At 39.8% G+C, this 123579-nt stretch overlaps 4 protein-coding genes across 5 annotated transcripts; 2 read left to right on the top strand and 2 right to left on the bottom strand.

Moving 5' to 3' along the window:
- Window positions 1-9229: 9229 nt before the first annotated feature.
- Window positions 9230-54200, bottom strand: cemip2 (cell migration inducing hyaluronidase 2). 2 transcript variants are annotated; one of them, XM_047381742.1, is made up of 25 exons: window positions 53899-54200; window positions 52303-52358; window positions 46830-47182; window positions 46592-46732; window positions 45935-46502; window positions 41418-41587; window positions 40026-40217; window positions 38978-39147; window positions 36590-36802; window positions 33813-34018; window positions 32028-32097; window positions 31373-31501; window positions 30773-30861; window positions 29071-29202; window positions 21202-21237; window positions 20825-20980; window positions 19138-19315; window positions 14416-14631; window positions 14114-14325; window positions 13474-13656; window positions 12982-13201; window positions 12788-12889; window positions 12538-12683; window positions 12337-12443; window positions 9230-10861 (listed from the first exon to the last, which is right to left on the bottom strand). In XM_047381742.1, exons 3-25 carry the CDS (start codon window positions 47161-47163, stop codon window positions 10662-10664), a joined length of 4170 nt encoding a protein of 1389 aa, XP_047237698.1. In that variant the 5' UTR covers window positions 47164-47182; window positions 52303-52358; window positions 53899-54200; the 3' UTR covers window positions 9230-10661. The 2 variants fall into 2 exon arrangements, with proteins under 2 accessions (XP_047237698.1, XP_047237697.1); XM_047381741.1 differs by lacking the exon at window positions 52303-52358.
- A 6805-nt stretch (window positions 54201-61005) lies between these two features.
- abhd17b (abhydrolase domain containing 17B, depalmitoylase) lies at window positions 61006-83835 on the bottom strand. Its single transcript, XM_047382735.1, has 4 exons — window positions 82189-83835; window positions 79565-80032; window positions 64821-65000; window positions 61006-63274 (listed from the first exon to the last, which is right to left on the bottom strand). Exons 2-4 carry the CDS (start codon window positions 80029-80031, stop codon window positions 63055-63057), a joined length of 867 nt encoding a protein of 288 aa, XP_047238691.1. The 5' UTR covers window position 80032; window positions 82189-83835; the 3' UTR covers window positions 61006-63054.
- Window positions 83836-86675: 2840 nt separating this feature from the next.
- On the top strand, window positions 86676-91673 carry c12h9orf85 (chromosome 12 C9orf85 homolog). Its single transcript, XM_047382029.1, has 4 exons — window positions 86676-86871; window positions 87613-87719; window positions 90685-90798; window positions 91144-91673. Exons 1-4 carry the CDS (start codon window positions 86770-86772, stop codon window positions 91313-91315), a joined length of 495 nt encoding a protein of 164 aa, XP_047237985.1. The 5' UTR covers window positions 86676-86769; the 3' UTR covers window positions 91316-91673.
- Window positions 91674-108173: 16500 nt separating this feature from the next.
- Window positions 108174-117850, top strand: gda (guanine deaminase). The gene is made up of 14 exons (XM_047380560.1): window positions 108174-108391; window positions 109034-109122; window positions 109276-109447; window positions 109608-109695; window positions 112045-112150; window positions 114110-114137; window positions 114224-114331; window positions 114407-114514; window positions 114632-114729; window positions 114972-115039; window positions 115276-115422; window positions 116443-116561; window positions 116661-116688; window positions 116784-117850. The coding sequence occupies exons 1-14, from the start codon at window positions 108263-108265 to the stop codon at window positions 116897-116899; spliced, it is 1404 nt and encodes a 467-aa protein (XP_047236516.1). The 5' UTR covers window positions 108174-108262; the 3' UTR covers window positions 116900-117850.
- Window positions 117851-123579: the final 5729 nt, after the last annotated feature.

Here is a 123579-nt window from a genome sequence, read left to right on the forward strand (position 1 = left end):
TTAGTCACCCAGGTGCTCTTTCTGGAAAGCAATGATTATCCTGACTTAGTAATTGCACTGTTTGTCTCGGCTTGATTTCTTTTAACAAGCCAATCTTTTTTTGCTGGAAGGATTAGCCTCGTTGGAGACTGAAGCTTACATGATTGCAGCCATGATAATCATCATTTTCATAGTCGTCATCATGATGATGATCCCCATACACTGATGGCTAATGGCTTTATGCTCAGATGAACATTGCATTGCCCATACGAGAACAGATTTTGGCAATGGACTGTAGCATAGAAAGCTTTCAGAAGGATCCTCCAGGATAATTCAAAACAGTAAAAATTTTGAGAGCATCACATTTGAATTTAAACAGCTTCAAAAATATGTTTTGTAACAAAGCTACATTTAATTAAAGCCAAATTAAAGCACCTTTTAATCTTTTCACACACACAACAATGTAGCACAAATCATTTATGACCCACTGAGTTGAAGTTTGGCTTTAGAAATTCCATGCTGAGTTTTAGCTTCTGAAAATCAAACAGCTCCAAATTGAATGCCCAACATGTTGCAAGATATTAAATTAGTGAATGATTAAAATACAGAGCAAGCATTTCTGGTAATACATAACTGTGTCATAATCCTCTTTTTATTGAATCTCTTAGAGTGTGATTAGCCCATGTCATGCTGTGTGGAAAGTGCACAGCATATTTTCTGTAATAGCTGTGACTGGGACAGGGCTGCTATGTCTCATAGCCATACCTCTTCATCTACAGGTAGATAAGGTTAATTCACTATTTAATGGGCCAGGGGACTGATGAAACATTTGATGTTAAAGGTTAATTGCCTGCGTCCAAGTGGTGTGTGTGTGTGTGTGTGTGTGTGTGTGTGTGTTCCTGTCTTGGCATCACAGTGAGAACCATTTTCCCGATTTCACCATCAAATTGAGGACCGTTTGTACCAAAGTGAGGACATTTTGCTGGTCCTCACGACCTATTTTGGTAACGGTTAGGTTTAGGACTAAGGTGTGAATTGACTTTAGGTTAAGGTTAGGGTTAGGCATGCACTGGTAATAGTTAGGTTTAGGGTTATTGTCAGGGTTAGGGCATAGAAAGGGTTGAAAATGACTGAAAATCAATGGAAGTGAATGGGAGTCAACACATGGTCCTCACTACATATAGCAAAACAAGAGTGTGTGTGTGTGTGTGTTTGTGTGTGTGTGTGTGTGTGTGTGTGTGTGTGTGTGTGTGTGTATGTGTGTGTGTGACTACAAGTCGTTATGGGTGGTGGAGGAAGTTCCAATTTCAGAATCAAAGATATTGCCACCATGCCGTCAGTGAAGATTGCAGACATCATTAAAAGCTAACCTACAGCACTCCCAAAGATCTTGACATTGTTGTTGATTTCTACACAGTCGCACCACCATACTAGGCTTCCCCAAACACAACTGTCTATATAATCATGGCACAACTCAGACTCCTTATAGGTGTTTCTCTTTGTGCACATTTCATCTGACTCGTAAGCTGTCCAGAACACCTTTCAAGAGTGAGGACACTGGGCAAAGAGGAGACTGAGTAGGGACATGTAAATCAAAAGCTCCAACTAACCCTGACACAAATGTCTTTGCGTGGTTGAGATAAACTGACATTGAGCAGACTGAAGATTAACATTACTTCTCGGGGCTGTAGGGACACTGAGAGAGCAGTAGTCATGGAGACGAACCCCTACACGGCTGTCAGACCTGTTTAATTATTCAGGACCACCATCACTGAGCATCAGCAGGGCATCAACTGCATTCACTAAAAAGACTGAAAGACAACTGAAAAACAATCTACAGTTTAAGCTATGCTAACCCCATTAGCACACACTAGTAAGGGCAGTCATATCTTGACTATAGCTCCCTTCAGTAAATTAGCAAAGTCCTTGTACTGGGATTCTTGAATGAGATATGAGTGACGAGTTTATTTTTGGTTATTTAACTTTTTATCCAAAAAACATAAAAAAAGATAACTGTAGTTATGTTAGAAATGGCCTAATTTAACACAGTAGTCTAAAAGCTAGCATGTGATGATTAAAATATGTAATTTATTCATCTGAAAATGTCATTATATCTCAATTTGATATAAACAACTGGTGAGTCAACTGAAAAGAAAAATTCATAGTTAAGAGGGGATACAAGGCTTCCAAAAGCATTCACCCCTTCAACTTTTTTGCATTTTGTCAAGTTAGACACAAACTTCAGCATATTTTATTAGGATTCAATAGTATAGAGCATCAGAAAGTAATACATAATTGTGATGTAGAAAGAATATATGTGGATTTCAAAATAAAAATCTGAAAAGTGTGGGGTGCATTTGTATTCAGCTTTCCTGACAAAATAATTTGTAGAACCATATGTTTTTGCAATTCTACCTGCAGGTCTCTACCAGCTTTGCACATCAAGAGACTGAAAATCTAGTCCATTTAGTAAATGTTTCTTTGCAAAATACATTATATGGCGAAGGTATTTGCCAGGTATTTGTCTGTCTGCTTTTACGTGTAAATGAACTTTGGTGAGATCCCATTCTTAATCTATGAGGTCCAATCAGTTGATGGACCCACCATCGCCAGCAATAGCAACTTAACTATTCTGTAAACATCTTCCACTATGTTTAGGAGTGTGTTCATGGTTAGATAAGAAGACCAGAATTGCAGCCTCCACTCTAATTTATCCCAAAGGTGTTAAAGATGGTTGAGGTCAGGACTCTGTGCAGACAGGTCAAGTTTTCCCACACCAAACTTTACTCACCTGTAGCCATAGAAGTGATTGGAACACTGGAATTCATTGCTTTGGCCGTGTGACCCAATACTTTCGGCAATATAGTGTAGATCATTCTTACAATTTTTCTGTATTTGGCTTCATCCTTCTTCCCATCACTCTGATAAGCTTCCTTTTTAAGGCTGAAGAAATTTTGCCATCACCAGGTTTCAGAGTGGGGATGGTGTGTTCAAGGTGATGTGCAGTGCTAGTTTTCTGCGACACATAGCATTTGGCAGGTATTCCAAAAATATTAAGATTGACCACATGTTCATTGTGTCCTGTACATGGCTTGTTACAAACTTTTAGCTAGACTTCTTTAGGTTTTCTTCAACAAAAGCTTTTTTCTTGTCATTCTTTCATAAAGAACAGATTTGTGGAGTGCATTACAAATAAGTGCCCAGCAGACAGATTACCCCAACTGAGATGTAGACCTAGGCAGCTGACTTACCATGGGCCTCTTGGCTGCTTCTTTGGTTAAACCTCTCTTTGCCTGACCTTTGAAATTAGGTGGACATCCATATCCTAGTAGGTTTTCAGTTGTCATACTCTTCATTTTCAGATCAAATATTGAACAGTGCCATGTGTGATGTTCAAAGCTTGGGATATTGTTTTTTTACCGAACTCAGCTTCAAATTTCTTTCATGATGGTGTCTGTTCAATAATGTTTTATAGCAGGCCTTCACGGTACAGCTGCTATTATACTTATTTTAAATTACACACAGGAGGACTCTATTTAATAGTTAGGGAACAATTGGTTGCACTATATTTTATTTAGGGGTAATAAAGTAAAAAGAGGGTTATTACACGTGCCTATCATATTTTCAGATATTTATCTATTTATTTATTTATATTTTATCTGTTGAAAAAGTCTGAAAAATTATGTATCATTTTCTTTCCATTTCACTTTGTGTTGGTTTATCACATAAAATCCCAAGAGTTCAAAGGGTTTGAAAACATGTGCAAGGCACTGTATTGCAGACTTTGGAGACGTTTAGCTGAAGGACCGCATTTAACAGCCAATGATTTAATGTTTATTTTATATATTTTAGTCAAGGTCTACTGAAAGAAAATATTTTATGTCACTCAAATATCTGCGGGCAAGGGTCCCTCAGTTTGAGTTGATAACCGCAATAAGGTTAGATTAGATTTACTGATTGAAGGTGTGTCTGTAGCACGTTACTAAAGTAAGAAAAAGTCACAGAGGTTTTCCAAGGAGACGATTTTTCCTCTTTGTTTTTGTTCCAGTCGACTGTCAAGTTGGAGACGTTGACGATTCTTGAGTTTGTCACGGACGTTTGACAAACAAAGCCCCCCCTTTACTACTTGCTGCTCCAAAGAACACGACACCAATGCATGCAATGCTTTACTGAAGTTATGCTAAACTGTCTAATTGCTGTTTAATACTATTGGACTCTGAAGCGTGGCTGCGCAGCAAAGTTTGAATGCCGGTGCATGTTTACTGTGTTTTGATCAACCGAGCGCTGACTCAGTTGGAGTTAAAGTGGACTTTAAAGCAAACAGAGCCTCAAGTTTATCTCCATCGTTTTACAGTTTATGGCCTTTTTTGTTTCACTGAGTTCTCGCCTTGGGGGGTTTTATGATTGTGCCAGAGCAGCTCGCTGTCAGCTGTTAGCAGGCGAAGAGCTAAGCTGCTCCCGAAGACGTGGCCTATGTGAAAAACCCCTTGCCATTCATTGCTTTTGTTTCCATATTCCAAGGCAATGCAAAGTTTTGATCCATTCCCGCCCAGTCAATAAACTGCTGAGTCAATCTCCATCTACACTCAGTGGACTCCTTATTTTTGGTTATTAATGTACTTCTTTCATAGAATAGTGCATGCTTAATTAGATGAAAAGTTTGTTGATTGTATGAGGGACTATTGGTTTAATACATTTTCATAAAGGATACAGCGTTTGTGTTTATTTTGTATACGAGTGATTATTTTTCAAAATATGGTAGGTGTTCCACACCATTCGGTAAAACGGTTGATAACACAGTGACAGTTAGCGTGGTTTTGGTTAATAATTATCAATTACTAATTACAATTAGTTAATTGTCATGTTAATTGCTATGAGCTATATAATCACACCACCAGAGTCTATCTCTGATCTCTGTTCATAAGAAAGTATGTTTGGTTAGAACGTATTACTTCTGAGTTATGATTTTTAATTATAATTTTGATAAATATTTATAATTAATAATCATAATCCCTTACTATATTGATTGGAATTTTGCGCACTTAACATCTTCAGAAAATAATATGCAAAAAAAATAAACTAAAATTTCACTATTTTTATAATCATTTATGTACATAAAATACTAAAAGATTTAACTACAAAGAAATAAATACATAATTTTACATGAGTATAAAGGGATTTATTGGCAGGTATAAAATGTGTGGTTTTAGATTGTTGTGATTTTATTTATGTATAAATTGTAAACAAAAAAAAGATTATTTTCCATTTATTTTAAAACTATGCACTTCTTTGTGATGATTTATCACACAGAATCCAAATAAAGTAAATACAAATTCCTGGTTGTAATGTCACAAAATGTAAAAAATTCAGGTAGTATATTTTTGCAAGGCACTGTAACTGTGCACTGCCACACAACACTGAGGAGTTGAGTTCCATGAGGAGTTGGCATGTTTCTCCAGTTCCTGTGTGGGTTTACCCAGTGTACTTTGGTTTCTTCAAACCCACAGGTTGAAAACGGACATGAATAATTTTCTTATAACAAATACTAAAATATTTAGAATGTATACATTTGATTTGTCAAAAATACTTTTTTACCCCGCCAAACCTGTTAAAAAATTTTTTAATTAAATTTGCAACATTGTTGATGCTTCTTATTTAATGCACAAGAGAAGCAGAAACCCAAGTATTGATTAATTATGTAAAATTACAAAAAAATAAAAGACAAGAAAATCTAGTGTCTTACAAAGTACAACGCGTTGCCATAGCTATAGCCTTTGCATGATAACTAATACAGTGTAACGCTAAAGGCTTCTGCCCACACAGGTCCATAGAGTTGTATTTTTAGCCTTGGCATTTCTCTAAATGTATTTGCACGGTTCAAAACTCTTAGTCTTGCATAATTAAAACCGAGATGTAACAAGTATATTCAGTCCCTCGATGTGGAATGAAGACAAGAGCATCAAAGGACACCAATAGTAACACTACTAACGTTTCTAAATATGTCTGGCATCTGAAGATCTAAATAAAATGTTTTCTCTGCCAGCACTCTGAATATCAGACTAAAAATCCAAGCATCCAAGCAAAACAAAAGAAGGTGGTTTAGAAGCAATAAGGCTAGAAAGAAGAAACATTTTATGGAAAACTATTACTGCATTCTAAACCACATTGTGAGCTGTATGTTTTCTACTCTTCTTTTTGTTGTACTTTTGGTTTTCAGTCACTTTCTTGTTAGATGTTTCCCAATGATGCGAAGATACGATACCTAAGACTGTAGATTGGTCTGTTGACCAACAATAACAAACACGTCATTTAACATAACAGCAACACTAAGCTGCAGCACTAAATTATTCTAGTATATACCATAATTGTGGCTCAGCAATATCTCTCTGGTTGTGTTCTAATAACTGAGGTAAACCCCAGTTATTGTTGTTTTCAAGCAAGGATCCGTGGTGATCATTGACTCTGTGGTCAGCACTGCAGACACCAGCTTGACGGTTCTGGGTTTAAATCTCAGCCAGTCCCTTTCTATGTGAATTATCTGGGGGTTTTTCCCCATGCATTAACTGATTTTATGCAGGCACCCAGGTTTCCTTACACTCAAATAAAACTACTGCTAAATGCTAAACAATAACATGTAATTTCCCTTTGGGATTAATAAATGTTTTGAAATAAACTGAATATATTGCCAATTCACAACACATATTGTTTCAAGGCACTTTACAAAGACAATTCAATCAAATCATACAGATTTCAGATTTCATCAGATAATCCTAACTATCAAACACTGCATTCAGATTCAGTTTATTATTCAAATTGGTTAAAGTTTTTTCTATCAAAGGAAACAACAGACTGCATCGAGTCAGCGACTTGCAGCATTCACTCCTCCTGGATGAGCATGTAGCGACAGTGGGCAGTTGCTTCCATTGACATTGCAGCAATCCCTCATACTGAGCATGCATGTAGCGACAGTGGAGAGGAAAAATTCCCTTTTAACAGGAAGAAACCTCCAGCAGAACCAGGCTCAGTGTGAGTGGCCATCTGCCACGACCGACAGGGGTTTGAGTGAACAGAGCAGAGATGCAAAACGAACACGGAAGCACTGATTTAGGAGTACTTTCTATGGGAAAGAAAAGTAAAACATTAATGGTTGTAGCTCCTTTAGTGGCTTCCTCTAGGAGAGAAAGACAGTTAAGCAGATAAATTCTGAGCCAGTTTTCAAGTCTAGAGTATGAAAGAGAGCACATACAGTTAGTCCCAGTAGAAGCTCAGCCAGTAGCTATACCTAGAAGAGACAGGGTTAAACACCGAAAGACAGGGCCAAGTGTATCGTCTGTAGAAGGTGAGCATTAAGTTGTTGGCAGCAGAAGCTTGGACGATGCCCCCCTCCAGAAAGGTGTCACAGGTAGACACAGAGTCAGGCCAGGTGTAGCTTCTAGGAAGAGAAAAGAGAGAAAACATAAAGTTAAAAGCTGAAATACCAGCAAATAACACAAAATTGGAGAGTAGTATGTAGCAGTATGTAGGAGAATGTAGCAGACAGTGTGATGGTCATTATGTCCTCCACCAGCCTAAGCCTATAGCAGCGCAAAAGAGATAGCTCAGGATAACCTAAGCCACTATAACCATACGCTTTAGCAAAAAGGAAAGTTTTAAGCCGAGCCTTAAAAGTAGGCTGGGTGTCTGCCTCACGGACTAAAACTGGGAGCTGGTTCCACAGGAGGGGAGCCTGATAACTAAAGGCTCTGCCTCGGGAACCACCAGTAAACCTGCAGTCTGAGAACGAAGTGCTCCATTAGGAATAAATGGAACAATCAGATCTCTGACGTATGAGGAAGGTTGATCGTTAAGGGCTTTATATGCGAGAAGGAGAATTTTAAATTCTATTGTGGATTTAACAGGGAGCCAATGAAGGGAAGATAAAATATGAGAAATATGATCTCTCTTTTTAATTTTCATCAGAACTCTTGTGCAGCATTTTGAATCAGCTTAGGGTTTTAACTGAATTTGTCCTGATAGTAAAGAATTACAATAGTGCAGCCTTCAAAGGTTACTGAAAAATGGTCAGACAAAGCAGGGTTATGAGGAAATATTGTTATTTCTTTACAGTCAGTGCTATATGTCATCACAATGTCCAGAGAATGAAGACAAAGGTGGGTTGGTTTGCTAATGTTTTGAGCATAGCCAATTAAATCTAAGATTGCAATAAAGGCTATATTTAGACTCATTTTCAGTGTCAACATTAATGTAAAAATCCCACATCGAACATGACCTTATCTGTATTTAACACAAAATCTGATAAAAAAGTCTGAGAACTGATCTAAAAATTGAGAATAAGGGCCTGGTGGACGGTACAAAAAAACTGTAAAAAACTAATGTGACCTACCTGTTATGGAGTAACCCGTGCCTGACAAATCTCTTGCATACAATATAGACAAACAACCAATGATTACACAATTCTTTAAATTTTGTAACATTTGGCCGGCTTACAGAATTTTGCTGCTTTGTGATCTACTGTGAATGCCAGGATTCTGATGGATTGTTAAGGTTCAGTTATAGCCACTCTTCGGGATGACGTGCTGAACGTGCATTAAAAAAATATATATATGCAGTTGTATTAATAGATTTGAATATTACTAAATATTCTATATGTTTAGATTGTAATTTTGCTGTGGTGGTTTGTATTGTAGGAAGAGCTTCCAGTGTAGAGCCTCAAGAAGCTCCCATGTGAGGGTTGGGCAGTCTGAGCCTCAAAAAGCACCCTAGGGCTCCATAAACATTGGCCCGGTTCTGTCTTGAAATTTTGATATGAATTCAGTTTGATTCATTTTTAGGATATTTTTTCCTCTACAATCTAGTCTGAACAATGCACTTTCACTTACTGGGGAGAAAATAATAAGCTGAAGCATGAAGTCTGAGTCCTACCAACGCTTGGCTGAAAGATGGTTCTAGAAAGTATTGACTCAGAGGTGGCTGAATACAACTTAAGGCACACTTAAGACATTTATTTGTCAAATAAAAACATTTAAAACCTTGTTTCTTCTTGTAACTGTATTGGTCAGTTATAATAAATCCCAGTGAAATACTTCAATGTTTGTGCTTGTAATATGGCTCAAGGGGTTTGACTAATTTTTGTAGACACTATAAAACATCCCAGGCAGATGGTTCCTTTCAAATACAAAATGACCAAAAATGTTATGGTATGAAATGACCAGCAACTCTTTTAGCAAATAATGGTAACAAAACATCGGACTTTATCAAAAAGCACTAATTTAGTTTATTCAACCAGAGATTTTATAACAAAAGCAGAACCTTTATGTCAAAATATTTGTTTTTTACATTTACAATAACTCAACAAGTGACAAAAAGCAAAAAGACAGCAAATACAATATTGACAACAATTTCTACTGTACAAGTACAGAATCATATTTACAAGGTTTCCTTACTTAGAATGAATGAAAATATCTAGTTCGTGCGCTTTAAAAGTATCAGGGTGAGTAATAGAAATCTCACCCCCTTTTCTGCTCTTTTTTAACAGTACAGTGGTTAAAAGGCAACAAGGTTATTATTGGACTCCGACTGTCTCACAATCAGTCATAAACATACTTCTCAATGCTCAGTGGGGGAGCCCTGCTCACATCCATACACATGTTCAAGAATACATCATCCTAAGGTACAGCTGTACACAACTCTCAGCAGGTATAAGATCTTAAGGCATTTTCTGCTCACTACTACTGCACAGTATGGTAAACAATTTAATTAAATGACATCAGTCCATTTTGGTAATGATGCACATAAAAAAGGTAATAAATGAGACAGACAACAGTTAAGACATTCAGGTGTGTTCAGAAAAAATGAAGAAAAGTAATCTCTAATTGTGCTGCAAATAAGGCAAAGTTCTTCAAAGGTCATCACTGTGAAAAGATAAATAAAAAATGAAACAGAAGCTCCAGTAATTCCAAGTAGGAAACCAAACAAAGGTGCTCAAAGTCAAAAGTCTTTCAGCTGCACAATAATCAGAAGAGGTTTTCCAGTTAAGATTCAGGTAGATACACAGAAGAGCCTGATTCATTATACTCCACATTACTGTTAAGTTGTTTTAACCTAACAATGAATGTGAATATAGTTCACTGGCTCCGCTTTCCTACACTACAGGTTTTAACCTGGCCTAACATTGCCTTGTAACTTTCAGACACACGCTTCATTTTGAGTTTTAGTTAAAGTCTAATTTCAGCTACAACATAATTTATTTTCAGAATTTCCTTTAGTTCTGTGTGAAGATAATCCATTGTGGGTTTTTTTTTTTTTTTTTTAAATATCCTGTTTTTATTTACTGCCATCTGATATCAATTTGTCATTTTTGGTGATAAGTAAATTTCTTTATGTTCATGTGGTGCCAAGATAAATATTACTTTTTAAAGCTTTGGCTGATAGATCTATAAAAAAAAGTGCATCAATTTTAAAAAAGGCCCTAAGGCAGGCCAACACAAACACACATTTAAAATTAAAACATATTTACCCCCTTCGTATTTTCACTCCTTATTCCCACTCAGTATAGGTAAACATACTTGTCACTGTTAATAAATTAAGAGCTCAGCAGTTCGCATTCATCAACCGGCTGTGTGTTTGTGTATTTGTGTGCAAGAACGTTTTTTTGGCTTGGTAAATTGTACAGTTCACATTGGCTATTGTTGCTCTGTGGCTTTCTTGAGAAGCTCCAGGTCTTTGCGTTTTTCAGTTGAAGGTGGCAAACAGCCATAAGTCTCCAAACTCAAGGGCAAGTAGCGCTCCTGCAGCCCCAACACGTAGTCCTCTTGCCCAGCTTGTAGAGAAATCCAAGTAGGCGGCGAGGAAGCACCCTGGAATCCCCACATTGCCAGACTTTCTGTTGCGAGAGGCAGCAAGATCAGTGTTTAAAGAAAATAAGTGACCCGGCAGGAAGAAATGCAGAAACAACTAGAAATGCACTAAGAAATTAACTGGTGACTGGAATCAGACAATTATGATCAGCTAGTGATAAACTAGAAAATTGAATCTAAGCACCATACTAAAAACTACAAGGTCATGCTGAAAATGATATTCTTTGGTCTTGCAAGTAACAGGAAGGCTAAACATGTTTGACCTTTCAACCTCTCCCCGTTATGGAACATATTAAAATAGAGAAAGATCGGCCGTAGGGATCGATGATCCATAGCATCCACAAACACAAACAATGCTCTTAAACAACAACACAACAAACAGCCATTATTAAGTAGCATACTTTAGGACACTGCTACATTAAGTAGTGCAATAATAAGGCTGAACAGCACAGAATAGTGGCATTTAATCATATTTTCAAATACATTGTTATTTCTTGACCCTCTTATGGAGCCAACATTGGAATAAACTGTTGGAATAATTGTATATAGTTTTATCTTTTATTTTCCCTTGTCTTTAACTTTACTATTTGATCTTTATAACATTTCATGCTGTATGTGTGAGTAAGGATGTGATGAGTTTGTGTGCAGGCAAGGATCAAAGGTGGAGTTGGGAAGGAAGCAGTCACAGTAGAGGAGGTCATAAAGAGGGTGGCTGATTGTGCTGAACAGAAGACACACTGATCTTAAGATGGGGGAGATTGTGGAAGTGTGTTGTTACAAGATAATGGTGTTTATGACCTGTTTACATAGCAGCTGTTTTTCCCCATCCTTTAGAGAGCAACGTTTATTGTAACTAGGGACCTCCCCAAAGATAATAAAAAGAGATGTGCAGACAGATGGTTTTCAGAGCGGTAGGAGATTTGTAACTGAAAGCACATCTCTGTCTGTTCTCCTCGCAGCAAGTAAATGAACTAATTCTTTGTCTTTCTTTTCTTTTTGTGATGCTATAAATATTTTAGGTTGTTTGAACCTGACATAAACAGTAAAACTAACAATCCCATCAAAATTGTTTTTGGAGTTTGCAAAAATCATAAATTTGTGTTAATTGTCATCATGAAATATCACAAGTCTTATCATGATGAAAATATTTTCAAAATATTGATACAATAATGGCTCACCCCTAGTTGGCAGTAGGATAAACCTGTAGAGTCTGCTGTTTTTGTATTTGCTAACCTTGCTAGTTGCTAACATAAGATGCTATGGATAGTTTAAAACATCAACTCTGTAGCCTTTTTTGTCTATGATTTAAGATATTAAAACCACACACTGTAGGAAGGTTAGAAACAATATCTTAAAAGGGAGGTCATGTCAACTTATAATATTGGTCTTAGAGATATCTGAATGAGCTAAAATTGGTATGGGCAAGTCATAGCTTTAGAAAAACCAGACTTTCCAAACTTCTCATCAGCGCATCTCTAGAAACAACGGCTAGTATTTTTACCTTTATTGTGGACATCAGCAGCTTTGGCTAAACCAAAAGAGACCAGATGTGGGGCCACATCAACCAAACCTTCAGGCTGACCTCGTGTTGCCAAGAGTACTATAGACCTAGTGAAAAAGCAGGATGTGCATTAGGCAACATTCTGGACTGTTTTGTTATATGGGATGTGGATTGTAAACCATCTTTTTTCCAGAAACTTACCGCTTTGGGATTCCTGTTTTTAGATACTGTTTCATCTTGGTGTCCACCTTCATAAATGAGGCCTTCTTGATAACCTTTCCAGAACAGGCATCCACTGAGACCAGGAAAAACCCAGGTTGAGAAAATTGCATGGTAACTTTATTCACCTGAAAGGCAACAGGAAACAATTACAATGGGTAAAACAGTACATTTGTAATGATATAACTAATAGAAAGGTTTTAGATCTGTTCTTGTAGTCTTGCTAGCTCACAGTGATAAAGGAGGCATTATCTCCTCTTTCTTCTTCTTTGCAGCTCAAAGACTTCACTTGTGTGTGAAGGTAGGACATCCATGGCTCACTAGAAAACACAACCTGAAACAACAACGCGACACATGATCAACAGTTTTATTTATAGCTTGCGTTTTAATGTTAGTGTCTTAATGTTGAAATGTAATACAACAAACCTCCTTAGCCCCACAGTTGGTGCAAGGCTGCGGGTTTTGAGCCGGCATAGGCACAACTGCCGAGGGCGTCTTTGTGTACTTGGGGTACGCCTTGGCTGTACAGTTGCAGATCTGTTTGGATGATGTAGTAGCTGTGACTTTTACTCTTTCACAGCCTTTTGTTGAACAGTAGCTGTGGCCATCCCGTCCATGCCGGGCTCGGAGGTAGAACCACAGTAAGCTGGGAACGATGGCGCAAGCACAGCAGGAAGAAGCCGTTCAATAAGCTTTTAGAGATGTGGAGCCTCAGAGACAGGTGAAATGAAAACTGATGTGGCGGACTGTGAGAAAGTTGACCTTTATAGGTGAACATCCATCTATATTAAAAGCCCAACTAAACATCAACAAATCTCCTGACCTCTTCCCCAATTAATTATATTGCAACATATTCAAGTTCTAGAGTTAGAGACCCCCTTAGGGCATATCTGCTGACAGAATATCGTATTTGCTCACCCAACAGGCTGGTCAAAGAAGTACTTCCTTTCTGTTGGCTTCGCCTCTAGCTGGGCCAGCGAAGACACAGGGCCGTAATCAGTAATGTCATCAAACGTATTTTTTTGCCTGTCGTAGATGTCGCTCATGATCTGAAATGTGGTGTCTGATGGGTAACAGAGTCCAATCAGAACCCAGTCTTCTCTGAGTAAGAAAACAGAGATGATAAATATTTTAAAACTAGCTAAATTTATTGTATTGCTGTACTTTAGCAATGGTACTATGGATCGAACAAGTGAACCGAAACAAAATGGTAATGCAGAGCTACAGTGCCTTTAAAGAATACCCAACACACACATTCATCATATTACAACCACAAACTTTAGTGTATTTTGTTGAGATTTTATTTGAAAATCTAACATAGGTAGTGCATATTTGTGAATAGAAAGGAAAATATATAGCCAGATTTAATAAATTCAAATGAGTAAAATCCCCCCAAAATACATGAATGTTTGTGGTTGGAATGTGACAAAATATAAAAAACAATTCAAGAGGGTGAATACTTTTGCAATCCACTGTATTTGCTGATATTGATGAAGTCATTTGATATCCATAATGTCATATGCAGTCTTAAACATGGGAGCTAATTGCATCTACTCACTTATCAAAATTGATGAGGGAGAGGACAACCTCTCTGGGTGCAGGTCCGTTCCAGTGCAGACTGTAGCTCTTGCTCATCATCAGGATAGGCTGGTACTGCTGAGATGATGCCCCCTGGCTGTTAATACCCCTCAGTACCAGAGGTGCATCAGGGTATTCATCTCTGTTAATGGACAAACTCAGGCTAGGGGCTCCCCATGTTTGAATGTACACCTAAAGAAAGAAATTGTTACGGAGAGTAAAAAAACAAACAGGAAGAGACAAAGGGAAGGACAGAACCTCCCAGACCCTGCCATGCAGTACCTGAGAGTAGCTGCCACTGCAGATCGCTCCATTCCACTCGGGTATTTTCACACAGTCAGGATGCTGGATGAGATAATTGTCAGCTCGGCCGACATACGCATCTCTATAACCTGTGACCGACCCATCCATATCATGGAAGATTGAGTTTTTGTCTCCATCCAGGTCATTTTCTTCAAACCATTGTCCAGGACGACCAAAGAAGGCCCGAAGAGCCACCTGAGGATATTATTAGAGAGGAGTGATGTGAATGCTACCAAATAAGTGAATTATTGCATATATTTTGATTTCATTGTTTCCTTCAGTGCAGCTTTTCATCCTTATGAAGGCCTCTCCCAGAATTGTATTTCAGTTTATTGCGCACCCTTTTAAAAATAACTCCTATATTTCATACCATTTCTAATCACACTGAAAATATTTCACAAACTTCAGTAAAAACACGCTCGTATCCGTACTCGTCGTCTTCCGCTTATCCGGGACCGGGTCGCGGGGGCAGCAGACTCAGCAGAGATGCCCAGGCGTCCCTCTCCCCAGACACCTCCTCCAGCGGGAGCCCAAGGCGTTCCCAGGCCAGCCGAGACACATAGTCCTTCCAGTGTGTCCTGGACCGTCCCCTGGGCCTCCTCCTGATGGGACGTGCCTTGAAAACCTCCCGAGGAAGGCCTCCAGGAGGCATCCGGTATAGATGCCCGAGCAACCTCAACTGGCTCCTCTCGATGTGGAGGAGCAGCGGCTCTACTCTGAGCCCCTCCCGGATGGCCGAGCTCCTCACCCTATCTCTAAGGGAGTGCCCGGCCACCCTACGGAGGAAGCTCATTTCAGCCGCTTGTATCCGGGATCTCGTTCTTTCGGTCATGACCCAAAGTTCATGGCCATAAGTGAGGGTAGGAACGTAGACCGACCGGTAAATCGAGAGCTTCGCTTTTCGGCTCAGCTCTCTCTTCACCACAACGGACCGGCACAGCGCCCCCATTACTGTGGCAGCCGCACGATCCGTCTGTCGATCTCCCGCTCCATTCTTCCCTCACTCGTGAACAAGACCCCGAGATACTTAAACTCCTCCACTTGAGGCAGAAACTCCCCTCCAACCTGAAGAGGACAAGCCACCCTTTTCCGGTCGAGAACCATGGCCTCGGACTTGGAGGAGCTGATCTTCATCCCAGCCGCTTCACACTCGGCTGCGAACCACCACAGCGCATGCTGTAGGTCTTGGCTAGAGGGGGCCAGCAGGACCACGTCATATGCAAAAAGAAGAGACGAAATCCACTGGTCCCCAAACCAGACCCCCTCCGGCCCTTGGCTGCGTCTAGAAATCCTGTCCATAAAAGTTATGAACAGGACCGGCGACAAAGGGCAGCCCTGCTGGAGTCCAACATGCACCAGGAACAGGTCCGTCTTAGTGCCGGCAATGCGGACCAAACTCCTGCTCCGCTCGTACAGGGACTGGATGGCACCTAGTAAAGGGCCCCCGATTCCATACTCCTGGAGAAACCCCCACAGGGCATCACGAGGGACACAGTCGAATGCCTTCTCCAGGTCCACAAAACACATGTGGACCGGTTGGGCAAACTCCCATGAACCCACGAGCACCCTGTAGAGGGTATAGAGCTGGTCCAGTGTTCCACGGCCGGGATGAAAACCACACTGCTCCTCCTGAAGCTGGGGTTCGACTATCAGCCGGACTCTCCTCTCCAATACCCTGGCGTAGGCCTTACCAGGGAGGCTGAGGAGTGTGATCCCCCTGTAGTTGGAACACACCCTCCGGTCACCCTTCTTATGTAGGGGGACCACCACCCCAGTCTGCCAATCCAAAGACACTGTCCCCGTCCGCCACGCAATGTTGAAGAGACGTGTCAACCATGACAGCCCCACAAGAGTCCCACAAGCCAACCATAGCCGATAGGCTCCTTCTTCAGCTTGACAGCATCCCTTACTGCCGGTGTCCACCACTGGGTTCGGGGATTGCCGCCACGACAGGCACTGCAGACCTTACGGCCGCAGCTACGGGCAGCAGCATCGACAATAGATGTGGAGAACATGGTCCACTTGGACTCTATGTCTCCAACATCCCTCGGAATCTGGTCAAAGATCTCCCGGAGGTGAGAGTTGAATACATCCCTGGCCAAGGGCTCCGCCAGGCATTCCCAGCAGAACATCACTATGCGCTTGGGCCTGCCAAGTCTGTCCGGCTTTCTCCTCCGCCAGCGGATCCAACTCACCACCAGGTGGTGATCAGTGGACAGCTCAGCCCCTCTCTTCACCCAAGTGTCCAAAACATGCGGCCGAAGGTCTGATGATACGACAACAAAGTCGATCATTGACCTCCTGCCTAGGGTATCCTGGTGACAAGTGCACTGATGGACACCCTTATGTTTGAACATGGTGTTCATTATGAACGTTGAAGTCCCACAGCAGAATAATGGAGTCCCCAGGAGGGGCACTATCCAGCACCCCCGACAGGGACGCCAAGAAGGCCGGGTACTCTGCACTACCACTCGGCCCGTAGGCTGAAATGATAGTCAGAGACCTCTCCCCAACCCGAAGGCGCAGGGATGTGACCCTCTCATCCACTTAAACCCCAACACGAGACGGCTGAGCTGGGGGGCAACAAGCAAACCCACACCAGCCTGCCGCCTCTCCCCGTGGGCCACTCCAGAGTAGAAGAGAGTCCAACCCCTCTCAAGGAGATGGGTTCCAGAGCCCACGCTGTGCGTGGAGGCGAGCCCGACTATTTCTAGTCAATATCTCTCGACCTCCCGCACAAGCTCAGGCTCCTTGCCCCCCAGCGAGGTGACATTCCACGTCCCTAGAGCCAGCCTAAGCATCCGGGAATCAGGCCGCCAAGGTCTCCACCATTGTCGGCCGCCCAATCCTCTTTGTACCGGTCCCTCACGGTTCCCCCTGCAGGTGGTGGGCCCACTGGGAGATGGTCTCGCGTCTCTCGTTCGGGCTTAGCCCAGCCGGGTCCCGCGAGGAGCAACCCAGCCACCAGGTGCTCTCCGACGAGTCCCAACCCCAGGCCTGGCTCCAGGGTGGGACCCCGGCTCCGCCGTACCAGGCGACGTCACGTGCCTCAATTTTGTAGTCGTCGCAGTAGTCGTTGTAAAAAAAACATTTTTACTCAGATTTGTGCAATTATTGTACTGCTCTCCTTTACAACTCTGCTAATACTGAAAAAAACTAACCTACAAAAAAAAAAAAAAAAACTTATTGTTGAAACAATTTTTTTTTCTGTAATTAGATTTATTGCCTCTTGAACAAAACTCTCATATTTGAGTCGCTGCTCTAACTTCTTCTGCTTATGTGTAAAACCAGAATTCCTCAGAAGATGCATCACTGCTGCCAAAACTTCTAAGTTGTAATAAAAACAAGCTCAGCATGCTAATTAATGCATTTGTTTTTGAAATAATCATCACATAAAAACAAAGAAATCTAGCCAGCTAATACTAGTTCTTTAGTTTCATAATTATATCCTTTCTAAACTGTCTTTGGTTATTTTGTAACTGCATCTTATTCATATATATTGGTACGATTTTTCAAGACATCCAATCAAATGACCTCAACATACTAAAAGATTTACTACTGCAATATACAATACAACCACAAGAGGGCCCCAGCATGTTAGAAATGTTTTTCCACAGACCAATTAGTTGGGTGACAAAGTTTCTACCAAAACACTGATTAGCAAATGCCTGAGGGGAATGGAGGGATGGCCAAACATAACAAGGAAAAATCTCATTTTCATCCAGGTGGAATTAAAACTATTTTTCTTAATCCTTTCCTTCCTTTTTTATTGTTTACATTCATTATTTAAAATTATGAAAGAATAACATAATCACCACAAAACCTCAATGTATTTTACAGGCATTTTATGTAACAGACCAATGCAAAAATGACATAATTGTGAAGCTGAATAATAAAGATATGAGATTTTTAAAACAACTTATAAAAGAAAGGGGAAAATTGTGGCATGCACATGTACTCAAGCCTCTTTACTTTGACAACCCTAAATACAATCCTGCAAAAACTGTTGTCTTCAGCAGTTACCCAATTAATGATCAATCTATCAAGAAAATTGGAAGAATAGGGCAACAATGGAAAGCTACACTGCCCTCCACCTGAACTTGACATGCCACCCAGGAAGAGCATTGACAACTGAAGCCGCCAAGAAGTTTACATTGCTTCACCGTAAGTGAGAGAATCAATCGGACCACCATTAGTTGTGGACTTTGTTGAAAGAAAGCTAGAAGTCATATTTGCACTATTTCATGCAGGTGACACAGCAAATATGAGGAAGAAGGTGCTCTGGTCTGATAAACCAACAGCGAACTTTCTGCCTTACATGCAAAAGGTTATCTGTGGAGCAAAACTAACACTGCGTGTGACCCTGAACACATTATCCCCACGATGAAACATGGTGAAAGTAGCAAAGCTCACGCAAAGCCTGTAAAGATAGACGGATTTCTAAAATACTTTGAAAACAATTGTTTTTCTACCACTTCACAACCATGCACTACTTTGTGTGGGTCTATCACACAAAATCTTGATGTAATACCTGCCATGTTTATGGTTGTCATATGACAAAATGTGGAAAGGTTTCAGAGGACTTTTCCAAAGCATCTTATGTCAATTCATGCCAGAAAATGCAACATACGAACAGAAAACAGTTCAAATTGTAAACAATATCAGATTATCTCAGACAATAAACAAAAGATATTTGCTTACAGTGGAGTGAAAGCTGAGCTGAGACAGGTTGTTTCGTGGGGTCAGCTGCCATGTGTTCTTTAAGTTAAAGCCTACAGCACTGGTGTAACGCTCCGGTGTGGGGATGAATCCTCGAAACGTACTCTGTGTGAGACGCACTGGACCGTCATAGATCTGGAAACCTCGGATTGGGAATGTCCTAAGGTGCAGAATGAGAGGGATAAAACCATAAATTCAATTCAATTTATTTATATAGCACCAATATACAACACGTCATCTCAATGCACTTTACAAAGTCAGTTTAATAAGCAAAGGAAACAAGTAAAAGTAGTCTTACAGGGTTTCAGCAATTCAAATTTAAGACCTTTAGAACAAACACCATTTCCAGTTACGTTTCAAATCAGAATGAATTTTGAAAATCAACTTTAGAAAATACTTTAATAACTGCTATGTAACTAAATAGACAGCTGAAACAATTTAAATACCTTAATCCCACTAAATTTCTGTTTTTCGGCTCTGACTTGAGTATTTTACACTTAAGTTACCTAACTTCAGTGCCTTCCTACAATACATGGTAAGCTTCATAACTGATATTGACGTCAGGTTCTAGCCAGCTATTTAAACCCCCATTTCCAAGCCTTGTTCAAAATTCAATTTTTTTAGATGCAGTATGTTAATTGCATAAACACACCATTTTTAGTCAGTTACATTAACACATCCCATTTGCAGGTTTGCTGGTCAGGCTGAGTGCCTGCAGACAAATTCCTTTTAACAAGACTCATCACTTCTCAGCATCACATGGTTGGCACATTTGCCACAGTATAACAACCAAATCTAAAAATCCAAGAACAAACACAAGTTGCCAGCGTGTTTTTCAATTGTACAAAGTACATGTAATAATAATAATAATTATTATATTAACTAAATGTACAAATTTAAGCCAACATATTTAAGACCTGGTACAGAAAATCTGTGTATTTAAGACTTTTTAAAGCATAAAATACAATGAATTAAACTGAAGACATACATTATATTATACATTTTTATGTTGGTACAAAAACCTATGTTATACACTGAAAATAATTAATTAATGATGCATCTTTTTTAGCACACCAGAAGAAGAGTAAGATTTCTGGTGTATTCTGAATTCATAGAGAACATCTAAAGTTGCTCCCACTTATTGCAAATTAATAAAGTTTACGGAAATGAAAGCCTTGTTAATATTGTTCTCTCTTTGATATGAGTAAAGACGGTGAATCATAGAAACAAAAAAAAGATGGCAACCTGTTCTCAAAACCCATAAAAGATGGATTTTGAACAGAGTTTGTTACCGCAGGTAAAATCTAGAAACATTTCTGCAATGCAAGTTCAAATAAAGGGATCGTCTGTACTTAAATAAATTATGTTTCATAAACTCATTTGAAGTGGAAAACATCTCTTAATACGACTTGATCTCTAACAAAATAATGTCTTTGAGAGTAGGCATTACCGTTCCTAAGATGTAAATTTTACCTCTGCCGAAAATATCATAAGAGGGAAATGAGTCAAACAAAACTTCCTTTCACAAAATCATCTACAGTGAGAAATTTGTTGTGGCCCATTCATGAGTCAATTCTACCAGCTACTTGACTGCCTTACTGGCTCTGAATGAGTTTTCCCCTTCAATACTCCTCCATTAGTTAATTAATCACTATTTTCTTGACTTTACCTGTTTCTTGGCAGGGTCCGCATCTTTCTGTCAGTACCTCCTATCCCCCAGTATTTATTCTGTCCTCCATTGGTCCCTCTGTTTTGGCTTTCACCAACAAACAGAGACTGTCTCACCTCCTGGCTGGAGCCTTCATCTTTAGGGTAGCTGCCATCACTGCAGAAATGATGTAGTATTATGTGATTTATTCAAACATGCTTCATAATTCATGTTTTCAACAAGACAAAAAAAAAAAAAACAAGACATGGACAGAGGTATTTACAAACACATAATCATAAGCGATCTTTGAAATAATTTTTGGAAGCAGGAGAAAAAGCAAAAATAAGTGAAATGTCTGTAGAGCTACAAAACAAAAAGGGATGATTTATAGGACCCACCTGGCAAAAGACAGACCCACTCCGTTGTCTGCAAAGCTATAAAAAAAAAATACATGTAGAAAAATAATGTTATTTTAAAATCCTGAGGCACAGTAAGAGAATTGACATCCAGTTTTCAGAATGAAGGTAGAACAACTGTAAATTCTACACAAATATAACAATTAAAATGTTTTACAAAATATGAAACTGTATTTTCTGAAGGTGATCACTCAAAATAAAGGAAATTTGAGATGCACCTTAAAAGGTTTAATCTGTTTTTAATAAGGGAAACAAATAAGTGAGGAACAAGCCTTTAAATCAAAATTAACTGGAAATAGAAAAAGTAGCATTTTCTCCGGAAATGCAGTATGAATGCTGTAAGCTGAACTCTCGAACTGTGAGAAAAAAGCTGAAGCCACCCCTTCTTGAACCGCCACCTTAACGTGGTGGAGGGGTTTGAGTGCTCAAATGATCCTAGAGGCTATGTTGTCTGGGGCCTAAATGCCCCTGGTAGGGTCTCCCATGGCAAACAGGCTCTAGGTGACGGGTCAGACAAAGAGTGGTTCAAAAATCCCTCATGAAGAACAACATATCGAGGCACGTGACGTCGCCCGGTACGGCGGAGCCGGGGTCCCACACTGGAGCCAGGCCTGGGGTCGGGACTCGTCGGAGAGCACCTGGTTGCTCCTCGCGGGACCCGGCCGGGCCAAGCCCGAACGAGAGACGCAAGACCATCCCCCAGTGGGCCCACCACCTGCAGAGGGAACCGTGAGGGACCGGTGGAAAGAGGATTGGGTGGCGGACGAAGGTGGAGACCTCAGCGGCCTGATCCCCAGATGCTTAGGCTGGCTCTAGGGACGTGGAATGTCACCTCGCTGGTGGGGAAGGAGCCTGAGCTTGTGCGGGAGGTCGAGAGATATCGACTAGAAATAGTCGGGCTCGCCTCCACGCACAGCGTGGGCTCTGGAACCCATCTCCTTGAGAGGGGTTGGACTCTCTTCTACTCTGGAGTGGCCCACGGGGAGAGGCGGCAGGCTGGTGTGGGTTTGCTTGTTGCCCCCCAGCTCAGCCGTCTCGTGTTGGGGTTTACCCCAGTGGATGAGAGGGTCGTATCCCTGTGCCTTCGGGTTGGGGAGAGGTCTCTGACTATCATTTCAGCCTACGGGCCGAGTGGTAATGCAGAGTACCCGGCCTTCTTGGCGTCTCCCTTAGAGATAGGGTGAGGAGCTCGGCCATCCGGGAGGGGCTCGGAGTAGAGCCGCTGCTCCTCCACATCGAGAGGAGCCAGTTGAGGTGGCTCGGGCATCTATACCGGATGCGTCCTGGACGCCTTCCTCGGGAGGTGTTCCAGGCACGTCCCACCGGGAGGAGGCCCAGGGGACGGCCCAGGACACGCTGGAGGGACTATGTCTCTCGGCTGGCCTGGGAACGCCTTGGGCTCCCCCTGGAGGAACTGGAGGAGGTGTCTGGAGAGAGGGACGTCTGGGCGTCTCTGCTGAGTCTGCTGCCCCCGCGACCCGGTCCCGTATAAGCGGAAGACGACGAGTACGAGTACGAGTACGAGCATTTTCTCCGGAAATGCGGTATGAATGCTGTAAGCTGAACTCTCGAACTGTGAGAAAAAAGCTGAAGTCACCAGAAGAAAACTGCTGAAATGTACAAAAACAGTATAAACACTGATAATAACAGCAAAAAAGGGGAAGTGATAAACCTAAGCAGAAAGACTCTAAGCCCAAATTAGCCCACCAGCTGAACTCAATGAAAACCCTCTGATGAAGAAGAAAGAATTGGAAGAAATGCCTTACAGCATTCACACTAATTAACCATATTTTTTGGTTCAGTTTCACTAGCCACACCCAGGCTAATATATTCCCAGTGTTATCAGTATACATTGTATATACTAATTTAATTAGCATATAACATGTTAGTAATTTATGTGCTAATTTAGCAAGTTAGGCAGAGTCTCATGGCAGCAGATGCCAACACCACACACAACTGACATTGCCCAACATGCTAAATCTCACAGAGCTTAGGAAACACAGATGGGAAAGAGAGGAAGGAAAATAAGAACTACATGTGTCATTGCAAGATTTACTAATATCCTGCAGCCCTGGGCCTACCTACAAAAATTACTCCAAGAAGACATCCATGACTCATCCAGGAGATGATGGATCTAAAGCAATGCAGGACTTACTTGCCTCATTTGAAGTCAGTTTTAATGACTCAATGATAAACATACTGAGCAAAGATTTTATCAATGGGAGAGTCAAAAACCACTGCAGACTATAATGAACACAAAGGCCCATCTCCCATTTCCCGTACCACATCTCCATTGTGATGACGTTTTTTGTGAAAAAAGTTCTGTGAACTGACGAGACAGAAGTGCAGTTTCCTGGAAGGTGTGCATCCAGTCATATCTGGTGTAAATATAACAAAACATGACAGTCCAACATGGTGGTGGTACTGTGATGGTCTGGGGCCTGTTTGCTGCTTCAATCTTGCTGTAATTGATGAACCCATGAATTCCACTATGCAGTAAAAGCCAAGTGAGATATTGTGCAATGACCCTAAACACCCTGTTCATGTAAAAAACAAACAGAAAAAAAAAAAAAAAATCCGGTGTGACTGAATTAAAACAATTCAGGAAAGAGTGGACCAGAACATTTCCCACAGAGAAATGAAAGACTCCTCGTCAGTTATCATAAATACTTAATGGCAGATGTTGCCACCAAGCCAAGCATGGCACAACCAGTTATTAAATTTAGGGGGCAATTACTTTTCACATAGGGTTCGGATAGCTTTTTAATCTAATAACTGAAATCTTCGTATAAAAACTGTTTTTTGTGTTGACTCAAGTTATATTAAACTTCGTTTGATGATCTGAAAGCATAACAAAAAGCAAAAACAGAAATCTGCAAGGGGACCTTAATGTTTTCATGGTACCGTATTTGGCCAATGTTAGCTCCACTCCACTTCCACCTCTCTGCCTGCTCAGACGCTTTTCTCCTAAGCTCCCTGCTTGCTTGCATTCTTTTACTCCTAACTTTTTATCTCTTAGCCAAAATTACGGAAATATTGGACTAAAACTACTTCTTACCAGCGACTCCCAAGGATTATTATTATTATTATTATTTATTTTTTTTAAAGGACTTTGATGTTTTTATAATCGAACTCGAAAGCAGGACAAGTTGATGCCAGCTAATCGGCACAAAATGCCTTCCTTCACCACAGAGGACTTCGACAAACTTTTACAGAAATTGGCTGTTTTGGAGATGAAAATCCACCGACTAGAAGTGAATGTGGAGGTGAATATGGGGTACAGCGATGATTCAACTCTGCCTGTGATCCCAAACAGTGACACCCAGCTCAACAACTCAACCGGCAAACAGAACACTGAGAATAAACCTACCGGCAGAACCCCCTGGCTTGTTTTAGGGGCATGCCCAAATAAAATCAAGGTGGACGACTCACTGGAAGATCTCAGCAATTAAATAAATTAGAATGGCCAGAATTACAGAGAAATGCCCCCGTTTCCCCTGGGAAAATGAGACTTTGACAGCGAGATGTTGTCACAACAACTGATAGGAGTGAGACAAATGGAAATAATGGAATTCCCTCCAAAACAGATTTGCTCCACTACAGAACGAAAACCAGAAAAATGATCCATCTTCTGAGAACAATAAAAGGTTTGAGAACAATCTTCATTCTAAACAGTCTTCTCCTAAATTGCCAGAGAAAAAGCGTCCCACCAGACCAAGAACCCTAATAGTGGGCAACACAGCTGTGGATGGGATTAAAAACTTTTGCAACAAGAAAAACCCAGAAGTTATGATTGGTACCAGTAACGTGGTTTCTGATATCTCAGAATATTCTTGCAATCACAGAAAAGTGCCCGCCTCTAGAAAACCTTATTATACACTGTGGAGCCATGGATGACGTGGCTAAGAAAAAATCAGAAAGACTGAAGGAGGATTTCACTCGTCTGCTGAATATTGTTGGAGGTCTCAATATCAAGGTGTTTCTCAGCTGACCCTTTGCACCGATTTTCTGTGGAGATTAGATTTTTTCCAGACCTCTGATGATTCATAAGTGGTTGAAAAAAACATGTGCTACTACATCTGTGAACGTCATTGACAACTTTAATATTTTTTGGGAAAAAAAGACAACTCTTCAAGCAAGATGGTTTCTGTTTGAGCAAGCCGGGAGCCAGACGTCTCACATCTAATCTCTTCTATTCAGTAAATAATCCGCCAGCAGCTTCGACCTTCAGAAGAGAACATGGAGTATCAACAACAATGATAACGCTGCCTCCAACAGCTCCAGCAGAAACAATCAGCCAGTTGGCTGAGAAAGAGAGGTCATCCCAAAAGGTCTCCCTGCCGAAATCCACAGGAGAAGTGGACCTATTCTGATAGAGTCAACGCCTCCGAACTACAATTTTCTTTGTGAGAGCAGACAGCAAAGAAAAGGTGGAGGGGTGGCCACTTTGTTTAAAGATTCACTAAAGTGTAAAAAAAGTATTTCTGGGCAGATTTGACTCTTTTGAATATTTGGCTCTCCAGGTAAAGAGCCCGGTCCAAACCATGTTCTTGAATATTTACAGGCCTCTTAAATCCAAAACAAACTTTTTCAGTGATTTTAATTAGCTTTTATCTGCGATATGTGTTGATTATGACTGTTTAATTATTGTGGGAGACTTCAACATTCACATGGACAATCCTGAAGACAGAAGTGCAATAGATCTATGTGACACTGTTAGAAATTGTGGTTTGACTCAACATGTTAAACAGCAAACGCACAAACAGGGACATATTTTGGACTTGATCATCACTAAGGGTCTAAACATTTCCAAGGTGTCTGTAACTGATGTTGCCCTATCTGACCACTTTTCTATTATTTTTGAAAGCATCATCTCCAATGGCTCAGTCAAAGCGACATTATAAGAAAACGCATCTTTAAGGACGGCGCCACTGAAACAGTTAACCAGATTTACTCTTCTACCTCCACTTTGCCCTGTAACACTGTAGATGAGCAGGTAGATAACTTTCATTCTAAAATCTCGGACATCATTGATTCAATTGCTCCAATTAAAGTGAAAGTTGTTTCTGGGAAGAAAATGTCTCCGTGGAGAAGTGCTCCACCAGTCAGAAGTGAAAAAAAGGAGTATCGAAAATCTGAACGCAGGTGGCGAAAGACTGGACTCCAGGTTCACTATATTATCTATAAAGAGAGACTATACAGATATAACCTACAACAGAAAAATGCAAGGGAATCTTTCTTTTCTGAGATCATCAGCAAAAACATTAACAATGCTTGTGCATTATTTGCCACGGTCGACAGGTTAACAAACCCTCCTGTAACTGTAGCATCTGAACTCCACTCTACCAGGGCCTGCAATGAATTTGCTAAATTCTTCACTGAAAAAAACCAAAAGATCAGAGGGGCAGTCAGCACATCCACATCAACTCCAGTACCAATGTTGTCTCCAACTAGAACTGATTTTGACAAAATTCCCAATTTCACCAAATAAACTACAAAAACTTAGAAGAAATCATACAACAACTAAGCTCTTCTTCCTGCTGTCTCAATCTTTTACCCACAGCTTTCCTTAAGAAAGCTTTGCCTGTAATAACATCTGATTTAACTCAAATAATAAACACGTCCCTTTTGTCAGATGTTTTCCCCCAGGCCCTGAAAGCAGCAATTATCAAACCTCTATTGAAAAAGAGCAACTTGGACAAGCTGCTACTACAGAACTACAGGCCTATATCAAACTTACCCTTCATCAGTAAGATTATTGAAAAAGCTGTGTTTCAACAGTTAAACAACTTCCTAACAACGACCAACCGCTTTGATGTCTTCCAGTCAGGCTTCCTGCTCACCACAGTACAGAGACTGCTCTTGTCAAGGTGTTCAATGACATCCGTATAAATGCAGACTGTAGAAGAACCACAGTGCTGGTATTATTGGACCTTAGTGCAGCATTCGATACTTTTGATCACTCCATTTTATTACAGCACCTGGAAAACTGGGTTGGCCTTTCTGGTACAGCACTCAATTGGTTTAAATCCTACTTGAAGGACAGGGACTTTTTTGTGTCAGTAGGTAACTTTACATCAGAGACCACAAAAATCACATGTGGCGTTCCCCAAGGGTCCATCTTAGGGCCCCTCCCATTCAATATCTATATGCTCCCCCTAACTCAGATTTTAATAAACAACAATGTAAGTTATCATAACTATGCAGACGACACACAGCTATACGTTATGATGTCGCCAGGTGACCATGAACCCATTCAAGCGCTGGGTAAATGCTTAGAAGAAATCAATGCATGGATGGGCCAAAATTTTCTTCAGCTGAATCAAAACAAAACTGAAGTAATAATCTTTGGACCAAAGGAAGAGTGTTTAAAAGTTAGCACGCAGCTTTAGTTAATACAGCTAGAAACCACCAATCAGGCTCAAAACCTGGGTGTAATGATGGACTCAGACCTGAACCCTCAGAGGCACATAAAGACAGTAACAAGGTCGGTCTTCTATCACCTAAAGAACATCTCCAGGATTAAAGGACTAATGTCTCAGCAGGACCTTGAAAAACTAATTCATGTGTTCATCTTTAGTAGAATTGATTACTGCAACAGTGTCTTCACAGGTCTGCCAAAAAAGTCAATCAGACGGCTGCAGTTGATCCATAAAGCTGCTGCCCACATCCTCACTAGAACTAAGAATGTGGAGCACATCAGTCCGGTTTTAAAGTCCTTACACTGGTTCCCTGTAGCTCAGAGAATAGACTTTAAAATACTTCTGTTAGTCTATAAATCACTGAATGGCTTAGCACCAAAATACATTACAGACTTGTTGTCAGTGTATCAACCACCCAGACCTCTCAGGTCTTCTGGCTCAAATCTACTCTGCATACACAGAACCAGAACCAAACATGGAGAAGCAGCTTTTAGTTCTTATGCTCCACTAATCTGGAATAAACTGCCAGAAAACTGTAAAAGCGCCAAAACCCTAAGTTGCTTTAAATCAAGATTAAAAACGTATTTGTTTAAAGTGGCCTTTGACTGTGCCATTTAGGCATGATTAGTTGCGTTTTCAGTCCAATTTTCCTTTCATTTTCTTGACCATCATTCTATTCTCTTTATTTTATTTTATTTAACTTTTTTAAATTACCTCTGTTGTTTGATTTTATTATTTGATTTGTTTTTCTGTGTCTGTATCTGTTTATTTGCATTTTTGATTGTATTGTAATTGTATGTACAGCGCTTTGAGTGTCTCGTTGCTGAAAAGCGCTATATAAATAAACTTACCTTACCTTACCACTTATAGGCAGATCAAATACTAAAAAACTAAAAAATCTGATTTTTTTTTCTTTTTATTAAATGTACCAAAACTTAAAACCACTTTTTTTTTTTTACTCTGCACGCCTCAACAAACAGGAGGTTCTTTGAAACAGGCTGTTTTGAGTTTTGTGAAAATCAGATAAAGATTAGGGGCAGATGCTTTGATCCATAAACTGTGATAATCTTGTGATTCCTTCATTTTCCATTAGGTTCAAAAAAGGAACCCGCAGCACATTTTTATACTTTGTGCTCCATGTTTATTACAAGTAATTGTTTAACTTAAAATCTGAATGAGTGTGTCAGATCACATGGGAAACTCGAAATCTGTATTGGTTAGAAAAAGTTGGCTCTGGGTCTTTAAAAGAAAATTGTGTAAAATCTCAAGCTGAAAACAATATCAGTTTAAAAAAAAAAAACACCATTGTTTTGTTTTTCATAGGAAACCTCTGGTCATCAGTTTATTTGCAGACAGCATCTTGCGTGCTTGTATGACTAAAACAAAAAAATTTATCAATTTGTCTTAGATCCGTCCCAAAGGGTCTCACCCAGAGTTCTGGATGATAATGTCTCCACCTCGTATCCAAGCTCCAAAGTCATTGTTCTTGAAGGAAATCAGGGTGTCAATGACTGCTGCCACACGAGGACGACTGGGGTCCGCATTCTGGTGGGGTCGGAATCTGACAAAGAGAAAAGAAAAAAAAAACAACAAATAAATATATTTATATTGCTGTAGCTCTTATTTTCCACCGACTGCATTCGTATCCACAGAGTTTTTCATTATTTAACAATCAAAACCCCTACTCCTCCCCACCCCCTCCTTTTCGTAGATCGAAAACTAATTTTAACATTTAAAATCCTGCTCTGCATACTTCCGCACACATGCTGTATGTATATATTTGTGTGCAGGAACCAGCAGTCACAGTGGACACATAGGATTCTTCTCCCATCGAGTTGGGGGCTGTATTTGGATAGGTAGCAGAGTGGAAACTCTGTCTGTAAAGCCTTGTTTTCTCTGTCAACACAAACTTGACAGGCATCCCACTAAAATGCACCAGCACACTTTAAAGCCATACACCTATCTCTCTCAATCAATGGCCGAGTCCCAGTATGTATCCATCAGGGAACTATCAATAACTTTATTCATAACAATTAATTAGCTGTGGCCTAAAACAAATATATTAGTAAACCACAAATTCCTTCATATTTACACATACAACACGACATATGCGAAGACAAACCACAGACCATTCCAACAGTGCACATAAGTTATGTGTTTATACACATAGAACTTAAAACATGTGACTAATTAATCAAGACTTCAAAATAAATAACCAACATGGCCATATTAGTACAATCAACTTTAATTAAAAAAAGAAAACTAGAGATGTCCTGAGACATAATCTGAATAAGCCGGGCTGGCCCCAACTGGTGACATGCCGGTCAAAACTTAAAAATCCAGTACTTTTCTGATCAGCGAACGCAACATACCAAATCCCAACCAGCAGCACCACCAACAATGCTACCAAGGTTGTTACTGAGGCTATTTTAGCATCAGTGAGGTGTTTAAAAATGAAATCAGAGGAAGCACAGACATCCAAGAAGCTATTTCGAAGGAGAATGTATTTTTGACGTGCTGCAACATGTCTAAGCTTCATTCAGAGTACAAGAGAGTGAGAGAGAATTAGACTTTTAGCAGCAAACAGGAAAGCTGAATGGAATAAAACTTAAAACCTCTGTTGCTCATACATCTTGCTGAATTTGGAGATTTTGGTAGCCTTTAGGAATTCTCAGGGTTAAGGTAAGGATCTATGTTTTCCACAGGGAATATACACAGACTGTTATTTTTGTAATCCTAGCTATAGTAACAGCACTAACCACCAACATTAGAGTGAACTATTTAAAAATGCAATAATTCATTCTTTATTCTAAAATAGTAAAACCTTGTTTTACCCCTCACTTACACACACATTGCAAAATCAGCTGTGCTCCCGATTTAAATAATAACCACTGCATTTTTATCTTCTTATACTATAGAGCTCTTAATTAAAAAAATGAAATTGGTTAAAGTTGGTATTGTCAGGTCAAAGCTTTACCAAAACCAGACATCAGAAATCTTCCACAAAATTCTGATTGGTGCACATTTAATTTAAAAAAAACTATAATAACTGATATCTCTAGCAGTTTAAAAAGACAATGGCAAATGTGTACAACTTGGCATTTAAAATGCTCTGTCTCACACATACAGACCTTGCACTGTTGTCTAGACAGAGGTATTCCCGGGGATCAGCAGCACTGGCGTTGGAAATCTTCACTCCTTTATCAATGAACAGCCCTGCCTAAGAAGATCATAGTATGATAATAATAAAATGACCAGAATAACCGAATCTGACAAAGTAATTTGTGAAATAAAAATGGAGAAAAAAAATAAATGCCACCTACAAAGGTGTGTATGTTTAAAATGTCATATTAATATATATATAGTGTCGTGTGCATATGGAAACTAATGCTGTGAGCTGAAATAAGTGAGGTATAGTCCTTAACCGCAGGACTCCTTCCTCTATTGGAGGCTGCTGTGGTCAGACTGGATAAAGAGCTCACAGTTCACCGGCCTGACTTCTGTCATCACACAACAGAGCACCATTGTAGCCCCAAGTCGCATGTCTGTGTGTATCCACGTGTTTAAATGCATACACTTTGGCAAGAACCAAGTAATTATGCAAAGAATTATGTTGGTTTACTATAACGATGGATTTTCTCTTTTCTTTATAAAACACAGAAGCAGAAAAAGACAAATCTGGAGGTCTGTGTTAAAAAAAGTGTTAGTAGGACAAGAAATACCAAGAATACCTTAAAGTTGGAGTGAACACGGTTGTTGTAAAAAATTCCAAGAGGAGTGAGCTCTGCCTTGGTCTCTGGTACCAGCCCATGAGAGTCTCCGGTGGAAGAGCTGTGGAACACAAACCATATTCCAGCATCCTGGGATAGGAAGGAAGAGCAGAGAAATAGGAAATAAATTACATTTTTATACTGGTATGGAGGAATCGTTCTATATGTGACAGAAAAAAAAAAAAAACAACATATGAGATACTTGGAGCAGGGCAGGAGGATGTACCATTCTTGGGTTGTTTGGGTGCCACAGCAATAAAAGCTACATTTAAGGGTTTAAGGGCAACCAAATAAATGCCCAAATAAAAACAGGGATCATCTTTTTATACTTTACCATATGAGAAATCTTACAAAGTTATTGCGTTCCTCTATTACTCTTTAAGCCCCGTTTCAGGGACGGATCACCCTCCTTTGAGCAAGAAAATCTTTCATTTTGTGTCTTGTTAAAGCTCAAGAACACCAAAGCCGATGGACCGACTTTTAATGAATACCATTTAATATAACTTTAAAGGCATTTACAATTTGGTGACTAATTTTCTCTTTACCTGGTGCTTTTTAATTATTTCTGATACATTCTTTTAAACGTTCTTTCTTAAGTAAAATCTCTTGTTGCTACCTGAGAGCCAGCAGCAACATTGCTGATGAGGTTGTTGTTGGGGTTGGCAATCCAGAATGTTGAGACTGCCCTGAAAAACAAACCACACACACACACACACACAACAATTATACACACACAGGGATGTTTAAAAAGACAGCATACCAGACTCTTATCTCTATCCTTATGCTTATGAGTTACAAAGAATCCTGCAGTTTTCTCTAACTCTCTCAATAATCCAGCGCTCCAAAGTTAACCCTGGATGGACAGACTCTGCCAAGACTAACAACACCCAGGCACAGATTCCTGAGACAGGCCTTTCTTTTTCCACACAGAGGGACTTTTCTTGCTCCTGTTATGATATAAAACTCCCCACAGAGAGAGAAGGTTGTTGTTGCTTTGATAAAACCATCCCAACAGTGTCTGTCTCTCCCAACTAGTAAGAAACACACCCCTTTCTTTTTGACAAAATATTAAAAAGTGGTCTTTAATGCAAACATGAACAGGTTAAAAATTATTCATTTATAATATAAATGCCTTTTAAAAGTACTCACACCTCACTTTGTTACCACACACTTCCTTACAAGTTATAGGAGATTTATAGGAGATTTTTACCGAATAAAACCAATAAAAAGCAGTAAATAACTGAGAATTGGAGAGAAAAATTATCCTTTTTTTTTTTCAAATAAAAAGTCTGAAAAGAGAGGAGTACATTTGTATTTGGACCTCATATCTTTTAATTAAATCCAGTATGACAAATAGCTTAAAGAAGTTACTCAATTAGTAATTAAAGTCATGTGTGTAACCTAAGAGAAGCAACCAAGAGGTCCTTTGCATCTTTGAAAGGGGATGCAGAGATAGACATCTCAGGTGGAAGAACCTGTTGACTGGACAAATATTCCTTGTGGCTGAAGAGTGGCAGGAAGAAAGAAATTGGTAAAAAAGACAACATTAAAAAAAAAACTTGATAGTTGTCCATGGGCCATTTAGGGGACACTGCAACCACGGAAGAATGTACTCTGGTCAGAAGAGACCAAAACTGAACTTTTTGGTCTACAGGCAAAATGCTATATGTGAGGAAAACCCAATTCTGGAGAAAAACATGTTAGTCAATGCAAACACCTTGAGACTGGGGCGGACGTTCACCTTACAGTACGAGATGGAGCCTTACAACCCCAAACATAGAGCCAACCAATCTAACTGAGCCAAACCCAATGTGCAAAGAAGAATGGGCAAAATGTTCTGTCTGCAAGCTAGCATAGGTGGAAGAAATAAACCTCAAAAGACTTGCAGCTGAAATTCCACTGAAACGTTGGTCGAAAAGGCATCGACTAAGGTGTGCTGAATACAGAAGCATGCCGCACATTTCAGATGTTTTTTTAGTGAAACTTCTTGAAACCCATTTTTCCATTTTTCATTCACTTTACAATTATGAGCAGCATTGTGTTGGTCTATCACATCAAATCTCAATAAAATACATTAAGGGTTTTGGATGTAATGTGACAAAATATGAAAAAGTTCAAGAAGTATGGGTGTTTTGCAAGGCAGTGTAGAAATAATCTCACTCTCTGTGTTGCAATAAATTATCTCTCTTGGCCTTTTATAAACCACCCTTAACATCCACAGACATATAATGTTGATTAAATTTCCCCACAGAAGTCAGATCCAGTCATGTTTCAGGGAAGTTATGAAATGCAACTAAACAATAAAGTCTTTTTTGATTCCCAATTAGATTAATGTTCTGTTGGTTAACATCGTCTCTTTTCATATATTTAAAGAGTTACATACAAAATAACAATCTCTTACTTGCACTCTGTACTTGGTGAGGGAGTGTAGCCCTTGTAAACTTTGTCTTTGATACTGGTGCACAGAGTCTCATTGCGGTCTGTTGGCAGCAGAGTCCCAGGCTGAGTCAAGAGGCCAAGGTTGTGGTAGAAAGTGTTCCGCTGTTCAATCCCATCCTCCAGGAAAAAACAGTGGCCCAGCGTGTCGTACCCTACGGTGTTCTTTACCTAGGTCAGACAGCAAAAACAAAATTAATTACCAGCCCAAACACCACAAAACGAATGGGGAAGGACGTAAAAAATGGCCAGGTCCCCCGTTAAAAGGGGCTTTACACTCAAACGTCAAACCCATCTTGGTAAACAGAAAGGCAAGGGAAACATCTGTTCTTCTGCATCTAACACCCCACAAGAAAGTAAAGAGTGGTCCACAAGTGCTAAATTGTGCCTGCTGGCATAAATTCTCCACATTTCTGAACAAATTGTTACTGTAGCTGAGGATAAGTGGAAAGAAAATTGCAACACAGAAAGCTACTTAAAGATTCCCATGTGAAGGGTGACAGAGGAAGAAATAATCCAGCAAATTATTATAAACTAAAGCTAGTAAAATACATAAAACGATATAGGCCAGCAGGAACCGATAAGTTTAAACCAGCACATTTGTGCATTTTAAGATAAAGAGGGTCTGACAAGTTAGAGAAAGGAAGACTGAACAAGCCTTTGCAACAACTAACAACAAACTTTTCTGGCTTGTATAAACATGCAGTGCTTGCAAAGGTACTTGTACCCATTGCACCTTTTTACATTTTATTACAACCACAAACTTCAGTGTATTTAATTGGGAGGTGATGGTGCATGATTTTTCGGATTCTTTTACAAATAAAAGCTGAAAAGTGTGGCCTACATTTTTATTCACCCACCCAAGAAAACATTTTTGAAACCACCTTTTGCTGTTATTTCTTTTAGGTATGTTTCTACCAGCTTTACACATCTAGAGACTGATGTACAGGTCCTTCTCAAAATATTAGCATATTGTGATAAAGTTAATTATTTTCCATAATATCATGATGAAAATGTAACATTCATATATTTTAGATTCATTGCACACTAACTGAAATATGTCAGGTCTTTTATTGTCTTAATACGGATGATTTTGGCATACAGCTCATGAAAACCCAAAATTCCTATCTCACAAAATTAGCATATTTCATCCGACCAATAAAAGAAAAGTGTTTTTAATACAAAAAACGTCAACCTTCAAATAATCATGTACAGTTATGCACTCAATACTTGGTCGGGAATCCTTTGGCATAAATGACTGCTTCAATGCGGCGTGGCATGGAGGCAATCAGCCTGTGGCACTGCTGAGGTCTTATGGAGGTCCAGGATGCTTCGATAGCGGCCTTTAGCTCATCCAGAGTGTTGGGTCTTGAGTCTCTCAATGTTCTCTTCACAATATCCCACAGATTCTCTATGGGGTTCAGGTCAGGAGAGTTGGCAGGCCAATTGAGCACAGTGATACCATGGTCAGTAAACCATTTACCAGTGGTTTTGGCACTGTGAGCAGGTGCCAGGTCATGCTGAAAAATGAAATCTTCATCTCCATAAAGCTTTTCAGCAGATGGAAGCATGAAGTGCTCCAAAATCTCCTGATAGCTAGCTGCATTGACCCTGCCCTTGATAAAACACAGTGGACCAACACCAGCAGCAGACCATCACTGACTGTGGGTACTTGACACTGGACTTCTGGCATTTTGGCATTTCCTTCTCCCCAGTCTTCCTCCAGACTCTGGCACCTTGATTTCCGAATGACATGCAGAATTTGCTTTCATCCGAAAAAAGTACTTTGGACCACTGAGCAACAGTCCAGTGCTGCTTCTCTGTAGCCCAGGTCAGGCGCTTCTGCCGCTGTTTCTGGTTCAAAAGTGGCTTGACCTGGGGAATGCAGCACCTGTAGCCCATTTCCTGCACACGCCTGTGCACGGTGGCTCTGGATGTTTCTACACCAGACTCAGTCCACTGCTTCCGCAGGTCCCCCAAGGTCTGGAATCGGCCCTTCTCCACAATCTTCCTCAGGGTCCGGTCACCTCTTCTCGTTGTGCAGCGTTTTCTGCCACACTTTTTCCTTCCCACAGACTTCCCACTGAGGTGCCTTGATACAGCACTCTGGGAACAGCCTATTCGTTCAGAAATTTCTTTCTGTGTCTTACCCTCTTGCTTGAGGGTGTCAATAGTGGTCGGCAGTCTTACCCATGATTGGGGTTTTGAGTGATGAACCAGGCTGGGAGTTTTAAAGGCCTCAGGAATCTTTTGCAGGTGTTTAGAGTTAACTCGTTGATTCAGATGATTAGGTTCATAGCTCGTTTAGAGACCCTTTTAATGATATGCTAATTTTGTGAGATAGGAATTTTGGGTTTTCATGAGCTGTATGCCAAAATCATCCGTATTAAGACAATAAAAGACCTGAAATATTTCAGTTAGTGTGCAATGAATCTAAAATATATGAATGTTAAATTTTCATCATTACATTATGGAAAATAATAAACTTTATCACAATATGCTAATATTTTGAGAAGGACCTGTATTTGCCCATTCTTTGCAATATTACTCAAAACCAGTCAGATTAGATGAGCAGCATCTAAGAAAAATCAATTGTCTAGTCTAACCAAAGATTCTCAGTTGGATTTAGGTCTAGACATTGAACCATTCTAACATGTGAATATGCTTCAATCTAACCTATTACATTGGAGCTCTGCCAGTATGTTTGGGTTTACAGTTCCGTCATGCAACTATTTTACTAACCAGCAGCCCATTGGTGGCATGGATGGTGAGGCAGCGGGAGAAGGAGTGGTGGATGGAAAGTCCGTCCACGTACGTCGGCTCCCTGTAGCCCCCTCTCTGGTCAACGTCCCCACACATGTGAAAGTGAAGCGGATAGCTGCCCATTTCTCGTTGCTGACCCATGTTTTTTAACTCCACGTGGGATAGATGCACTGATGAGAAGTTACGGAAGATCTAAGTTGGTGGAAAAGGAGAGCACAAAAGAAAGTGAAGAGAAGGAGAAGCAGCAAGGACCCTGTTTCAAATTTTTGCAATTATTACTGATTATCAGCAGAAAAAGCTGGCTGTGCACAAAAGGTGGATTAAAATGGTTAGGGTTGTCTATTTTTCAACATTTAGACCAGAATATGATGTACTGCACCGGTGTCCGTATGCAGGACAAACTCAAACTCCTACAAAACCAAAGATATTTATAAAAAAAAAAGAGTTGTTGGTTATAGAAGTATAAATCAAAAACAAAACAAAACAAAAACAAAACATTTTAACAAATGCAACAAACAACCAAACATGAAGCTAATATGTTATGTTAGGTTCACTGGGGGGATATTTTGTAGGTATAGAAAAATTCAAACGGTCTGGTTCTTGTTAAGAAGGTATTGGCCAATCATTCTGGCAAATTAAATCTCACCCCAATACACACATCTCTTACTGACCAGCTCTCTTGCCCCCTCACTAAGATTTACACAAGCACACATTCACACAAAATGGTTTACGCTGACAAAGCTGCATGAAGTCAGGGCAAGGCCAATTATAGACAGACATACATATGGACGTTGCATCTGGATGTTGTAACAATGGGGAATGTACATTTTTGTAACACAAAAAAAAAATTATAATTTGCTACAGACATACAGGAATATGTTGCAATTCATGAAATTTTGTTGAGGAAAAGGAGAATGATTACCCACTGAGCAATAGAACTACTTTTAAAGTTGGAGATACAGGTAAACTTTATTTATCCTTCGAGTAAATGCTGAGCCCTGATTAGACCTCTACATTTCATCTAACTGTAGCGCACGTTTAGGCTCAATCCAGAGTCCCTCTTTTCCCTCCCTCCTTAGTTTTGTAGAGAAAGGGAGAGGACTGAGGGATAAAACGTAGCAGCTCAGTCAGATAAACGCTTAGAAAAAGAAGGGTAGGCGCAATGCTTGCAAGTCCCCCAACAAAAGTTAATACTTTCTCAGTCACCAGATTGCTTTCTGATTTGAACTTGAACTTTTATTTGGTGTCACTGTTAAGTGTCATTGTTCACAAAATAAAAGTAGTCACCTGTTTAAATGTAATATAAGAAAAAAATTCACCCTAGTAAAACATTGTTTTAAATATATAACATTTTGAAATACTAAAGCATTTTTGCTGTCAGACTAGTCATCTGTACACTCCAAGTATGTATGAAATTTGGCATACTTACTCATTTTATCAAAAATGGAATAACACAAACAGATTTGTCAGTAGGACACATTTGGCATTACATTTCTTATTTGTCCTGAAACATAAAAATGTGTGCTGCACGACTGATAAAATCTTCCACGACAAACATCGCCTTATTAAGTCACATCAGTTGATGTAACTTACCAAAATTACTTAAATTACCGAGAGGCGATCATGCTTCATAAAGGAGTGTTCCAAATCTCAATGGAATATTTTAATCACTTCTTGAATTATGTGCTAATGGCTATGGGGACTGGGAAGTGCTAGTGGCAAGGATAGATTTTCGAAATGGGACCGACCCTTAGACCGAGCAGCTTTGTTTACATAAGGTCATTTATACTCCCATAAGATTGCTTCATGTGATTCAACTAATTTAATCTTGTTTTCTGTTATGATTTTCGTGCTAACAACATCAGTGTGTAGAAAAGGCTGTAATATTGTTCATATGAAACTTCAAATGTAATGGTATTTGTCCTTTAAGGGCGATAATAATAATAATAAAAAAATACTTATTACAAAGTCTAAAAATGCCATAACGTATTCATTAAAGGTTCCTCAAGAATAATTTTGCAGATTAAACCACTGTCATAAACAGGTTATTGTTGAACCGTCTGCAGAGTCTGGTTAGATTTTAAATATTCCGAGTTTCCTGAAAGTGAGATATGAAGGACCGGAATAAAATATCAAATGCAGAGTAGGATGAAAATAAATGAGAGCTTCATGTTTACCATCTAAACTGAATACCCGTAGTATTTTTACTTATTTTGATGATGTACAGAGACAGAATCTAACCATAATTTAACATCTCAGCATGAAAACTGACCATTTCAGAGAACACGAAGTTCTGTTGAGACAACAAATATTTAGTACATTATAAATACAGGATTATGCTATAAAATTACACACACAGACACACACCTTGATGTGGCCGCCATAGGTGTCGTGGTTAAAGAACTGGCACAGGTTGTCTCCATAGCAAGAGTTTTCCATTTCTCCATAGACAAGAATGTTTCTAGAGAGCAGAGCCACTTCAGCCCGCATGTCGACTCCATCAAGGATCTCACCAACATGGTTGTACCGAGGCTTCCCTAAACACCACAGAAAGTTTTACTGTAAAAAAATAAATTAGGCACCTGCTTCTGAAACGTGTTGGGGGTGTTAGAAGGTTGATAGAAGAGTTGAAAGATTCCCATTTTATTTTGGGAGAAAAAACAAGTTGTTTTTTTTTGTCCGTGAAAGGACGTGTGCTTTGCTGCTCTCACTAAACCAACCCTCAAACCAATATCTCTAAATAATAAAATGCACATGCACATAAATCACCAGTTCTTTGCCAGAGCAGAAAGTGCATATAGAGTACAGCTGTAATCATGGTTAGCAAATGTAAAACTTGCTCAGCCTTTCCTCCATGCCACCACATAGCACTATACACATAATATGCACCGATCTTCTCCAGACAGGGAGTGGATGTTTACTGACCAGATAGGAATGAAATCAGGAGGCATGTCTGATAGAGAACATAACTGTGAACAGAAGTGAAGATGGTAAAGCATCAACTGGAAGGAAATTTATCCAGACTCCTAAAGTTCCTGTCGTTATCATGAGATAAAGTTTCCAGTAAAAAACTTATTATCTCTTTTAAAACTTCCAGAAACCTTACATCACCACAACAGCTGAAAAAGAAAACGGATTCCATTGTACTTGCTGATTACCAGGACATTTACTAATCTCATTTATAGGCATAACTGAAGAGCATGATCCTCCTAGTGGCCTTTGACTATAAACCATTCATTACATGTTCAATATTAATCAGCAATACCTGCACTTTTTTTCTATCCCATTATCCTGGAGTATACATGAATATAAGAGCAGCGCCACAGAGCACAACCGCTAAACTGTAACTGAAGTCTCATTTAAGTTTGCAGCAAAGAAACCGCACAGAAACACAAAGTGCTTCCTTTTGTCTCACCTTGTATCCTGACCTGCCTGCTGGTACACCGAGGGCAGGGTAGCAGGGTGAACTCTTCAGCCTGGTGCATGGAGTAGTCTGTACTGGCGACCACAATGTTATCACCTGGTTTCCAGGTCTGCTGGACTTCATCTTGGAGGTTAAGCACCACCTGGTCTGCAGCGTCTACCAGGAAGCCCATGATGGGGTAGCCTGTTGGGCGTGGGACAGGAAGCAAGACTCATTAGAGCTGCACAAAATATATTGAATAATAATCATCATAGCAATATCAATGTGTGCAAAATAGCAACAGCAATATTTGGACAACCATTTCACAAAATACCTTTTTGTAAAATTATATAAACAATTAATTTAATTAGTCTTCTCAAGTTACAACCACAAGCATTAATGCTTCTTTTATATGAATTACCTAAATATAGGCATTGTGGCATGCATCTGTATTGATGCCAATACCTCTAAATAAAATCCAGCACAACTAATTCACATAGCCATGGTAAAAAATATTAAGAATGAAACCAAACCACAGCTCTAAGAGGTTTAAGCTTATTAAAGGGTGTCCTAGCTTTGCTATACAAGGTACCACAAAAAATACAATGCAGATTATGTTGCTTATGTTATATTTGGTTAGGATAAAACTCACATTCAAATTACCATAAAAAAGGATTGGAAAGAGTTCTGGCTTGGTTTTTGAATAAGTGGCATACCAACTTTAGCTTATCGGGCATTTGTGTACAAAAAGAAAAATGACTGTCAAACTTTCTAGTGACAAACTCAAAATTTATTTGGAAACATTTTTAAAAGACACTAATCCAAAAATCTAAGAGACAGCTGAGATAGTTTAATGTTGTTTTTCAGTTGAGCCTAAAGGGTTTTCCTCTGCTTCAGTTTTAAAGGGTATTGGTTCCCCAAGTAGGTTTCTCCGACAGAAAACCTGGAGCGTTGCTGGAAAATACAGAATTCCAGCATCTCATCAAACCATACTTACGATTCAGCAAGTTTTTACCTTCATAGATCACAACAAGACTTAAGAAGATATGGTAATAGAAGCACATTCAAAGCTGAGGAGGATCTGGAAAATCTATAAATATACTCATCTGCACTCATTTTTTTCATATGATACAATAAAAGGAAATGAAAAGAAGCTTGGGGGAAATCACATTCCAGAGACTAGAGTTTCCATAACATCTGTGGTTGCATTACCATTACTCAGATCTTGGCCTCTGAATTATTGCGCATCCACTGAGATCATGTGAAGTAATCTATACAGAAATAGTTTGCACAATTAGATACATCTGCAGAAAGAAATACGCTTGGTAATAGGCCCATTATTACATTTTTAATCAAAGACATTTACTGGGTTGACTTCATGGCCCAACAAAAGCTGCCTCTCACCATTCTTCCACTCGCTGTAGGCAGACACTGAGAAGTCCACTCCGTCCACAGTGGTGAAATTGCAAGTTGCAAGAGCTCTTCCACCTGTGTTGAGGTTTTCATGTTTCCTTACATCCTCCGAGCATGACTCGTTGCCACCTCCAACCACAGAAACCAAAGCCCATGCCTGCCTGCAGCAACCAAAGGAGCAAAAGAAAATGTACCAGAGAAGTCCCACATTTCATGTTTCCATTGGACAAAACAATGATGATGATGTGGCAATGTGCTTAAATCACAAAAATGAACAGCTACTGTATAAGCAAACACAGTAAATACATCCAACTACAGGTGCAACACCAGCAGATGGAAAGGCTCACTAAATCATCACCTCCTGTGGGAAACGTCATACTTAACCACAAGAAAAATTTGATTCTGTGCCTCTCTACTTTTCCTACAGACTGAGAATTTGATTTCCAAATGAAATGCATCTACTTTCTGCTTTACTTTCATCTGAGAACTTTTATGTTTTGTACAAAACAGTCATTTTTCTACGTAGTCTGGCTAAAACACTTTGGATGTTGCCTATGGTTCAGGAATAGCTTTCAAAATACAAAGAAAGCGACTGTTGTAGCCCATGTTATGGATACGTATGTGCTCGGTGGCCTTTAAAGGGTGCATTCATATTGCTGGTCTGGTTCAGCGATTGGAAAAAGTGACATAAATTCACACCTTTATGTTTTAGACAGGACCAAGCAAAGTCATGCAGTTCCAACAAATTGTTTTGGGGGCAGTATTGCGCTGATCAAAAAGAAAAAAATGCAAAAGAAAAAGTCTGTCTCATCGGAGTTCTGTTGTGACTTTGGTGTTCAAATGTAATTGTGCGCCTCTACTTCTTCACTACTCCACGTAGCCCCGTGAGACATTTTTAAACTCTTTCGTCTTCTAAATTGCGCTCTTACTGTAAAGTAGGGCCACTAAGCAGACTGTAAATCTTCATTGAAATATTAATGAGTTTTGCTTTACAACCCTCCTGTGGCTGTGTTTATCCCTGTTGCTTATGAAACTGTGTTTTAACCACACTTTTTCCTTCCACTCAACTTTCCATCAATATGCTTGGATTCAGCACTCTGAACATACAGCTTCTTTAGCAATGACCTTCTGTGACTTACCCTGTTTGTAGAGTGTGTTAATGATTGTCTGCTGGGCCATTTTCTGATCAGGAGTCTTACATGTGATTTGGTATACCACAACATACATTTCTGTATTAAAAATATTTTATGGGACATGGAAAATGGACTGAACTTAAAGCGCTTTTATTTAATTAGGTATAATCTAAGATTTGTTTTAAATTTCATTTTCATTTGCACTAAGCCAAATCATGAAATTTATCAGAAATAAAAAACACTTTTTACCCAATGGTAAAAATAACTACAGCTGAAGCAGCAAAAAGCTGCACCAGAATTAACAGATCCAAATTTAGAAACATATTTTAGTGTCATTGCAAAAGGAGTCTGAGTGATGATGAGTCGCTGACTCACATAAAAACTCTTCCCTATATATAAGTGGGGAATTTGATTGCAAACCACTCTGCTTTGGCACCCCCCCCCCCCCCCCCCCAATGTAAGACCTACAAAAAGAAAACAGATCCTCATGCAAAGTGATCAGTTTCACATCGTGCTGCCCTCATTTTGTGGGAAATTATAAATCAGCAACTAGAAAATAATTTTCAAATAAGATTGGAACAAGGGATCTAAATGAAGAAAAGTTAAACAATTTCAGCAGATGAGATTAAGGGTGTGAATAACAAAAGGTACTGGGTGTACCATTTAAAGCATATGATCAAAGTCAAAGTTCAGCTACTGGTTATATTGATGAAGTACGTTTTGGTACTTCATCAATATAACCACACCTAACGTAACCATTACGTGTAACCATTACATGCTTAGGTAAATGTAATAAAATCTGGTTAAATTAGTTAATGTGCATAAAACAACAAGTGATATAAGCAGACTGATTGCTCTAAAACACAGTGAACAATAAGACATCTGACACTAGGCTCAGCGTTTCCATCTCCAAATACAGCTGTTACCATAGATTTAACAAACACAAAGTCCAGCTCTAATTGAAACACCTCTTTTTAAACAAACACTATGAGAACGAACCAACATTTTTGTAAGGAAATATATTACCACCAAATCAAAGCTCTGCCAAAAGATAAACAGGATCCACTGTATTTTATCATCACACCCTTATTCCAATCACTGGTTTGATATTCTGTTAACAACTGCCTTGTTTGCATGGAAACCGATAACAGACAGGTCAGAGTTGAATTCACTACAGACCAACATGTGTGAGCGTGCAACTTCTAGACAAAGACTGAAGACAGAGGTCATTTGTGCCAGGAAGGACAGCTGACGCAAGTAAAACCAACCTGGGAGTCCTCTAATGCATTTGGGAAAGGCAACTATTTGTTATACTTTAGTCATAACAATCAAGTCCAAGTCAAGGGTTTGGACACACCCTGGCCTTCAAAATGAATGTGTTTAAGTGTATGTAACATGAGGACATAAGGTGTTCAAGCTGGTAAATGCAAAGTGCACTAAGGAGTTTAAAAGGTTTTCAGGAAGGTGCACCCCATTTGGTTTCTGTGACAACAATCTCTGCAGTTTCTCAACATACCCACAACATGAATCTTTGTTATTATGCTCAGTTTAACTGGTCTGAAACACACACATACACACGCACACCTTCACAGTTTGATATTAAAACAAAAAACTTCATACAAAAACTTGAAAAAACACAGGTGTATTAATTACTACTGGCAAATCTAAAAGCAAGCTAAATAAAAAAAAAGAAAATTCTTGATTCTACAGATATGTAGAATCAAAAAAGTGTTTTAATAGAACCTGTCTGTCAACATGAAGTAGGCTAAAAGACCTCATTAAGCCACACATCATGCATTAATTTAAAGAAATATAAGAACAAATGGGAAAAAGTGACTTAGGTACGGCAGGTCTGACAGTCTGACAGAGCTGTTACTCACAAATGGAGAGAACACTGAACAGTAGTGGAGATGTGCATCGTGTGACATCTGGCTTAAAACTAACAGCATTTCAAAAAAAGAACAAAGGTTTTGGAGTGGCCAAGCCAAAGTCTGGACTTAAATCTGATTTAGATGCTGTGCAATAACCTTAAATAGGCCGTTAATACTCAAACTTCATGTTAAGCAGCTGTATTAAAAACAATTTGCAAAGAGAGGGCCAAACTTCCACCACAGTGATAGAAAAGACTCATTATTATCACAACAGTTATCACCAACAATCCACAGGAGTTGATGCCACCATGGGTGACTCAAGCAGTTATTACGTTTCGGGAGTAATCACTTATTCCACATAGGGCCCGGTTGATTTTTGGTTTTCTTCAATTTCATAAACTGTTTCGTTAATTTACTCAGGCTATCACTCACGGACGGACGGACGGACGGACGGACGGACGGACGGACAGACAGACATCAGGTTGGATTCATAATGAGCTACAACAACATTTAATTTCCCTTTGGGATTAATAAAGTATTTTTGAATTGAATTGAATGATTTGAAACATAACATTTGGGTGTGAAAAGCACAAAAACAGAAAAAAATGTATAAGGGGTAGGTCACTTTGCTTTGTCACAACATGCAAATGTACACTACTAGTAGTACACAAGCACCTCTAAGAATAAATGCAATGTTATTATGTGACTCACATAAACTAATGTGGAATTTGCTTAGAAATTAGACTGCTTTGACATCCAACCCCAAATGTCAAATGTGACACTGGAGGCCTCTGAGGATCCCAGCAGGTCCAACACCAAATCACAGAATTGTGGGAAATGCTGACCTTGTACATACTTGGATCTGAGTGATAGTAACAATACATCTGCCACTGAAAGTTCATTTAAAATCCACCAACTCACGTAAGCAGAACTACAGACAATGCACCTTTCTCCATCTGTTCTGTTGAGATAATAACCACATGGAACATAAAATATCCTGAATTGCCAGATTTTGTACAAATGCTGTAACCTGTGACCAAGACCCTGCTATCCTGTGTGCTCTTCCTTTTTCTGGTGCTGTGCGATACACCAGAAAGGCACAGGAAACAGGAAGCCAAGTCACTGGGAAAGACTGAAGGGAAAGTGTCAAATGTAATGATGCATGAAAGCGGGCATTATTTATTTTCTTTTGTTGAGGATATGCGTGCAACAAAATGCTGGTGCTCCAAGCAGTGAGGCTTCAAAAGTTGAAGCGTTTACTTTAGTTGTCAAATAAAAAACAATAATCTTCCGTATCAGCCCCTGGAGACTGATATTAAACAAGATGTTCCTAAAGACGTTTCCATGCAACACTATTTGGAGAAGCAAAAGCACTTTATGAGAGCTGACACTTTCCCAACACAGGAAAAAACGAAAACAAACATCATTTCAAAAAAGCTTTAAAGCTAATTCATCTCCCATAAGGAGGATCCAAATATGAATCCTTGTGGTAATATTTTTTTACCTGTATTTGAGATCATAGGCAAACCTGCTGCCAAGCACCTCTTTAATAGCTTTCTTGGTTTCATCCACCAAGCTCTTGACGGCAGAGTCTCCCACAGCCATAGCAACTATGCGCCCTGCGGGTAGGGAGCGCAGCAGCTGGGTGAGTCGCACACTGTCATTCCAGGAATCGTGGGTGTCATAGCGTTCAGCATACAGCAAAGCAGACGTGTCCGGGTCGAACACTCGGAAGTTGATCCCTCGGCTGAAGTTTTTCTGAAAGGCATAATCCCCGGTGGCAAGACCGGATGCAGGGATGCTTCGGGTCAGCAGAGACCAGGAAACCCGCTCTGTGCCATGCAGCTCTAACGTTCCACCACTCATGACGCCAATAAACTTGCGGCCCAGGAAACGGACTTCCGGGACATCTTTGTTGTCGGAGCGACCCATGAGGGCAATTGTGGCACGAGACCGGTAGCGACATTTGGGTGAACCGATATGAAGAGCTCCACCATCTTCTATGAGGATGTGATGAGTCCTCAAGGTTATGTTTCTGCTGCCATCCACATTGTCAGCAAAAACTACACAACCTGTGAAAAATCAAATGATCTTTAACTAAAATTACTTGCTATATAATCCAAACACTATGGCTGAAAATGCTATAAAATAATAATCTTACCTCCTGATTGGATGGTAAGTGAACGAAAGGTGGCAGAAGATTCCAGTCTATACAAATGTCCCATCTGGACAACAATATCCTTGTCTGGTTGGTGACCTGGATTCCAGCTACGAAGGGATAAGTGGTGGTCTGGACAGTTCTCTGTAATCATGACCAATAAAAGACATTAAAAAACCCAATAGTATGAATTCCACTAATTTTGAGAAACATACTTAAAAGCTGGTCCTAAAATACTAACCATCCAACTCGTCTCCACTTGTGAGACTGAGGACAAGTATAAGTGTAAGAAAGAAAGTGCCCAGCGAGACTCCACAGCAGATAAGGGTGTTTTTCCTTTGCCGAAGGTTCAGAGAAGGTACCCTGCGCTGGTTTTCAACAGACAGATTGGGTGCAGTTCGTTGCTGCAGTCGCAGGCCATGTGGCTTCAACGGCGGAGGTGGTGGACCTTTGGAAGGTGTAGGCGAGCAGACTGGAGCCACCCGCCCGGGAACGTAACCTGGACATCTCTGATGGTTGCTGTGAGACGGAGCCACAAATGCTGGGAAGCGGCCTGGGCAATCACTTGTCGGCATGGTATTCTTGTCCGCTTATCTGAGGGCAGAAAAAAAAGACAGATCAAGCGTGTGAAGGAAAAATGTATTTCCTCATTTCACTTCTCCTTAAGTGAAACGTAAGTAATAGAAGTCTTAAAGTGACTATACAAAGAAAATTGTGTTCCTAGCCTTATTCACATCTACAGTACCATGCTAAATTATTCACAATTCATAAACATTTTCACATTTAGCTACACCACATATTTTAGCCCGTTTCATTAGGGTTTCATGAGACAGACCAACACAAAGAAGTGCATACTTGTGAAGTGGAAGAAAAACAATACACAAGTTTCATATTTTTTTCCATGAACTCTACCACTCTAGAAGCAGGATTTGAATGTAGTCGCTTTTGCAGCCGCTTTGTTGGATAGGATGCGACTTCCCATCCAACCAAGAAGTTTTGTGGATACTCTCCAACCCAGTTTTGTGTAGACAGGGCAATAAGTATTACCCATCTCCTCTGTAAAGGCCTCAAAGGTTTGTTGGATAACATTAGAAAACAAACAGCATCGTGGAGAGCAAGAAACACAGCAGACAGGTCAGGGAGAAAGGTGTGGACTTGTTTAAAGCAGGGTTAAGCTAAAAAACAATATCCCAAGCTTTGAGCATAGCACAATGCAAAAATTTCAAGACCTGGACTGGCAGGGACAGCTTAACTCAGAGAAGCGCCCAAATGGCTGGAGAAACTCAAAAGATACACAGCACAGGTGAGAGAATGACTTAGGACAACTTTTAGTTGTGCCCCAAAATGTGGTCTTTATGGGACAAATGCAAGAACAAAGTCATTAGTAAATGAAAGCCATATAAAGCACAGTTTGTACTTCACCACATTAACACAAAATCTACATATACTCCTTCCTATTGGTCTTGATTTAAAATGTAGGGAAAAATCTGAGAATTAACCTCCAACCAACTACGTCTTGGGCCTCAAGGTTAATATCCAGGGATTTGATTTTAAAACGCAAGGTAATTTTTCACATCAGTGCCAAACGTCTTGGATGATTTGTCTTGAGCGGGATGACACTGGTTGCTCTTGACAGCATTAATGGATCACAACATAATAGAGCATTTCAAACACCAACACACAGCCAAACAGATGGCACCAATTACTGTGGAGAAGAGGGAGAGCGCTTCAGCACGAGCTCGAGATTGTTTAGCATAAATGGAGAAAGCAACACCAAGAAACTGAGGCCATGGATGGCTATACATACACATATTTCTCATCATCCTAAAATAATGGCGTAAAGAATTAAATTCCTCTGAACTAGCCTTACTACTATTCCAAAACTTCACACAATTTTTTCTTTAAGAGTGGGAGAGCCCCTCATATATTCCCATAGACGAGGTGGGACAGCCTTATTACTGCGCAAACTGACTTTTGCCAGAATATGAGCCGTACAAACATAAAGACGTCAAGTGGGCAGAAGCAATCACTTAGCATGTACTGGATATTAAAAAAAAAGCAAACACACCCCTGTTAAAGTGCCAAGTTTTGGTGCTTTGAAAACATTTCACAAAGAAAAATGTTTCTGAACTTTCTCCACCTTTAATGTCATCTAAAACCTGTACAACTCAAATAAAAAACAATCAGATCTTTCAGAGGGAAAAAGAAGAAATAAGGAACTCATATATAGAGGGTCCATAAGTGTGCATATGAAGATGTTTCTGTGTTCAGAATTAACCAGAACATTCAAGCTCATGCTTGAATAGCAACTGATACCCTCAATAAACTATAGTTGTTCTACTAGGCTTTTCCTGATGTTTTCTTAGTCACATCCCAAAGCAAAAACTATGGTCCACAGAGAGATTCCAAAACACTCAAAGGGATTTCACGGTGAAAAGCTAAACAGGCTGCAGGAGTTTTACGCAAGTAATGGTCGTACATGTGATAACAATGTCATGCTTCAATGCCATCTTTTATGTAGCTGTAACTAGGTCCGTAGTCAAGGTACATGGAGTGATGGCCCTGTCAATGATGCTGCTAGAAAGCCGAGGATGAAGAGGAACTGCATCTTTTAGCACGATTAAAAAGCACCAAAGCAAAAGATGGTTATGGTTTGAGAACGGCCAAGCCAGAGCACAGACTGGAATCAGATTGAGAAATCATTGGGGTGATCTAAAGAAGGCTCTGCACAGGAGATGCTCTGGCAATCTGATATATTTGGAGTGATTTTGTGGACAAATATTGCGAAGTCCAGATGTGCCATGCTGATAGAGTCCTGTCCAAAAATATAAAGTGCTGGGATAAAATCAAAAGGTGCTTCAACAGTTACTTCAAGGATATGCAAACTTATAAAACCACTAAATTGTAGATGTTTTTTCCTATACGTTTTCCAAAGGAGATACAGCTCATCTATCACAGGATGCATCTTGGTCTCATTTTTCTACATTAAAAAACAAGATTTTAACAGTGGTATACAGACGTTTCCACTTTATATGGAGTGGAAAATAATGGCACTTTTTAAGATGAACACTACAACAGCATCTTTCCTTTTTTCTCCAATAGACACTTTTATTACAGAGACTTACAAGCTAAAGCCCATCCTAACTGATATTGGACAAAGCTATGATAAAGAGATAAATCTGGATTTCTAGTTAATATGTCCTCTCTTTATTAAAGCTACATCACAAGACTTTTAATCTGTCAAGACGGAAAATCAGGGGTAATTTATGATGTGTAAGGCTGTACAATTTACCACAAATATATCATCATAGCAAGATCAGTGTTTGCAATATTCATATCGCAAAGGACTGTTTCAGTGCAATGGCTAATATATTCCAACTGTTATGAATATGCATTTTACATGCTAACGTAATATTTAGCTAGTGTGCCAGAGTCTCACAGCGGACATAAATGACATTGCCAAAAATGCTAAAGGTTACAAAGTGTTGGAAGCACAGATGACACACAGAGGAAAGAAACAAATACGGATATATTGCAACTGATGTCGTCATCGCAATACAAATGCAATTAATATTGCAATCGCCAATATTATCGCAACATTTTTTAATGACTTGCAGCCCTAGTAGAGAACAGGCAAATAAACACAGTGCTAAAACTGTGAAGGTCTTGGTACATTGTGGGAAACGACGTGACAGTATAAAACGTCCACAATAAAATATAAAAAAGGCTTTATTTGGCTAACCGATAAGCACACACAAACAAAAAACCCTTGTCTTGATGAGCCAATTTGTCATCATTTTGCTCAAGAGCAACAACAAACCTCTTCAACTCCTCAACAAAGCAGGGCACAATCTAGGGCAGTAAGACAATAGCTCTGTGATTTATGTAAGCCACAAAACAAACTAGGCGCAACACCCTCTGGTATATCCACATCAACAGGCATATCCCATTAGAACATTTCTAAAACATTTACTGCGCATATTAACAGCCATCCATCTAAACTATAACTGAGCTGTAAAAGGCAAAAGTATGACAATAGAACTCTGTTTTGGATGTTCACTTACTCAAGACTAAAGATCTCATCATGTGGTGTATTTTCTTCCCACTTAAATCCTCACTCACTGTAAAAACATAGCTGGGTGATACAGTGCTAAAAAAAAACTACATCTAAAAAACTGATGCAGTAGGCTAGTCCAATTTGCTGAAATGTCATTGCAGCAACTTAAAATGGTACTCAGTAGTTTGTATGGCCCCTAAGTGCTTGTATGTATGCCTGACAACGTTGGGTTATGCTCAGATGGTGTCCTGGGGTATCTCCTTCCAGATCCTGACCAGGGCATCCCTGAGCTCCAATGCTGCAGGCATCATAACGTTCACCTCAGCTTCTCCAGACCCATTCACGTCTGTCACATCAGTTCAGAGTGAACCTTCTCTCATCTGTGAAACAACAGGGCGCTAGTGCCGAACCAGCCAATTCCAATGTTTTCTATCAAATGCCAGTCAAGCTCCACGGTGCTGGGCAGAGAGCACAAGGCCTACTAGAGGATGTCGGGCCCTCAGGCCTCCCTCATGAAGTCTGTTTCTAATGGTTTGGTCAGAGACATTCACACCAGTGACCCACTGGAGGTCACTTTGTAGGGCTTTGGCAGTACTCATCCTGTTCCTCCTCGCACAAATGAACCGATACTGGTTAAGGACCTCCGGCGGCCCTGTTCAACTCTCCAACAGTAATCTGCTGGAATCTCCTCCATGTCCTTGAGACTCTGCTGGGAGACACAGCAAACCTTCGGGCAATGTCACAAATTGATGTGCCATCCTGGTGGAGCTGGACTGCCTGTGCAAGTTCTGTAGGGTCCAGGTATCACCTCATGCTACCAGTAGTGACACTGACCCTGGTCAAATGCAAAACTACTGAAAAGATGTCAAACAAAATGAGGAGGGAAACATGTCTGTGGCCTCCACCTGCAAAACCATTCCTGCTTTTGTGGTTGTTTCATTGTTGCCCCTTTAGTGCACCTGTTAACATCAGTAACACGAAAAACGTTGCCTGGTCTGATGAGTCCTGATTTCTGCTCCAACATTCAGATGATAGGGTCAGAATTTGGCGTCAACAACATGAAAGCATGGATCCATCCTGCCTTGTATCAATGGTTCAGGCTGGTGGTGGTGGTGCAATGGTGTGGGGGATATTTTCTTGGCACACTTTGGCCCCTTAGTACCAATTGAGCATCGTGTCAATGCCACAGCTTACCTGAGTATTGTTACTGACCATGTCCATCCCTTTATGACCACAGTGTACCCATCTTCTGATGGTTACTTCCAGCAGGATAACGCACCATGTCATAAAGCACGAATCATCTCAGACTGGTTTCTTGAACATGATACTGAGTTCATTGGACTCAAATGGCCTCCACAGTCACCAGATCTCAGTCCAGTAGAGCACCTTTGGGATGTGGTGGAACGGGAGATTCGCATCATGGACGTGCAACCGACAAATCTGCGGCATCTGTGTGATGCCATCATGTCAATATGGACCAAACTCTCTGAGGAATGTTTCCAGTACCTTGTTGAATCAATGCCACGAATGATTAAGGCAGTTCTGAAGGCAAAAGGGGGTCCAACCGGGTACTAGTGAGGTGTACCTAATAAAGTGGCCGGTGAGTATAATGTAAAAGTATATATATATATAATATACCCTTTATAAATACTATTACCTTGTATTGTGTTTTATACTGCGGCATGCTGCAACATTGCTTGAAGATAAACCTTCCTGGAAGCAAAAACACAAGTCCTCTTAATTTTTCTGCACTCTTTGCATTTTAACATTCATAATGCCCCTCATTCTATAGTGCTGCATGTGTAAAACTATCTGCAATCTGCAGATTTCTTCTGTTTAACATTTTATGGATTAACTGGCAATTTGTCTGTTTAGTGTTACCCTTAAATGTTTTTCATCATCAAGTGAATTTTGATATCAGAGCAAGAATTAATCCCACCTCCCCATAAAGAAAGCACCTAAGAAGAGCCTATCTGACAACATGAAGTAGGCTAAAAGATCTCATAAAGCAGTTCATGTCCCGCTCTTAAAAGAAATTTAAGAATAGGAAGAAAAAAAGAAGCACTGATGTCTTATCAGTTTGCAAAAGCATATCGACAATCCCGAGGACCTTAAGAAAACATATTTTGAGAACTGACAAGGAAAAGGTTTTTGGAAGGTGGATGTTCTCTTAGATCTAGCATAGAGCTTTATTCGCATTTTAAAAAAAATGACAATGAAATCATGTTGATAGTCAAACATGATGGTCATACAGCTAATTTTGCTGAAGCCAGACTACAAGTAATCGCATTTGACGAAGGAATCTGTAAAAAACAAAAAAAAAAAAACCTGTGAATAAGAGGGAAACAATCTGGTCAGGTGCCGTCTGTGATGTCACATAAGGCATGTTCACATGGCTAGAAGATTTTATCTGGATGCTAAAAGTATTTAGTTTACAACAAAATAGCAAAAGGAGCTGAAGAACTGACCATAACATGTCTTTCTAGAGGTAGCAAACAATTTCTAAAGTAAGTTTGACTAATTTTACCAAAATAATCTTGCTAGTAGCTTTAATTAAACATTGGATGGTTATAAACGACTTGCAGCCTGCATTGGGATGTTTTCATAAAGACACAAATCACAAGTTTGCACAGCTGCAGGCGGATCAGCGATAAACTGTATTAGCTACAGATCTGGAACACCCTCATATTGTCCTGATTTGAAAGCTACTGAATATCAAACAGATGTGAATAGGTGGAAAACACCGGGTGTCTAAGCGCGACAGACAAAGCTATTCCTCAGCTGTGAAAATCACGCTCTGGATGTCGACACTGGCAGTGTGACTACGCCAAGTGTTTCCTCACTGTATGCAGAACTGGGTCGGCACTGTCACGGCTTTTTTTTTTTGTGACTCTGGTCCCCGTTGAGCCATGAGTTGTGTTAAATGGATGAGGATCGCTGTATAAAAATGTTTATAAAGTGAGTTTCAGCCTACGGGCTTGTTTTGGCCAAAGTAACACTTCTCGCAATAAAATATGCAGCTGGTTATTTATAGGGGTAACGGTGAGTACTTTGCTTCTGATGCATTATAAAAGAGGAACCATTAGGGGTCTTAATACATCAAGAAAATGAGCAAATAGTATAACTTCTAGCTCAGAGAGTGGGACACGTAGCAACACGTTGTTCAGCTGTCACTGTCTAACCAACAGCTCGGTTAGAAACAGGAACTCTCCTGACAGAAATAAAAAGAAAACGCTTGAACTGAAAGGCTCACCTGGTGAATCCTTTTCCACCCCCAAAGGTTGACGGACGGACACAGACACAATGTGAACGGCTGTATGGACTGTGAGGGCTATCGTCGGTGATGAGGCTTTCCTTCTCCTTCACCGCTCTGTCCATTCGCTCCTCTACGAGCCGATTTCAAAAGCAAAACACCCAGTGCTGGTGCGAAGGGTGAAAAAGTTATCGAGAAGGCAAGTTCTCGGGTTTATTTCCCTCTATAAATACTCTTTTTGCACATGTTTTTTCTTCCGCTGATAGGCTGTCTTTCGTCCGGCGGTCAGCCTCCAACCCCCAACAAGAGAGAGCAGGCGCGGCTTGGAAAGAAAGGAAATGATGCGTTTATGGGCTGTCGGAAATACAGCAAACAATAGAAACAACATGGTTCATAAAGATTTCGGTGCTGTACTCAAGCGCCAATTTCACTTTGATATTTTCATGTGACTCCGTGTTTCGCATTTTTCTTCTTCCACTGTCATTTTTATATCTGCTCTAGTCTGATAGTCCTGATCTAATAGGTCGACTGGCGCTTGCCCTGGCTGATAGTGCTGGATGAGAGATCAGTGTTAGCTGGATGTTTGGACTGTTTCCCATTCCATCACAGGAAAGACTCACAGATACATACGGAGATAATAAGCACTACTGAACTCACAAAGGCAAACTGGAGATAATTTTTTTTTTTTTTTTTTTTACCGTGTCCTGTCCGGCAGAGTTAGAATCGTTGTCTGAGTGCCAAGAAGAAGCACAACAGATTTACTTTCACAAGTGGAGCATTACGACTAACGCCATAATGCTCTACTTGATATTTATAAAATAAACTTTATTAGAAACTGCGTTGGGATTATGTCAATAGCAATGGACACAGAGAGGAAACGAAAAGGAATGAAAAGAAGCAAGAAAGAGAGAGAGTTGGGGCAAAATCATCCCCACCCCAAAAACCTCAATGTCTACATGCAACTTAACCCTTAGAGGTGATGTTAATGAAATACACTCCCACTGCCCACCCCCAAGGACCTACATGTGTGTGTCATGAAAATGTTAGAAGTGAGTGCCTGAGTTGTACATTAACATTGGGGCCCATGCAAAAGCCGTGCACAAATACCACGCTGCGCAAATGCGCCCCCACCAGCCTCACAAAAATAAAGCCCCCCGTGAGGTGCACCCTGCGAAAACTAGGCCCACAGCATTCAAACCCAAGAACACATGACCGACACCTATACACCAGCGGGAAATAGCCCATACTGAAGCCCACAAAAGGCAGAGGGCCCAGAGCCAATACGTTTGGGAGGGCTGAGATTAAGGAACTCTAGTACACTTAACCCAACATTATTGAGCCTACATTTATTTTTTATTATAGATTTAATTTGTTGATATTTTAAAAATGTATTCTTGTTCATCCCATATTGCACTGAATTCCTTCAAATCTATGTTCCAGGTATTCAATTCAATAACAATAACGTAAGTTATCATAACTATGCAGACGACAAACAGCTATATGTTACGATGTCACCAGGTGACCATGAACCCATTCAAGCGCTGGGTAAATGCTTAGAAGAAATCAATGCATGGATGTGCCAAAATTTTCTTCAACTGAATCAAAACAAAACTGAAGTAATAATGTTTGGACCAAAGGAAGAGCGTTGAAAAGTTAGCACACAGCTTCAGTTAATACAGCTAGAAACCACAAATCTGGGTGTAGTGATGGACTCAGACCTGAACCTTCACAGGCACATAAAGGTAGTAACTAGGTCGGCCTTCTATCACCTAAAGAACATCTCCAGGATTAAATGACTAATGTCTCAGCAGGACCTTGAAAAACTAATTCATGCGTTCATCTTTAGTAGAATTAATTACTGCAACGGTGTCTTCACAGGTCTGCCTAAAAAGTCGATCAGACAGCTGCAGTTGATCCAGAACGCTGCTGCCCGCGTCCTCACTAGAACTAAGAAAGTGGAGCACATCACCCTGGTTCTAAAGTCCCTACACTGGCTCCCTGTAGCTCAGAGAATAGACTTTAAAATACTTCTGTTAGTCTATAAATCATTGAATAACTTGGTACCAAAATACATTACAGACTTGTTGTCAGTGTATCAACTACCCAGACCTCTTAGGTCTTCTGGCTCAAATCTACTCTGCATACCCAGAACCAGAACTAAACATGAAGAAGCAGCTTTTAGTTCTTATGCTCCACTAATCTGGAAAAAACTCCCAGAAAACTGTAAAAGCGCCGAAACCCTAATTTGCTTCAAATCAAGATTAAAAACTTGTTTGTTTAGAGTGGTCTTTGACTGTGCCATCTAAACATTATTAGTTAAGTTTTCAGTCCAACTTTCCTTTCATTTTCTTATCCATCATTCTATTCTCTTTATTTTTAATTACCTTTATGTCACTGTAATGTACTTTGCCTATTATGTTTTTGTTTTGTTTTTCTTCATGTGAAGCACTTTAAATTGTCTTGCTACTGAAATGTGCTATTCAATTCAATTCAAAAATACTTTATTAATCCCAAAAGGAAATTAAATGTTGTTGTAGCTCATTATGAAGGTTTCCTCAAAGAGCCGTTGTAGATGTTGATGGCTGTGGGCAGGAAGGATCTCCTGTAGCGCTCCATCTTACAGCACATCTGAAGAAGCCTCTGACTGAAGACACTCTGTTGTTGTAGGACAGTCTCATGAAGTGGATGCACAGGGTTCTCCATAATGTTCTTCATTTTATGAAGAATCCTTCTTTGGACCATGATCTCCAGAGGTTCCAGAGGAGTCCCCAGAACAGAGCCAGCCTTCTTTATCAGCTTGTTGAGCTTTTTTAAGTCCGTGGCTCTGATGCTGCTTCTACAGCAGATGATGGAGAAGAGATCACATTCTCCACAACAGACTTATAGAAGATATGCAGCATCTTGCTGCAAACACCAAAGGACCTAAGCTTCCTCAAGAAGTACAGTCTGCTCTGTCCCTTCTTGTAGATGGCTTCACAGTTGTATCTCCACTCTAGTCTGTTGTCCAGGTGAACACGAGGTGTTTATACTCCTCCACCACCTCCACTTCTTCTCCCATGATAGAAATAGTTTTTGACTTATTCCTGTTTCTCTTAAATCTACAATCATCTCCTTTGTTTTACTCATGTTCAAGATCCACCACCTTCCTGTACTCAGCTTCTTGTCCATCTCTGATCCACTCCACGACTGCAGAATCATCCGAGTATTTCTGCAGACGACAAGAGTCTGTCTTGTACTGGAGGTCTGAGGTGTCCAGAGTGAAAAGAAATGGTGAGAGTACAGTCCCCTGTGGTGCTCCTGTGCTGCCGACTACCTGGTTAGACTCACAACCCTTCAGTCTCACAAACTGTGGTCTGTTTGTCAGGTAGTCTTTGATCCAAGAGATTGTTTTAAAGATATTTTTTTGGCACTAGTGGCCTTTATTTTTTGACAGTAGGAAGACAGGAAAGAGGGGGAGATATTTGGCTCGAACCCGGGACGGCCACTTCGAGGACTGCAGCCTCTGTATATGGTCGTGTGCTTTAACCCCTACACCATCAGCACCACGCCCTGATCCAGGAGATTGTTGAGGCCTCCACCTGAGTCTTCTGAAGTTTCTAATGACGCAAATCAGGTTGGATTGTTTTAAATGCACTGGAGAAATCAAAGAACATGATCCTCACAGTGCTGCTGGCTTTGTCCAGATGACAGTGGCTTTGTTGAAGCAGGTGTATGATGGCATCTTCAACTCCAACTCCACAGCGATAAGCAAACTGAAGGGGGATTATGTGAGATGTCAGGGCAACAGGTCTATAGTTATTGAGGACTGATGGGTGAGTTTTCTTTGGTACTGGAACAAGACAGGAGGTCTTCCACAACACTGGAACCTTCTTCTGGTCCAGGCTATGGTTGAAGAGGTGCTGCAGAATCCCACAGAGTTGCTCTGCACAGCCCTTCAATACTCTAGGGCTGACATGATCTGGACCTGCAGCCTTATTTTGGTTCAGTCTCTCCAGTTTCATCTTCACTTGACTTCTTGAGACACACAGGTGGAAGGAGGAAGCAAAGGAAGCATCAGCGTCTTCTGATATGGTTGAAGGCAAACATGTAGAAGCAGAAGGCTCTAGAGCTGAGGTGGAAGATAAAACATTTGAGGTGTTACTGGACAGCTGTGGGTCCTGTGGGTCAAAGAAGGGTGGGCTATCTGTTTGGCTGTGAGCAGGAGAGGAGGATGCTGAGCTTGTTTCTGAACTGAACCTATTGAAGAATGTGCTCAGTTCATTGGCTTTGTCCAGACCTCCATCGGTCTGATCATCCTTCTGCATGAAGCTTGTGATCTTCTTTATCCCTGATCACACATCTCTGATATTGTTTTGCTCTCCAGCTTCTTCTTGTACACCTCCTTGCTGTCTCTTATCTTGACTTTAAGTTGCTTCTGTATAATCCTCAATAATATAAATAAAATTTATTATATAAATAAACTTGCCTTGCCTTTACTCCTCCAATCTGGAAAGTTTATCATATTATTTTTTTGTAGGATGTCAGGGTTGTTCCAGATGGGTGTGCGTCTGCATGGGATCAGTGAAGACCTTGTCATTTATAGATACTCCCACCATGCTGTCAGAGAGGAGCTGATATAGAGGCTTTTAAAGCATACATATGGTTTTATATTTGAGCTAATAAATGGTAAGTCTGAAATCTTATTATTGCATAATGTCTGCTCTATGTTTAGCCAGGGTTTATCTAGATGACTGTGTTTAAACCATTTTGAGATGTATTGTAGCCTGTTGGCTAAGAAGTAATGATGAAAGTTAGGCAGATCTAGTCCTCCTTATCTTTGGTCTTCTGTAGCGTTTTTAAAATAATACGCAGGGGTTTATCTTGCCAAAAAATGTAGTGATAGTCGAGTCCAGAGATCTAAACCAGTCAGATGATGGTTTATTTGGAATCATTTAGAATAAGTAATAGATTTTTGGCAAGACCATTATTTTTACTGAAGCAACCCTGCCCATGAATGATAAGAGATTTCTATCTAGTGAGATCATCTTCCACTTTTTTAAAAGGCAGGACGAAGTTTAGTTTTGCTAAATCTGCCAATCTAGGAGAAACATTAATAACCAAATATGTAATATTCCCTGACTGTAGTTGTGTATTAAGGGAATTGTGGAAAAAACAATTCATTGGAAGAACTGTAGATTTTAACCAATTTATAGAATAATCTGAAACTCTTAAGAATTTATCAATCCAGTTACCTGAGAGAGAGGTTTGTGACTGCTGGAGAAAAAGTAATACATCATTCATATAGACTAATTGTATATTCAATATTCATGCATTTTAATGCCTTTAATATCTTTAGTTTGCCTGATTGCTGCAGCTAGTAGTTCTATAAAAATAGCAAATAATGAGGGGGAAAGTGGGCATCCCTGTCTGGTGCCCTTCTGCAGCATCATATTATATTTCATTTATTGCAACACATTTTAATGAGCTTTCAAGTAAATAACTATTACTAAGTGGCACTCTCTTGCAAAATGAATGTAGTTTAAAAAAAAAATAAAATGTAAAAACTGGCATGCATTGCATTTAGCCCTATTTTCTCAGGTTTCCCTAACCCAGGGCAACAAATTCCCTTCTGAAGTCACTATTTAGTAAGTACTGAAACTGGTGGGCAGGGCAGGGCAGGGCAGGGCAGGGCAGGGCAGGGCAGGGCTACATTCTAGACATAGCAACAAACCTGACACTGAATGAAGGCTGGCATTAAAAAAGCCATAATAGAAACCATTTGCATTTTATCACAAGTCAACTCGGTGATACAGCAAAGATGGAAGAAAGTGCTTGTCAGCTGAGACCACAACTGACGTTTTTGGCGTACATAAATAAAGCTATGTTTGGAGGAAAACTTACACTGCACATCAACCTGAACATACCATCCCCATCATGAAACATGGTGGCAACATTATGCAGTAGGGATACTTTTCTTTAACAAGCAGGTGGAATCTGGTCGGAGTTAATGGGTAGGTGGATTAAACTAAATACAGGGCAATCCTGGAAGAAAATCGGTTTATGGCTGCAACACTTACAAGTGTGGTGAAGCTTCTCCTTCCACCTGGGCGACCACCCTAAACATAGGATGCAGCCAAAGCGAAAATATACATGATTAGATCAAAGTGTATTGTGTTAGAATGACCCAGTCAGTCCAGACAAAATTGAAATTTAATTCTTAGATGTGCAAACCTGGTAGAGACACACCCCAAAATACTGCAGCTGTAATTTCAGTGAAATGTAGTCCAACAAAGTATTCCCTCTGGACCTGAACACAAAATAGACTACGCTTATATAGTGCGTTTCTGGTCTGACCACTCAAAGCGCTTTATTGACTGAATGTGGTTCTACCGTAAAGCACTCACATTCATACAACGATACACAGATTGGTAGGCAACTTGAGGTTAAGTGCCTTGCCCAGAGGCACATTGACATGTGACAGGAGGAAGTTGGAATTGAACACAACTTTTGGATTGCAAGACGACTGCTCTTCCCACTGAGCCACAGTCGCCCAATTATAAGTTACTGCTTTGCTTAAAAGTACCAAAATAAAAAGTCAATACCCTTCATTTGAATCAATGTCAAAATAAATACATTTAGCCTGAGGAAACAGGATGTTTGTCCCAAATAAAAACATTTATACAATAAACCTTTTAGTGTTCTCTTGTGAAGAAGTTTCCAGTTCTGCTTCCTACCTCAAGCATGTGGATTTCCCTTCCCTGGACTTCGAAAGGAAAACATTGGTTTCCAAGGAGTTATTAAAAGAATCTCCAGAAGCTCTGCATCCAGTGAGTGAGATTAGAGCAACACTGCCACCTGCTGGTGTACAAATGGTCTGTCCTCAGGAGGAAGGAACGGTACTTCACAAACTAAACAGCTTTATTAATCTCACTGGTTCTCTCCCAAAATATTCCCATAACTAATGGGCTCTGTAAATTAGTTTCTTATGAAGAGGGAAGAAAATATTTCCATGTTACCAAACTCACTCCATCCCACATGGATAGTGCTTCTGTGAGGCCCTTTATAATTGAACAAGTTTAAATGTTAAATAATCCTGCTAGAAATTAAAATGATCAGTCACAAATTACATAATTCTTCCACATACAATTTTATTTTCTCTATCCATGTTAGAATTACTATATTAATGTTAATACATAGTTTCTTTGCATTGAGATATGCTATACAAACTAAATCAAATCGGATTACATGGCTGCCTGACAGCCTTGCCGTATCAAGGGTTTTAAAAGACAAGAAAAAATCCAGGCAAACAAAAGCTTGTGGAAAAAAAGGAAAACTGTAAATATATGTTCTGAGCATATTACAGTGAAAAATCTGTCTATAGATCAAAATAAAATACAATAAAAAAGAAAAGAAAAAACCCAAAAGTATCAACACATGATCGCATAAAAAAAAAAAAAAAGTTGTCCCCAATCCTGGTGTGGATCTTGGTCAATCTGACAAACGGCTAGTTGTTTCTGCTCTTGGAGCAAGCAGCCAGCCAGACCTGAAGGTTTACAGTAGCACCGGTTGGCTTATTGTCAACTGTGACCAAACAAAAAGTTCAACTGTCCCAAGAGTAAAAATAACCAAAAAGAAAATGACATTTCTTTTGCAGTTGAATGTCTGCATGCCAGGAAAAAAAAAAAAAAAAACAGTAAACGCTGTTCATGGCACACAGCAGCACTTTGACATTTTCATTTTAAGGGTTTGACAGTGAGACAGAGGTCTATTTTGGCGCTCTCAGAATTAAAGGGCAAATGAAACAATGATTTCAGAAACATGGTGAAGAAAGATAAAATGAACACAAAAGCAAAACATTTTTGGCCATGATGGAGTCATCCTGACAGAACTCATTGTCTCAGCACAGTACAGACTCGAGAGCCAGGCTTGGAGTTAAAGTGTCCAGCGTATATAAACCGAAGGAAAAAGATAATACTTTTACCCCAAACAATCCATTGTAATATTTTTACCAACTTCCTGAACTGAGAAACTGATATAGACTAGCAGAGATCATAACCCATCCTGATTAGCAATAGTGGTCTTTCAGAATTGACAGCAGTGTCAGTAGTTTCATTTATGTTTATATAAAAAAAAAAAAAATACAATAAGTATAATCTAACCCAGCTAAATAAAAGTAGACCTATCATAATTATTCCATTTGATATATTAAAGCCAAGAGACAGAAAGTGTACCAAACTTGGACTCATAATAATCATTATATATGGATGAATCATAATTTCCAAAACGTCAGAATTTTGTCCACAGATGTTCTGAAAACATATTTATCAGCAATATGAGGAGGGGTGTTTTAAATCAACAATACATAAAACCAAACTAAGAAGTGGCTGGACAGAACCTACTCTCAAGCATTTGACCAAACCTTTCACTTCTAACCGTCATCTTACTTAAAGGATTTATAATCAAGCTGTACCATTTACATTTAAACAGATACAGAGGTGATGTAAAGGTTTACTCTTCATCATTAATGCAGACCTCTGCAATATTTTTAAAAATAGCAAACTGGCATAGATGGGTGAAATGTTAGTTTGTTTTGTTCAGCTCTTCATTGACAAACGTGCAAATCTCATGTGTTGTGTAAAAAAAAATAAAAAAATAACAGTACTCAGAGAGGAGAGAAAACAATAATCAGATGCAGTGTGTAAGATCATGTTGAGTCCACTTGGTTTAGACTGATTAGTCTGTAGAAAGGCCATTTCCTGGAATGCATGTCTCCATTAAGAACCACGGACCTTCTCTCATAAGGCAGGAACAAAAATACATGATACTTCATTACTCTGTAATTACTGAATGAACTCCAATATTGTCCTTGCACGTCTTTTTCCCCCTTCTGCCATATTCGTAATCTGCAGTGTCCAACATAAAGGGATTTGAAAGCAAAGGAAATGATTTATACTGAGGTGAGGTTTCCAGTGAAAAAAGGATCAGGGTAATCCTGGGCAAAGTAGAGAGCCAAACGGGGGGTGGGGGGAGCCTCGACTAAGTGAGGTGTGAGTCACCACGAAGTCAGTTCAAGACAGACAAACACCGATTCTCCTTTAATAATTCACGCAGAAACAATAACTCAGGCCATCTTTTCAACAGTAGCTTTCTTCTCTGCTGCTCTCACTTCAAGCAGCTCTATACGTTGACCAGCTCATGTGCAACAAACTGTTTGAGCCTCTCCAGGTACTGTCCATAGAGCTCCACGTCATTGTGTCCGGCCCCCTCCACCCAGAGAGGTTCCACTGGATGCTGACAGCGTTCATACAGCGCCAGGCCATGGGAGAAGTCGATGACCTCGTCCTCGGTACCGTGGATCAAGAGGACAGGCGATGTTACCTTGGAAATCTTGTCGATGCTTTGTAGCAAGAAAAGGGAGAAACAAATGACACAAATTAGGGGAACTAAAGATTGGAAACTCATTTAAATACTGTAGAATTGAGTTAGACAGAAACATTGAGCAGAGCTACAGTTCTTTGGTCATATTGCTATTACAAATGTCAGTGTATTTTATTGGGATTTCACATAACTGTGAAAGGTTAAGGAAAATACATGCTTTTTTTTAACAAATACAAATCTGAAAAGTATGTAGTATAGTACTATCTAATCCCCCATTAGTCAGATACTCCTAAGTAAATCCAGTGCAACCTATCACGTTTTTATTGAACAGGGCCCATCTGTGTGCAATATAATAAGTGTAAATCCAGCTGTTCTGTGAAGGCCTCAGAGGTTTGTTAGGGAGTATTTGTAGACAAACCAAGAAACACAGCAGGCAGGTTGGGGATAAAGTTGTGAAGACGTTTAAAGCAGGATTAGGTTATATAACATCATACCAAGCTTTGAAGATCTCATGAAGCACAAAGGTTAAGTGCATGAAAATGGAATGCATACAGCACTACCTAAAACCTACCAAGACATGGCGGTCCACCTAAACTGACGGGCTGAGCAAGGAGAGCAATAACAAGGGAAGAAATTACAGATTAAAGCCATAGTTGGAAAACAAAACCCTAATTGGGAACTGTTTGCAGTGTACCACAAGCCATGTTGGGGACATAGCGAACATGTGGAAGAAAGCGCTCAGACCATTTGAGACCAAAACTGAAATTTCTGGCCAACATCCAACCAGCTAATTGTGTGGAGGTGGGGGGAAATAGATTACACATTCCCCTCGACACACAGTCCCCATCATATAACATGGTGGTGGCACATCCAGCTGTGGGGATGCTTTCTTCAGCAAGCAAAGGGAAACTGATTAGAGTTGATGGAATGGAGCTTAATGAAAAGGTAATTCTGGAAGAACACTTGTTGTAGGCTTCAAAAGGCTTGAGACCAGAGAGACCTGGACAAAGGTTCAGCTTTCAGCAGGAAATCAAAGCAAACCATACAGCCAGAGCTATAATAGAATTGATTAATTCAAAAACTATTTATGCATTTGGATGGTTCAGTCGAAGTGCAGACCAATTTCCAATTGAAAATCTGCAAGAGAAATGTCCAAGATGTGACTGCAGCGAAAGGTGGTTCTACAAAGTTCTGATTCAGTGAGGCAGTTAACAAATGCATGGCACACTTTTCAGATATGCATTTTAAAAAATTTTAAAATGCCAATGAAAACCACATTCCCTCTACTTGTGGTCTATTGTATACAATTCTAACAAAATAAATTAAAGTTTGTGACAGCAATGTGAACAAAAATCAAAGGGATATAAATGCATTTGCAAGGGATTGCATACTACTAACTGTCCAGCAGATGGAGCAGTTGGGAATATTCTCTACCCCATCTTGAGCTAATCAGATGAAAATTATTTCAGTCCATAAAAGAGGTGGCATACTTGAGATGTAAAAAAAAAAAATCATGCATGTAGCCCTTTTTGCACACATGCCATCTGTCCTCAGAGTGTACTCACTTTGGAAAGGCGTCAAAACAGTAGGTCTTCTTGGTGTCTGGGAAAGCCACTCTCATGCCAGAGGTAAGCGGGGAGTGGAGGATGACTGCGGCACTCTCATAGCGAGAGGCAAGGTCCACAGAGGGCACTGTGCCAATGCTCTGACCATAGATGATCACGCTCTCCGGACGGATGCCGTACCTTTAAATACAATTTAAAAAAACACAAAAAACTAAGCAACCATACTGTACAGTACAAGTCTACTGAGATATGCGGATAACATTTGTGTCCTCAAAAATACATTGGCATGCCTCCAGTGAGGCCATTAGTCAATTATAAAAAAGCTGATAATTACACACAGACATAACTACTACTACTACTACTACTACTACTAATAATAATAATAATAATAATAATAATAATAGTACATTTTATTAATATGGTGCTTTTTTTTTTTCAATTGCAAGTATTTCTCTGTCATGCTTTTACTGCATCATCTTATACACCCTTTGATAGTTTGCTTTTTTCTGATCATTTAGTTTAATTATTATTTTTTTAAATCCTTGTTCTGGTTGCTTTATTTGACTGGATCTTTTTATTTGAGGGTCCCCCAACCCCAAACTCTATGCATAGCCATGTCACTGGTATTTGTATTTTTCTGTACAGAACTTTGATCAAGAGCCTATTATAACCAGCTCCATTTCAGAAAAATCTGAATGGACATTCTTTTAAAACTAGCACACAGTTATGTGATGCAGCGCTGCTTCTCCACTATCCCTGCAGTCGTGTGACTAAGAGCCAAGACAAAAATGAGAAAAAAGAAGAGGAAAGACACTGATCCTAGTCTGAGGATAAATTGGTGAGGGAGGGCAATAAAAAAATAATGAGGGAGAGAAGACATTCCACAGCTGATTATGGCTAACGTGACCCACTGTAGCAAGCAGTCAGCTGACGAGCTGGAATCTACTTTGGGAACACTGCACCACTGTTTGTATTGCTGCATGGCTGAAAATCGCAAAGTAAACAGTTAAACACAGCCAGAACAAACCTCAGCTCCACTCTGTTATTAAATACCGGACCTCTAACATTACAGCCTCTACTGTCTCTACTATATTTCACAATGATGGATACATGAAACAATGAGGGCAGATAACATGCCAAACGACTGATGGATTATCTTCGCGTGCTTTTTAAGGAAACAAACTGCCCTAGTCTTTGCTTGCTCCTGTGAGCAGTAAACAACTAAAGTGCAGGGCCACACACTTAAGATAAAGCATGGAAACATAGGCAGAGTCAGTGTGGTCTGGAGACAATCATTAGCATGAATATATGAACCGTTTACAGTCCATGTCAGGTGGTTGTCTGGGTATAAATAGTGGTGAGAATACTGGCACAGCACTGGAAAGAATCACTGCAGTGCGATCGCTGCTAAAGAACACACACTGGGTTAGCGGTTAGCTCACATCTCACTTATTTAAAATATTGTATCGTAGCTAATAACGTAACAGTTATTTATAAAACTGTATATAAAGTACACTGTCCTTTGTGGTCGATCATTTTACCCTTTTTAAAAGCCCATTATCAAATAAACATCAGTAGGGTTTTATTCTGCTTTGGTACAATTTGTTGACTTTGTGTGAAAGCAAAGCATTGTGAAAAGGAACTCAGGATTAGCTTGGGCTATATTTTGAAAAGGTTATTGATCAAATGTAAGCTTGAAATAAAACAGACTTTATAATAGAAACTTATTTAGAAATACAACAATGAAAAAGGAAAACAAAAAATTAAGTGCCTTTTATGTATGTTAAAATTAAAATGCAGCATGATCTACCTGAGGCTGTACTCTACCTAAACATGAATATAAGCAGTAAATGGGGTCAGTATGGAAGAGGACTGCCAGTATCTTCATTTAGTAAATCATGCTCAACTGTCATTTAAAATAACCTGAGCTGATAAACAATGATTGCCGATTCAGGTTTCCAACGTGTAAACAGCATAATTAATTAAACAGATTTTAAATAACCCTCAAAACCGAATCTTTAGCAAATAAATGTAACTTTTTCCTGAGTGGTCCCATATTAGAGTTTCACCATCAAACGTCAAAATACAGTGCTGGTCAGAAGTTCACAAGCTCTCTCCGAGCAGGAATATTGGGGCTTTTTTGGGGCTTTTAAGGATGCATCTTTAATTTCGATTGTGTGAAATTAGAGAAAATCCAAAACAAATTCAACTTTATGCACCGAGATGTTTCAAGTAATTAAAGTAAGGATGGTGGTGTACAGGTAGACCAGGCACATAGCCAACACCTCAGATAATTCATTAAAATCCTCAAATGTAATGAAATTTATGCCCCATGAGGGCTTCTTACCGGCACCATTATGAACTTCTTCAATTGTAGCATTTAAGGAAAACCTTACATGTATGTAACCTAGATCTTTGCATATTAAACCACTATAATCAAGTCAATAAAAAAACACAAATATCCTCGACACGTCAGAATCACACTTCATGCAACAGCAATAAAAGGGTGTGAATTACAACCGCCAGTCATGGTCTAAAAGCACACAGGACAATAATCCTAGGCGCTTTTTGTGTACATCTTCACATTTAATGACCAACGTCATTATCAGGAGCAGAGGAGCTGCTTCAACGGACGACAGACACAGAAACACTAAATACTGCAAGGCCCGAACCTGTGGACCTCCCCTTTAAGCACTCTGCCATCTTGTATTGTGTTCAGACATTCAGAGAGGGCCACACAAGAACCATCATCACAGATGTGCTTGTGTGTAGTCTGCAATTTACTCTGTCGCATTTCAGCTTAAATAGATCTCCACAGGCCAAAGCCTGTCATGCTTCCTGTTTACAACCCTCCCCTCAAACCTTCATCGATTCAGTCTCCTGGTACAAATCCAATCTTTTATGCTTCCCATCCTCCCTCATCCCACTCCTCTAGGTCACGCCGCCTCTTGACTGCCCACCTCGTGCTCCCTCAAGATTATTTTTAATTCCTTAGCAGTACTCTATGACTAATACACATTGTAATAGTCTTGAACATATGTACCACTTCTTTTTTCTTTTAAACAGATTTAAACACCATCTGTGATACAGCAGGGGGACTCGTCATGGAAATGCTTGAAGAACCAAAACCTTTCAACTCAAGAGGTTTGTTTCTGTTTGTCATGATTTCTAAGTATAAGTGGCTATGTAGCAAACTGGTGAACTCCTATACCAATGTTAGGGTCAAAGTACAAAATGATGAGCCAACAGCATTTAATTACACTGTTCTGTGTTTAGCCAGGTGAGCAATTAGACTCCACCCATGAGGTGTCATCATCTCAACCCACGCTGACTCTTTTTATTCAGGTCAGAAAGGTAAACACTGCTATAAACATTAGGGTGCCACCCTGCAAGTGCAGCTTTAAAAATTCTTCCACACTGTTTCAAACACCTGAAAAGATGGATAGCTTTTCCATTAGGATCGATAGACTTATCGACCAGGAAACCAGTTTTCATCGTTTGTTTTCACAGGCCTCAGTAAACAGGGAAGGCTTGGTCTGTAAGCTCATTGCAAATCTGTTGCCATGCTACCGCTCAATATTACACAAACAGGATTGACTGCTGGTCTGCCTCCTTCACAGAGGAAAGAGGAAATGTTACAGAGCCAGTTTAGAAAGGACCTATCTAAAGTTTCCAAATAAGCATTTAAATAATAAAATAAAAAGAATAAAATTAAACTAAGTTGTAGGATGAAACATTTAAACCTCCTTTTTCCTTTAAAGGGGACCTATTATGCATAATTGACTTTTTGATCATTTTTATACTTCCCTTTGGGTCTCTAATGCTTCTACAAACAGTCCAATTGCAAGATGAGGCGCATTCTCCCCCAGTCGGATAAAAGAGATTGGTGGCTTCATTTTATTTTTTAGGGAAATGTTCCAGTCACATTGCCAAAGACAATACTAGTTTGCGCGAATCACTTCAGCAGGGACTGTTCTGAGAACTTTCATCAGTACACGTCATGATTTGCAGAAAGAGACTGAAGAAAAATTCAGTCCCTATTGTTCGTGGCAAATCTGCAGATGACAGAAATGCAAGTACTTATTGTTGTGTCTTATAAGTTTCGTAATGCCGTTTGGCTTGAATGTGCTTGTCATGTAGCATTTAGCAATAGCTAACTAACCCAAGACCTCGCTATTAACAGCCTGTAAATACCAACAGCAATAACATTACTTCCAAAAAAGCCCATTTACTGTCAGAAACCTAAAGTATTACATAGAAAATATGTTTTTAAATATAGATCATTGAGTAAGTTTTATGTTGTTTTGCAAAATTCTGTTGTTAGGCTGTCATTTTAAGCTGTTTTTGATATATTGAAAATTATCTGGCTGTACTGTTGCACATCTGCTGGCAGCCATTTTCAGTGCTTTCAGTGCTGGCCAGATACAGCAAATTTGCATAAAAGTGACAGAGCTTCAAAAAAGCTCATTCTGAAAGGAGCTCAAAAAAGGGGGACTGAGGAGGTGAAATCAGATCATTATCTGATAATGATTTTGTGCAAAACATATATGTGTGTTTTGTATAATCCATAGACCTAATGTTTAAAAGGAAGTATATTAGGTCACCTATGAGCTTAGTTTTCCTAACTTTATTGATACCCAAAGTGAATTTAATACATTACTGTAGTGAATAAAAACATACTCAAGTAAAAACAACACAGACAACGTGGATTTAAAAGAATGAGAGCGGTATTAAACAAAATTCTCCTTCATGCACTACAAGAAGTAAAAGGCTGACACATTCTTCCAAAATGTGAAACCCTGATGTTGGATCACACAGTGAGGACATGTCCTGCGCTGAACTACAGCAGCTGTCTGTACTATGACAGAGTATCGGCATGCTTACAGGCTGCATCAATTTTGCTCTGCGAAATGATGGAGAAAAGATAATCAAAAGATGTGAAGCCGAGCAGAGAGAGCTTTGATGGAACAGACATAATCTAAAAAGCGTTTTTACAACATTCTGGACATCTCGGTAAAAAACATTTTCTCGCTTCATTTTTATTATCAGTGTGTTCCACAAAAAAGGGGCCATTTTACCTAGTTTTCACGTTCTGAACCAACTTCAATCATTTCCATTTCAAAATCTCTAATTTTCAAGGTTGTAAAACTTGGACTGGATTTACACATCAAATACAGACAATTTATGTGATCTGTGATATTTTTATTTCGTTTGTAAAGCTTCTAAAATAATAGGTGTCCAAGCTGTGGTTGGTGTCTAAAACCGGACCCTGTTGGAGAACTACATTTCTTGACAGGGTCAGTTCTCTCAGTAATGGCAAAGCCAATAAATGAGTCCAGCAAAAACTTTGGACGCGGTAAATCAAAAGTTAAGGATCCCACCCATGTATAAAATCAGTGTAATGTTTAAATTACAGAAATTTTGATTTTTGTCGGAATAAGGAATGAAGTCTGGAAAATCGAATTCTTTCCTACTTATACTTCTTTTTCCGCCTACTTATCCAGACATGGAAAATACCAAAAAAATCAAATTCCAGACTTTGTGGGTAGGAATCCCGAATTTAGTCGATTCATTGTAGTTAAATGGCTGGGTTGGTTGGATCCTTTTTCTACTGTAGAGGCAGTCCCTTTTCAAATGTGTACAACTCCCAAACAAGCAATGACACAAACACAGCAAAGCTAAAAATGATTACTGAAGTTAGAGTTGCTTTACCTTCTATTAAACTTAAAAGATGCATGATTCACAGACATCCAACCTAATTGAAAAAGAAGACTATGCAGGATAACCCATATATTTACTATTAAGTCATTAACAAAACAAAAAAAAGTATAATCAATGGGATTTAAATCCTATTGTCTTTTTACTGAAACCATCACTGTGCATTTCAGACAGCGAATTAAAATTCTTCAGAAAATTATTTCTCATATCAGTTTGGCTAAAGTAATAGCAGAGCTGGAACGCAGCACTGTGATCTGAAGTTTCTGTTGATTGATAAACAAGAAGTTTAGTTAGATAAGCAGTATACAACCAACAGAAACATAGCGTATGCCAGCAGGAACGGGTTGTGTAAACACATGCATGTATGTCCACATACAGTGGCTCAGTGATAAAGTACAGCAACACTGAACTTCTTTGCTAAACATAAATAAACTAGTAAGGATGCAGTGGAAAAGATCCATATTACAGCAGGTTTTCAGACTGCTACGAGATTTACCAGGCTGTTTCCACCAAATTGGTTCTGTTGGCAAACTGGTGCTAGTTCTTGCTTTGTTCTGTTTTCATAATCTGGCTCCAAGTGTGAGATGGGCCAGAAGAAATGGTGCTTCCTACAGGAGCTGCAGATGGGCACCTGAAGATAAAAGTCATACCATGATTACATTGAACCTGAGTTCAGCTGAGTTAGCTTTGCTTTTGAACTGCCCAATTTCAGGCCAAAAAATAAAATAAAACAACACCCAACTTTAATACACTACATGGGAGCTTATACAACACTGAACGCTCTCTTTAACCATTTCTTGCAGCGCTGCTGGTACCGGCCAGAGATTAGCTGATCAAGATTGAGAAATGCTCACAAAGAGATCTTGCCGTATGAAACTGAACATCCATTTACAGGGATGGTAAGTTGGATCCGTTTACTGCCTAAGCTGTTTATACTGACGTAGCGCCAGTTAACACCGGCACTGGAACCGCTGCAGTGGAAAATCCCTACAGTTATAACCTAGTACGCACAAGTGTGACATATATCCCTTTCAGTACAGAGAAACACAACAGCCTAACACCAACAATTATACAGAGAAAGAATGACAGACGTGGCAGTAAAACAGAGATAGTTGCTGAGTAACGGAGGCGTCTGGCTGCAAAGTTTGCATAATCGTCATTTGGTTAACTGCTCTGTTGGATCTTTTTGAAGAAAAAAAACTAAATACTGAATTTAAAACAACACTCAGTGATATTACCTGATTATTTTACCATTTGAAAAAGTAGAATTAATCAACATGGATAGTTTCTTTATATCGGTTATCAACATAAAATTGTGTCTGGAAGATGCAATACAAGTGTTAACAGAGAGGTGGTCTGAACATGATCAGACATAATTTCTATAATGTCAGAAATGTGATGACCTTTCCCCTACCAGAGTACATCCTGTGTTTGTACACCGTGGCAAACAGACAAAACCAGAAATCATGTGCTTCTTGTAAGACAGAAATATGAAAACTGGGTTTTATAAAATGTGGGTCACTCCAAATGATTGATACAGATGAGAAAGTCCTGGATCACATTAGCACAAAGACAAGTACTTCCTCAGGCCTAAGGAAGTAAATCTTGAACACAAACACCTGAATTATCTCTGTATTTCATGTTTTGTACTAGGGCAACACATTCAGAGAATATGCAATCATTCATCTAACCTTCCTGAGGTCATCTTTACCACAAAAGCCAAGGGGGATCACATTCTAATGCAAATACTAACCATGGGACTACAAGGCCAGGGATACGACGAATACACTCAAGCTGTAGCTTCCTCAGTAACAACCTATATCCCTGTTCCATGGCTCTCATCTGATCATGGAAACATTTCTGGCTGGAATAAACATTCTTCCTGGAATCTTGTCACTTTACAAGAAATCTGAGACTTTGCTTACATTTAATTGGCACAGAGAGACTAAATCCTGCAGCAAGCAAAGAGGTTTTGTAAAAAGAGTTTTCATTTGATCTAACTGGGAAAAGGGAATACATGAATGAATCTGGATGTGACCGCTTCAGGCTGCAACTGTTACTATGAAAATCTGTGTTATTTTAATGAATTACCATCATAGTTCCAGTACTGATAAAAGGTATAACATCTTTCTTCCTTTCGTCCCTAATTTTTAAAGTTATTTTCATAAAATGCCAGAGAAAAAGCCCACTGTTTACTCTAAATGTATGGTGCATTCAGTAACACAGCACTGCCCACCATTTGCTGAGCACCGCCAGTTAGCTGGCAGAAAAACAGGCTCCTACACGCTTCCCATAATTACAAGAGAGACTTTTGTTCATTTGTGTAGTTTGGACACCATTTACTTAGATTTAATGGAATTTCAATGCCAGTTTGTGAAAAGTTACATATTCAGGTGGAAGTGGAGCGAAAAGGTAGGCTGGGGGGGGGGGGGGAAGACAACAGGACCACATAGCAGTCCTAAAATTTCCCTTCTCTTTAAGGTAGTTACATCCATAACAATGAAGCTTTGACAGGTGTAACCTCTATAGCTCCAAAAGGGAGTCGACGTTAAAGCGGGAGAATCTGAATGACTCAGTGCATATGAAGACAGAAAGTGTGACCACAAGAAAAGCCGGTTCTTATTCAACCAGCGACCCATTTGTGCTCATGTTTACTGTTCAACCTGCTAGCTTCCTTATGTAGAGCTCTTTATTTGCAGAAGAACAGTTAGCTGATTCTGAGAAAATGCTGCTGCAAACTCAAAGCAAAAGTTACGTAGCCAAGAAATAACCAACATTGTGTGACTAGAGGCTCAGCCACTGCTGTTGAGACATTCACATCTATAGCGCCAATATTGTTAAATCCTCCAGGAAAGGACGATGTTCTAATCAACAAAGCCATCCAGTCCATTTATTTTAATTCTTACAGTGCACAAATAAGTTAATGAAAGGAGGTGTTCTGAAGAAAAGCACTTCTGAGGCAACCTTGTATTGTTAATCTTTTTGGGTCATTGCACTGATCTCCAGTCTAAACCAAGGCCCACATTTAACAATTACATGACCAACACCAACCCATTTTATTCATTCATTCCCACTTTAGCCCTAAGCCCGATAACCACCTCAAACATCATGTTCTGGACTGGGCTTTGTTCCCCAGAAGGACTCCTAACACTAAAAAGGTTGGTGATTTCACCAGACAAGGTCCCACTGGGGAAACAGAAACAAGAACACACAGACCCACACACACTCTCTCACAGTATCCTCTGTGCCGTATCCTGTTCTGTGAGGTGTGTGAAAGTTGTACCTTCCCGTTTATTGTAAACGGGTCTGCCCTTGTCTCCATGACTTAATGCGGGAATCAATGAAAGAAGAAGCTATTTATCTACCACATATCTTGAGAACCAATAATGTCATTACCCATCTAAAATGTTGATTATTAAAAACATTTATTTACTCACCGGAAATATGCTGCTTTATTGTATTAGTATCAACTTGGATACTGAGCTTCAACCTGTCCATGTAATGTTTGTGTTACTGTAATAGACTCCCATTATGAATCTGTCCCAATGACATAAAGCATAATCATCCTGCTCTCACAAAGCACAAAAGAAGGAGATGATGAGAGGATTCAAGACAAAGCAGACATCCTCAAACCTGGATGGAAGGAAGTGAGTGACCTGAGGTTAAACAAACAGACAAATATAGCTTACGTGCAGAAAATCCTTATTTGAAAGAAGGAACTACAACTGAGTGATGCACCCAAATCTGCTCTCACTACTTGAGGCTTACTGCACCTGAAAAGACATGTATTTGCCGAGTCAGTAGTATTTCTTTTGAGTCTGCAAAAAACACTGTGCATGGCAGAAAGCAAACCCTGCCCATCACGCCAAACACACAAATCCACCCTATGCAACATGGAGGTGGCAGCATCATGCTCTGGGGATGCTTTTCTTCAGCACAGACAGGTAAGCTCGCTGGATTTGATTAAAAGATGGAAGAAGCCAAATGTAGAAAACAGGGCAATCCTGAAAGAAAACTTGTTTAAAGCTGCATAAGGCTTGAGACTGGGTTGGAGGTTCACTTTCCAGTAATACAAAAACCTTCACACAGCCACAGCCACAATGAAATGGCTTAGATCAAAACTCATTCATGTGTTTGAATGGTGCACTGTATTGCAGACTGTGACCTTTCCCACTATTTATATATCCTGCTTCCCATTCAACACACAGCTTTAGAAGCATGCAAAATTTGACATTTTTATTCAAGACATACTAGTTCCTGCCAGATTAAACTCCAAACAGCACAAACACCAACAAGTCGTTTTCTAAATTGTGTAGGAGGAGGCAAACAAATGTGCAATACATCTAAACTCCATTATATAAATGTATGTTCTCGAAATCATGAAAAATAAGGTCTGGTAATGATGTGATAGCAGATCTGAGAACCAAAGTCCTGATTCTGTACACCAACAGAGATTAGAAGTTTATAATTAGCATCATCATCAACAAGAGGCTCAGAATGAGTGAAGACATTTCTAATCAGTCGGGGCTAAATAACAGCCAGTAAAATCAAAAGTCCACCCAAAGCCTACAGAGATGAAGCCTCAGTAGAACGCTCACTTACACCTACATGCAGTGGACTGACAAAATATCACAGAAACCACACTCCTCATTAATCGCCCACAAGAACATCTTGTCATCACTACAAAACCATTCCTCAGTTGTGCAGTGATGGGATTTATCAGCGTGACTTGAGTAATCCTTCCTCCACTCAACTCCTTCAGCACGCATCCTGCTCCTCCTCGCTTTCTTGAATTTTTTTTTTTACTTAACTCAGAAGGAAGATGTCTCCTTTTTCTTCCTACAGAACTTGTGTCACATCAGCCTTTGTTTAGTCACCTCCTTCAAGCCCCATCAGAAATGTTCCTGTATTTTCATTTGACAATTATAGCAAGGTTCAGTGTTGTTATTCACAATTGTTCTCTCACTTCCAACACAAAGTTGTCAATGGCAACATTAACAAACACCTACTATTAATATAGCATTTATACATTAGGAGCTTAATTAGTGACAACAGGCTCGTTCACAATTAAGGCTGGTTTTGGCAAGTTTATTTACATTTAAAATCGGGAGATGTAGAGATAAACGTGTTTGAGAACAAAATGTATGCATCAGCCAAAGAACAAAAGCCCTTGTGAAGATGCTGACTGAAGCTGGTAAAAGTGTCATTGTCTGCAGTGAAACATGTTCTGTATGATCATGGGCTGAAATGCCATTCAGAAAGGAAGAAGCCATTACTTCAAAGGCAACATAAAATTCAGACTATAGTTGGCAAATGCACTCGTGTGCTAAGACCTCAGTTTTTGGTCTGATGAGACTAATATCGAAGTGTTTGGGAACAATGATGTGATAACATTTAAAAAGGAAAAACAGGGGCAATGTTTCCAAGCCTGAGAACACCATTCCAAATGTAAAGGACATGACAGCCTTATGATGTGTGGGGTTTTGTGTTGCAATAGGGACTGGTGAACTTTAAAAAACAGATCAGGAAGGAACATTATGTGGAAATACTCAAGCAACATCTCCAGGCATCACAAAATTAAAATAGACCTAAAATGAACAACTATCCGAAGCATACTGCCAAATTCTAGAATTGCGCCGCTCAAGGTGGCAGCAGGTTGGAGTAGCTCTGTTACTTTTGATTCTGATTTATTCTTTTTTGGGAACTATTCCTCTTGTGGTGGATACAGTTGATATTTTTTTGGACGACTGTCCTCTCTGGTATCCGATGCTGTGCAGCTTGGAGGATTTTTCCTAATACTATCTATTTTTGGACATTTGTTATGATGCATTGCCATGGCAACAGGGTTGTTTCTTACAACCGGGAGCAGCTGATTAATATCTCAAAAGCTCAAATAATACTTCAACTACAACCCCAAATCCCCGATGAGTTGAAAAGGAGACGCCGTGGATGCAGAGCAGCAGCTAAGAGAAAAGAGAGAAGGAGGAAGTTCAAAACATCTCTTCCGTCGATTATGATGGGCAATGTGAGATCGTTGGGAAACAAGTTGGATGAACTCCAAGCCCCACAAAGGACCCAGCCAGAGTACCGGGCATGCAGTATTATGTGTTTTACTGAGACAAGGCTGCAGGATCATATCCCCGACTCCAGCATCTCTCTGCCGGGCTTTTTAACCATACGAGCAGACAGAGATTTAAAGAGGACCGGCAAATGTAAAGGAGGTGGACTGGCAGTACTTGTGAACAACAGATGGTGTAATCCAGGACATGTTACTGTGAAGTGTCATCTCTGCAGTCCAGATATTGAACTGTTGGCAGTAGGTTTTTGTCCATATTATTTACCCAGAGAGTTCACCAGTGTTATATTGGCAACAGTTTACGTTCCACCTTCCGCTGTTGCCGACACGTGATGCCATCAGCTCAGTTGTTGCTAATCTACAGACACAAAACCCCAATGCTTTTGTGGCAATTTCTGGTGATTTTAACCATGCTTCACTCTCTCTGCTACACTTCCAACGTTTCAACAGTTTGTCAGCTGCTCTACCAGAGAAAACAAAACGTTGTATTTGTTTTATGCTAATGTCAAGGACTCATACATCTCTACTGCAAGACCTCCTCTAGGCAAATCAGATCACAATCTTGTTTTTCTCTGCTCGAAATATAAGCCCCTTGTTCAGAGGCAACCTGTAATAAAGGACTGTGAGAAAATGGTCACAGGAAGCTGAAGACGCTCTGCAAGGTTGCTTTGAGGCTACAGACTGGGACGCACTGTGCCAGCCACATAGAGAGGACATCAATGCCATGACTGAGTGTGAAACCGACTATATAAACTTCTGTGTGGATAACATCATCCCCACCAGAACCGTGAGATGCTTCCCCAATAACAAACCTTGGATTACCAGTGACCTGAAGGACCTGCTTAACAAGAAAAAAAGAGCCTTCAGAGAGGGAGACAGAGAATTATTGAGGAGTATACAGAAACAACTTAAAGTCAAGATAAGAGACAGCAAGGAGGTGTACAAGAAGAAGCTGGAGAGCAAGCTCCAGCAAAACAATATCAGAGATGTGTGGACAGGGATGAAGAAGATCACGGGCTTCAGACAGAGGGATGATCAGACAGATGGAGGTCTGGACAGAGCCAATGAACTGAACACATTCTTCAATAGGTTCAGTTCAGAAACAAGCTTTGCATCCTCCTCTCCTGCTCACAGCCAAACAGACATTCCAACTTCCTTTGACCCAAAGGACCCACAGCTGTCCAGTAACACCTCACATTTTTTATCTTCCACCTCAGCCCTAGACCCTTCTGCTTCTACATGTTTGCCTTCAACCATATCAGAAGATGCTGATGCTTCCTTTGCTTCCCTCTTCCACCTGTGTGTCTCAAGAAGTCAGATGAAGAGACAACTGGAGAGACTGAATCGGAATAAGGCTGCAGGTCCAGATCATGTCAGCCCTAGAGTCCTGAAGGCCTGTGCAGAGCAGCTCTGTGGGATTCTGCAGCACCTCTTCAACCTTAGCCTTGTCCTTCAGTTTGCTTATCTCTGTGGAGTTGGAGTTAAAGATGCCATCATACATCTGCTTCAACAAACCCACTGTCATCTGGACAAAGCCAGCACCACTGTGAGGATCATGTTCTTTGATTTCTCCAGTGCATTTAACAATCCAACCTGATTTGCTTTGTCAGAAACTCCAGAAGACTCAGGTGGAGGCCTCAACAATCTCCTGGATCAAAGACTACCTGACAAACGGACCACAGTTTGTGAGACTGAAGGGTTGTGAGTCTAACCAGGTAGTCAGCAGCACAGAAGCACCACAGGGGACTGTACTCTCACCATTCCTTTTCACTCTGTACACCTCAGACTTCCAGTACAAGACAGACTCCTGTCATCTGCAGAAATACTGGGATGATTCTGCAGTCGTGGGGTGGATCAGAGATGGACAAGAAGCTGAGTACAGGAAGGTGGTGGACCGCTTTGTGGCATGGTATGGAAACAATCATCTCATTTTGAACATGACTAAAACAAAGGAGATGATTGATTGTAGATTTTAAGAGAAACAGGAATAAGTCAAAAACTATTTCTATCATGGGAGAAGAAGTGGAGGTGGTGGAGGAGTATAAATACCTCGGTGTTCACCTGGACAACAGACTAGAGTGGAGATGCAACTGTGAAGCCATCTACAAGAAGGGACAGAGCAGACTGTACTTCTTGAGGAAGCTTAGGTCCTTTGGTGTTTGCAGCAAGATGCTGCATATCTTCTATAAGTCTGTTGTGGAAAGAGTAATCTCTTCTCCATTATCTGCTGTAGAAGCAGCATCAGAGCCATGGACTTAAAAAAGCTCAACAAGCTGATAAAGAAGGCTGGCTCTGTTCTGGGGACTCCTCTGGAACCTCTGGAGATCATTTAATTTCCCTTTGGGATTAATAAAGTTTTTTTGAATTGAATTGAAATTAAGTACAAACTGGCTTATGTATAACAAAGCAAAAGCAATATCTCCTACAAAGCTGACTCAATTACACCAGTTCACTCAGAAGGAATGGATCAAAACTCCAGCAAAACATTGTAAGAAGCTTGCAGAAGGGTATGCAAAATGTTTCACTTAAGTCATACAGTTTAAAGAGAAATCCTACCAAATATGTACACTTCTGACATCAAGGAAATTTCCTAAAACATTATGTTGCTCATTATTCTGGATTCTGGCAAATAAATAATTCTGCTAATCCCAACTGACATGACAGCGGAACATTTTAGTCTGATTTAATGTCAGACATTGAGAAAAATTGTAAATTCTCTATATGGTAAGTAAATATCTGGTTTTAACTGTATCTGCCACTTCCCTTTCCACCCACAGTGTTCATTTTGTTGCAGTGTACGTTTATGCAAGTTAAAACGTGATCATTTCATGTGTACATCTATTTAGGAATTGTGTCAAATTAAATCATCATGTTTACATCTTAATAGAATCTCTTTTTATTCTTTTTTTTTTAAGATTTCTTCCGTCCTTTCATTCATTTTCATCCTTACCGTGATCGCAGCGCATGCCATGCGGCATCCACATCTGCATACAGGTTTTTCTCCGACGGCTTCCCAGAGCTGGCTCCATAACCCGAGTAGTCGTAGGAGAAGACATTACAGTTGATCCGTGAGCCCAGGCCAATGTAGAAACTGCTCATTTGGCCCAGATCAACTGCATTTCCATGGGAGAATAACAGAGTGTAGCGGGCACTAGGTGAGCAGCGCACAAACATGCAGGCAATGCGGTTCCCTCTGGAAGTGCGTGTCATAAAACACTCGATGGCGTCCTTTTCTCGCACAGAGTACTGCCAGTCAGCCCGCTCTGAGAGGTGCAGCGTCCATCTGCTGCCGCTTTCGTCGCACATGAGGCTGTAGGTGGGCTCCGGAGGAAGGAAGGCAAGCTTGGAGGCGATCTTGCTGGGGCACGGTGGACAGCAGAACAGGCAACATAGCTCACTGAAGGTTAGATGGTTCATCCTTAAAATGGGACAGTGAGAGTGACAATGATTAAAACAGATACAACTACAGTCGTTTCTTTCTACAGTGTGAATGCTGTAAGCTGAAGGGATGAGCTCACGGTTTAACCGTAAAATCCTTGCAAGGTTTAACTGTAAAATTTGGCAAAAATATCAAAATAGCTTTAAAGTCCTGTCCTATTGAGATGCCGAGGTGAAATTAAGCATTTTTTAAAAGGCAACTTGTTAATTTCCTACTTCTTTTGAAGAATGTCTGTCATGAAATTGGATGAAAAAGGAGCATGTCTCTAAAGCACTGACCTCACACTCTGGCTTATTCCCTGATCTGACTCAGCCCTATGACAATGACTTTGACACAGCTGGTTCCACATGGGCTTCAGGAACACACCAGTGCAGAATTTATAATCCTAGTGTCAAAACTGTCCAGAACATGAGTGAGTTAAAAGCAACGAACCACTATGAACTACTTGGAAAACCTGCCATTATTACTAAACAGGAATGAGTTGAAAAAGGGACTACATTCATTTGCTTGCAAGGCATGTGGGTCGAAATTCTCTGAAGCACAGTTATTTGAAAGTCATCCAATTTGAAAGAGGACAGATTTGCTCTATGTTTAAATAGTGAATTTATTGTTAAAAACAGCAAACACTGCACTAGTAGTTAGACGGACAAAACATCGGCTGTAGCAGGATCTCAAGATCGGGACGCCTAATAACAATCTTACAATAAAACAACGATACACGAGAAGAAGATATAGCTTATAAATGTCTTTCATATGCAGTTGGATTATCGTTCCAGTAAGAATAAGTCCACTAATTATTTGCGACTACATCAAATATTAGCATCACAGCATGAACGCCGTTTTAAAAATTCACTTTTGGCACAGCTGCACAGTATATGAAATCCCAATTGTCATCAGTGTTACAAATAGCTTGGAAGCAATATTTTTTATAATATCATATTTCACATGGTACGCATTAAGGTTAGACAGTTTGGGGATATTTTTGACCATTTGGTCAAAAATAACCACTTGTCTCCAACTGCCCTAGCTGATCGCAACTGATCTATGTTTTTTATTGGCTAGGATGCTAACGCACACACACAGAAAATTGTGGGGAAAATCACCCTGCTGGAAAAGAAAAAAGAGCCAGGATTAATCGTAATCAATAAACTCTGCAATATTCAGCTGTAGTATTGCAATTACATGTTTCCCTGCTGTCATGCAGCTCTAACTTTTGGTGACATCATGTTCAATCAGATGGGTCCGGTTGAGTTTCTGGTGCTGCTGCAGAATTTTTGTTGGATCAAAGTCTTGTCTTCTATTCTGTTTAAAAACTGTGCCATGGAGTTTAGAACTAAGGACTATTCTTGAATTTAAAACTCTCTAGGCCAAGCACTAAAAAAATAACAGTGTAATGCAGATCATCTTCAGTAAGGAGGATGTACTGGCAAGCTGCCCAGATCCTTTTCCCAGTTCTACTTGCTTTGATGGCCCTTGCTGGAAGAAAGGAAGGAAGGAAAGACGGAAAAAAGAAAGGACGAAAGAAAGAAAGACATGTGACTTTTACTTTTTAATGGTAGAAAATAAAGCTAGTGAATGCACTCTGGAAAAGCCTGGCAGCAATGTCATCCATTTAGCTAAACCACCAAAAAAACAACAGAAAAGGCTCAAGACTTGCTGCTGAGGTCTAAGAAACTACCTTGTATAAGGCAATTTAATCTGACTTAAAAGACCTTACATACCTCTATGATTTTTTTACACGTTTCATGCTGACATTGATTTTTTTTAAAGTACATTTATATATTTTGATGCTGATATAGTTTTAAAATGCATCCATGTTGGGGTCTTAATTGCAACTCTTTTTCATTGCCTGCTGAAGCTGCTCATATAAACAGCTGGCAGCACAAGAGATGATTTATAATCATTACAGCCACTTGTGATTATAAATACTGCCTATTAAGACTGCGCGATGGTTCTTCAGCATCTTGCTTAAGTGGCTTCCCAAAGGAGCCCAAACCCAGGAAAAGCCGTAAGCTTCCCATGGTCCTTTAACAGCGTTGTGTTTGGTCGGATTGGTGAGAATACAAGAGAATGTTTACAATGACACAAGAACACAAATAGGTGTGTTTTCTAAGAGATAAATTGTACTAGGTTACCTGAACCGAGGCGTTTCCTTTGTTTTTGTTTCCCTTTTCCTCCAGAGGACAGCGCTGACACAATCTAGTGTCTTGTTCAACACCACGCAAACTAATTTGTCTTCTTTTCGACGCCAGCAGATTGTCGGGGCGATCCCCGGCCGCAGATTATCCTCGGTTTTATCTCCTATCAGTTATCAATGTCACGTTGAGAGTAGATATCCCTCACAGCTCCGGAAGCTAGCCGCTTCGTCCTCCGGATCCAAACAGCCTCTTTTTTTTCTACTGTCGTTCCCTTCTTTCTTCCACCTCGCTTTTCTCAGCATATGGTCTTGAATGATAACAAGGCTGTTTCATTCACGCTGTCCAAATCGCCAAAGCTCAACAAGGACATGAGTAAACCCCCAAAAACAAAGGTCTGGAGCAGACTTTAAAAAAAACCCGGAAAACAGGTCGGAAGCGACTCGATTCACAGCTGTATGCCTTGGCTCTAAAACGTCTCTGCTTTCGTTCTGGTTATCTCTTCGCTTGTGAGGAGGGCGAGGTGTCGTTGCCGACAGCTCCGAGGGCCAATTGCGAAGAGTTTACCGAAGCCAGTCCACCATTTGTGGGCTGCGGAAATGTTGGGGAGGTCCTACACGACACCGCAGAGTGGCAGTGTTGACGGTGAAGACGTTGGCGCGCACCAACGCGAACGCCGCCGCCATATTGTGAGTGGCACGGGCTTTTTGTTGAAAAGTACACAAACAGATGGGGAAGGTGGTTGTTATTCTGTTCAATTCAAAAATGTAGATGCAGTCATCATCCGTTGCAGACGCTGATGGCTGTGGGCAGGAAGGATCTCCTATAGCGATCTGTCTTACGGCAGATCTGATTATGGACAGCCAATCTTGTGAGGGGAGATATACAGGGTAAATCTACAACATTTGAGCAGAGAGTTTCCAGTATCTTAATAAACATTTCTCACAGAAGATGTCACAATCCAATCCCAGACACTGGAATTAGACAGACAGACTACTACTACTACTATTACTATTACTAGTGCTACTGTCCTTCCCATCCTCTGTCCTGTTACTCCTCCTCCCACCTTGAGAATGAGCTGTGGAGTCTGATGGTGAGATGAACAAAACAAGTTTTACGTCTATTGGTTCCTGCAACTGGGAAGGAGCAGTCTGTCAATGAATGAGCTCCTCTGTTCGTCCAGTAGTGTGTCCATAGTCCTCCTCTGGAACCGTCACCAGGGAGTCCAGCTTCAGGCCTACAACAGAACCCGCCCGCCGCCTGTTCAGTTTGTGGGAAGCCAGGATGTGTCTTTCTTGGATATTCTGCCCCAATCAAGCTATTTTTTAAGGATTGTTATCCCTGACTAAACTCAACTTCCAGTACCTTCTGACAAGAAAAAAACCAACAAAAATCGAGTTTTTTCCTAGATCTAAGTGTTTTTTGCCCTTTAAAATGACGTACTGCTTGACTGTTTGATGGGTAATTATTAGATTGTTTATTGTTTTGGAAGAAAAAAGTGATAGAACTGTGATTTATCTTGATAAAGATAACTCTAATTGATGAGGTTTGCAGACTCCCAGGATTGACAGTATGTTTTAGCTGCTGTTTGAGCCATTTTTCCACTGTTGGTTCCATGAGAGGATCAATAAATGTCAATATTTAAAAAAATATGTCTGAATGCAACTATTGCATGTTGTTTTAAGGCAGTATTTGAGTTGATGGAGATCTGACTGTATACGCAGTCAAAAAAAGTCCTACTGTGCTCTCAACACTCTCTGTGACATTTAATTCAGTTTCAATTTATTTCAGTTGTATTTATATAGCTCCAATTCACAACACAATTCTTCTCAAGGCAATTTACAAAGTCAATTCAATCGATTCATACAGATTTCAAGTTGGGTACATACATTCTAATTACTCCTAACTATAAAACAGTACAGTCAGACTCAGTTTATTATTCCAATTGGTCAAAAAGTTTTTCTATCTAAAGAAACCCATCAGATGGTATCGAGTCAGTAACTTGCAGCGTTCCCTCCTCCTGGATGAGCATGTAGCAACAGTGGACAGTTGCTTGCATTGACTTTGCAGCAATTCCTCATACTAAGCATGCATGTAATGACAGTGGAAAGGAAAACTCTCTTTTTGGACACTGTAATCTGCTTTGACTTGTACTGCTGTGAGACCAGATCTAAGAGGCTGAACTTACAGGGCCTTGCAAAAATATTCACCCCTTGGCTTTTTACCTATTTTTTACATTCCAACCTGTAATTTAAATGTTTTTTAATCTTATTTTATGTGATGTATCTGCACAAAATAGTCTAAGTTGGTGAGATAAAAAGAAAAGTATGTGTAAAACAAAACAGAATTAAAAAGAAAAAAATAAAATAAATTGGCATGTGCATATATGCATATATATGCTATAAAGCCCAAAAAGGTCTGGTGCAATTACCTTCAAAAGTCACCTTACTAGTGAAATGAGGTCCACCTCTGTGCAATCTAAGTGTCACATGACAAGTGTCAGTATAAGCACACCTCTTCTAAAAGGCCTCAGAGGCTGCAACACCACTAAGTAAGAAGCATCACACCATGAAGACCAAGGAGCTCTCCAAACAAGTCAGGGACAAAGTTGTTGAGGAGTACAAGTCAGGATGGGGTTATAAAAAATATCAAAATCTCTGATAGCACATTGTACCACAACAAACCTGTCAAGAGAGGGCTGCCTACCAAAACTCACATACCAGACAAGGAGGGCATTAAACAGAGAGGCAGCACAGAGACCAAAGGTAACCCTGAAGGAGTTGCAGAGTTCCACAGCAGAGACCGGGGTATCTGTCTATAGGACCACAATAAGCCATACATTCCATAGAGCTGGGCTTATTGGAAGAGTGGCCAGAAAAAAAGCTATTACTAAATAAGCTATTAGTTAGTCCAAAAAATAAGAAGGGATATTTTGTGTTGCCAAAAGACATGTGGGCGACTCCCCATATGTATGGAGGAAAGTGCTCTGGTCAGATGACAATAAAACTGAACCTTTTGGGCACCAAGAAAAACGCTATGACTGGTGCAAACCCAACACATCCCATCAACCCAAGAACACAATTCCCACAGTGAAATATGGTGGTGGCAGCATCATGCTGTGAAAATGTTTTTCAGCAGCAGGGACTGGGAAACTGGTCCGAGTCAAAGGAAAGATGGATGGTAAATACAGGAATATTCTTAAGTCTGCCTGTGATTTGAGACTGGGGCGGACGTTTACCTTCCACCAGGACAATGAAGCATACTGCTAAAGCAATACTGGAGTGGTTTAAGGGGAAATGTTTGAATGTGTTGAAATAGAGTTGTGGTGGATTGACCAAGCTAGAACTCAAGTACAATATAAGATGCAAGTACAGTATTTCTAAAATCCCACTGAAGGTTTCACAAACAGATGTTACTTTGTTGGTCACTTTTATATGAACATAATTTTTCACCCCACAGATACTATATTTGGAATAATAATGACATTAATGAAAATAAAACAATCCTCTACCAAAATTTGTTTGAAGAAGAAACTTGTCTGTCAGCTGTTGAATTCAAACGGTCAGTTGCTGTCATACTATGAATTTCTGTCACATTTCCAATTCCCCGTTCTGCTGAAAGAATATGCTATTGTTTTTGATGGATTCCTAAAGGGGGTACTCCAGCTTCTGTCCTCTTCATTCACAAAAACAACCTGTTCAGCACCATGGTCCAATATTTAAAAAAATTCCCATGGTTGCTTCCCAAAAATACTTACTAAAGAACAAGATAAAACAAATGCATTTTAAATTCATCCATAATTGTTACCCAGTAAAAACATTTTTAATTAAGATGTATAATTGGGATTGGACCCCATGTGCACCTTTTGCAAAACTATTGAAGAGACTTTATTACGTTTATTTTGGGATTTTCTGCTGTTTTTAAGGATAAAAGGTATAAGAATATATTTTTAAATAAGCATATTCTGTTTGTTATGGAAAAAAGTTACCATAAAGAACCTGACGTTGTTTGTTTTCAATGTGTTTATAATTTATGGCAAGTATTATATTAACTCCTCTTAATCTTTGCAACACAAACCCAATTTGATAGTCTTTCCATCCTATATCAACACCTTCACAAACAGCATAAACAGCTCCAACCCAAAGGAAATGAAAACCATGTCTGCCTTTGAAAAGTTGCAACCCTGGAACCACAGTTTACTTCTTGTTTTGTTGACAATTTCACAAATTTTGACATGACCGTGTTTTTTTTTTTGTTTTTTTGTTATGTTGTTTCTTTATGCAGACGTTCTATTGTCGTGTAATATTCTTGTTTTAAATAAAGCTTGCTTGAAAAAAAAAAGTTTCTAGCTTAAAGTTTAATGAACAAATAAAAGTAACATTAATGTGTAGTTCTAATGTAGTAATAATATACGTTACTTTATCTAAACATTTTATTTATTATTTAAAATAATTCGGGTTTTGATCGCATGACGCTTTTTGATGTGGTCGTTACTGCTTCCGGGTTAGAGGTCCCCTTTCCTGGCATGCTTGTTGGATTTTTGAAACCAGTATAACATAATTTAGCCAAAGAGGAAATAAAATGAGCTCGCAGAGAGGAAATGTATCTCGATCTCGAGCCCCCAAGCATCAAAACGCCACTGCCTTCAAAAACGACAAATACGGAGCGACTGCACAAGTAAAGGTGCGTGAGTGTTACAGTAGCCTTAAAATATATCTATCTATCTATCTATCTATCTATCTATCTATCTATCTATCTATCTATCTATCTATCTATCTATCTATCTATCTATCTATCTATCTATCTATCTATCTATCTATCTATCTATCTATCTATCTATCTATCTATCACAGTGCACAAATGTGGTTCAGGTCATGGCTTCAGAAGGTTCATGTCAGCCAGCTGTATCTCTTCTGAAACTTGCTGTGATGTGTGTTTGGGATTATGCTTTTGTTGGAACACAAGTATCTGTGCCAGTATCAATCATCTAATAGGAAAAAGGAAAAAAAAAATGGTTCAAATAATAAGAAACCACAGAGCCCCAGGCCTATCATTAACTGGAAGCTACTGTCTCTCTCTCCAAAGGAAAGCCAGGCATTGAGAGATGTCCACACAGAGACAGCTAAAGAGAAAAGGTTTCTTTTCAGAGAAGGCAAATGTAGAGCTATTTGGCTAAAATGATGATTAATGTTTGGTTTTTAGACCTAAAAACACTGGACATATTGCCAAGCATGGTGGTGGTAGCATCATGCTCAGGGTCTGAGTGCATTGCAATATTTAATATTTAAATATTCACCCCGAATTGTGCTGGAACCTTGTTCATGGCGACATAAAAATATGATAAAATACATATTTTTAGACTAGTTGTACTATATCTCATTCTAACATCCCCACCTTGTCTCTGCTTTTATGTTTTAACTACAGAAGGCAAATTCGAAGATCCACAATGGACTCTGTCAACACTGTAAGGGTGTTCTTGAGTGGAAAGTCAAGTACAACAAATACAAGCCACTAACACAGCCCAAAAAGTGGTGAGTATACAGCATAGTACAGGTCCTTCTCAAAATATTAGCATATTGTGATAAAGTTCATTATTTTCCATAATGTCATGATGAAAATTTAACATTCATATATTTTAGATTCATTGCACACTAACTGAAATATTTCAGGTGTTTTATTGTCTTAATACGGATGATTTTGGCATACAGCTCATGAAAACCCAAAATTCCTATCTCACAAAATTAGCATATCATTAAAAGGGTCTCTAAACGAGCTATGAACCTAATCATCTGAATCAACGAGTTAACTCTAAACACCTGCAAAAGATTCCTGAGGCCTTTAAAACTCCCAGCCTGGTTCATCACTCAAAACCCCAATCATGGCCGACCTGACTGCTGTCCAGAAGGCCACTATTGACACCCTCAAGCAAGAGGGTAAGACACAGAAATAAATTTCTGAATGAATAGGCTGTTCCCAGAGTGCTGTATCAAGGCACCTCAGTGGGAAGTCTGTGGAAAGGAAAAAGTGTGGCAGAAAACGCTGCACAACGAGAAGAGGTGACCGGACCCTGAGGAAGATTGTGGAGAAGGGCCGATTCCAGACCTTGGGGGACCTGCGGAAGCAGTGGACTGAGTCTGGAGTAGAAACATCCAGAGCCACCGTGCACAGGCGTGTGCAGGAAATGGGCTACAGGTGCCGCATTCCCCAGGTCAAACCACTTTTGAACCAGAAACAGCGGCAGAAGCGCCTGACCTGGGCTACAGAGAAGCAGCACTGGACTGTTGCTCAGTGGTCCAAAGTACTTTTTTCGGATGAAAGCAAATTCTGCATGTCATTCGGAAATCAAGGTGCCAGAGTCTGGAGGAAGACTGGGGAGAAGGAAATGCCAGAAGTCCAGTGTCAAGTACCCACAGTCAGTGATGGTCTGGGGTGCCGTGTCAGCTGCTGGTGTTGGTCCACTGTGTTTTATCAAGGGCAGGGTCAATGCAGCTAGCTATCAGGAGATTTTGGAGCACTTCATGCTTCCATCTGCTGAAAAGCTTTATGGAGATGAAGATTTAATTTTTCAGCACGACCTGGCACCTGCTCACAGTGCCAAAACCACTGGTAAATGGTTTACTGACCATGGTATCACTGTGCTCAATTGGCCTGCCAACTCTCCTGACCTGAACCCCATAGAGAATCTGTGGGATATTGTGAAGAGAACGTTGAGAGACTCAAGACCCAACACTCTGGATGAGCTAAAGGCCGCTATCGAAGCATCCTGGGCCTCCATAAGACCTCAGCAGTGCCACAGGCTGATTGCCTCCATGCCACGCCGCATTGAAGCAGTCATTTCTGCCAAAGGATTCCCGACCAAGTATTGAGTGCATAACTGTACATGATTATTTGAAGGTTGACGTTTTTTGTATTAAAAACACTTTTCTTTTATTGGTCGGATGAAATATGCTAATTTTGTGAGATAGGAATTTTGGGTTTTCATGAGCTGTATGCCACAATCATCCGTATTAAGACAATAAAAGACCTGAAATATTTCAGTTAGTGTGCAATGAATCTAAAATATATGAATGTTAAATTTTCATCACGACATTATGGAAAATAATGAACTTTATCACAATATGCTAATATTTTGAGAAGGACCTGTAGATACACTTATTTCTCCTGTTTCTTACCAGAAATATTTTTTAGGCTCTCCATTGACTCAAAATCTGTTAAAGCCAGATTCAATTGATTAATTTGTCTGCCAGTTATTATCCTATTAATACAGTTATGGTAAAGATTAGGTACCCCATCTTTCACTAGTAATATTTTATTGTGTATTCGAAGAAAAAGGCAAGTTTTCTGGTCTTGGAAAAAAGATTGTGACTGTGGAAACTTTTTCTGTTTCATTGGGATTGATAATACAGATTCGTCACTGAATCCTAATTTCATCCAATCATTCAAAGTCCATGTCTTCTTCTTGATAACATGATGGGACGGTGTGTTTTTGTCCCCTTACATATTTCTTCTGCTTTTGCTTCTTTGTCATACCTAAATGTTTCAGATAAACCAAGAAATGTTGATATGTTGCAAAAATGACGCCAGTAAATACAAAAAGAACAAGCCAACAAGGCTGTATGTAAAAATATAATGAACTCCATAGTTAAACAGGTAAACCAGTGAAGTAGGCTAAATTATTTCATAAAGCGACAACTCATGCTTTGATCCAAAGAAATAGATGATAAACAGTCATTGACGCCTATATATATGGAAATAGTCACAATGCCATTTTTACAGTCTTTGGAATTCCAGTGAACCATAATAAGAGACATTATCCACAAATGAAGAAATATGACACAGTGGTGAACCCTCTTAAGAGTGGCCGCCGACCAGAATCACTCTAAAAATGTATTGATTACTCATCCATGTCACAACAGAACCCAGAACAACCATGGGATCCTTAGAATTACAAGGCCAACACCACTGGTGTCCAAAAACCACACCAAGGCCTGTCTCACATTTCACCCCAAAAAACCCTCTTGATGATCCCTGAGAGTTTTGGGAAAACATCCTGTGGACTGATAAGATAACACTTATTGGAAGGTGTATGCATGTTATTTTACTTATTTCTAGTAATTCCACATTGTTTACAGTTGAAGTTTGGCCTGTGACAAAAACAGCAACACGTGGCTTTCTACGAAGTGACATAATTTACTGAGCAGAAGCTGAGCTGGTTACTTTGGACTTGGTATGTAAATCCACAGAATACATAGTGGGTGTACTTGCAAACACAACTATGTACTGTAACTGTCTGTAGTTGTGTGTGCAGACAGCACTTGAAGGCAGATATTTGCCTTGGGAGTTCCACAGCCTATAAGTAAAGAAATTCAGGGACTCCACAGTCAAAGTTAATTCAGCATTTGCACATCTCATCCTATTGTATTGGCAGAAAAGAGTTTTTTCTTTACTTTTTATCTTTACAGTTGATAAAAGGTTGTATGGGTTTTTCTTCTACAGCATCAAGTGCTCTCAAAAGACAGTTAGAGATGCATATCACATCGTCTGTAAGCCCTGTTCGCTTCAACTTGAAATCTGCTGCAAGTGTGGGAAGAAAGAAGACATCGTTATTCCGTGAGTTGTCTTGTGTTTTGTTCTGACCCAAATTCTCTGTGTAAGACAAGGAAAACCAGCCTGTTCTTTATCATGCTATTGGGTCAGGAAATTCCTCCTTCTTTTTAACTCGAGAAGTCTGCCATTCAGTGGACAATGAGACACATTACACTGGTTATAAGAAAATGATCAGGAGTGGCTCAGTTTTATATATATATATTCATTTCATAACCTACAACCATGTTTTTTATTCTAAAATTTAGTATTTGTTTATTCTTAGGTATATTTAACATTTTGTTTAAGAAAATGATAAAAGTTTCAAGATAGACAAAACAGAAATTAACTTATTTGTCTGCCCCTGTGTAGAGTGAACTCACACTTGGACAAGAAAGAACAAGAAGAGGAAGAGAGAGAGAAAAGACACAGGCGAGGGAAAAAAGAGGTGGAGGATTTTGACTCTGATGACGATTATGATGATGATGACTTTGCTGGCATTGAGAACGAAGAAGATGACTTTAACAGAGACTCAAAACCATGAAATCCACATAACAAATCCAACATGCTCCCAGAACTGTCTTTACTAAATGTTGAAGATTAATGTTTTATTCCTTACAAATGTTCTGACTGAGTTCTGTACAGAATGAGGTTTTTGACATGGTCACAAAAAACTGAGTAACATAAAGAAAGATGCTGGTTATTTGCAGGAAGAATGCTGAGCTCTACATCAGGACAGTTGAAAAGATAATTCATGTTTTGCATTTATGGTTAGTTGAACATTTATTGCCCTGAATAACACCCTAAAGGAAGAGACTTTTATGGTTAGTTGAAGGGTGTCGACTCAACATTTAAATCATTTTATATTTTAACATTGTATAAAAGGTAACATGTAAACAGTCTCAGTGTTTCCTGGATTCTTTTGTTAACATTGTTCTTTTTTTTCCTTAAATTGTAAAGTACAAATCAAATAACAAAATACGGTGCATTGAAAGAGATACTTTGTGGTTTGATAAAAATAATTTTCCCAACTTTCTAGCCATAGGGATTTTTTTACCAATCAGTTTTCTATGACAATCTAACACTAAAACAGCATTTGTTCAGTATTTCTTCCTTTACTTTCTCATACAGTACCTTGCAAAATTATTCACACAAAATTAAACTTGTTAATGGGGATTTTAAAATACAGTACAGATCAAACGTTTGGACACACCTTCTCATTCAAAGAGTTTTCTTTATTTTCATGACTATTAATATTGTAGCTTCACACTGAAGGCATCAAAACTATGAATTAACACATGTGGAATTATATACTGAACAAAAAAGTGTGAAACAACTGAAAATATGTCTTATATTCTAGGTTCTTCAAAGTAGCCACCTTTTGCTTTGATTACTGCTCCACTCTTGGCATTCTGTTGATGAGCTTCAAGAGGTCGTCACCTGAAATGGTTTTCCAAAAGTCTTGAAGGAGTTCCCAGAGATGCTTAGCACTTGTTGGCCCTTTTGCCTTCACTCTGCGGTCCAGCTCACTCCAAACCATCTCGATTGGGTTCAGGTCCGGTGACTGTGGAGTCCAGGTCATCTGGCGCAGCACCCCATCACTCTCCTTCTTGGTCAAATAGCCCTTACACAGCCTGGAGGTGTGTTTGGGGTCATTGTCATGTTTAAAAATAAATGATGGTCCAACTAAACGCAAACCGGATGGAATAGCATGCCACTGCAAGATGCTGTGGTAGCCATGCTGGTTCAGTATGCCTTCAATTTTGAATAAATCCCCAACAGTGTCACCAGCAAAGCACCCCCACAACATCACACCTCCTCCTCCATGCTTCATGGTGGGAACCAGGCATGTAGAGTCCATCCGTTCACCTCTTCTGCGCCGCACAAAGACACAGTGGTTGGAACCAAAGATCTCAAACTTGGACTCATCAGACCAAAGCACAGATTTCCACTGGTCTAATGTCCATTCCTTGTGTTCTTTAGCCCAAACAAGTCTCTTCTGCTTGTTGCCTGTCCTCAGCAGTGGTTTCCTAGCAGCTATTTTACCATGAAGGCTTGATTCACACAATCTCCTCTTAACAGTTGTTCTAGAGATGTGTCTGCTGCTAGAACTCTGTGTGGCATTGACCTGTTCTCTAATCTGAGCTGCTGTTAACCTGCGATTTCTGAGGCTGGTGACTCGGATTAATTTATCATCTGCAGCAGAGGTGACTCTTAGTCTTTCTTTCCTGGGGCGGTCTTCATGTGAGCCACTTTCTTTGTAGCGCTTGATGGTTTTTGCGACTGCACTTGGGGACACTTTCAAAGTTTCCCCAATTGTTCGGACTGACTGACCTTCATTTCTTAGAGTAATGATGGCCACTCGTTTTTCTTTACTTAGCTGCTTTTTTCTTGCCATAATACAAATTCTAACAGTCTATTCAGTAGGACTATCAGCTGTGTACTGTATCCACCTCTTGCACAACACAACAGATGGTCCCAACCCCATTTATAAGGATTGAAATCCCACTTATTAAACCTGACAGGGCACACCTGTGAAGTAAAAACCATTTCAGATGACTACCTCTTGAAGCTCATCAACAGAATACCAAGAGTGTGTGGAGCAGTAATCAAAGCAAAAGGTGGCTACTTTGAAGAACCTAGAATATAAGACATATTTTCAGTTGTTTCACACTTTTTTGTTCAGTATATAATTCCACACCTAATTAATAAAAATAGTCCCCCTGCGTGTAATTTACAGAGCACTGACAACTGCAAATCTACTGAGACATGGCTGTCCACCTAAACTCTGCAGAGATCCCCCTCAGATTGGATAATCTATTGACATCACCAATAACACTTCTGACATTTAAGGAAGAGGGGCAGGGCGAAAGCCATTAAGATCCATACAAATTCTCATTCACAGTTTGCAACAAGTTATGTAGGCAAGACAGCAAATGTGAAAGAAGGTTCTCTGATCAGATGGTTATGAAAAATGCTATTTGTAATAGAAAACTAACAGCACGGAACCCTGAAAATACCATCCTCTTGGTTAAACATGCTCACACTGCACTGACTAATGAGCATTTTGGCCATATAATTTCAAGCATATTCTTTATGACATCAAGCTGCATAAACTTGAGTACTGAATGGGTTGAAGCATATCACGTGATATGTTTTTGTGTAATGAGGGAGAGTTGGTTCCTAAGGAGATCAACACCCTATAACAAAGTGTGCTCAATGATTAGGCAGTTTCTATTACTCTGGCAAAACAGGTCAAAAAAGAAATTTCACTGACTCTGAAAAGTCCAAATTTGTAATAAGTCTTTTAAATGCATGGAGGAAATTGCCAAGATATTAGGATGTGGTCACAGAACCATAAAACATTTTGTCGCAAATAGTCAGCAGGGTCGCAAGAAATGTGTTGAGAAACAAGGCTTCACTCCCGAACATTTGAGAAGAGTCAAACGCAATGCTGCCAAGAACTTATTTTTCTCCAGTGCCGCCGTACTCAAAAACTGCAACCTCTCTGGAAAGCCCAGAAGTACTAGGTGTTTAGTGCTCAGAGACATGGCCAGAGCAAGGAAGACTGAAAGCTGACTGCCAGTAAAACGTCAAGACTCCTGCAAAAAATGTCTGAACACAGATTTTTTCAAAGGAAGAATGAGATGACAGTGACTCTTGATGGATCTGTTTGATGGATCCATGGCTGGGTCAGAACAAAGGTTGGAGGTGGGGAACTGGAATGGGCTGGTAATATTAAAGATGAACTAGTTGGACCTTTCCAGGTTGATGATGGACTGAAAACTATTCTTCCAAATCTACTACCAAATACAGGTCCTTCTCAAAAAATTAGCATATTGTGATAAAGTTCATTATTTTCTATAATGTCATGATGAAAATTTAACATTCATATATTTTAGATTCATTGCACACTAACTGAAATATTTCAGGTCTTTTATTGTCTTAATACGGATGATTTTGGCATACAGCTCATGAAAACCCAAAATTCCTATCTCACAAAATTAGCATATCATTAAAAGGGTCTCTAAACGAGCTATGAACCTAATCATCTGAATCAACGAGTTAACTCTAAACACCTGCAAAAGATTCCTGAGGCCTTTAAAACTCCCAGCCTGGTTCATCACTCAAAACCCCAATCATGGGTAAGACTGCCGACCTGACTGCTGTCCAGAAGGCCACTATTGACACCCTCAAGCAAGAGGGTAAGACACAGAAAGACATTTCTGAACGAATAGGCTGTTCCCAGAGTGCTGTATCAAGGCACCTCAGTGGGAAGTCTGTGGGAAGGAAAAAGTGTGGCAGAAAACGCTGCACAACGAGAAGAGGTGACCGGACCCTGAGGAAGATTGTGGAGAAGGGCCGATTCCAGACCTTGGGGGACCTGCGGAAGCAGTGGACTGAGTCTGGAGTAGAAACATCCAGAGCCACCGTGCACAGGCGTGTGCAGGAAATGGGCTACAGGTGCCGCATTCCCCAGACCTGGGCTACAGAGAAGCAGCACTGGACTGTTGCTCAGTGGTCCAAAGTACATTTTTCGGATGAAAGCAAATTCTGCATGTCATTCGGAAATCAATGTGCCAGAGTCTGGAGGAAGACTGGGGAGAAGGAAATGCCAAAATGCCAGAAGTCCAGTGTCAAGTACCCACAGTCAGTGATGGTCTGGGGTGCCGTGTCAGCTGCTGGTGTTGGTCCACTGTGTTTTATCAAGGGCAGGGTCAATGCAGCTAGCTATCAGGAGATTTTGGAGCACTTCATGCTTCCATCTGCTGAAAAGCTTTATGGAGATGAAGATTTCGTTTTTCAGCACGACCTGGCACCTGCTCACAGTGGCAAAACCACTGGTAAATGGTTTACTGACCATGGTATCACTGTGCTCAATTGGCCTGCCAACTCTCCTGACCTGAACCCCATAGAGAATCTGTGGGATATTGTGAAGAGAACGTTGAGAGACTCAAGACCCAACACTCTGGATGAGCTAAAGGCCGCTATCAAAGCATCCTGGGCCTCCATAAGACCTCAGCAGTGCCACAGGCTGATTGCCTCCATGCCACGCAGTCATTTCTGCAAAAGGATTCCCGACCAAGTATTGAGTGCATAACTGTACATGATTATTTGAAGGTTGACGTTGTTTGTATTAAAAACACTCTTCTTTTATTGGTCGGATGAAATATGCTAATTTTGTGAGATAGGAATTTTGGGTTTTCATGAGCTGTATGCCAAAATCATCCGTATTAAGACAATAAAAGACCTGAAATATTTCAGTTAGTGTGCAATGAATCTAAAATATATGAATGTTAAATTTTCATCATTACATTATAGAAAATAATGAACTTTATCACAATATGCTAATTTTTTGAGAAGGACCTGTATTAGGAGACGTGTTTTTTTCAAGCTGTAAGACAGGAAAAAGACAGTGTAAGACAGTGCTCCATTACATGCATGGAAGAGCTCCACTCTTCTGTTGAATGGCAGATTTACAGTGAAGGAAAACAGTCCACCTCTCTGGACAAAGTCTGGGAGTCTTTAGTTGCTACACAAAATATTGGTCGTCTGCAGATCAGGAAACTTAGGAAAGCATGAGAGTAGTATTATAACAGGGAGTGGCTATATTTGTCACTAATTTATATGTATATTTATGTGTTTATTTGTCATTTCTGAGTTATTTTTTTTTACTCTCCCTTAGATTAAAGTAAACAAGTAAGAAGGGAAACAGTTTATTTTTCATTCAGTTGCACAATGATTCTGCACATTAATGGTTGCCCAATAAATGCATTCATAAAAATATTACACCAGAAAAGTCGATACCCCACTTTGACTTAGCTACATATTCAGGTAATGGGGTTCATTAACAGTTTGGATTGAGTGGAAAGATTATAGTTGTAATAAATAATTAATAAACAATAAAAATAAACAATAATAAAATAAATCCTCAGAATTGTATATTTTCAGCAATTCCTGGTTTGAGAATTGGGAAAGGGCTCAATTTCCAGCAGAATACCAAAAACCTACACACAGTCTGAGCCACAATGGAACTCTTAAATCAAGGGATATTCATGTGTTAGAATGTCAAAGCCTGGACCTAATTTCAGTTGAGAATCTGTAACTAACGTAATGTTTACAGATGCTCTACATGCAATTTGACTGAGCCTGAGCTATTTTGCAAAGAAGAATGGGTAAACATGGACACAATCTGTTGGAGACCTCATAAGACTTGTAAGTATAATTGCAGCAAAAATGTTTCACTCTGGAGGCCTGATTACAAATGTAAATAGTTTTTTTCAAGGTTACTCTATCGACACCCAGATTTGTTTTGCAGGGGTTCAAAACATTCACACATTCATACAAACATCCTAACACCGAGAACCATTCAAATAAATATAATAGTTCTCCACGTTCCATAAATCAAATCAAAGCAGAACACAGAAGCGGACAGCAAGACCTATGAAATAAGATAAATAAGGAATAAATAAAATCTTTATAAAACCAATGGGTAAAAACCATAAAACCAAATTAATCTAGGCTCAATAAAATCTATTATATCCAATGAAATGAAATGAGTGGCAGTATCATTTTAGCTTGTTCAGTAACAGTATTTGAAACAAGCTGTTTTTAAAACGTCTGGTCATACGTTTAAGGACTAACAAATCTTCTTCCAGAGGCAAGAAGCTGAAAATCCCTGCTATCATTTAAAACATTAGTTTTAAATGATGAAAACATTTAAAAAGCAGGGTCGTAGTTTAATACTCCTCTCTGCAGCTTCTGTACTGCTACCCACCCATTACCCTATTAAGACAGTGTCTCGCCCACGGCCAAAATTTAATAGGTTAAAAAATAATCTAAAAGGAGGAAATCAGGAAAATCTCATAAAAATAAACACAACTCAGACCGAAAAGAAAAATAAAACAATAAAATGTGGCTTACTGAACATAAGATCTCTCTCTTCAAAGACATTGCTAGTTAGTGACCTGATTTGTGACAGTCAGATTGATTTATCTTGCCTCACTGAAACCTGGCTGCAGCAAGAAGATTATGTTACTATAAATGAGTCAACTCCTACTAATTATTTAAATTTTCACATTCCTCATAATACTGGGTGAGGAGGAGGAGAAGCAACCATCTTTCAGTCCGATTTATTGATTAGTCCCAGACCAATCAATAGCTACAACTCTTGACTATTTAATCCTTAGTTTTCCTCATCCAAATTGCAAAGCACTAAGACCACTTCTGTTTGTTGTTTTGTATCATCCTCCAGGCCCTTACTCTCAATTTTTAGATCAGTTTTCAGACGTTTTATCTGATTTAGTGTTAAATACAGATAAAGTTCTTATAGTGGGGGATTTTAACATTCATGTTGATGCTGAAAGTGATAGCCTAAATATAGCGTTTAATGCTATCTTAGACTCAATTGGCTTTGATCAAAACATTAACAAACCTACCCACCTTTGTCTTCATTCTCTGGAACTTGTGCTGACATATGGCATTGAGTGTAAAGACATAACAATATTCTCTCATAACCCCGTCTTCTCTGACCATTTCTTAATAACCTTTGAGTTTAATTTAACTGAGTACTCCACACCTGAAAGAAAATTTCATTATAGTAGATCATTATCAGGTGATGCTGTAACAACCTTTAAAGAATCTGTTCCACTTTTAATTTCTTCATTATCACTGAAAAGCACAGTGGAGGGCAATAATTCTGTTTCTGCCCCTTCACAAATTGATTCTTTTGTTCATAGTGTTTCTTCATCATTGCGTGATGCATTAGACAATGCAGCCCCTTTGAAAAAGAAGGTAATCACTAATAGGAGGCTAGCTCCTTGGTTTAATTCAGAGCTGCGTACTTTAAAGCACAATGTTAGAAAATTGGAGAGAAAATGGCATTCTACACACCTAGAGGATTCCTTCTTAATCTGGAAAAATAGCCTACTGTTGTATAAAAAGACACTTCGCCAAGCCAGAACAGCTTATTTCTCATCATTAATAGAAGAGAACAAGAATAATCCTAGGTTTCTCTTCAGTACAGTTGCTAAACTTACACAGAGTCATAGCTCTGTTGAGCCATCCATTCCCTTAGCTCTTAGCAGTCATGACTTTATGGGATTCTTCTTAAATAAAATTGATTCTATTAAAAAGAAAATCTTTGACATACTCCCGAAGATGATTACTTCATCCTCAGCAAGTGAGACAACATTGGAAATAACTGCAGAACCTGATCTGTGTTTGGACTGTTTTGATCATGTGAAGCTTCCTGAGTTATCAGAAATATTAGCTTCATCTAAACCTTCAACTTGTATATTAAACCCAATCCCAACCAAATTATTTAAGGAAGTATTCCCTCTGATTACCAGCCCCATTTTAGATATGATTGATCTATCTTTAGTAAATGGATATGTACCACAGGCTTTTAAGTTAGCTGTAATTAAACCTTTACTTAAGAAACCTTCACTTGATCGAGATGACTTGAAAAGTTACAGACCTATATCCAATCTTCCATTCTTATCTAAAATTCTTGAGAAAATAGTTGCTAATCAAATGTGTGAGTATTTACACAGCAATGACCTGTTTGAAGAGATTCAGTCAGGTTTCAGAGCTCATCATAGCACTGAAACAGCTCTGTTGAAAGTCACTAATGATATTCTTATGGTCTCATATAATGGACTTGTGTCTGTACTGGTTCTGTTAGATCTCAGTGCTGCATTTGATACAGTCGATCACAATATTCTCTTAGACAGGCTGGAATATGCTGTAGGGATCAGGGGAACAGCGCTATACTGGTTTAAATCTTATCTGTCTGACAGATTCCAGTTTGTTCATGTAAATGATAAATCATCTTTAAACTCCAGGGTTAATTGTGGAGTACCACAGGGTTCAGTACTTGGGCCAATTCTCTTTACTATATATATGCTTCCAATAGGTCAAATTATCAGGCAGCATAGGATACATTTTCACTGTTACGCTGATGATACTCAGCTTTACTTATCCATAAATTCTGATGAGCCCGACCAGTTAGACAGACTACAAGCATATCTTGAAGATATAAAAACTTGGATGACTTTAAATTTTTTGCTTCTAATTTCAGACAAGACAGAAGTTGTTGTCTTTGGACCGGAATCTTTAAAAAAGAAACTGCTTAGTCAATCACTTAACCTGGATGGCTTAAGTGAAATTGACCTCCGGTAATAAAGTAAAAAACCTTGGTGTTATTTTTGACAAGGACATGTCACTTAAATCCCATATTAAACAGGTTTCTAGGATTTCCTTCTTTCACCTCCGGAACATTGCCAAAATTAGAAATATCCTATCCAGGAGTGACGCTGAAAAACTAGTCCATGCATTTGTTACTTCAAGGCTGGACTATTGTAATTCTTTACTATCAGGATGTCCACAAAATGCAGTTAAAAGCATTCAGCTGATTCAGAATGCTGCAGCAAGAGTTCTGATGAAAATTAAAAAGAGAGATCATATTTCTCCTATTTTAGCTTCCCTTCATTGGCTCCCTGTTAAATCCAGAATAGAATTGATAATTCTCCTCCTCACATATAAAGCCCTTAATGATCTAGCTCCATCATACATCAGAGATCTGATTGATCCATATGTTCCTAACAGAGCACTTTGTTCTCAGACTGCAGGTTTACTGGTGGCTTCTAGAGTCTCTAGAAGTAGAAAAGTAGGCAGATCTTTTAGTTATCAGGCTCCTCTCCTGTGGAACCAGCTCCCAGTCTTAGTCCGTGAGGCAGACACCCTGTCTACTTTTAAGGCTAGGCTTAAAACTTTCCTTTTTGATAAAGCTTATAGTTAGAGTGGCTTAGGTTATCAGGGAGGGAGCCTTCCTCCCTTCCTGTTGGTTGGAGTAAGGGGGAGTCAGGTTTAGCCTAAACCGGCTCAGTTATGGTTGAGGTGCAAACACACCCTCCATTTCTGCTACCTGTATGACCCCTTCTCTTTTCCAATGGTTATAATCAGTCTGACAGAGGGAGGTATCCCAATCCTTGTGGTTTTTAGTATAACAATGGCCAGCAGTGGGACCTTTTGTGGGGTGCCTTGAGACGACATTGTTGTAAATAAGCGCCGTTTAACTAAATAATCTGAACTGAAACTATCTGTGTAGTTATGCTGCTATAGGCTTAGGCTGCTGGAGGACATAATGACCACTTTCACCCTCCGCTACATTCTCACACTACTCTCCAATTTTGCATTATTTGCTGTTATTTCAGCTTTTAACCTTGTTCTCTCTTTTCTCTTCCTAGAATCTACACCTGGCCTGGCTCTGTGTCTACCTGTGACACCTTTCTGGAGAGGGGCATCGTCCAAGCTTCTGCTGGCAACAACTTAATGCTCACCCTCTACCGATGATCCACATGGCCCTGTCTTTTAGTGTTTAACCCTTTCTCTCTCCTAGACATGGCGATTGACTGAGCTTCTACTGTGACTCACTCTACAGGTCCTTCTCAAAATATTAGCATATTGTGATAAAGTTCATTATTTTCCATAATGTCATGATGAAAATTTAACATTCATATGTTTTAGATTCATTGCACACTAACTGAAATATTTCAGGTCTTTTATTGTCTTAATACGGATGATTTTGGCATACAGCTCATGAAAACCCAAAATTTCTATCTCACAAAATTAGCATATTTCATCCGACCAATAAAAGAAAAGTGTTTTTAATACAAAAAACGTCAACCTTCAAATAATCGTGTACAGTTATGCACTCAATACTTGGTCGGGAATCCTTTTGTAGAAATGACTGCTTCAATGCGGCGTGGCATGGAGGCAATCAGCCTGTGGCACTGCTGAGGTCTTATGGAGGCCCAGGATGCTTCGATAGCGACCTTTAGCTCATCCAGAGTGTTGGGTATTGAGTCTCTCAACGTTCTCTTCACAATATCCCACAGATTCTCTATGGGGTTCAAGTCAGGAGAGTTGGCAGGCCAATTGAGCACAGTGATACCATGGTCAGTAAACCATTTACCAGTGGTTTTGGCACTGTGAGCAGGTGCCAGGTCGTGCTGAAAAATGAAATCTTCATCTCCATAAAGCTTTTCAGCAGATGGAAGCATGAAGTGCTCCAAAATCTCCTGATAGCTAGCTGCATTGACCCTGCCCTTGATAAAACACAGTGGACCAACACCAGCAGCTGACACGGCACCCCAGACCATCACTGACTGTGGGTACTTGACACTGGACTTCTGGCATTTTGGCATTTCCTTCTCCCCAGTCTTCCTCCAGACTCTGGCACCTTGATTTCCGAATGACATGCAGAATTTGCTTTCATCCGAAAAAAGTACTTTGGACCACTGAGCAACAGTCCAGTGCTGCTTCTCTGTAGCCCAGGTCAGGCGCTTCTGCCGCTGTTTCTGGTTCAAAAGTGGCTTGACCTGGGGAATGCGGCACCTGTAGCCCATTTCCTGCACACGCCTGTGCACGGTGGCTCTGGATGTTTCTACTCCAGACTCAGTCCACTGCTTCCGCAAGTCCCCCAAGGTCTGGAATCGGCCCTTCTCCACAATCTTCCTCACGGTCCGGTCACGTCTTCTCGTTGTGCAGCGTTTTCTGCCACACTTTTTCCTTCCCACAGACTTCCCACTGAGGTGCCTTGATACAGCACTCTGGGAACAGCCTATTCGTTCAGAAATGTCTTTCTGTGTCTTACCCTCTTGCTTGAGGGTGTCAATAGTGGCCTTCTGGACAGCAGTCAGGTCGGCAGTCTTACCCATGATTGGGGTTTTGAGTGAGGAACCAGGCTGGGAGTTTTAAAGGCCTCAGGAATCTTTTACAGGTGTTTAGAGTTAACTCGTTGATTCAGATGATTAGGTTCATAGCTCGTTTAGAGACCCTTTTAATGATATGCTAATTTTGTGAGATAGGAATTTTGGGTTTTCATGAGCTGTATGCCAAAATCATCCGTATTAAGACAATAAAAGACTTGAAATATTTCAGTTAGTGTGCAATGAATCTAAAATATATGAATGTTAAATTTTCATCATGACTTTATGGAAAATAATGAACTTTATCACAATATGCTAATATTTTGAGAAGGACCTGTATGTGCTCTCTTTCAGACTCTAACCTTGAAAACTGGCTCAGAGTTTATCTGTTCTTTCTTTCTAGGTGAAACGACTAAAGGAGCTACATCCATTAACATTTACTTTTCCTTCCCATAGAAAGGACCTCTGGATCAGTGCTTCTTTGTTCTCTCTGTGTCTCTGCTCTGTTCTCTCAAACCCCCAGTCGGTCGTGGCAGATGGCTGCTCACACTGAGCCTGGTTCTGCTGGAGGTTTCTTCCTGTAAAAGGGAGTTTTTCCTCTCCACTGTCGCTACATGCATGCTCAGTATGAGGGATTGCTGCAAAGTCAACGCCAGGGACTGTCCACTGTCTCTACATGCTCATCCGGGAGGAGTGAATGCTGCAAGTCACTGACTGGATGCAATCTGCTGGGTTTCCTTAGACAGAAAAACTTTTTATCCAATTTGAATAAATAACTAACTCTGACTGCACTGTTCAATGGTTAGGAGACATGTTCAATGGTTAGGAGACAACATGTGATGTGAATTGGCGCTATATAAATAAAACTGAATTGAACTGAATTAATCTGCTGCACCTACCTGCTGTATAGGGATAGGACGGCTTGTTGGGGCTCTCCAATCAGTCTAGATGAAGGGAACTCCTCTTTGACACAGTTGTGTGGCCAAACAATGACAACAAGGAAATGGTTAAAATGGATTCAATAAAAGCACTATAAAAAAGGATCAATATGGTTCCGTCACTATTTAAAAAGCAGAAGTTTCTCAAGCAGACGAGGCCCTGATGTGACCTTTTCTACACTGCTTCAAAGCTGGTTTCAGAATTCAATTTGTCATCTAACACACAGTGTGTGTTAAACATTTTAAAAACAATGTATCATTTATTTGCGACTTCACAAATTATGTGCTACTTTGTGTTGGTGAGGCACATTCAATCCCATTAGGATACACTGAGGTTTGTGGTTGTAATGTGACAAAATCTGAAAAAATTCAACTAGTATACTGCACTTTTGCAAGCCTCTGTAGTTTATGTAACACAAAGTAGTCTAACTGAAACATCTTCTTTTCTTCATGATTCGCAAAGGTTTGCCAAACTGTTGTCAAAGTCATTGACCTCCTGGTTTTTCATATTATCTGATACTAATCCAATCAATATATAACTGTAACACATTGTAGACTGTTATTGGAAATCATCAATCAATTCTCATTTTTATTGTATCTCAACATATTTTGACACACATTGACCTTGGACTATATAAAACTAGTTTCATGCATGTCGTCATCATCAAAAATAAACCCTCATTTGTCATGTGGACTTGATAAATTTAAAAGAATGTGTTAACTTTTCCAGCAGTTATTTCCTCATTAGCGCATGTCGTTGAGACAAACATAGGTATTAGTCATGGATCTCATGGGATGCACTTCTACTTACAGCCTGATGTCCTCACATGGCTTTCTGACACACTCATTACTAAAAACCTAATCTTACCCTTGGAGACTCTGAAAAAGAAAAGTTTACTAGGCAGCTTTCATGTGACAAACACAGTGTCAACTTTAAGATTGAAGTTAAGAGGAGGAAGAAGATTCAGTCTTGATCATCTTCCTCCATAAGTAATGCTAAAATGTCATTTAAAAAGACATTGTTATCTAATACAGCATTGCTGTTTTTAAAGTTACATTTCATCACCATGTTTTACGGTGGGTGTGGTGTTTGTTCGTTTGTTCTGGTGATGTTACGTGTTTGTTTTGTGTCAAGCACACCTCTTTTAATTGTGGCCCAAAGCTTCAAATTTAGTTCACATTCTTTCAAGGCTTTGTTGGATTTTAGCCAGGTCTGCGTGTTTTTTTTGGAAGAAAATGCTTCTGTCTTTCAGCCCAAACTAGCTTACACATATGGAGCATGGACGAGATGGTTGTCACATGGACAAGTCAACCAGAAATTCCTGCAGCTCCATCAGTGTTGCTGTCAGCCTCTTGGCAGCTTACTTACCCAATTTGTTTTTGCAATTTCATTGATTTTGGGAAAAAATCCAGTTTTTGTAATATCCAATTATTAATGTTTTCATTGTGTCGTGGTACAACCCCAATTCCACTGAATTTGGGATGTTGTGTAAAATGTAAATAAAAAGAGAATACAATGATTTGCAAACCCTGTTCAACCTATATGCAATGGAATACATTAGAATTTAATGTTCAAACTAACAATCTTTATTATTTTATCGCAAATATTCACTCATTTTGAATTTGATGCTTGCAACATATTCCAACAAAGCTGAGACAGGGGCATGTTTACCATTGTGTTACATCACTTTTCCAATAAGCATTTGGGAACTGAGGACACTGATTGTTAAAGCTTTGTAGGTAGAATTCTTTCCCATCCCATGAACATCTTCAGTTGCTCACAGTGCGGAGTCTCCGTTGTCGTATTTTGCACTTCATAATGTGCCACGCATTTTCAATGGGAGACAGGTCTGAACTGTAGGCAGGCCAGTCTAGTACCCACACTCTTTAACTACAAAGCCACGCTGTAACATGTGCAGAATGTGACTTGGCATTGTCTTGCTGAAATAAGCATGGAGGGAGGTCCCTGAAAAAGATGTTGCTTGGATAGCAGCATATGTTGCTCCAAAACCTGTATGTACCTTTCAGCATTAATGGTGCCTTCAGTTCCCCGTGCCTTTGGCACTAACACACTCCCATACCATCACAAATGCTGGCTTTTGAACTTTGTGCTGATAGCAATCCTTTTCCTCTTTATCCTGGAGGACACGAGGTCCATGATTTCTAAAAACTATTTGAAATGTGGACTCAGATCACAGCACACCTTTCCAGTTTGTGTCAGTCCATATCAAATGAGAAGCCAGCTATGTTTCTGGGTGTTGTTTATATTTGGCTTTAACTTTGCATGAAAGAGTTGTAATTTGCCCTTATTGATGTACTGATGAACTGTGTTAACTGAAAATGGTTTTCTAAAGTGTCCCTGAGCCCACGTGGTAATATCGTTATGAATGATGTCGTTTTTTTAATGCAGTGCCTCCTAAAGGGGTCAAAGGTCCTGGGCATTCAATGTTGGTTATTTTTAGCCTTGCTGCTTATGTTCAGAGATTTCTCCAGATTTTCTGAATCTTTTGATGATGATGAAATCCCTAATTCCCTTTCAATTGTACGTTGAGAAACATAAACTGTGGGACTATTTGCTCAAGCAGTTGTTCGCAAAGTGGTGAACCTCGCCTCATCTTTACTTGTGAGCGACTGAGCCTTTTGTGGATGTCCCTTTGAAACCGAATCATGACACTCACTTGTGTCCAACTGACCTGTTTACCTGAGGAACTTCTCCTGACTGATACCTTTGATACCTTCAAGAACCCCTCATGACGACTACTAAATCGAGGCACGTGACGTCGCCCGGTACGGCGGAGCCGGGGTCCCACCCTGGAGCCAGGTCTTGGGTCGGGACTTGTCGGAGAGTGCCTGGTGGCTGGGTTGCTCCTCGCGGGACCCGGCCGGGCCAAGCCCAGATGAGAGACACGAGGCCATCCCCCAGTGGGTCCACCACCTGCAGGGGGAACCATGAGGGACCGGTGCAAAGAGGATTGGGTGGTGGACGAAGGTAGAGACCTCAGCGGCCTGATCCCCAGATGCTTAGGCTGGCTCTAGGGACGTAGAATGTCACCTCGCTGGGGGGGAAGGAGCCTGAGCTTGTGCGGGAGGTCGAGAGATATCGACTAGAAATAGTCGGGCTCGCCTCCACGCACACGGTTGGTCTACATTCCCACCCTCACCTATGGCCATGAACTTTGAGTCATGACCGAAAGAACAAGATCCCGGATACAAGCGGCTGAAATGAGCTTCCTCCGTAGAGTGGCCCTTATAGAAAGGGTAACGAGCTCGGCCATCGGGGAGGGGCTCGAAGTAGAGCCGCTGCTCCTCCACATCGAGAGGAGCCAGTTGAGGTGGTTCGGGCATCTATACCAGATACCTCCTAGACGCCTTCCTCGGGAGGTGCTCCAGGCACGTCCCACTGGGAGGAGGCCCAGGGGATGGCCCAGGACACACTGGAGGGACTATGTCTCTCAGCTGGCCTGGGAACGCCTTGGGCTCTCCCCCGGAGGAGCTGGAGGAGGTGTCTGGGTAGAGGGACGTCTGGGCGTCTCTGCTGAGTCTGCTGCCCCCGCGACCCGGTCCCGGATAAAGCAGAAGACGACAAGTACAAGTGATACCTTTGTATAAATGGAGCCCTTTATAACCTCACCGCAAACCGCTTAAGTTAAAAGTTGCAAATGTGGAAAGATCAGTAAGGTTTATTTAGGGACGTTTAATTTTGTTTTAGGTTGATCATGTTTAAAAAATAACTTTTTATTTACTTTTTACTAGTTTTAGTAAGTGAAATGACGTTTAAATGATACTAGATCAGAATTAACATTTTGATCCATCTGTCACAGTTTGTGTTTTATGTGCCTCTCTACTCTTCCTTCAGGCTCTGGGACCGTGATTTCCAATGCAAAATGTACTTTCATCTTAACAGAGGACCATAGGCCAATGCTTTACCTCTTTACTCCAGGTTAAGATGCTTCTGACAGTGTCTCTATTTCAAGGTTGACATAACACAAGGAATGCAGCGGTTGAAGCTGCTGTCCTGGTTCTGGGTGGTAAGTCTGTATGGAATAAGTTGAATAGTTCACACCTCATGAACCCCCCAAACTCTTGAATAAGCTTTGCTTCACAATCCTCTCAATGCTGCGGTTATCCCTGTTGCCTGTGCACTTTTTCTCACCACACTTTTTCCTCCCACTAAACATTCTAATAACATGCTTGGATACAGCCCTCAATATTATTGACAGCCCAGGTAGATTTTGATTTTATTTAAAATTATTTTCTTTCAACCAAGAACTTTGTTCTTGACCCCCGCTCTGTCTGTCTTAGTCATTGTGTCCTTGGGAGAGACACTTCGCCCTCCTTGCCTGCTGATGGTGGTCAGAGGGCTCGGTGGCGCCTGTGTATGGCAGCCTCATTTCTGTCAGTGTGCCCCAGGGTAGCTGTGGCTAGATTGTAGTTTACCACTGTCAGTGTGTGAAAGTGAGTATGAATGCGTGAATGACTAATTGTAGAGTAATTCACCACAGACCCCTTTGGGTCTTGACTTGATAAAGTTCTATACAAGTTAAACCCTTTTTATATTTTCTGACCAGCTTCTTTCACATTTTCGCTGGTATTTTGATTATTTATCTTTTGGTGATGGTATCTCATGATAAGCAACACATTCAAGCTCGCTCACACACACACCACACACACACACATCTTATAGGACTCCACGCTTTCTTTTCATTGGCTGCGGATTATCTTTGCGATCAGGTGAATAAACTGTGCCTCCTCATGCAGGGTGCGTGGGGCAAGCTATAAAACTCGACGGTAGCCTTTCTCGCAGCTCCGTTTGCACATTTGCGCTAATCTGGTGGAAACATGGAAACTCCTGACAAGTCTAGCACCGCTATTGCGTTCGTCTACAGGGGGACATTAGTCCACTCGACCCCTAAGGAGGCGCTGCAGATCCTGGAGGATGCGCTCCTAGGAGTTGACTCAGAGGGAAAGGTTTTTGCGACTCTTTTGTCCTATTTGTTGTATTTATTTTGTCTGTTGGTAAAATTGTTTTTGATTTGATCACATTTCATTTGCGCAAAAGACAAAATGAAAACCGATTGGTAAAACATAACTTTGCTTTTTAGGGCTGGGTTGAAACGTAATTCTGTTATTTAAAAATTGCAAGGTGGACTCTGACAGTCTGGATATATAATAAACTTCTACCAAGGAGTATAACAAAAGAAGAACGAGAACTTTGCGACACGGAAGAAGATCTCAATAATATGTGGGATAACTGTTCGCTACTGCTTGCTTTTGTTGTATAATTATGTGGCAAGATCTTTGGCACATTGGGGTTTAATATTTGATAGAAGGTTATAAAGAAATGTTGAATGCTAAAAAAAAATGATCGAGAGTGCTTTCTTTCTCTGTTGTTTCTGCCCGCTATGACCAGTGTTTGAATTTTATTATAGTTTTAGGTAAAAGGATGCATTTTACGGAACAAAACTCATGTTCCTCCAAACTATGTTCCTCTGCCATTCAAACAAATAACATTTACAAACAAATAACATTTACTATCTGAGTTTATAGTCCATGCTTTCTCTTAGGATATGTGGTTCCCTTAAATCTCACTGAATCTTATTCTGCCATCAGATTGCTTTCATTGGGGAAGGAAACGAGTCACATAAATTGTCTGAGATTTTTAGATTTAGCCCATCTGCAGTCACTCAACTCGACCAACAGTGAGTAAAAGTGTGAATCAGTTGTGATGTAAAATGTTCTGGACATTTTAGTGTCCAGAAATTAATTTTGTTCTATGTGAAAACAAATAGCTATAACAGAAACGATTCCTTTTTTACATTTTTACAGCTTGTTGATGTTTTTCTGTCCTCCAGTGAGTTCTTGATGCCTGGAATGATAGACACCCACATCCATGCGTCCCAGTACAGCTATGTAGGCACAGCCCTGGACATGCCTCTACTGCAGTGGCTCAACAACTACACCTTTCCCGTGGAGTCACAATTTAAGGACTTAGAGTTTGCAAATAAAGTGTACACTCAAGTAGTGGTGAGTTTGCATATTTAAAAAAAAATTTCATAACATGTTGGGTAAAGACAGTGATAAAACAATGAGCTTTGTGGCATTTATACAACATGTTTTCCTAATAGAGAACACTGAAATTACACAGTAATACTGTAGTGAAATATTGCTTTGGTTTTCTTCTTAGAAAAGGACTTTAAGAAATGGAACAACTACTGCGTGTTATTTTGCCACCATACACACTGATGCATCTCTTCTGCTTGGCCAGATTACAAGTAAGGTGTCAAACACACAGACGCACCTTAATGTAAAGCCATACTTTAGAAATAACTAGTTTTATTTGGTGTTTTCTGTCTGTAACTAACCTGTGGTGTTTTATCCTTATGAATAAATAGCTGCAGATAGTATAAAAAACAAGAATAAAATATATCTATTCAACTGCACACACTTGATTTCATTTTGATGGTGAACTTGAAGCTTTGTAACACTGATATTCTTCTTTACGTAAAATAATAAGGAAAGGGGAAGCCCCAGTAATATAATGTGTTCCCTAAAGTGTCATTGTAGGCATCTGCAACGATGTGTCTCATAAAGAAGTCTCAGCTAATATCATTAAGCTCTGCTGCCATTGTCATAAAGTGTCTTGTGAATGTGATCATCACATATTTCTCTAGTTGTAAAGAAAACATCAGATTTTTACTTTTGGTTGCTGTATTTACTCTCCACTCAGCTGAAGTGTGTTTGGAAGCAGAGTGGTCCTTCACCTTTATGCCTTATCCTTGTCATCTCACTCTCACTGCATTGCATAACACTGGGGGTGCGCTGGAAAATACGTGGAACGCTGCAAATGTACTGAATAGAGCTCTGGATTGGCAGCTTTAAACTGTCATTTTATGTAAGCAGGGTCATTAAACTTTCAACTTTGTACTGTTCTGACCAGTTTGACCAGTTTTTATGTAGAGAACTGTCAGACATTAACACTTGTCTGAGCACATATCCATGTTTCAGGATTGTACAGCAACCATATATGTTTATTTTGTTTCAACTTAATTAGACTGGCTTATTGTTGCATTAAGGAGACAGAAAATGTACTACCTGTACTGTAATGCATTTATAAAGAGTCCTACCAGAGTGACTCATAACCGTAACCTTGGCCAACCTGCTGATCACATACGTCACCTGTGTCCCGGAAATACTCTTTTCTTCTTGTAATTAAGTTACCTTGGATGTTATTGTGCTATTGAATAGCCTAAAATTGTGCTGGGCATGTCCATACATGATAACTTTGTCCCTCGAGCTTACAACAAGAAACACACAGATGTAACCAACAGAACTGATTAAACTCAACTTCGTTGTCCCAGGTCCAGGCTTTTGGTTTAACCTTCTGTACAAGGCGTTTTCTTAATGAAACAGTTCAGTAATTATCACTAATTATTCAGCGTGATGATTACAGGGAAGGTGGTTTAACAAGTTGAAAAAGGGTTGAGCAATTGTAATATTATTGGGGGATTGTTCTTGTTTTCTATTGAAACTTGGTTGTCAAGAAACAGAGTTCTAAATGTTCTCCAAGTGTTCTAAGTTGAAAGCAACTGGACTTATTGTTTTAAGGAGCAGAGGAAAGAATATGACTCAACCCAGATTTTTTTACTCAAAAAGTGATACCAAAGTGCTTAAAATGCCTGTCTCATAGTCCATCCTTTTCTACCTTTAGTTTACTTTCTTACACCATATGCTAAAAATAAAGTGACCAGCATGGCAGCTACTGGTTCTTATCGATAACGACAATATCAGATAACAGATTATCTTGTAGCATTATGACAGTATGATTTGGAACATTATTTATGTGAATCTCCTCTAACACAACTTTTATTGAAATAAATCATATCTCTTATTGTCTTTCTACTCATACCAGATGACACTAATTAAGAAAAGCTTTGACATGCAGCAAAGGTACTTAGCTTGAAAACAACACATAGGAGATATTATGTGGATTTAAGTTAAGCTCAATATTATTCATTCCCCTGGCAGATGTAGGTTTTTGGAAGTAATATAGCGCTATTATTTGGAGTGGCCCAGCCAGACTCCTGACTTGAGTTTGACAGAAAATCTGTGGAGGGAGCTAAAGATTAGGGTGGTGGCAAGGAGGCCTTTTAACCTCAAAGACTTGGAGCTCATTACATTGATAAAATACAAAAGGCTGTTCAGCAAATATAAGAGGGGTTTGATTGCAGCAATACCATCAAGATTTTTCCATTTATTATTTATAAGGATATACATCATTTTTGACATGTTATAATAAATAAAAGTAAAATGAAAGCAAATATATTTAAATTTGACTTTAAATTAATTATATTTATAATTTATATTACTTTTACATGATTTTATAATCATTTGAGAGATGCCTTTCTCATTTCCAATCAGAAACAAACTTCTTGGTTAAATGAAAATCATTTACCATCTAAATCTGCCAGGGGTATGAATAATTCTGGGCTTAACTGTAGGTGCAGGCATCACAGAAAAATACTAGCCCTGCCTTTTTATTATGTACAATGTAATAAATACTGTTCAGGGCACTATCTATTTGCCATATTTTTCTGATTGTATTGTTCATGATGCATTTGCAGATGATTTTGGGCAGCGTGCCTTAGTAGGGAAGGTGTGTATGGACCGAAACGACGCTGTGCAGCATTACAGAGAAACCTCTCAGGAGTCTCAAGATGAGACCAATCGGTGGGTACTGATCAGTTTATTTAGTAGACTTGTCAAACAGCATGTTCACATTTGAAATTGCTTATTGACAACATATTTGGGCCAGCAATTTTCAAAAAGTGCAAGATCATTTTTGCCAGATTTTTCTTGCATATTATTTTTCTCATTTTTATTTTATATGTATCTCACCACTGTCAGTGTGTGAATGTGTGTACGAATGGATGGATGACTGATTGTAGTGTAAAGAGCTTTGGGCGTCTCTATGGACTTTATAAAGCACAGGTGCAGGCCATTTACCATTTTATTTGTTTTGTTCCATTTGATTTTGTGTTGTCAAATAGTTTCAAACATATCAGTCATGTTTCAGAGAGAATTACTTTATCTTTAGGCTGAGTTTGATAAATATATTTTCTTTGCTTTTGGGCCTTATCTATATGAACTGTTTAAAGTGTTAAACAACATTGTTACATTGAAAGGTTTACCTCACTTCCAGTTAAGAACATTTTGTCCAAATACCTACTATTTTTTGCAACCACTTGTTGGTAAAACATATAATGCTACCTTAAAGACAATAAGCTGGTCAGTTTGAGAGGAAAAGAAACACACCAAACCATGAAACCTCCACTACTATTCTTTACAATTGGTATATGACTCTTACCCTGAAAAACTGTCTTTCAGTAGGTTATTGCGTCTATTGTTATTATGACCCAGAAGTAAGCTTAAATTTATTGTCTCTACCATTATCCAAAATGTATCTGTTACATTTATCAAAGCATATGAGCAGGTACCCAGGGTGGCATTAGAAGGGGGCACAACACCAACATTAAAAAAAAATAATTATTTGTTATTTGGGCCCTGACCAAGTTTCATATTGCTTGCATGCATGTGCACTCAACTGGGAGTTGGCGACCCCAGTGAGCAGGCTTGCTGCTAAAAGTAGGGAGATCCAGCTCTGTTTGGCTGTTAGTCACGTTGAGCCCACAGGGGCTGAGGCATTAGTTACCCTCTGAGTTTTTCTGTTCTTTTAGTTGGAGTGTCTAAGCTCAACCTTTAACAATAATATGAAGAAATTGTATTTCACAAACTGCACCGTAGTGGGGGTTGGGGGCAACAGAAGGAGGCGTTAATCCAGGGCACCATTCATACAAGAATCACAACTGTATGAACTTAACGAAACATGAAAAAGTAACAAATACTGTTTGAAACAAGATAAAAATTTTCTTGTTAAATTATTTTAGGAAAAAAGCAAAGCTTTCTATTGAATATGCCAAATTACTAGTATGTATTGCAAATCTACTTTTTTTCTGAAGCCAGACTCCAGGTTGCTGCTTACAGTTTCCATGTTCTCTTTGTACCTCCATGGGTCTTCCTTGGGAATTAAACTGAGTGTGTGTATTTGCTTATTTGTTTGTGTCTTGTGTCTCTGTTTTGTCCTGTGATGCACTAGCCACATTACCAATGTGCACAATATCTCTTGCTCAGTGACCATTGGAAAGGGCCTACCCCAAACACCCATCCCCTGGCATTCAGATTTTATTCAAGTGAAGCAGACAGAATTAACAGATTTTTAAAGTGGAGAAATTCCCTGAGGGAGCATCTTTAGTTACAGCAGATTAATTCAGCAAGGCAGTTTACAGACTTTAATGAGTTGTTTCTCTCCTAACGTGAAACATTTAAGTCTTGGCGCCTCAGATTGTCTTTGCAATAATGGGACAGTTCTTATGGTAGTCAGCGTTCAATTCTAAATTTATTTTTCTGTTTGATGTCAACTACATATTTATTTTATGAAGAAGGTGCATCCTTATGTGATGTTATTCCCAGAGAGCTATTTTAGGGTACATTTCATTACATTGTCCTTATCAATTATATTCTTAGAATGGTGTTCGTCTCACACTTATCCCCACATAATAACACAATGGATTGTCTAACAAGATATGTTGCACTTATTTATGCATTAATGTTTTTTTTTTCCTCCAAAAGGTTCATCAAAGAACTACTAAACAAAAAGGTAGGATTCTGTAAAATATTTGTAAAGAAACTGGACAGCACTGTTGTCTGACTGCTGGTTCTGGGGGGGATGGGTGGTCCTAACAGTACCCTCTGGTGAAGCCAGTGGTCACACCACGTTTCGCACCGTCCTGCACAGAAGCCTTGCTTGCTCAGCTGGGAGCAACTGCCAAGAATAACAATCTGCATATTCAAGTGAGTTCACAGAGGCAACCTGACCCCAAGGATCATTTATTGTTGAACCTAATCGGATTTATTTATTTATTTCAGAGTCACATCAGTGAAAACCTTGAGGAAATAAAGCTCGTAAAGGAGCTCTTTCCCAAATCAGAGTCTTATTCAGACGTCTATCGCAAATGCAATCTTCTAACTGACAAGGTGAGGGTACAGTCCCATCCAGGACTGGTTGCGGTCAAATATTTGGTGCAAGAATGTAAATGCTTGCATAAAATTGGACAAACTGCTCATAATCCTCTCAATATGAATGCCTCGCAGACTGTTATGGCCCATGGCTGCCACCTCAGTGATAAAGAGTTGGCTCTGTTCAGGGAAACAGGAGCTGCCTTGTCCCACTGTCCCAATTCAAACTTCTCGTAAGTCTTTCCTCAGAACAACAATAAGGTCAATGATTTGCAGAACACAGATTTTATCTTAAAACCAGGACAGTAAGACATGGAATATCATTGTTTAATCATTGAAACTTGTAAAATTGATTCCTATGGATTTCAGAAAATAAACAGATGGCTCTAAAGGGTCCAGGGCTGATAAGACAGTCCAGACAGTAAAAAAAAACATGAAGTCATTTTTACAGTTTTTGGTCTGTTTGTTTTACCAGGTTGTGCAGTGGACTGTTAAATGTACGCAACGTCCTGAATCACAAAGTGAAGCTGGGGTTGGGTACAGGTGGGTGAAAATGTTTTACCTTACATCAAAGTCTGAAACAGCATCTGATTTTGAAGTTATTTTAATGATTTTAACCAGTCACCTCATCAGCAGGCATGCAAATCAACTCAGTTTGGGTTATTAGATGAGGAAACATTTAGTTTTGCTTTGTTATCTAACAAAAATTAAATTAAGTTACCTTGTCCGTAACACATGTCAGTGAATGCCTGCAACCTTCTGTGTTTGTGCTGCATCAGATGTGGCAGGAGGCTACTCATCTTCTATGCTTGATGCTGTAAGAAGAACTCTGGACGGATCCAAAGTCCTGACCATCCAGGACCGAGAACACAAAACACTCACCTTTGAGGAGGTCTTCAGACTGGCCACACTGGGAGGCAGCCAAGGTGAGACCCAAACATGAGACGTCATTCAGCAAAAGTAGTATCAGTGTCTAGATATTACTGGGCTGAGTTGTTGAGCTGGGTGTCACTGTTTGGGATCACAGGCAGAGTTGAATCATCGTTGTACCCCATATTCACCTCCACATTCACTTCTAGTCGGTGGATTTTCATCTCCAAAACAGCCAATTTCTGTAAAAGTTTGTCGAAGTCCTCTGTGGTGAAGGGAGGCATTTTGTGCTGAGTAGTTGGCATCAACCTGTCCTTTCGGGTTCGATTATAAAAACATCAAAATCCTTAAAAAAAAAATAAAAAAAATAATAATCCTTTGGAGTCGCTGGTAAGAAGTAGTTTTAGATCAACATTTCCGTAATTTTGGCTAAGAGATAAAAAGTTAGGAGTAAAAGAATGCAAGCAAGCAGGGACCTTAGGAGAAAAGCGTCTGAGCAGGTAGAGAGGTGGAAGCGGAAAACTAACACAGCATGTAACCTTGACCACACCATCACCATGGCTACATGGTGGTGGCACCATTATGCTGTGGAGATGTTCTTCATCAGTGACTGGGAAGCCGGTCTAAATTGATGGAAACCATATTTGAGAAAATCTGGGGGAAAAAATCAATGAATACTTTGTTAGGTATTGTTAGCATTTAAAATGCCCTCTGTTAATGTTGTACTATTTTTGTGTCTTTACCGTTTTGAAAATGTTGTTCATGAGTGGCTGAAATAACATTTTTCTGTATAACAGTTTAAGCCATGTAATTTTCCATCGTGCTAGTTTAAAAGGCAGTGTAAAAGGAAGCCAGGTGGTCAGTTTTACGTATGTGCTTGCACTCTTTTTTTTTTGCTCTCAGCAGGCAGTCAAATGATTATACTTGACTTTTAGACCAAAATATACTATTGCCTGCACTCTTGTACTGGAATTCAGTTCAGTCTGATTGCATGTGTGGATGGTCACAGATATGATTTCAGACTGTTAAATGTAATTTCATAGAGACAATCAAACAGTTTGCATTTCTCTTTGTAGCCCTGTCCCTGGATGAGCAAACAGGAAACTTTCAAGTGGGAAAAGACTTTGATGCCCTGCGAGTTAATGTGGCTGCTCCAGGTGGACCCATCGACCTGATCAAATATGAGGAACCACAGGTAACAGAGTAATGTCCAAATCTATTTAGGCCTAAAGTTGATAAAAAGCAAAAACTCCAGCTTAGTTACAACATGAATCTGTATTTATTTGGCTTTCAGATTCGTTTGGAGAAGTTTTTGAATTTGGGTGAGCTTTTGTTTCCTTTTTTTATTTATTCACATCTTTTGATTTTAGTCTCCCAGTTCTCATATGTGTAACTTCCCTAACTTATTCTTGGACAGGTGATGATCGAAACATTGTGGAGGTGTTTGTAGCTGGGAGGAAGGTGGTGCCTTTCAGAGAGGCATCAGCAGACAGAACTACTACCTTCCTCACAGGTTCAGATAAATCTGACTGAAGTAAACAAACACACGCTGTGGCTGCCTCAACTGTATTTTTGCACTAAATTAGATAAATGTGAGTGAAATTTTGTACACCTCGGGATATTTTTTATATTTTAAGACCTACTATGAAATTAAGTTCAGGTCAAACAAGCCTGAGTTCAACCGAGCCTGAATTTATTCTCTAAACATTACAGGACGTTTATTCAGGACATGGGGGACTTAATCAATACTAGGAAGTTTGTACTTTTAAGATAGCTGTGGGACTTTCATTACTGCTACTTATGCACTTTTTTCATCTATTGAACAACAGTTTTTTTTTACCTATTCCCTTTTGAACAACCAGTAACATAGGATTTGGTGCTTCTCAGTGCGCTCAGGGTGCAAAAGCTGCAGTGGTTTGATGCTCCCATTTTCATATCTCAATGTTGAAAACTTCTTTGTGAATCAAAAGCCATAATTGTGCTCTAATCACTGGACACTCCAACTAAATGCAGCCATTCAAGTGTTTAAAGCAGCAGAGGTGCATGTGTATTGAATTTTAATGTATCCAATTTACTTTTCTTGTGATTATTCCTTTTTTGCTGTAGCAAATTGGAGCGTTGACGTGAAAAGAGAAATATTTAAATGTCTTTTTACACATTCCTTACACATTCAAGAATTACAGAAAACTATTTATAATTTTTATTCTAAATCTAATTACTAATTAAAATAGTTTGGTGATTAGATGTTTGGTTCAAGGGAATATACTGATAAAGGATTTATTTGTGTATTTTGTAACACTTTTACATGCACTTTTTAATTATTAGGAAATTAAGAATAATACGCACTTAACATTTGCACTTTTCTTGAAGTTGCTGATTTTAACTTGACATATGACACTGTGTCTGAGTCATTTTCCATGTGAAGATCATGTTATGTGAAAAAATGAAATGTGAAAATATAAATAAAGAAATGTGCAGATGCTGTTTTGATTTTATTTTTTATGTTGATCATTTGTCATTTGAGATTTTGGATAAGATTTAAATTAATAGTAAAACAACTGATTCAGTTCAGGCTGGTGGTGTGGGGTTTTAGCGCACCACATATAGAGGCTATAGTCCTCAAAGCGGCCGTCCAGGGTTCAGGTCCCGGACTCGGCGACCTTTGCCGAATGTCTCCTCCTCTCTTTGCTCCTCCTTCCTGTCTACCTACTATCAAAAATAAAGGCCTCTAGTGCCAAAAATATTCTTGAAAAAAAAAACAATTTGGATCTCTTCTAATTACAGATCATTACTGGGTGTATTAGAGAAGAGGTAATACAAGCCCAGCCACTGCTGATTTAAAGCTATGGTACAGATTGTTTGAATTGGGGTTCTGTGAAATAGTTAGTAGTCCACAGTACCTTACCTGCCGTAGATAGATGTTTTATCAAAGGGAAAACAGAAAACGTTTCTTATTAGAGCAAGGTTAGGTTTTGTCAGACTGAGGTCTTCAAACAAAGTAATTTTCTGTCAAAGTCAAACTCAGAAATGGCATACCGTGTGAGCCAGTTTGACCCAATGCTCTGTGAAGTAAGTGAAATTTAATTTAAATAGCACCTGTTTGACAGATAAGAAAAGGCTGCACAAAGAAAAAAAAAAGAGTAAAGGGCAGACCATAGTCGGGCATACTTGACTCCGCCAGACATGTAAAAAGGTCAAATTTTACAATTACATACGCGGTGTCACGCAATAAATTGCTTGGTGGGATAAAGTCTCCACATTGAACTGTTTTATATGTGACACACTGCTCTGAGCCATTGGCGAGTATGAGCAATTTTACTGCCACTCTTTGCACCTTACTGACAGATTTATTACCCTTCTTTGTCCCTAGTGTGGGATGGCAAATTACAGTACAGGCCAAAGGTTTGGACACACCTTCTCATTCAAAGAGGTTTCTTTATTTTCATGACTACCTCTTGAAGCTCATCAACAGAATACCAAGAGTGTGTGGAGCAGTAATCAAAGCAAAAGGTGGCTACTTTGAAGAACCTAGAATATAAGACATATTTTCAGTTGTTTCACACTTTTTTGTTCAGTATATAATTCCACACCTAATTAATAAAAATAGTCCCCCTGCGTGTAATTTACAGAGCACTGACAACTGCAAATCTACTGAGACATGGCTGTCCACCTAAACTCTGCAGAGATCCCCCTCAGATTGGATAATCTATTGACATCACCAATAACACATCTGACATTTAAGGAAGAGGGGCAGGGCGAAAGCCATTAAGATCCATACAAATTCTCATTCACAGTTTGCAACAAGTTATGTAGGCAAGACAGCAAATGTGAAAGAAGGTTCTCTGATCAGATGGTTATGAAAAATGCTATTTGTAATAGAAAACTAACAGCACGGAACCCTGAAAATACCATCCTCTTGGTTAAACATGCTCACACTGCACTGACTAATGAGCATTTTGGCCATATAATTTCAAGCATATTCTTTATGATATCAAGCTGCATAAACTTGAGTACTGAATGGGTTGAAGCATATCACGTGATATGTTTTTGTGTAATGATGGAGAGTTGGTTCCTAAGGAGATCAACACCCTATAACAAAGTGTGCTCAATGATTAGGCAGTTTCTATTACTCTGGCAAAACAGGTCAAAAAAGAAATTTCACTGACTCTGAAAAGTCCAAATTTGTAATAAGTCTTTGAAATGCATGGAGGAAATTGCCAAGATATTAGGATGTGGTCACAGAACCATAAAACATTTTGTCGCAAATAGTCAGCAGGGTCGCAAGAAATGTGTTGAGAAACAAGGATTCACTCCCAAACATTTGAGAAGAGTCAAACGCAATGCTGCCAAGAACTTATTTTTCTCCAGTGCCGCCGTACTCAAAAACTGCAACCTCTCTGGAAAGCCCAGAAGCACTCTTTGCACCTTACTGACAGGTTTATTACCCTTCTTTGTCCCTAGTGTGGGATGGCAAATTACAGTACAGGCCAAAGGTTTGGACACACTTTCTCATTCAAAGAGGTTTCTTTATTTTCATGACTATGAATATTGTAGCTTCACACTGAAAGCATCAAAACTATAAATTAACACATGTGGAATTATATACTGAACAAAAAAGTGTGAAACAACTGAAAATATGTCTTATATTCTAGGTTCTTCAAAGTAGCCACCTTTTGCTTAGATTACTGCTCCACACACTCTTGGCATTCTGTTGATGAGCTTCAAGAGGTAGTCACCTGAAATGGTTTTCCAACAGTCTTGAAGGAGTTCCCAGAGATGCTTAGCACTTGTTGGCCCTTTTGCCTTCACTCTGCGGTCCAGCTCACCCCAAACCATCTCGATTGGGTTCAGGTCCGGTGACTGTGGAGGCCAGGTCATCTGGCGCAGCACCCCATCACTCTCCTTCTTGGTCAAATAGCCCTTACACAGCCTGGAGGTGTGTTTGGGGTCATTGTCCTGTTTAAAAATAAATGATGGTCCAACTAAACGCAAACCGGATGGAATAGCATGCCGCTGCAAGATGCTGTGGTGGCCATGCTGGTTCAGTATGCCTTCAATTTTGAATAAATCCCCAACAGTGTCACCAGCAAAGCACCCCCACACCATCACACCTCCTCCTCCATGCTTCACGGTGAGAACCAGGCATGTAGAGTCCATCCGTTCACCTCTTCTGTGCACAAAGACACAGTGGTTGGAACCAAAGATCTCAAACTTGGACTCATCACACCAAAGCACATATTTCCACTTGTCTAATGTCCATTCCTTGTGTTCTTTAGCCCAAACAAGTCTCTTCTGCTTGTTGCCTGTCCTCAGCAGTGGTGTCCTAGCAGCTATTTTAGTATGAAGGCCTGATTCACACAGTCTCCTCTTAACAGTTGTTCTAGTGATGTGTCTGCTGCTAGAACTCTGTGTGGCATTGACCTGTTCTCTAATCTGAGCTGCTGTTAACCTTCTGAGGCTGGTGACTCGGATGAACTTATCATCCATAGCAGAGGTGACTCTTGGTCTTCCTTTCCTGGGGCGGTCCTCATGTGAGCCACTTTCTTTGTAGCGCTTGATGGTTTTTGCGACGGCACTTGGGCACACTTTCAAAGTTTCCCCAATTGTTCAGACTGACTGACCAGTAGGACTATCAGCTGTGTACTGTATCCACCTCCTGCACAACACAACTGATGGTCCCAACCCCATTTATAAGGCTTGTAATCCCACTTATTAAACCTGACAGGGCACACCTGTGAAGTGAAAACCATTTCAGGTGACTACCTCTTGAAGCTAATCAACAGAATACCAAGAGTGTGCGGAGCAGTAATCAAAGCAAAAGGTGGCTACTTTGAAGAACCTAGAATATAAGACATATTTTCAGTTGTTTCACACTTTTTTGTTCAGTATATAATTCCACATGTGTTAATTCATAGTTTTGATGCCTTCAGTGTGAAGCTACAATATTCATTGTCATGAAAATAAAGACAACTCTTTGAATGAGAAGGTGTGTCCAAACTTTTGGTCTGTACTGTAGCACTGCCTCCTCTTACGATGACTCCATGGCAGACAATGTGGGAAATGTTGGAATTTGTCACCAGAAAAGTAGAAAATTGGTATGCTCAGCCAGGCGCGTAGTTAGACCTTGGCTTCCGGGGTGGAAGACCCGGATGTTTTCTGAATAGCCGCGGACTTCTTGATAGAAGAGATTTAGAAGTATTAAAAAGATGCAGCCACAAAATGGTATTGGACTTCACATTTTTATTGAAAAATAATCTTTTTTTTTCCAATTGTGTTCCATATAATCACCTCCCGCTCCACCAAACCTGACAATGTGTGAAAAGAAGAAGACAAAAAAATAGTTATTTGCGGCACCGCTAATGCGCAACTATGCACACAGCCAGAGACGCACTCCATTCTGGAGAAGTCCAGAACAGCAGTTCACTCCAGGTCGACCTGCCTCCTTCATTACCTGAAAAGTTGCACTGAGCGCCTCCAACAGGGCTAATTTCAGAGCAACCGCAGAGCCAACCGAAGAGAGGGAGCCTGGTGGGTGTGTGTGTACAGGAACAAGTGGAAGCAGAGCGGTATAACCCAGGAGAAGATAGCGGTAAAACCTGAAAGCTGACTCGGAATAGGCTAATTGTAAGTTACAGATAATCACTGATTCACCCAACAAGACATGAGGTGGAGGTTCACTCTAATGAGCATCTTTAGGGTCATGATGAGGAACTTTCACCTGAGCTACAGGTAACATTAAATGATCTGTCTGTGATAGAAAACAGCAGCAACCTTCTCTGTGAGCTTCTAGCGGAATTTGCATCATAATGTGAAAATATCTGGTCCTTTACTTCATTCAAAATAAAAGCATTTAATCCTAACGTAGCTGAACACATTAAAAGGTCCTTTAGATCATCACATTGGATCTCATGGCTGCAGCCAGTCTTATAGTCTAGTTGACTGTCTACATGTAGACAGAAAAAAGTGTTGCTCAATAAACCAGGAAAATATCTCCTGGTTCCAGTAAGACGTAGTAGAAAGTGTAAAGGTAAGCCTCCCTCTTCTCTTTCATATCTTCTGTGGTGATTCTAAACATACAGCTCTGGCTTTAAAGATGCAGTAAAATTAAGAAATAAATCAGCAATTAATCACAGGTGGACCATTAATTAGTTAACTATTTTATTTTTCTGAATTAAACATGTAATATTATAGAAACTAAACTAATTAAACAAGGATACAGTTTTACTGAGGGTGAGACATTCATACCATATGTATACAGTTATTAATAACTGTAATATTGGTACTGATAAAGTCCAGGATGAGGCTCTATGCTATGTTTTAAACACCCAACTTAACACCCTTTCCAAGTGTTTGATAGTAACAACTGCACTAATGTCTCACATGCAGAACAAAAGACTGTGTGGAAAATGTTTCATTTATTATTTTTGGCAGGCGAAATTTCTTCAGAAGTGGAATGAAGGGCTGAAAAGATGGCCATAAAAGAGAACAGATTAATAAAAGAAGGAACAATTTTAATAAAATGTTTCGAAAGCTCTTGGCATAATAAAATAAACGTGTTTTAGGATTTTACCATTTGACTAGGATTTAGGAAAATCAACTTTATACCACTTTCCTGTTTTGAAATATAAGAATAAAGACAATGGAGCCTCTGGAGTGGAACACTTTGATGAGAATGTACCGTTTAAAAAGGTAATTTATGTAGATGACAAAAGAAGCACATTTAACTGGCCCAAAGTAAACATAAAAATTCTGATTAAGGTCTTTTCTAAATACCTGAAAATGTGTCATTATTTGCTTCAGCAAAATGGGTTTTCATCAGGCCTAAACTCTGTTTCTCCTTATCCTTCATTCAGCTTCTAACAAAAATAAAAAGTACAATTATTGCAAAGCTTTTTTGTTTGATTCGCCATAATTTACATTCAGTCTAAAACAATGGCGGATGCTGGTCTTTCAAGGAGGGGAAGCTCAATTTCAGGTTCGCTGATTCGCTTATTTCGCTGTCAATCAAAAAAGGATTCAGCCTCAGACAGATCATCCAATCATCATGCAGAAGATGAGCGTCCGGGCCAGCCGAGGCCAGCCCACTGCCCCATAGACCCCCAGTGACGCTGAGCGCCCGATGGTCGGGACAAAGACCAGCATTTATGCTTCGCTATTGAACTCACTGTTTAAAGCGCTGTGAATCTGCGGGAATGAGTGAGAGGAAAGCCGCG

The sequence above is a fragment of the Girardinichthys multiradiatus genome, chromosome 12, assembly GCF_021462225.1.
Source record: "Girardinichthys multiradiatus isolate DD_20200921_A chromosome 12, DD_fGirMul_XY1, whole genome shotgun sequence".
Lineage (NCBI taxonomy): Eukaryota > Metazoa > Chordata > Actinopteri > Cyprinodontiformes > Goodeidae > Girardinichthys > Girardinichthys multiradiatus.

What these genes read in the sequence shown, in the direction of transcription:
- cemip2 (XM_047381741.1), bottom strand. Translation starts at nt 47,163, where the DNA reads ATGCCGACAAGTGATTGCCCAGGCCGCTTCCCAGCATTTGTGGCTCCG. An exon ending in GCCTATGATCTCAAATACAG is followed by an intron (nt 41,588 to 45,934) that starts GTAAAAAAATAT and finishes TGGTTGCTGCAG; the next exon opens with GCAGGCATGGGCTTTGGTTT. An exon ending in TTCTTTGACCAGCCTGTTGG is followed by an intron (nt 13,202 to 13,473) that starts GTGAGCAAATAC and finishes CATCGTTCCCAG; the next exon opens with CTTACTGTGGTTCTACCTCC.
- abhd17b (XM_047382735.1), bottom strand. Translation starts at nt 80,031, where the DNA reads ATGAACCATCTAACCTTCAGTGAGCTATGTTGCCTGTTCTGCTGTCCA. An exon ending in TGGCATGCGCTGCGATCACG is followed by an intron (nt 65,001 to 79,564) that starts GTAAGGATGAAA and finishes TTGTATTTAAAG; the next exon opens with GTACGGCATCCGTCCGGAGA. An exon ending in TGTTTTGACGCCTTTCCAAA is followed by an intron (nt 63,275 to 64,820) that starts GTGAGTACACTC and finishes CTTGCTACAAAG; the next exon opens with CATCGACAAGATTTCCAAGG.
- c12h9orf85 (XM_047382029.1), top strand. Translation starts at nt 86,770, where the DNA reads ATGAGCTCGCAGAGAGGAAATGTATCTCGATCTCGAGCCCCCAAGCAT. An exon ending in GAGCGACTGCACAAGTAAAG is followed by an intron (nt 86,872 to 87,612) that starts GTGCGTGAGTGT and finishes TTTTAACTACAG; the next exon opens with AAGGCAAATTCGAAGATCCA. An exon ending in CTAACACAGCCCAAAAAGTG is followed by an intron (nt 87,720 to 90,684) that starts GTGAGTATACAG and finishes TTTCTTCTACAG; the next exon opens with CATCAAGTGCTCTCAAAAGA.
- gda (XM_047380560.1), top strand. Translation starts at nt 108,263, where the DNA reads ATGGAAACTCCTGACAAGTCTAGCACCGCTATTGCGTTCGTCTACAGG. An exon ending in GCAATCTTCTAACTGACAAG is followed by an intron (nt 114,515 to 114,631) that starts GTGAGGGTACAG and finishes AATGCCTCGCAG; the next exon opens with ACTGTTATGGCCCATGGCTG. An exon ending in TCAAATATGAGGAACCACAG is followed by an intron (nt 116,562 to 116,660) that starts GTAACAGAGTAA and finishes TTTGGCTTTCAG; the next exon opens with ATTCGTTTGGAGAAGTTTTT.